The 130,317-nt window shown below is 34.1% G+C and overlaps 6 protein-coding genes, 2 long non-coding RNA genes, 2 other non-coding genes and 6 pseudogenes across 11 annotated transcripts; 4 read left to right on the top strand and 12 right to left on the bottom strand.

Annotated features, from left to right (window-relative positions):
• Window positions 1-4,275: 4,275 nt before the first annotated feature.
• On the bottom strand, window positions 4,276-6,300 carry LOC146923873 (putative transcription factor bHLH086). Its single transcript, XM_085710913.1, has 5 exons — window positions 5,583-6,300; window positions 5,183-5,290; window positions 5,024-5,089; window positions 4,795-4,860; window positions 4,276-4,665 (listed from the first exon to the last, which is right to left on the bottom strand). The coding sequence occupies exons 1-5, from the start codon at window positions 6,180-6,182 to the stop codon at window positions 4,564-4,566; spliced, it is 942 nt and encodes a 313-aa protein (XP_085567039.1). The 5' UTR covers window positions 6,183-6,300; the 3' UTR covers window positions 4,276-4,563.
• A 4,597-nt stretch (window positions 6,301-10,897) lies between these two features.
• Window positions 10,898-11,853, top strand: LOC146923872 (uncharacterized). The gene is made up of 2 exons (XR_015009917.1): window positions 10,898-11,143; window positions 11,526-11,853. It is a non-coding gene; the product is annotated as an uncharacterized LOC146923872 (long non-coding RNA).
• A 132-nt stretch (window positions 11,854-11,985) lies between these two features.
• Window positions 11,986-16,069, bottom strand: LOC146923871 (uncharacterized). Its single transcript, XM_085708962.1, has 5 exons — window positions 15,880-16,069; window positions 15,001-15,248; window positions 13,860-14,070; window positions 12,815-13,763; window positions 11,986-12,282 (listed from the first exon to the last, which is right to left on the bottom strand). Exons 1-5 carry the CDS (start codon window positions 15,953-15,955, stop codon window positions 12,243-12,245), a joined length of 1,524 nt encoding a protein of 507 aa, XP_085565088.1. The 5' UTR covers window positions 15,956-16,069; the 3' UTR covers window positions 11,986-12,242.
• Window positions 16,070-19,177: 3,108 nt separating this feature from the next.
• LOC146923870 (uncharacterized) lies at window positions 19,178-20,760 on the bottom strand. Its single transcript, XR_015009918.1, has 3 exons — window positions 20,420-20,760; window positions 19,958-20,136; window positions 19,178-19,732 (listed from the first exon to the last, which is right to left on the bottom strand). It is a non-coding gene; the product is annotated as an uncharacterized LOC146923870 (long non-coding RNA).
• A 5,787-nt stretch (window positions 20,761-26,547) lies between these two features.
• On the top strand, window positions 26,548-26,621 carry TRNAN-GUU (transfer RNA asparagine (anticodon GUU)). The gene has a single exon. It is a non-coding gene; the product is annotated as a tRNA-Asn (tRNA).
• A 74-nt stretch (window positions 26,622-26,695) lies between these two features.
• On the bottom strand, window positions 26,696-26,777 carry TRNAS-AGA (transfer RNA serine (anticodon AGA)). The gene has a single exon. It is a non-coding gene; the product is annotated as a tRNA-Ser (tRNA).
• Window positions 26,778-28,958: 2,181 nt separating this feature from the next.
• On the bottom strand, window positions 28,959-29,434 carry LOC146923867 (polcalcin Nic t 1). The gene has a single exon (XM_085708959.1). The coding sequence runs from the start codon at window positions 29,335-29,337 to the stop codon at window positions 29,083-29,085; it is 255 nt and encodes an 84-aa protein (XP_085565085.1). The 5' UTR covers window positions 29,338-29,434; the 3' UTR covers window positions 28,959-29,082.
• Window positions 29,435-31,201: 1,767 nt separating this feature from the next.
• Window positions 31,202-38,031, bottom strand: LOC146923866 (putative fructokinase-6, chloroplastic). The gene is made up of 7 exons (XM_085708961.1): window positions 37,715-38,031; window positions 35,556-35,770; window positions 33,556-33,768; window positions 33,239-33,436; window positions 32,952-33,089; window positions 32,392-32,508; window positions 31,202-31,559 (listed from the first exon to the last, which is right to left on the bottom strand). Exons 1-7 carry the CDS (start codon window positions 37,854-37,856, stop codon window positions 31,425-31,427), a joined length of 1,158 nt encoding a protein of 385 aa, XP_085565087.1. The 5' UTR covers window positions 37,857-38,031; the 3' UTR covers window positions 31,202-31,424.
• Window positions 38,032-40,894: 2,863 nt separating this feature from the next.
• Window positions 40,895-45,899, bottom strand: LOC146923865 (uncharacterized). The gene is made up of 6 exons (XM_085711792.1): window positions 45,779-45,899; window positions 45,573-45,662; window positions 45,057-45,495; window positions 44,025-44,950; window positions 42,661-43,881; window positions 40,895-42,564 (listed from the first exon to the last, which is right to left on the bottom strand). Exons 1-6 carry the CDS (start codon window positions 45,897-45,899, stop codon window positions 40,895-40,897), a joined length of 4,467 nt encoding a protein of 1,488 aa, XP_085567918.1.
• A 567-nt stretch (window positions 45,900-46,466) lies between these two features.
• LOC146923864 (glutamyl-tRNA(Gln) amidotransferase subunit C, chloroplastic/mitochondrial pseudogene) lies at window positions 46,467-46,798 on the bottom strand (annotated as a pseudogene).
• A 2,138-nt stretch (window positions 46,799-48,936) lies between these two features.
• On the bottom strand, window positions 48,937-52,274 carry LOC146923863 (replication protein A 70 kDa DNA-binding subunit B-like; annotated as a pseudogene).
• A 3,707-nt stretch (window positions 52,275-55,981) lies between these two features.
• LOC146923862 (ubiquitin-ribosomal protein eL40 fusion protein pseudogene) lies at window positions 55,982-56,338 on the bottom strand (annotated as a pseudogene).
• A 2,787-nt stretch (window positions 56,339-59,125) lies between these two features.
• On the top strand, window positions 59,126-60,268 carry LOC146923861 (putative calcium-binding protein CML26 pseudogene; annotated as a pseudogene). The gene has a single exon (XR_015009916.1). The product of XR_015009916.1 is annotated as a putative calcium-binding protein CML26 pseudogene (transcript).
• A 9,833-nt stretch (window positions 60,269-70,101) lies between these two features.
• LOC146923860 (subtilisin-like protease SBT3.9) lies at window positions 70,102-72,136 on the top strand (annotated as a pseudogene).
• A 5,403-nt stretch (window positions 72,137-77,539) lies between these two features.
• Window positions 77,540-79,730, bottom strand: LOC146923859 (uncharacterized). Its single transcript, XM_085710912.1, has 2 exons — window positions 78,931-79,730; window positions 77,540-78,846 (listed from the first exon to the last, which is right to left on the bottom strand). The coding sequence occupies exons 1-2, from the start codon at window positions 79,728-79,730 to the stop codon at window positions 78,738-78,740; spliced, it is 909 nt and encodes a 302-aa protein (XP_085567038.1). The 3' UTR covers window positions 77,540-78,737.
• An 8,981-nt stretch (window positions 79,731-88,711) lies between these two features.
• On the bottom strand, window positions 88,712-111,039 carry LOC146923858 (uncharacterized; annotated as a pseudogene).
• Between the last annotated feature and the right edge of the window lie 19,278 nt (window positions 111,040-130,317).

Here is a 130,317-nt window from a genome sequence, read left to right as displayed (position 1 = left end):
GTGGAAGTACCTTTACCTACACCAATACGAGTGGGATGTGGAAACTATTACGTATTGGGGGGCTAATAGTGACTGGTGGGTCGACTTTGTTGTATTTGACCTAGGTGGTGGCCAAGGTGTGTGTGTTCCCTCGTGTGCTGGCTGAGTTCAATGCTTCTAATTGGTTTTGGATTGGCTCCATTAAAAAAAAATCGCCATACAATGTGTTTATTGATACATGAATGATTTGGAAGACAAATACTTCAACAAACTTTGATGTAAATACATTACTTTAAAATTACTTTCACGTTGAATCAATTGATCAAAAAACAGTACTACTTGAATCAATTGATCACATTGTAAATTAACTAATTTTTAAATCTCTTATTCCATTTTCCTTACTTACAGAAACAGACAATTTTTTTTTTTCGAGTTTACTTACTATACGTTGATAGCATAAAGTTAATTTACACTTCATTGGATGTATGTGTAAAATAATTAAATTCTGAAACTTAAGTAAAATTTGTTTGATTATGACATTTTTTTTGTCAAATAACGTAGTGACTAAAAATTCACCATTTAAGATGAGTAAGTGAGAACTCACATTCAAACAGGTTGTTGTATATCGCAAAGTCTATACCAACTGAGTTAAGTTTAATTATGATATTTAACGTGCTGAATTAAGTATTCATTGGGAATGCATGCTGTTGTCGCCGAATTTTATGGGCTTGGGCATGTGATTACCTTCTGCCATGTGAGCCTTATTAAAAGTCACACGTGCTTAATGGACCCCCTCTTCATTCCGATGCAAATTAAAAAATCTTAATTATTGAAAAGAAATTACTTACATTGATCGTATAAGATAATAAATTATGAGAAGATATCTATAACTATAAGATGTGAATCTTCCAATTATTTGATTGTCATAGCAAAGAACAAACCAACTGTACGGATATAAACATGTGCATGCATAAATTGGATTAAGTCAAAAGGCTTGAAGATGTAATTAGTTATATCATCATTGAATCAAACGGGTTAAGTAAGAGGCTATAACGCATGCATCATGCATGTAAACAAGGTAATGCATCCGAATAGGGTTAAATGAATATTTATATGCATTATTGACAAAAAGAATATTTATCTGCATTGTTTGAATATTCAAATTCATGAAGATCTGGGTGAATACATTCACTTCAGCTAATATAGAAAGCAACGACTATGTACCAAAAAACAAATGACTGTGGGAAGATATATTAACTCCGATTTTAGGATTATGTAGTTGCTATTAATTATATGCTTTAATGATGGAGATAATGCATGTTAACAAAAATAAGAAGGCTATTCTTTGTTGTTGATGCTAAACTAGTTTTTTGTGATTATCAAGGGGCAAATCCCAAGTCAGCTAAAAGAGCAAGAGAAATAATAAAAAAAATTCAAAGATAACATCAAATTAAACACCTTAAAGATACTATTGGGACATAGGGCAATTGGTGTGTAATGTCACATTCGCAGTTCGGTTTGGATCGGTTTTGAGGTAAAATGTCATATAATCTAAAATAATATTCCCTCCGTCTCTAAATTATATTCGTTTAAGGTTTATGCACGATTATTAAGGAAATGATTAATTGTATTGATTTCAATGGTAAAATTAATATCATTTACTAAAATACCCTTATTAATTGTAGTCAGTGGAGTAGTTAAGTTGGATGAAATTAAATAAATAAGGGTATAATAATGGAAAAAGATAATAAATGTTGCATTGGTATTCTAAAGTGACAATTATTTTGAGAAAAATAAAAAAAACTAAACAAACAATTATTCTGAGATGGAGGGAGTAAATCACATGCGATTCAGTTCGGTTTGGATAACTATCCTAAAAAAATTTGAACCGGTCTGATCCAACTATATACGATTTAATTTGGATGTCCAAAATACAAAATATGTATTTTTTTAAGAATGTAATTTTTTTAGAGAATTATATATATATATATATATATATATATATATATCAAGAATTACTTACACGGTAAAATAATAGGTTTGATGCAACATACATTAAAAAATTAAAATTACACTATGTAAATTATCTATTATTTTTTAAACATATGTAGTAATAATATAGATTAAATTAGTGCAATATATAAGATTAAAAACCACAAGCAACATAGTAATTCAATATATAATACTAATAAAAAATAAATAAGTATTAATATTTAGTTTTGCAGTTTGGTTCGGTTTTGAAAAAATGATCCGAAATCCGATCCTATTCTAGCGGTTTTTACAAAACTACATCCAAACGCATCCAAAAATATTCATTTTTTTGCGGTTTTCGATGTTTTTAGACCGCTTTTTGGTTTTATTTTCAGTTTTTTTGGATCACTTTGCGGTTTTTTGTGTGTGGGTATTGTAAATTCTAAGTTTGATTCCTACTATAAAAACAAGAAACACCCTATAAGTGGTGAGACCAAATGGTAAATAAAACCACATAAGTAACCATGATATCCATCCTAGTGACTCAGTTGGTATGAACAATGCATAATATAATACATGCAAGGTTCATGGTTCAAACCCCGGCCAACAAAAAAAAACCATGATATCCATCATACCACTCATTCATGCTAAAAATTATCTCGAATAAAAAATTAGTTGCTAATTATAAGACTAAGGTAGAGAAATGTGAGTGAAGATCTGGAAAATTTGAGAAATAAAAAAAAATGTTTTTGGAAAATTGTTGGCTTAGGAGTATTTAAAAAAATGTCTAAAAGATAAACATTTCAAATGGAACGTTTGAGATTTTTTTTGAAGTATTCTACAATCTAGATGTTAGGTTCATTCTTCGGTTGGAATGTTTGTTTACCATTCAATAACTTTAACAATATAAATATAATACCGTAGCAACTTGTTACTTCTTAATGAATTTGAGTTGTGAACAAGGTAGAATGTTTTCCGGTAGAAAAGTGCTCTAATTGATGGACATTGACTTCACTACCATGCATACATAGCATCACTATATTTCATTGTCTAAATAAACCAGAGTTACTTCAAACAAAATTTTCAATTGTAGAAAAATAAAAGTTAAAAGAATGATTGATTATACATGGGAGACACATCCTCAAGATCAAAGAGAAGAACAAACTTCAAACATGATTTGCAGTGAAAGAAGGATGTCACCACGGTTACGAGTGAAAGGTCCAACCAAATGTGTTGATTATGTTGAAAAATAATAATTTCTTTTATTTATATCTTCAAAAAAATCTTTGTAAAAACTAAGAAACTTTCTATCAAAACAGGATCCTAATTATAAAGACTTATCTTAATTGAAAATTTTAACCAATTAATCGTTCAAATTGGGCTATTTTTCTTGACCAAACTATATGAATTTCTACCAACATATAAAGAGGATATTAAGTTTTGAAAATAGCTTTCCATTTTTCTTTTAATTTTACTCTTTCGTTAAACTACTTTATATACAATTTTATCTTTTTTGTTTGTTTGTTTTGGTGATGACAATTTTATCCATCTGCTCAATCAAATAACTAATTATATTTTTTTTTGTGGTGTTACAAAGTAACCAAGCAAAAAGAAACAAAAAAGGAAAAACTAAACACTACATAGCTAGTTTGTCTCTTAGAAGGAGAGACTCTAATCCATCTGGATGACGATCCCAATGAGCTGAAGAAGCGGAATGGGCATCATTCTTAGCCATAAAATCAGCACATATATTCTGCTCCCTTGGAATGTGAACTAAATTGATAGTCCCATGGTGCAAGACGTTTGAGATTTCTAGTTACAGAGGCATACACATGCAAACTTACATTTGTCACATTGAGAATAAGGTCTATCGCTTCCGATCAATCACTCTCGCAAATGAAGTGTGTATAAAATAACTAATTATATTTAATCACAAGCATTAATTATATTAAACTTCACAACTTCCATTATTTTTTATCCAAAAAAACAGACAATGCTAGTCTGCATGCACACTGTATTGTTAATAATAAAAATGCTAAATAAAGTTCATCCTTAGAGCATCTTCAAGTTGCTCTTACTAATATATATATTCATTTATATAGGATTAATTGATGCTATCTTATTTAAGTTATAGGAACCATGTTAAGAAGTACCCTATATATCTATCATGATTCATGGCTACTTCATTAGACAGATCACTCTGTCTGATATTCTATACAGAAGAAAGTCAAGGAACAATATAGTTTAATTATTACAGCTTAATTGTTAGACCTTTATGTTAATAATAATAAATTCAACATAATCTCATATAGTATCTTAATATCATTGTTTAAGGAGTAGTCAGATATTTATCATAAACATTTCCAACACCACTTACTACAAAGAGAAGTACAAATAGATACTTGAATGGTACACATACACTACTAAAACAAAAGATGTTCAATTTTGTTTTCTGTTACATATTAATTTAGAAGTTAACAAATTAGAAAAGGTTATGTATTCTGAATTTCTAAAAATTCCCTTGTCAATTCCTTGAGAGAAATGCTTGTTTTGTTTGCCAAGTAGTTCTTGAATTATGATGACATTTATTTTCTTGGATCCAAAATCTTCAATTCATCTTTGAGATGAAAGAATTGCATCAATTGCTTGTTTTACTTGACCAATGTCAGGAGCTTTTCCACCATTGACTGGCCAAAATTCATCAGCCGCCAACACCTACACCATGAACAAATATAGAACAAAAATGTCACAAATCAAAATTATAATTACTAGTCCCGAAAATATTAATAATTTATCAAATTAGTCCTTGAAGGTTCCAATTGAGTATTTGTGCTAAAGTCTCACCTTCACTTGCAACTGAAGAAACTTCACATAACTAATTGCTTTCTCCAACATGGTAACCAAATCAACCTGCAAAATTCATCATCAGAATTAAATATAATTCTATTTAGTAAAAATTTTCAAAGACTTTAACTTGGATAAAGAAATTCAAGTCTGCATAATATGATCATTTTTACAGTCAAAGAAGTGCAAAGAAAGCAAAATAACTTTTAGGACTAATTTGAAAATCTACCTTGGAACCGTTTGGCACAAGTTCTTGTAGGATCTTGAGCCTCTCACTTATTCTCTCTCTTCTATTCTGTGATACAAACAAACATTCTATCAACACTAAATATTTTAAGTTTGCTTGAATTTCAATCAAAACATGATATAACTTGGGTTTGAAGCAAACCTTGGCAGCAACACTTTGAGGATCTTTGGATGGATTTGACTTATGTTTTTCTTTCTTACTTGCAGCTGTGCATGGCTTCTTTGCATTGGCAGGTTGCATGTTTCCCCCCTATAAACACAAACAAACCTTATCTCAATTTTCCATTCTATTTCATTAAGTACTCAAAAAACTTGTCCTAAATATGTTCTAATAATTTGAAAAAAATTAATAATATTAACGGTCTGCAACCGCGATCAGGACAGAAACATCAAGATTCTTGATGTCTCCGTGACCCATTTGACTGCAGTTATGTGCAATATATCGAGGATTGCGACACAAGTACTTCAAGCTGATATAAAACAATGACTCTAAACATCCTAAATGGTAAAAGATTTTGCTTTAACTACTAAAGATGCAATACCATAGAAGATCGCTTCTTCAAGACGGATTCATGTGCTTCCGCCTCTTTTATTAAGCTATCATCATCGTCGTCGTCATCACAAGGGACATTTGGTTCAGAGTATAGCCATCCACATGAACTTTCACCATTTTGCTTCTCTTTTGCATTATTGAATATGGATCCATAGCTACCACTTGAAGTTTCAAAGCTATTGAAACCTTGCACCATGCACAAGTTTGTGTTACTTTTAGGACTAGCATGATTCCATTGCTGCAAATTATTCTCATTGGAAACCATCCAGCTCTGCTGAAAGCTAAGCAATGATTCACTACCTTGCATGAGATTGTTGTAATACTCATCATTGCCTTTGAAATTAATCAAAGACTCTTCTTCAAGTTCATAACTTGTATTGTTGTTATAAACATGACCTTTTCTGCATAGAGTAGGAGAATTTGTAATGGCAGAAGCTGAAGCTGAAGCTGAATCATTGCTTAATCCATTAGTGCTTTGTGAACCATCTTCTTCTTCAATCATAGATTTTTTATGAGACATTACAGAGTTAATCTCCATAGTAGTCTCGTCAAAAATACAATGTAGAATGTTGTTGTTGGCTAGTGCCATTAAAGAGGGTGAGGAAACAAATGCACAAAAAAACAAACAATTAAGGTTTGTTTGGGAAGGGTCGACAATGAACACGACAACAAGTGAAGGAGGTCTCTTTATAGATGTCTAAATTTTCAAACCAACTACTCATTTTTTATCGGAGATTGGTGTAATATACTAGTTATATTTAATAATTGAACTGAAATCATAACTATGGGGGAACAATAAATCAAAATTTAATATTAAAATATGTTTATGTGGTCCATAAGATTTTTATATGTTTAATAATTGTTGTTACAAAATCGGTTTATAAGATGAGATATGTCACTAGTTATAAAAAACTTTCATAGATAATTTGATGAGTGATTCTAATAGACAGACGTTGATGCCGTATTGAAATTTTTATGGTGGATTTAACTTATCCTTATAAAATCGACTTGTAAGGTGAACAATGTTACTCTTAAATGCAGGTTTTGGTTTTTTCTCCAATTATTAGTATATAATCAGAAGTTCGACCCAATACCTCTTGGTGTATTTGAAAAATCACTTATTTGCAAGATCAATTACTTAAATAAATTTATGCATCTTAAAAGCTCAAGTAAGATGGTTAATACGAGTTTCACTTAAAGTACGAAATTCGAAGTGCGCAAGGTTGAATCCTTATTAGAATAATCTTGAACCAAAGTTTACTTACTTTTCAGCCGAACTTCAAGTTATCAAACCTTTTTCTATAAGAATCGAATCTTTAAAACAAGAAGAAAAAAATTGTTCATTACTTTTGGCTGAAAGATATCTAGACAATAAAAAATACTCGATAATGTTTTAGTTTGATTCATCTTCATATCTTTGTGTACGAGTTTTGTTTATATTTTAGTTTTCTTAAAATTTGCACTTCGACCTAACATAATTCTATAAAATCAAGTTGTATGGCGAATATTGCTCCACTTATAAACATGTTATGAGGTCGTATCTCATGCAATGTGAGACTCTTTAACAACTCCTCTCACACCTTGGATTGAACATCTGAAGCATGATCTGAGAGGCACGCTGGATAAGGGTTGTGGGGTCCATAGCCAATAGATTTCAACTGATCATGGATATGCTCTAATATCATCTTAGAATTTATGCCTGCAATTAACACAACATACAAAACCAACTTGTAAGATGAGACTCTCATCACTTATACACACATTATTGGACCATATCTCATCAAATGTGAGACTTTTAGCAAGTTTAATTCATCATCATATTGGGATTATTCTAGCTGGCAAAGGAGAATGGATTGGAACATATAAAAAACACAGCAAAAATTAGCGTAAGGAACGCCGGATCCTTAGCCAAACCCATGTCTCACTCTGACTCTGATTCCCATTTGGGTTAGCCTCACTCATTTTGATGAGTCTATTTATGGACTATGGTAGCTTCTCACATGCTTCCTAAGTATTACTTAAGCACGTGGACTCAAATTCTGTTATCATATACTATATGTGTATTGACATTCTGTGCAGCTGTCGCTTGTCTGGATTACTTATTCAACTGTCTATGATTAAAATACTAATTTGCATCAAGAGTTTTGACTATAGTTTCATTTATTTATTATCTTGGTTTCATTTAGTATGTAAGATTAATGTCCCATAAGCAGGGAAAGTAACGTGGGAAAATATAAACCGTATCATAGGGATTAGGGATAAGTATTGAAATGGCCAATTAAGCATGTCTTAAGGTGTATTTGGTTTGCTCAACACAAAAGGTATATCTGGTTAGAGGGGAATGGAGAAGGGAAAAGAGAAGGAGAAACATTATTTTAAATTTAAGTTGGCTAGAACAGGATGCTCTAACAAATTTGGGTTGTTCGATATCAAATCGGCGGTTGGAGATCATTTTACTTAATAAAACTGAGTTTAAAATTTGAATTGTATGATCTCAAATTAATGGTTAAAATCTTCTATAACGTGAAGTTCCTACATCATGGAATCTTAGACCAAACAATCCTATCAAAAGATAATTTAACTCCACTCTAAAATGGGGAAATTTGGAGAGGAGAGAATATTTTTCCTCATTTGAACTGAAATGACATTTTTTATTCCATATCATCTTAAATTCTACTATTGGGAAAATATACAATTTCTCTCCATAAAACTTGAGATATGTTTTTGGGCCACTAGTATTGTCCAACCACTAGGTCTAATAGATTTAAACATAAAAGGTGTATCGGAGAAAAACTCAAGCAACTCTTCATCATAAACTCTCGAAATCCAAAAATTTTACTTCTCCATCTTGTGCCTTCTCCTTTCACAAACTCTCTAAATTCTAAGTTTGTCCCTCACATTTGTTAGGAGAGGTCAACCTCTTAAATGAATCTCAAGTATCGTGAAATGATATTAGTCTTTCCAGATGCGTGCGAAAGATACATTTGATTTAAAAAAAAAACAATTTAATTCAATTGTGCGCAATCATATATGGCTAAACAAATTGAATTTGAAAGAGATGGTCCAAGATTGAAAAAGTGTTTTCACATAGATAGGTAACAAAGGAAAATAATACAAGAGGAGAGGAAAATAAATAAAATTAGGATCATCTTTTTAAGGTGGATGTCATGACTTTGATACCATCTTGGGAGCATGGTGCAACCCAACAAAAAAAAAAATAGAAAAATGAGGTACCACACATTGAAAATCTCTCTAACACGTAAAATCCATGCGGTACCACACATTGAAAATTAATCTCAGATAAAGTGGATGATGAGACCCACATGTTTTACTCAATAGGAGAATGAGTGTTAAAGAGAGTCTAAAAAGATAATGTTCCAAACATTTCTCATAGAATGATTGATCATAGGGAGGACACTAGTTCAATTTTTGAATAATACACTCTTAGATAGGGGCAAAGGGGTCTTACTTTAGAGGCACTCGATCAACTACACATGTGATTTGAAAACTATATTTGAAGTTTTTAAGTGTTTTTTAACTCAAAATTTTTAAGTGTTGGATACATGAATACTTTCACTTACATGTTTTTTTTCTCGAGGGAAAAAAAATACTTAAGCACAATTTTTTTAGCATGTATATAATAGAGCAATGTTGATGAAAATCAGATGAATATTACGAAACCAACATTACTTTTAAACATAGTTTTATGATAATATTAAATCTAGTCGCTTGCTAAGGTTGTATCTAACGGCAGGACCTAGACTTGTACAATGTGGCGAACCAAGGTTCGAATACTGACAAAGAGATCTACCCATATTTAATGTCTAACCCACCTTGAATATGATTTACCTTCAGTTAAGACAATCTATTAGAAACCGGAAAAGAAAAATCTCGTCTCTCAAACCATGGCTCCAATTATGATTAAAAAAGTGCAACTACTAAAAATAAAGAAAAATAATAATGACATTAATAGGTTTTGTATGGTATGAGCTAATAGTGAAACAAAGAAAACAATCTAAATCTAATAAGTAATAAATGTTAGTAACAGTTGTGACTTGTGACTATACCAGTTGCATCTAGTTACAAGTTACAACAACATACCGCAAATTGTGACATGAATGAAGTAATAATATACACATAAACTATATATTAGTATTAACTAGTTAAAGAAGAGTTACATGATGTGAGAACTCTTCAATGTATAGTCTATAGTAACTGAACCAATAATATGGTTCTTGTAAGTTTAAATAATTAAGTCACCAATCACCATTAACTGATGACAAAGCCATAAAAAAGTCAACATTCTCTTTAACAGATTCCATCATATATAATTAATTTTTTTAAACCAAATGAATTCCTGTAATCTACTCACATTTTTCCTATCCTAGATCAGTTGTTCTTTTTTAAGGATTATCTTTCTTTTTTTATACAGAACAAATTCTGGTTGCTCATGAAAGACAGTTAAGTGTATCTTTTTCAGACACAAAGAAGATATCAACATGATTAGTTTATAGCAAATTTGATGAAAATTATGAGGGAAAAAAATTAAACCAGATCTGACATTAAGAGCAAGATTGCAGAATTTGCCTTATATTCCAAATTCTATCAAAACATTATGTGGACATCTTCAAAAATTGACAGCTGGTTCTTTAAGTAGTTTAATATTAGACTTTATATTAATAATAAGATTATACTATATATAAATAATGAATTGTTTCTAGCATATATCTCACACACATATATACATGTAGCTTCAATGTTAGAAATGCATATATGGAAATGGATATTCTCTTGTGAGATGCTTTAGAGGAGATATTAAAGAAAGAAAGAAATTCCTCTCTACCCATAAGCATTTATGAAAATTTTATAGAATATCATTTTTTTGTCTTAGATCCTCGACTTTTAGGAGTTACATTGAAATCCTACTGAGTGGAGTCAGGTCCAGCCCAAGGCCTAAACACCGAATAGACACCTTAATTTTACTCTTAATCGGGTTGTAACTTCCGATCGATTGTATTTTGCGTAAAATCTGATCAAGTCGTAACTCCTAACCGACTATTTTCACTCAAGTGAACAATTTTGACGTGTCTATCAAGCAATCATCTTTAATTGGTAGTATAACTTCGTACCAAAAAATGCACCATAAAACAAGTGTCAACTGTTTCTCTATTTTAGTAACCAAAACTGAAGAATAAAGTTTTAATTGCTTGATAGAACAGTTTAGGCATCTCATTTGTAAATGCACTATAAAATTAAAAATGCACTATAAAATTAACTATAGGACAGTTTACTAAAGTATTTTCTTCACTTGCTTTATCTCAAAAGTTATGTTATCATATTTATTTATTCTAATGAGAACCATTTTGGTTTTACATAATGCCAGAACTTAACATGACATTCATCATGGACCATGGTGCTTTCTTTAGGGAGAAAGACGTGAATAAGTCTAGGCATCTCATTTGTCATGTGGTTAGTTACAATCTTTGGCTCATGCAAAACAACAATTATTTTTCATGCACTTTTGATATGTTTGTTGTGTTCCAATGTCAGGTAAGATTGTGTACTCGACTCTGTTATTTCTTCATTGGTTTTTGGATGCAGCAGTTACTGTAGGGGTGGTTGGTTTTGATTTTAATAAGAATAAGAATTGGTTTCTTGTGTTAGTTTGTTTGGATTTGACGAGTTTGACAAAATTACGGTGGATCATCTAATTTTACAAAAACAACATTCAAAATTTCACCAAAACTAAATTGTCATCGTGATTTGCAAACAAAATTTTAGTTGTTACTTTGATTTTTTTTTTCATTTTTGCTACAGATTTTGCTTAAATGTTAAATCTTAAATAAAAAGCTAGAGAAAATGCTTTTTATGAGACTGGTTTGAATGACACTAGCCACACACTAATACGGAATTGGATTTTCCGAACTTACAGCAGGACACCGTAGCTGATTTAGGCCCTCCAATCTCAAATCGGTGGCTAAGATATTTTATCATGTGAAGTTGTGTTTGAAATCTTAATCATCCGATCACGAATCTATGGTTGAGATCCGTTATGACATGTAGCCGTAACTGTGTAGACTCTCGGCAGCACGGAATTTGGATCCCACTAATACTGCAGCTTTCATACTATATTTCATAGCAACCGTCTCTATTTATTCATCTATCTATATCAAAACATAGATTTAGCACTCTAAATACAAGCATACAATGATAGATTCATGCTATATATACAACAGTTCAAGTTGTGATGGTTTTGTTAAGTCACTTAAAATTTATTTTCTTTACAGAATCAGTTGGCTATATTGTTTAGAAAACAATATATGGTAAAGATGAAAAACAGCTTATCATACTTAAATTAGTATTGGCCATATATGTATGAGTTTGCTCAACTCTTCTCACAATATTAAACTTTTCAGCTGCACTTTAACAACAATAAGCAGGAACACAAACATCAATTCACCACAACTAGGAAAAACTTGAAAATAAACTTGTTACAACATAGCCTAAGATCCAACATTCAAACTGTTACACATTGAAACACCAAACACATACTAAGTTTTTTCGGTCACTGAACAAGAAATTTAACACTACATTTTTAACAACATATAAGAACTATCATTCAAAGCTTTCCACCACACTTCGCACGTTGTTACTGTGCCACACATGAACTATCATTCAAAGCTTTTAACCTGCAAATTTTCACAACCGAACATCAATTAATCATAAGGCACGCATCCACGGGCAAAAAAACCAAGATTAACATCGACACAAACAAACATAGCAGCTATCTTAAGTCACTCAGAACCCATTATACAACCACTAAAATATGTGTTGGACATTGCCCTTCAATACATAATATTAACACAAACTTTGTTTTACTGGTTTATCCAGACACAAGCTTCTGTGCGCCAATACTCAAGTTACTCTAATGAAGCATGCATGGATAATCCCAAACAGATTAATAGATGATTAACTTTTCTACGAAAGAAGTATACAGACTAATACTTGGTACTTATTAAGTCAGCAGAAATTGAACAAAGACAAAGCAATAAGATTCATATGGACAATGTGAACTTCAAGCATTATGGACAGACATGGGAAATATGCACGCAAAAAGCAAAATAGTTTTGTTCTGTTTGCAGGAAAGTTACAAAATCACAGAGGAAGCAAAAGAAACACCGGATAATATGACAAGATGAAATATAGGAAATAGATACTTACTCAGCTTCCATCCGTGCCTTCTTATTAGCCTTGTATTTTAGCCTTCGACGCCTTTTTACACTCACACCAGTATCCATAGGAAGTGCAGCACTTGGTTGCTCAGGCTCATTTGAAGACTTTGCAGCTTCAGGTGTTGATTCATGTGTTTGCATCTCAGGCTGTTGAGATGTGGAAATAATTGGGCCAGACTCAGGACATGCCATTTGAATCTCATTAATATTATCATTACCCATAGGATCAGTAACCACCTTGTCTTTAGCACCCAATAGCTGAAGATCCCCACCGGAATGTGCAGAATTTTTCATGGGTGAGACAATTACACTATCACGAGTAGGTTGCAAAGTATTATCATTACCCACAGGATCAGCAACACCCTTGTCCTTGTCTTTATCACCCAGTAGCTGAAGATGCCCACCAGAATGTGCAGAATTTCCCATGGGTGAGACCATTACACTATCCCGAGTAGGTTGCAAGGTATTATCATTACCCACAGGATCAGCAACGTCCTTGTTTTTCTCTTTATCATCCAGTAGCTGAAGATGCCCACCAGAATGTGCAGAATTTCCCATGGGTGAGACAATTACACTATCCCGAGTAGGTTGCAAGGTATTATCATTACCCACAGGATCAGCAACATCTGTTTCCTTGTCTTTATCATCGAGTAGCTGAATTTGCCCACCAGAATGTGAAGAATTTCCTATGGGTGAGACAATTACACTATCCCTGGTAGGTTGCAAGGTATTATCATTACCGACAGGATCAGCAACATCCTTGTCCTTGTCTTTAGCTCCAAATAGCTGAAGAAGCAAAGAGGAACGTTCAGAAGATTCCTCGGGTAAGACAAGTACACTATCGCATGTAGGTTGCAAGGCCTTTGGTTTGGTGGAATCAAAGAGTTTAGCTTTTGTCTTGATTATCTGAGCAAGCAGAACCCCTGAGTTAGAGTTACCTGCATTTGATATTTGATTAGTAAAAAAACTGCAATACCTACCTTTAAATCTAATAATAGTATTATAATTTTGCAGTAAAGGAGTCGAAAGGATACCGAGGATTGAAAGAATAGCGGCACGAGCTGCTAATTCCACTGCATCTTTTTTTCTTCTAGCTGCATGTCCAGTGTATCTTGTACCATTCAAATCTAAAGTACATACAAAATATGGAATCGCCTCTTTGTACTCCACAGAATTATATGTAGGTAGTTGTATATTCAGCTTTGAAGCATACTCATTCAACACGGTCTTGCAAAATGTAACTGCCTGAAATATAAAGCATACAAGAAGTCTCATAAGATTCTTAAAAAAAAATAAAAATAGTATTGAATGATAATACAAGACCATGCCAAATTGAAACAGACAATAAATTTAACTTAAACCATCACTCAGAAGTGTTATTTCACCAGCAGCCATCACTTATTTACGAAAGCATAAGATATTGATAACAGTAATGGAAACTCTGGTACCATGGGCAACAAAATATAATGCTTATAAACATACTTCTTTTCAGCAAAACTATAAATTTTTGCATCAAAACATTTTATATTATCTGTTATTCCTTCATTCCAGTAAATTAAAGACTCATCAAAAGGATGTAATTTAATGTTGTCACAAGAGCGAGGCATATATCCAACAAAAACATAACAGGCAAAAAAAAAAAAAAAATCTTGCATATAATCCATTAAAACAGAAGGTCCGTCCTGGCAAACAATAACTACGGCTAACATATTAGTAAAAACATGTCAGCTCTTCCAACAATGTTTTTTTCTTGATATATTGAGAAATTTCATTATAAAGAATGAAGAAAACCTGCATCTAAAGAGGGATAAAAGACATGCGCAAAAAAATGAAAACAAATTCTTCTAATTACACAACGACACAAGTTAGTTTGTACTTTGTCAACCACATGTAAACTTTGAAAAGTCATCACAGAACAACAAACATAACAATCATACAGTGCTGTCAAATGGCGCTTATAGCGGCACTATAGCATAGGGGAATTTAAACAAACCACTATTGTTCTGTGATACGCTGTTCAGTAAAAAGTTTTGTCAAATAGCAGCTATATGGCACTATAGCATAGTGGTATTCGAAAAAACCAATATTTATCGCAATCTGCTATCGATAACATTGCAATCATAATAGAATATTCACCTACTGAAATTGATAATTAACGACATTGTCGTAACAAACCTCGCTCATAATAGAGTATGCCTGGTCTTTAACCTTCTTGGTAAGGTACTCCAGCGCAAATCGAGCAACTTCTTGGTCAGCAGCTTTTCGATGGAAGAAAGTAAGTTGCGAAGTGAAAACCAACCCATCCACCATCACACTTGATCTATACGCAGGTGCCTGGATTGATCCCTCGTTGCGCGAAAAAAACTCAGGATGTTTCATGTTTGACTTCAAAGCAAATTGTATCAAATTATTTTTAAACATTGCTGCAAAAAAAAAAAAAAAAAACATATCACAACCATTTCCATTAGACCATTACATTAGATACCACTTTAACAACAAAAATATTCAGATTGATCATAACACCTCTACAACAGCAAAGACATTCATAATTTGAACATTTATCATTATAACAACAAAATTTTCCATAAAACCCTATAACTAAACCATTTTACCATACTAATACCACTATAACAACAAAAATAATCATAGCTTGAAAAAACCACTATAGCAACAAAATTATTCACTGCTTGAAAATTTATCATGATAACAACAAAAATATTCATAGTTAGAAAAAAACACTATAACAGCGAAATATTCCTAGCCTGATCATTTATCATTAAATCAACAAAATTTCCATTAAAACCTATAACAAAACCACTTCATCAAACTAATACCATTATAACTACAAAAACATTCAAAGAATCATAGCTAAAACTAAAAAACAGAAAAACAATTTTTTTGTCAATTTCATTTTATTCATAAAAACAATACAAGAAGGTTATCTTGAATTTAACTTAAAAAACCAAAAACTGTAACAGACCCAATTTCATATCAAACAGAAAATGAACAAAAAATCAAATTTTGAGACAAACCCAGAAAACATTGATGACTTACGAGCAGGGGGGAGCTGTGGAGGAAGTTCAGGTGAAACTGAAGCTCGATTCAGCGAAGCAGAAGATGAAGAAGTCATTGATGAGAAAGAAAATGAAGTAATCTTTGGATTTTAGGGTTTTTTGTGAATCACAATGCCGTTTCAGTTGTACAAGCAAAAGTACAAGCACAAACAAGCATTTCAGTTTGCGTTAATATGATTTTCTGGGAATGGAATATAAAGAGTCTTTTTTACCTTTCCCAATGCCCATTTTTTTCATACATTTCTTATGAGTACATATCCATATTTACCCCTTCATAAGAATTACATGGACAAATTTAGACATCATGTCAAGTTTATGTTTGATTTTAAGAATTTTAGGGCATGTTTGATGGTCCAGATAAAGATATTATATTTTTGTTAAATCTTTTGTTTGATACTTTAAAAAGATTTGATGAATTAAATTATGTATTAATCCTATCATGACTGATCTTTGTAATTTCTATCTTAAAGTTAGATCAGTTAGAAGCTAATAAGGATTTAAAATGTATTTCTTCTTTTTCCATGATTAATGTCTTTTGCGACCGTATATACTTCAATGTCTCTTCCATCACAACAACTCCAAGCCCTACATCTTTAAGTTTGTCATTTTTAGGATAATTTTAAAGATATTTTAATTTTAATAAAAGATTAATTTGATCCACATTGAAAATTTTATGAGGGTCAAATAATCTTTTCTTGTTCTCCAAGGACTTGGATTGATTTATATGATTGAATATGTATTTCTCATTTTTCAAGGATCATTAATATGGTAGAACAATTGGTATGGACAATAAATAAAATATGCAAGGTCCGGGGTTCAAACCCCGGCCACCACCAAAAAAAAAAATTAATATGGTAGAACATACATATGATAAAGATAGTCTTGGTTATACTTATCACAGATACATCTTATTGATATCTAGAAATAAAAACAATTTTGGGAATAAATACATACTAATTCAAATCACTATAAGTCATGTTATCAATCGTGTGAACAACTTAAGAACCACCAAGAACTGGGATGATCAGAGCCTAGAAACACAACGCATGAACAAGAATAGGGGAACGATCAACAACATAAATCATGTCAAATTGAGTCCTCCTTCTCTAACAAATTTGAAAGTCGGTAATGATTTTAACACATCTTTTGAACGGTTTTGGGGTTTACATACAATAATTTGCAATGAATAATGATATTTAATGACAATTATCATGAAAATCATATGGATAGTGTGAAATTAAAAGAATTTTGAGAATAAAGACATACCAATTTAAATCTCCTTCAATAATGTTATCAATTGTGTGAAAAACTTGAAAGTCGCCAAAACCTAGGATGTCATAGCCTAGAAACACAAAGCAGTGAGAATAACAAGGGAGCGATCAACAATAGAAATCATATCAAATCGAACCTTCCTCCTTGTCCGACCAAACTGAAAGTCGATAATGACGTTAACCTATCTTTTGAACGATTTTAGGGTTTGGTTACAATAATTCGCAATGAAGGACAAGCTTTTTGCGACTTGGAAGGAAAAAGGATGAACGGAAGCAACATTGATCGAAGCAAAAACCTTTGTTAACTCTGTGGATCTGGCTCCTCAATGTTGTTTCAAAAACATCGTCTTTGAAACTAATTGTGAGTTAATAAACAAATCTATTAGATAAAATAGCTTCCTATGAACTAGGGCCAACAAAATAGGTCTGGATAAAATAGCTTCCTCGTGAAATCTATAGATTTGGCTCCTCACTGTTGTTTCAGAGACATCGTCTTTGAAATTGGTTGTGAGTTAATTGACAAATCTATTAGATAAAATAGCTTCATAGGAACTTGGGCTGATAAAATGGGTCTGACTCACCAAGTCGGTCCATTCGACCTGTATTTTAGCTTGGGTTGGTTTGCAAAAAAAATGAAACGATGTAAATCTACATTCTTGGCATAAACCATTAGCCTATTATTTTAGTGGGTTGGGCAAACCAATCGGGCTTCAGGCTAGCCCATTAAAAATAATATGAAAAATAGAAAGTAGTTTTGGTTGACTTTGCTAAAAAAAGGCATACAGTGAATTAACCTTACATGTTATTTGCACACAAAAATCCAGACAGATATACGATACAACTGTATATTTAAACGAGATATTTTCTATTCCTCTCCTCGGATCTTCTATGCAACTCTCTCTCTATGTCACTCATTGTTGTGTCATTCTCTATACCTTCTGACCGTCGTGAAGGTCGACAAGAATGGTGGCAAGGATGATGAAATTGTTGTGGCTGGTGAATAGTGGACAAACCACGGGGACAATGGTGGTGGTCAGGACGACGATGGGGGGAGGGGGTAGGATAGAAAGAGAAAAGCCAGATTAGAGTGTGACTGGTGACAAATATGGGTTTGGCTGTGACTAGTGATGACGGAGAGAGAGATCATAAGAGAAATAGTGATCGTCACTGAACTAATGGCGGTTTTGGTGAGATGAAAGAGAGTAATAGTGAAGATGAACGGAGAGAGAGAACAAGAGTGTGAGAAGAGGATGGTGGGGTGGGAAGACGGATAGTGGAGGGTGGAGGCCAGAGGGGTGGTATTGGGGATGAAGATTTAAGGGAGGGGGGGAGGGGGGGGGGGGGGAGAGAGAGAGAGAGAGCTAGGTTAAGGTTAAAATAAATGTTAATTGATACAATAACATTAAGTTTCAATAGAGGTTTATGATTTTAAATCTAACACTATGTCTAGCAACTTAGCATCTACAAATGAAATTATTCCCTGTCCCTTAAGTAACGACATTGTCGTAACAAACTTCGCTCATAATAGAGTATGTCTCGTCTTTAACCTTCTTGGTAAGGAACTCCAGCGCAATTCGAGCAAATTCTTGGTAAGCTACTTTTCGATGGAAGAAAGTAAGTTGCGAAGTGAAAATCAACCCATCCACCATCACACTTGATCTATACGTTGGTGCCTGGATTGATCCCAAGTTACGAGAAAGAAACTCATGATGTTTCATGTTTGCCTTCAGAGCAAATTGTATCAAATTATTTTTAAACATTGCTGCAAAAAAACAACATAACACAACCATCTATATTAGACCATTACATTAGATACCACTCTAACAACAAAAATATTCAAAATGATAAAACCTCTATAACAACAAAGACATTCATAACTTGAACATTTAATGTTCAAGTTATGAATGTATTTGTTGTTACAGATGTTTTATCAATTTGAATATTTTTGTTGTTAGAGTGGTATCTAATGTAATGGTCTAATGGAAATGGTTGTGTTATGTTGTTTTTTTGCAATGATGTTTAAAAATAATTTGATACAATTTACTCTGAAGTCAAACATGAAACATCCTGAGTTTCTTTCTCGCAACTTGGGATCAATCCATGTACCTGCATATAGATCAGGTGTGATTGATGATGAGTTGATTTTCACTTCGCAACTTACTTTCTTCCATTGGAAAGCAGTTAACCAAGAAGTTGCTCGAATTGCGTTGGAGTACCTTACCAAGAAGGTTAAAGACAAGGCATACTCTATTATGAGCTAGGTTTGTTACGACAATGTCGTTAATTACCAACAACATGAATCATGTCAAATTAAGTCTTCCTTATCTAACAAATTTGAAAGTTAGTAATGATTTTAACATGTCTTTTGAACGCTTTTGGGGTTTGGGTGCAATAATTTGCAATGAATAATGAGATTTAATGACAATTATCACGAAAATCATATGGATAATGAGAAATTAAAAGAATTTTGAGAATAAAGACATACCAATTTAAATCTCCATCAATAATGTTATCAATCATGTGAACAACTTCAAAGTCGCCAAAAATTAGGATGATCATAGCCTAGAAACAAAAAGCAGGGAGAATAATAAGGGAACGATCAACAATAGAAATCGTATCAAATCAAACCTTCCTCCTTGTCCGACTAAGCTGAAAGTCGATAATTACGTTAACCTATCTTTTGAACGATTTTGGGGTTTGGTTACAATGATTTGCAATGAAGACCGAGCTTTTTGCGACTTGGAAGGAAAAAGGATTAAAGGAAGCAACATTATTTAAAGCAAAAACCTTCGTGAACTCTATAGATCTGGCTCATCACTGTTGTTTCAGAAACATCGTCTTTGAAACTAATTGTGAGTTAATAGACAAATCTATTAGATAAAATAGCCTCCTATGTGTTAGGGCTGACAAAATGGGTATGATTCACGGAGTTGGTCCATCAGACCTGTATTTTAGCTTGGATTGGTCTGCAAAAAAAATGAAAAGATGTAAATCTACCTTCTTGGCATAAACCATCGAGGAACACAAAGCATGTTAAAGAATCGAGGAACGATCAACAACATAAATCATGTCAAATAGGGTCTTCCTTCTCTAACAAATTTGAAAGTCAATAATTATTTCAACATACCTTTTGAACTATTTTGGGGTTTAGGTACAATAATTTGCAATGAATAATGAGATTTAATGGAATTATCACGAAAATCATATGGATAGTGAGAAATTAAAAGAATTTCGAGAATATAGACATACCAATTTAAATCTCCATCAATAATGTTATCAATTGTGTGATCAACTTCGAGTCGCCAAAAATTGGGATGATCATAACCTAGAAACACAAAGCAGAAAGAAGAACAAGGGAGCGATCAAGAATGGAAATCATATCAAATCGAATCTTCCTCCTTGTCCGACCAAGCTGAAAGTCGATAGTGATGTAAACCTATCTTTTGAATGATTCAGGGGTTCTGGATACAATAATTCATGAAGAAGGAGCCTTAATAGCGATTGTGACTTGGAAGGAAAAAGGATGAAAGGAAGCAACTTTGGTCAAAGAAAAAGCCCTCGTGAACTTTGTAGATCTGGCTCCCCATTGTTGTTTCAGAAACATCATATGTGAAACTGATTGTGAGTTAATAGACAAATCTATTAGATAAAATAGTTGCCTAAGAATTAGGGCTGACAAATGGGTCAAACTCACAGAGTCGGTCCCTCGGACATGTATTTTAGCTTGGGTTGGTTTGCAAAAAAATTGAAAAGATGTAAATCTACCTTCTTGTCATAGCCCATCAGCCTACTATTTTTATGGGTTGGGCAAACCAATCGGGCTTCAGGCTAGCCCATTAAAAATACAAAGAAAAATAGAAAGTACTTTTGGTTGATTTTGCTAAAAACATTGTTGGGTTGATTTTTTTTTTTTTAAAAAAAGTCATATAGTGAATTAGCCTTACATATATGTTACTTGCACACAAAAATCCAGATAAATATACGACACAGTTGTATATTTAAACGATATTCTTTTTTTTTCTCTCTCTCTCTCCCCCGATCTTCTATGCATTTCTATATGTGTGTCACTCATTGTTAAGTCCCTCTCTATAACTTAGAACTGTCACGAAGGTCGACAAGAATAGTGGGAAGGATGACGAGATGGTTGTGGCTGGTGATAATGGATGAACCATGGGGACAATTGTGGTGGTCAGGATGACGATGGGGGTAATGAGGTAGGATAGAAAGAGAAATGGCAGAGTAGAGTGTGGTTGGTGACATATATGGGTTTTAGTAGTGACTGGTGATGATGGAGAGAAACAAGATATATATATATATATATATATATATATATATAGAGTGAGAGAGAGAGAGAGAGATGTCCTAAGAGAAACAGTGGTCTTCGATGAACTAGTGGAGATTTTGGTGAGAAGAGAGAGAGATAGTGAAGATGGAAGAAGAGAGTGAGGACGACATAAGAGAGAGAGAGAGAGAGAGAGAGAGAGAGAGAGAGAGAGAGAGAGTGTGTGAGACGAGGATGGAGGGGTGGGAAGACAAATAGTCTAGGCTGGTGGGGGAAGAAAAGGGCGGAGGCTGGAGGGATGGGATTGGGGATGGTGATTTGAGGGAGAGACGGAGAGTGAGATGATAAAATAAGAGATATGATAGAGGTATTTACACTTTTACCCTTATTATATAGTGAAATGACAAAACTACCCTTATGTCGAGTATTTGTCCCAAATTATGTGTTAAAAAACATTTATGTTAACCTTAACCTCCCTCTCTCTCTTTTTCTCCCTCTCTCTCTCTCTCTCATTCAACACAAAAAAAATCCACCTTTAACACACAATTGCATTGTGACTTCAAAAGACGAAAGATTATAGGGTTGCATTGCCATTGTGAGAGATAGAATAGAGGGTTGCCATTGTGAGTTTAGACTCTTTTATCTTCTTTGAATATTACTTTATTGATCTCGCTGAATGCTTTTGGTGAGTTGTGATCGTAAAGTGTTGTCTACAAATTTGTGTTCATGGGATTCATTTATAACATTGTAGATTTTTGCTTATAGGATTCATTTGCTTAGGTTAAAGATAAAAAAATTGTTATATCCGTAAAAAAGAAATTGGATTCATTTTTTTCTGATAAGTTATCTTAATTTTGAATATTTTAGGTCTAAGTACATGAATTATATAATTGTAGTTTAATAATTAAGATTTTTATATGTAAGAACTAGAAAAATAGTAGAAAAAATTCATTTTCATACGAAGATGTGTGTTTAATTGATGGGAAAAAAATCATTACATTAAGTGGTTTAATCTTGTATTGCATCACTCTTTCAAATTAAAAATAGTATTGAAATATGGGTCGGGCTCGCTTATTTGGCCACCTAGCCCATTCCTGTTTGTAATGATCTCAATTCTTTAATCCATTAATCAAGTGACACAATCCACTCTAACCCATTTACATGGACTAGCTCATCATACCAAACTAGATGGAAAATTGTTGTTGACGCATCATATAAGTTTGAAAAACACCACAAAAAGAACCAAATACCCCCGCGACAGCTACGTACCGATGCAAAAAATCGGCGGTAGTTAACTGTCGTGGCATCCATCGGCAGTTAACTACCGATGCGATCCCGATACAAATTCAGGCAGAACCAGCATTGCTCTCTCATCCATTATTACTCTCAAAATCTCATCCAAATTCATTCAACAAAATCAGAAGTAAGTAATCATAGTGCTATTAACACACATTTTAGTTGTTATAATTGTTATTTTTTATTTTTTTTATAATTTTAGTTTTAGGTTGATTTAAATTTTGTTGTTTTTATTTTTTTTATAGTTTTAGTTTTTGAGTAGCTTTACATATTATGATTCATTTTTAGAGTAGATGTAAGTTGGTTAATTTTGTTAAAATGTTTGCATGTTTATGTTATAATTATGAGATTTGGGTTAATTTAAATTTTTGTGTTTTTCTATTTTTATAATTTTAGTTTTTTTTAGTAGATTTACATATTCTGCTTCATTTTTATAGATTTAAGTTGATTAATTTTGTTAAAATGTTTGCATGTTTATGTTATAATTATGAGTTTTAGGGTTTATGTATAATTTTCACTCTAAGTGTTTGATGAAATGTTTGAAAGGGTTTTTCATTGACTGTTTAATTTCTTATGGTGTAGATCTGAGACAATGGACCATCATTTATTTAAAGCTCAAGTATGTTCCAATGGTGGAAACCGTCATTTGTTCAAGGTCCAAGTCGATATCATGTTAAAGGATCAGAAAGATCAACTGAACAAAATCAATCAAAGACTCAACCCCGGAGACACAAGGAGTGTGGAGTACCTTCAGTATGTACCTTTGCGCCTCTAAAAGGAAGGGAAAGAGATCGGAAAGCACGCAATAAGAGGTTTCCTTGAGCTTGACCATGCTCCTCTGTCAATTGAAACTTTTCAGTTGGCAGGGCAGCAAGATTAAGTTCAAAGCAACCTCTTAGAATGCATTCCTTTGTGTGGTTACTCATCTTATATGAGGGAATTCGATGTGAGAATTTATATAGTTGATTTGATAGAATGCATGTGTTGTGTTCTCTTCATTCTTTTGACTTTTCAAAGAAGGTTGAAAATCTCTACCTGAAGTATACGACACTTCAATGCCAACATTTTTGACAAACTTTCAAGAATTAAATTTAAATCCAACATCATGTTAATACCATTTATATTTAGGGAGAATGTAATGCAATGTAGATGAAATTAAAACTAAATAAAATTGTGTATTTTTTTTTAATTGATTTTGTGCATTTGTGCAACTTTATTTGAAGTTTTTCAATACGGGAAATTATTCAATACACAACTTTATTCAAAGTATCAAAATGTAAACCAAAATGTACGAAAATACACAACATATAAAAAAACATCCAAAACAATTACACATCACAATCCATTACATTTAATCATCTTCCTCATCACATAAATCAATTGGGTTGTCCTTGACAGTCCCTGGGGTATCTGCTTTCGGTTGAGGACCAAAGTAACAAGTCCTTCCGCTCTTCCTCAGTTGGAATGATTGTGCACCGGCACCTTCGAATTGCTTTTTTAACTGAACCATCACATTCGATTCCATGCCATGTCACAGTCTCTGGGGTACCTGCTTTCGGTTGAGGACCAAAGTAACAAGTCCTTCCGCTCCTCCTCAGCCGGAATGATTGTGCACCGGCACCTTCGAATTGTTTTTTTAACTGAACCATCACATTCGATTCCATGTCATGTCACAGTCGATTTTGCTTTCTTCTTCTCACCCTTTTTTTTTAATTGAGCAGCATCGCCCTGTTTCTGAGACATACCTACATAATGCAAACATCAAATCAAAACTTATTCTAATCCTACAAATTCTACCACAAATTCCTAACAATTTTTACAATTTCTAACAATTCCTAACGATTTTTAACAATACCTAACAATTTCTAACAATTCCTAACATTTCCTAACAAAATTCAATCAATTCTACTCTAATCAACATATAATAAATCAATCAAATCATAAACATCTAACTATCATAAAATAAAAAATCAACATAACTTAATTATGTGACAATTTATCCAAAAATAAATTCATCACTATAATGAATTGAAGATTGTACATAATTATCTAGATCAGTAGTTTATTATACCAAATACATAGCTAACTAACATACAAAGGAAATTAGCTACACATAGTCATTATAGCATACACAAAGAGATGAGATGAAATTACATCAAAGAATTAAGGATCCAATCTCTAATGCTTCCACCTTTTTGTTCCTGCCTTGCTATCTGTTGGAACAATAGTCAAAATTAGTTAAAAATATTTTTGTCACCGAAATGACTACTAGGTTGAGTCGCAGACTAAGTCGCCTCTTTAAGACGTTTCGTGACACAGCTCAAAATTGTGCAAGCAGACTATCAACCACGACTCCCCAAGTTAAAACAGCCCAACTACAATTGTATCAGAGTCTTATTGCACTATAGGATATGTTTTAGAAATACACCTTCAAATATGGTGTTAAGACCACTCCAATATAGTATAGATACCACTCTATTATGGTATTAAGACCACTCTTATTTGATAATAGGATCACTCTGATATGGTGTTTCCACCACTCTAACCTTTAACATCTCCAAGGGCATAAAACATAAAAAAAAAAAGAATTATATTCTTAAGATCATTCTTATTTTCTGAAGGGACACTTTATCTCGAAAGAAACTGTGATCTTAAGAATACTCTTATTTCTGAAGGGATGAATTTTACCGAAGGGACTATGTTCTTAAGACCATTCTCAATTCTGAAGGGACATTTTAAACCGAATGGACTATGGCCTTAAGAACACTCTTTAAATCTGAAGGGACATAAAAAGAGGAAGAAGAAAAGAATAGCTCGTCAACACAAGTTAAACGCGGGAGAAGAGAGAAAATTTCTTTAACAACTCACGAGAACTTTTGGATATAAGTGAGGAGTGAGAACTTTATTTATAGGCGAGGAGGCAAAGATAAGTTACAAATCCAATAGCTAGGATTAGTTGACTGCCACAGAATCAATGGCAAGATCTCACCTCATAAATGAACACTCAATGGAATAGTTGACTTGAGAATTTTCATTAATTCACATATTAACACTCATAGTGTTCCAACACTATCTCCCTACATTTCGTTGCCTTGAAATATGATAGATTGCTGCAAATTGGTTTTTTAGTTTCTATTTATACAAGTGCTTGCTTAGAAAATTGAGGTTTCTTCATCGTGACTTAATTGTCAGCTTATCTAACAAGTCACTAATGCCACCTTAATTTACTAATTTGGTATAATTATGTATTTTTGCAAATCGTGTGTAATAGAAAAAAATAAAATAAAGGTAAACATATATATTGTTTTTTTATGAAAAAATGTTTAAATGAGTAAGTCCTAAAGGCTCACCAAGGTTAAGAAAGATCTCAAAACTCACATAACACAATAGATATAACACAATAGATATGTGAGTTTGAATCCATTGTATTATGTGGTCCTAACACAAGTAGGATAACTTAAATCCACATCTTTGTTAAAAATGAATCAACTCCTTAACAATTGGATTAACCTACGTCGACATAAACATATTTATTTTGTTAGTGTACATTAATATTTAAATAATCAATACAATGGATATGATTTGTTTTATTTTATTCTATTTATTTACATCAATAGCGTTAACATTTTTTTTACATATACATCTAATCAAATCACACAATATTATCACTTTTGACGGATTTGTTCATAAAATATATTTACAAATATTTATTTGGCGTGTGAAATGCTTAGATGCATTGTAAATAAAAAACGTACCAGTTTAATATATAAATATCGTTGTGAATATCAGTTGTTAACTAGCTGGAATAGCTCAGTTGGTTAGAGCGTGTGGCTGTTAACCACAAGGTCGGAGGTTCAACCCCTCCTTCTAGCGTTTTTGCTAATTTTTTTCTATTTTTTCATATTCCATTTTTTAAAAGTAATAATAATAAAAATAAAGAAAAAAAACGTGGACGGCAGGATTCGAACCTGCGCGGGCAAAGCCCACATGATTTCTAGTCATGCCCGATAACCACTCCGGCACGTCCACATTGATGTTAATAGAGTATAATTAATGCTAATTATATGCATTATCTAAGTAGTACTTTTATTATTCATTTTTTTGAATAAACTTTTATTATTCATTAATTATGTTTTAATGACCATTGAACTGACCAATAAGATAATCATTGTCCTCAAGAGATCATCATCGCATTGCCCAAGCCAAAGAACTACCTATGTTGAAGAATTACTCAAGTATAGTTTGAGATACTAAATACAAAATACCAAATGGATTGAATGGTTAAAGCAACAACTACCTATGTTGTTAGATGTTACAAATGGAGAATCCAGGACTACGGATACAAATGAAATTCTTGTGATATTTAAAGGTGAAAAAGAGCATGTTTTTTCTAGAAGAATGAAGTTTGTTTATCATGCAATGCGAATGCATCATATACGTGATATTGGTTGTTAGCCTCGGTTACAACAACATGTGATGAGATTAAAAGTTCTTTGGCTTTGGCAATGCAAAGATCGATCTCTTGAGGACAATGATAAGCTTATAGTTATTGGTCAATGGTCATATTAAAACATATTTTTGTCATGTTTCTCACTATGGTCCTAGGTATTACATGAGAACATTTTGATGTTTAGTAATAGGATCCTAGAGGAAGGTTGCTTATAGTTGTACATTCACTTTCATTTACATTCTCTTATTTTCAAAGGGGGTGGAATTTTATAATTTTTTCAACTTAAATAAAGTTTTAGTCCCCTTATTTAGTCGAACTGTAATTTTGGTTCTCCATTTCCTATTGTGCAATTGTTGTGTCTTATTTTAAAAAATAAAAGGCTTTTATTTGACGAACCCATAATTTTAACTATCAAAATGAAGATAAAGGGCATAATAGTTGAGATTCTTAAAAAATGGGGTGTTCAATTGAGTTGTGACCGATCATATAGATTTAGAAGAAGATCAATTGAAATGATAAAAGAGGTAGAGAGTGAACCATTTATTGTCACATCATCAAATTAGATCGTTAAAATTATGGGTTGATCAATTTTTTTTAAATGGGACCAAAACTATGCAATTAAAAATAGAAGGCCAAAATTAGGTTTTGGTTAAAATCGAAGAACAAAACAATTTATAATATCTTGATGGAAAACTCCATATTTTCTGTTTATCCTTGTGAGCTCTTAGCTTTTGTTTGCTATAGTACTTTTTTAGCTTTATTTATAGATTTAGATTTTCTTTAAGTTAACAAAAATCTCACAATTAATGAATTGGAACCACATTTATTTTGTATGATATGACTTGATTTACTCAAAACATTAAAAATGAAGCTCTCCATTTCTGTTGAGAAATAGATAGGATCTATACCGAAAGAAAAAGAGTTTAGATCATCTCTATTACTATTTTTTTTAAATGTTTTGGGGTGTATAAAAAAGATTTAGATTCATTTAATGTCACACATTTGTGTTTATATCTCCAAAAGGATAGTAATGGAGCAAATGGAGATAACGGAAAACGGAAAATGGAGATAACGAACTACATGACCAACAACACAACATGTATTCCGTCAAATATGAGGATTAACACTCACAGGCTTGAGGAACATGATTCAATTTTTATTTTTTATAGTTGTAGTCATGCTAAATAGCATAGCCTCTACCCAAATTAGATAATATTCATGATTTAATTTTGAGTCTAATTTTTTTTAATGACAAATTTTAGTAGTTAATAGTTTATATTAATATATGCTCTTTTGTTAGGATTTGAATCCATGACTTTCAACTCTTTAATCATTATCTCAAACCGATTGACCTACTCAATCCTTTATCGAGTTATAATATGATATCGAGAAATTGAAACATGAATCGTTCAATCAAGATATTTACAACCCGGCCGATGAAAAGAATGGATGAATATATATTAGATGAAGATGAATATATAAAAAAAATGTGTTGGCTTGCACTATTCATCTAAAGATATAGTAGAGTGTATAGATATACAAAACTACTAGCTTTGTGCTTTAAAGCATGTTCCCTTTAAGATTAGATCATCACTTGTAATCGTTGCTTACCTATCTTTGCGTCTATATCAAGAGCCTTGTTTTAATGACGTACATTGATCAATGCTAAAACCAAATTGACATGTAAAAACGAAAGCAATCATAATAGAAAATCATACATCCATTAAAATGGTTCTAAAAATCCAAAACAGTAGTATAACTTCATGAAATTAATGAACCTTTCATTGTCATAATGTAATATAGAAATCATGCACACATATAATATATTTTTGAAAACTCTAATGAAATCAACCAACAAAGGTAGGTTAAAGGTGCGAAAAACACTTAAAAAATCTTGGCGACATCTTTGACTAGACCACGGTTGGCTTTTGCGAATTCTGTGAACTCCTCATACGAAATGAATCCGTCGCCATCAGTATCAATCTCCTCCATCATTCTTGTCACTTCATCTCCGGTGACTGATCCAAGTGTTTTTAATGCTTCTCCAAGCTCAGCGGAGGAGATTTTGCCATCGCCGTTGGCATCAAAGCGCTTGAAAATACGCTCGCGGTCAGCAACATCTTGTGGATCTTCAGCCATTGTAATAAACTATGCTTTGTGTATGACAAATTGACAACCGGTTCCTTTTGGTTTTTGGAGAATTACTGAAATTGGAGATTGGTCAAAGCTAAGGCTACTGACTTGGTTTTTAAAGAGCTTAGAGGCTGGCTTCAATGTAAGGTCATCCTTAAGCATAGGGAATTATCTTATTTGGCAACCATAAGACTCATCAAAATAGCATATTTCACATCTGATTTACTATACTTATTTATGGTTGAAAATTTTTAAATGTGTTTGTTTTGAAAATGGAAGGTACTCAATCTTTTAATGGTTGAAAATGTTTAGATCCCATTGGCTCAATTTGGAATATGAGAATGTGAAAATATCCCTATGTCTACGTGGTTTCTCTTAGAGGATTCGTTCTTTATAAATTATATGCCAAATGAGATTTTACTAAAAAAAGGAGAAGCTAATTTGAGCACAAGGTGTGTGCCTAATTTGAGCACAAGGTGTGTGCCCATGGATGACAAAAATAGATTGGTACAAGTAAAAATATAACAACTTTATGTGAAACTTTTAACATGAGATGATTTATTCCGTTTTGACTATTATATATAGTATCATAATAACCAACAAAATGCAACTCAAGTAAAAAATCTTAATCAACAAAATGAAGATGTTTGATAAAACGGACAAGGGGGAAGAAAGATATATTATACCAATTAAGATAAGGACTAATTTAAAGTTAATGGAAGAAAGATATATTATACCAATTAAGATAAGGACTAATTTAAAGTTAATAATAGAAGTTATATGACTTGGAGCTTTTCAATTTTTACAATAATTTGAATAACTTATTTGATACGTGAATAGTTTGATTTAAATTGCCCATGCAGACATTATGTGAAAACTTTAATTATAGATTAGAACCTAAAAATCACTTTTTTTTAGGAGAACTGACTACTCCCAAAGAAATATAAAAGAAAAGTATAAAGAAAATAAAAGTTGTCTGGATGAGAAGTACTAATGTTGTTTCCTCAACAAAAAAAGAACTAATGTTGGGTATGGCAATTATTCTATGATAGATGATTTATGATTTTACGGTTGAGGTGCTAGTTCACCGGTAAAAACTTAGCCTTGTAACCTCAAGGTGCGGAATTCTAATCCTCTCGAGGATAGTTTGTAAAATGGTTATTAGTGCAACTTGAATCAATTACTCCATGATATATGGGTTTAACTGAGGGGTAATCTTGGCGCAACTGGTAAAGTTGTTGCCTTGTGACTGGAAGGTTACGAGTTCAAGTCCTGGAAACAGCCTCTTGTGTAAAAAACAGGGTAAGACTGCGTACAATACACCAAATGGTGGGATCCCTTTCCGGACCCTGCGCTGCGTATGCGGGAGTTTTAGTGCACCGGGTTGCCCTTGCCCTTTTAGATGGGTTTAACTCTTGCATAATGAGTAAAGGGTGAAATAAGACATTTTAACTATTGCTGAAGAAATTGATAGGTTAATATTTTAACACGCCTATGATTTGTTGGAGAAAAATGACATACACTATCAATGTAAATTAATTTACACTTGCATCTAATGAAAATTTAGTATTTGACAGTTATTTTCAAAATGTGGTTACATAGTTGCCTAATGTGGCAATACAATGAGTTCTCAGATCTAATTAAATGTCAATGTAACAATATTTATACCGACAATGCATCCCCATTAAATTCAATTTTTTATACTTATACATTAAGCCAAACAAAATGGTTTGTTATATGAGTCACTCTTCTATGGATACAAACCCAAATGAAAAATATTTGGGCACTTATTTTACATATAATATCAATTGTTAAATTTTTCATGATTAGTTGGAATTACTTATTTTACCCTATAAAATTAATTGCTCACTTTAGAGAAGCTATATCGCAATTGATTGCTAGAAGAGATGTTGATTGGTTTGTCAAAGTTCCATATGCAACCACATGAACTGAAAATTATATATTATCCAAACATATATAACCTGATGTTGGATAAAGAATGACTCTCCATTATTAGAACACTTGGTTCTTATTTACTGCATTAGCTCAATAAGTTCCTAAACTTCGCCAAAAATTAATACTCGAATATGAAATTATGATACAGGTTTAAGCAGGGCATTCAGAACAGTTTCCTTTGTGGGCAATGCTGGTATTGCACCTCTCTCAGTCACAGTCAATGCACCACAAGCATTGGCAAACTTGAGAGATTCTCTCAATTGTTCCTCTTTCTGCAAGTTTAAACCGCGTAGCGTTTAGAAAAACATGTACAAGAAAGAAAAAACTAATGTATATTGATTGAATAAAAATAAACCAGAAAGATATCACAGAGTTGGTAAACTAAAATTTTAACATAAACTAAAATGCAATGGGAACTTTTAAAACTGAAAACTTGTTCGAGAGAGAGAAGCAAACGAAAACATTAGCACATTAATGTAATGTTTTGGCAAGTTATTCATAAAATTGAGCATTATAACATTTTAGAGTTTTCACTACATTATAGGTATATCCTAAATTTAAGGGTCCGTTTCGATGAGTAACTAACAATGTGTTTATTCAGTAACCACTTATCATATAAATGCTTATGTATCAGCTGCTTCTACAATTGAAGAGAGAATGAGAGAAAATTCTGCATAAACTCCACGTAAGATATTTCTTTAAGCTACTATAGGGTGCTCACGAAAATAAGTTGAAAATAGCTTATGAAGATATGATCAGTTCTTTCAAATACTAATCAAGACATAAGACAAGTTTAAATAAGTTCCTCCAAATGAGCCCTTTGTGCAAGTACAGAACAGAAGCGGAAGAAAAACCGCAAGTTGTTTTCTTAAACCAGCAATAACAAGTTTAATTTCTTAACTCATTTGCATTGGGTGGCAGGCTTTAAATTGCAGTAGTAAGGTGCAAGAAATTGACAAAAATTTATATATTAACTCAAACAATAATTGATCTCACCACAAAAAAAAAAAAAAAAATTGATCTACACACGAGTTTTATGGTTGTTTGGTTAAAATATTTGGGATAGTTGATATAAAAAATAACAAAAAAAAAAAAAATGATCACCTGAAGTAATGAAAGATCTGTAGCTAATTGTGATAGTATTCCAGCCACAAAAGCGTCACCAGCACCAGTGGTGTCAACTGCATCCACCTTCATTCCCGCCACTCTACCGCTGAATTCCTGCAAAGAATAAAATAAAGCTACATGTTTTGCCTTTCAAAAAATAAAATAAAGAAATCATGGATTCTATAACAACAACAACCAAGCCTTATCCCACTAAGTGGGGTCGGCTACATGGATCAAATTAAGCCATAATGTTTTATCATAAAATTTGGATCGAACTCATTAACATCTAAATCTTTCCAGATAGCTTCTCTTATAGTTTTTTCTAGGTCTTCATCTACCTATTTTGATCTCTCTCCTACCTCTGATCTACTCTTCGTACGACAGCATCTACACGACAGCATCTACAGGTCTCTCTGCCAAAACCACCTAAGCCTATTTTCTACCAACATGGATTCTATAACAATGATTTGAAATGACGTTAGTTGCTTTTCCTAATCTATGTGTAATTAGATACTTATAGTTGAGTCCAGATGGAGTTGTAATTTTGGAAGGCATACCTTGGTATAATACCTGCAGCCTTCTGCACCTTCGGTAACAAGGAGTAGTTTGAGGTTGGGATGGAAAAGTTTTCGAACAACAGCATCATTGTATGGGTCTTCACCATTTGTAAGAAAAGAAATCTCTTCTTCACTAATCTGAAAAAATAATCATCGATTGATTCTGTTAGTGATGACATTTTCATTCTATTTTACATCTCCTGTAATTCTTATTCTAGAAAAACGAAACATAACACACTATTGGAATCTAAAGAATATGTATTTATCCCTATTGATGAGAGAAGAACCTTGATGATATCTGCAGTCTCCCATATACTCAGAATTCCTTCTCTAGCACTATCTGCAGAAGGCCATAAAGGAAGCCTCAGGTTAGGGTCATAAGACAGAAATACACCAGCTTCTTTTGCAGCCTTTGCTGCAGCTACGTGTGCCGATTTGCATGGTTCTGTTATAAGACTTATCGAACCATAATGAAAGATCTTGGCCTGTAAGAAATAAATAACAGAACAATATTACGACAATAATATAAGCATTAGGTATGAAGTTACAGTGGAAAACGTTGAAAGAATATAGACTCACAAAGTTTTGAAGTTTCGATTTTTACCTTTGTGATTAAGTCCAAGTCTAGTTCATCTTCTTGGAGAAGCATATCAGCACTGGGGTTACGATAAAACATGAACTCTCGTTCTCCATCACTCCTTAGGGTAACAAATGCTAAGGCGGTACGTGCACCAGGGTCAAAACGCATCCCTTGGCTGTTTACATTATTTTCCTTGAGTATATCTGCAAGCATATATCCGAATTCATCCTCACCAACCTGTACATGTTGCAATAATCGTTAAAATCTTGTTGAAATTGAGTTTGGAAGAGAACTTTAAGTATGACTTCTAGTTCATGAAAAATACAACACAGTAATGCCAAGCAGCAGAAATTACATAGTTAGGGGCATAATTGAAGATTAGTTGTAACCACATAATTATAGACATACTTATGATTATATAACTTAAAATATTAGGTAATTCTTGTAAAATGGAGCTACTCATCAAACCGGCAAGGAACCGTGTATTATTATTTATAATAATTTAAGATACATTTTTTGGAGCCTTAAATGAGCCAAAAGAAAGGGGTGAGTTGTTAAATGCAGTCAAACATTTATAAAGTTGATAAATGTAGATGGTAAAAAATGTTCATGATAAGGGATCTCTGAAGGGTTAATAGGTCTTTACCCCCCTGTAATATAGGTCATTTCCGGTTTTCCCCACTGTAAATTTTTTTTTTTTGATTTACACCCCTGTAAAATTTTTTGTTTTGATTTACCCCCCGAGTAGGCCAAACAAAAAACCAATTTTATTTTTTTTTTCAAGAAATTTTCGTTTTTGTTTGGCCTATTAGGGGGTAAATCAAAACAAATTATTTTTACAGGGGGGTAAATCAAAAAAAAAACTTTACAGGGGGAAAACCGGAAATGACCTATATTACAGAGGGTAAAGACCTATTAACCCATCTCTGAATGCCATACGACTATTGAAGAAATTGTATATTTATATTACACACAAGAAAATTTATGCTTTGCAAACAAACATGTTTCTTTTATACCTTGTTCGCCTCTAGAACAAATTTCGTGCCTTCAGGTTCAGTCCTGGTGATCTAAGGAGATATTTTTCTAGGTTCACAATTAATTACATGCATATTCAAATATTACTTGTAATGAGGGTGTCTTTTCTGAGTAAGTATTCAACATTCCGTTAAACTGTAGAGCAGGGCACTCCAATTTATAAGGTGATACACACCTTTGGGTTAATTTTGAGGTTTCTACGAAACTTTTTAATCTTGTTTGATATTGAGTACATTTTGATGGAATGTTTCTGTAAATATAAGCAAGAGGTGTCGAACAGCATACATTTATGTGCGTTCTACTACTTTATTTGTGATATATTTCTGTGTCATCATCTTTAATGGTTGGCATGTGCAATTTTTCCCAATAAGATTCACAAGTCAATGAATTGTCCCCTTAAAAATTTGTGCTGTTAGATTATTCATTTCACTATCACGGTCACCAAGTGACTGCTTAGGTGGTGGTGCCATGCAGATGCTTGGCTGGTGTTGATAGTCTCACGTAAAATGTGATATGGCCCAAAAAGTGATTATAAATAGGAGGTCGCCCTCACCTTATATGCTGATTTTGTAGGGTTGAATTAGACTCATACCCGAATTCTAAGAGGTGGTTAATTGACTTAACGGGTCATGTTGGAATCCATCAGTTATGTCTATTTCTAACAGAGGCTGGCATGGTGACATATTTCGTCATTGAGGGACTATAATGATAAGTAGATGGCATATCTAACATCCTATATATATTTCATGGAACAAAACAGGGTTAACTCTTGATAATTGATAAATACTAATTTTGAAATCAAATATAATGGGATTAACCAAGCAATACCCTTCCTTTGGGAAATGTGTTACTCGAGTATGAGATGTAGGGACAACTTCATGTCAAGCAAAGTCAATATTGGTTGTATGCCTAAGTTGCACAATAAAGTACAATGTTTCCTTCGCCTGTAAAGTGTATAGAACGAACATTAAAAAGTATATATACAATACCTTTCCAATAAAAGCCGATGAACCTCCTAATCGGGATATGCCTACAGCAACATTAGCAGGAGCACCACCTGGAGCCTTTTTAAATGCCGGTGCATCAGCCAAAGAAAGGCCACTAACAGTTGGGACAAAATCAATGAGCATTTCTCCGAAACAAACCACCAGAGGCGATTCCTTTGTTTCAGGGCTCCCATTTTCAGGTATTGCCTTTGTCTTTCCTATAACAAAGAAATGTTGAGAAGTAAAAAAAAAGTTCACAACTTGATATCTCCAGAAGTGAAACTAAAGAAGCAAGCAATAGAATCATTTAAATCTAAACCTCAATTACACACATCTCTAAAAAAAAAATATTGAATCAGCAAAATTTATTAGCTACAACCCACCACTAGTAGTGAAATGGCGAGCAAAGAAGGGAACAAATAGAAAAAACAGCATATGCCAAAGCGACCCACACGCTGCCACCAAAAAACAAAACACCCTGATCTACAAAATAATCCCAGGCCAAAACAGTTGTCACACATAAGAAAAACACACACAAACTGTGCACAAAACTCAGGCAAATCAAAACACAAACAGCACAAACCAAGGGACACCAAAACCAAACCCCTGAACAAGACCTGCACCTCTCCCGACAGCAAAACATAAACACCTTCCGTGCCCCATTACATTTGAATGCAATATCCCGGGTCCCAACACCACTCATAGAATAAGCAAGGGGAACACTTTAGTCGAGTCAAACTCCACCTCCAAGACAATACCTTGATATCCTCGGCCATAACATCACTCTCCTCCACAACATTGATAAACATCCTTTCATTCCTACTACACCATATCAGCCAAATTATCGCATGCCAAATAAGCATAAGACCATGCCTCAACCTTTTATTATTAGCCTCTCCTCTCCAACATTCCAACTGCCCAAGTAAATTAAATGGACTAATAAAATTAATTCCAATCGAAAATCACCCTCCACACCTTTGGTATGACTCGGCAATGTAAGAATAAATGAGACAATGTTTCCACAAATTCGTCACAAAAAACACAATCTTGGGAACTTTGTGGATCAATAGCTTTTCGAAGCATAAGGTTTCGTCTAGTTGGAATACGATCCCTTGATAATTACCAAGAAAATGCTACCACCTTAGATGGAGCCGGACTCTTCCATAAATACCCGAATACCTTTTCCTCCAAAGGACTAACTTCCCCTTTAAGCACCATCCCAAATTGATGATAAAACTGCATCCTCCACTTAGTTGCAACAAATGCATCTCAAAATAATAAAGCAAAAGTTGCAAACAAAAATAGTAAAAGCAGTAGCTCGACTTTTGTTAGGAGTCCTACATTGGGAAGTCTTACCTAAAAAGTGGTTCTTATAATTCAAGGGGTTCTCTCATCTAAGAGGCCAGACTTTGACGATGGAGGTTTCTGACCAGATAAAGCTGCTTAAAGTATCACCCAATGAAGTATTGTGGAATGGACGTGAGGTCGTCAACTCTCAAACAGTGGTGTATTGTTAGGAGTCTCACATTGGAGATAGCTTACCAAAATAGCGAGGCTTAAAATTCAAGGGGTTCTCTAACTTAGAGCCTATTTGAATTGACTTATTTGAGCTTATCTACAGACATAACACTAATGAGACTGTTCATGAAAACTTATGGAAACAACTTATGACATCCATAAGTTGTTTTCGGCCCAATTCCATAAGCTCTCCAGCTAGCTTACGAAAACAACTTAAAGCTCATATCGACACAATTTGACTACATTTTATCTTTTGTTATAAAAGTACCTTATACATAAACACTTATATGATAAGCGCTTATACTATAAGCACTTAATTAAGTCGTTTCTCCAAACAAATAGGAAAATCTTGTGAGTTTGACTCTCTCTTAAGGCTTATACTCCTAACATCTTTGCACCTCTTTTATTGTGCCAAATCACCAACATTCTTGAGCATTAGATTTCAAAATTCCAAAATTCCAATTTCACTCATTCAATTGCCTACAGTTTCATGAAATGATAAACATGCAAGTGATGCATGCAACAACTACAAGCTCATTTCTTCAAAAAATTTAGCTCATTTCAGGAAATACCAATCTTCAATGCATCAGCATCAAAATACAGAATCAAAACTGAAAATTAACGAAAACCCAGAACTGATTTACCTTTAAAATTCAACCGAACATTAGGAGGAGAATGAGATGAAGGAAAAACCGAAGCTTTAACAATGGGTTGGCTGAATTTAACTGAACCAGGAGGGTTAGAAACCACACTTGTGAAGCAGAAAGAACCACATTGAAGAGCCATAGAACAAGGAAAATCACTTCACACAGTAAAAAGATTCAGAATCAGAACAGTGTTGAATGTTAATGGATTAAGATGTGAGATTTGAATTGAGTTATGATTTGTTGGATTACTGTTTCGGAGGAAGCAAATGTAAAAGAATGTGTTTCTTAAAATGATGTTTTTCGTGTTGTCTTTTGATTGTGTCTTTCTCTGCTATCAAACAAATAAGCAAAGGACAGCGCTTACTATAAGGGTTATAACAGCTAAACTAAAACGGGAATTAGTTAAAACTGTTTTTCCTAGGTGTAGTTAAACTGAAATATAGTAAGCTAGATAAATACCAGCAATGAAATGATATAACGATGATTAAAAAGTACTCCCTCCAGTCTCAAATGTAAAAAACTTTTCACTTTCTTGGTTCATTCAATAAATGATGTATGTGGTCTTTATTATAGACCACATACATCATTTATTGAATGAACCAAAAAAGTGAAAAGTTTCTTACATTTGAGACCAGAGGGAGTAATAGTACTTACAATTTATTGGTAAAAAAAAATAGTACTTAACTTATAGTGCATTTATGTTTTTATACTTTTTTTTAAGATTTTAAATTTGTTTAAATTTTTGGGTTGAGACCTCGGACCTTTTTGAGCTAAGAGTTAAAGAATATTATATGATAAGCAATGAGAGTTTAAGTTCGGACTTAAAAATAATAAAAAAAAAAATTGGATGGTTTTAAGAGGAAAACAATAATATTCGTGGATCTGAATTTTGATTTTTCGCTCATCTGAATTTATGTTCGAATGCTGATATAAGTTAGACAACTTTGGTAAGTTTTTTAGCGCATTTGGATTTAGATTCAATTTCATTGTTGACGTGAAAATTTTATTTATGAGTAATATATAAGTGCTCTCAGTTTTTTTTTTTTTGAGGGATCAGTTTAATTTTATTGATGAGTAATAAAGAAGTACTTTCAGTTTAATTTGATTCAACTCAAAATTAACCTAAATATCATTTTTGACCGATGCTAAGTATGAAAGAGAAGTTGGGAAAAAAAAAGTAAGAGAGTTTGGGAAGAGAGAAGAAGATGAAAAATAGAGTTGATTTGATATATTGTTTGGTATAAGAGAAAGAAGAAAAAATAATAGAGAAAGAGAGATTAATTATTTTTTAAATGGTTAATTAAGTAAATGGTCCCTGTAAATATTTAGAATTTTGTTTTTAGTCCCTATAACATAAAATCACACTTTTTAGTTGCTACTCCATCAGTTTTTTTAGTCCCTATAAAATTTTTCCATCAGCATTTTTAGTCCATGTCAAAATTTTCCATCAACATTTTTGGTCCCTAAAATGTTTAAGGAAAATGTCACAGGGACTAAAAAGTGTGATTTTATTTTGTAGGGACTAAAAACAAAATTGTGAATATTTATAGGGACTAAAAACTTAATTAACCTTTTTTAAATATATAAAAATATCCTTGAGTTTAAGACAACATATAATTTATGATTAATTAAAAACTCAATGGTTTTTTTTGATCTTCTTCCATCTTTCTTCTCACTTTAGAAAAGAGAAAACGTCCCAGTGAGCATAGCTTAGTTGACAGGAACATGCATTATTATATGCAGGGTTCGAACCCTGGACACCCCACTTATTCACTTTGAAATGAATTCTAGCCACTAAATTACTTGATAAAAAAAAAATACGTGACCCACCACTTATTCTTTTCTCTTCTCGATTTCTTTTCTTACCAAACAAGAGAAGTCTCCAACTTCTTGTCTCTATCTCTATCTTTCAAACCAAACATGCTTGCTCTCATCTCCAATATAAGGAAAAAAAATTAGTTTGTATTGTTTGAGAAAATTCATTAATAATATATCATTGATGTAATTTAAAAAAAAATTGCATTGTTAAATTTTTTTTTTGAGGAATGCATTGTTAAAACTTAAAACTACCTTCCGTATGAATTTTTTTTTTAAGAATAAAAGGTAGTTCAAATTTTGAGTTCTAAATTATTTCAAGCGTATTATAGGAATAATATTATTACAGAATTATAAATTATTTTTTTTACCTTTTGGACAGCAAAAATTGGAAATTTTGAATGCTAGGCTCTTCATAGTTTCATTATCTCACTTTCTAAAATATGGCATTCATATGGTTTTGGTTTTTTCTTTTGTAGGTCTTTTCCATTCTCATCGTATGAGTACACCCTCTTTTGTAGGAGTCATTACCTCATCATTTTTTGTTTTTATCCTTCTTTTTTTTTCTTTCTTCAAAAACCACATTTTTCCTCATCAATTTTAAAAAATCCACAGAAGCGTGATAGACTTTACCATAATATTCTTTCTTTCAGACTCCAAGTATATGCATATGAAGAACTTTGAGCTTCTTATATGCTACTAGTATTTAGACCCGTGCGATGCACGGGAAGTTAGATATGACATTGATTAATAAATAAGATAATCGTAAATGAAACAATAATAGTTGTAAGTGAGCATGAATTAACGTGTCCAAAATAAAACCAATAAAAACTTGAAGTAATTTAGAATTCTCGTTATCACATCGGATAGACAAATAAAAATAACCAAATGCAACTACTAATATAAGTTTGTCTTGAGTAATAATATACAAATTTGTGGATAATAAAGTCGTATCAATTCTCAACAATTGAATCGGTAAAACTCAGTTTAGTGTCCATGACTTTTGCTGATTCCAAATCAAAAATTCATCATAAAGATGATGATCAACCTGGCATGAAATAAAATAAATTTGTATGATTATACACGATTATTTTAAATGGCATAAGGTATAAAGAGAAATACAAATTATATAACCATATAAAAAAAGTATAAGAAAAATGCATAACATATTGTTAATTTGTGAAACAAATTTAGTTGATAAGTTTTGACTTTTTTGTCAACAACAAATATATATATATATATATATATATAATTCGAAAGAAATGCATTATTTTAAATAAAAGTGCTTTGAAAAACATAGCTAGATGCACGCAACAATAAACAAATAGAAATAATATACGAATATGTATATGTGTAAATTACCTATCTTAAATTTTGAAAGACTTCTTTGTAGACAACATTATTAGTTTTGTTGGAGACACGTCCTTCGTCATCACAAATCAGCATCTTCAGCCCAACACGTGAAGTAACGCGTGAAAGAGCAACATATAACTGTCCGTGTGAAAATATGGGTTTTGGAAGATATATTCCAACATTTTTAAGAGATTGTCCTTGACTCTTATTGATAGTCATTGCAAATGAGACCATAATAGGAAATTGTTTACGTTGAAACGTGAAAGGAAGTTTTGTATCAGATGGAGATGGAGACAAAGTCAATCTTGGGATATATACCTTTTGTCCAATACTGTTTCCTGATATTATCTTTGCCTCAAGTACGAAATTCCCCATTTGCGTAATTATAAGGCGTGTACCATTGCATAATCCTAACGGTTGATCAATATTTCTCAATAACATAATTGGAACTCCAACCTTGAGATTTAACTCATGGTTTGGCAAACCTGCGGATTTGACGGTGTTCAAAAATTCTGGAGTGAGAATCTGATCAGGACCATTAATATTTTCATCCTGTGCAGACGGACTATCAGCACTTAAGTATGTTTTTTTCTCACCAGGAATCATCGATAAAATGTAATTGTTCAGTGAATCAACAATATCATTGGTAGGTGCTAAAATTGCCCTATCTTGAAAAAATGAAATATCACTCATATTCTCCAAAAGTGATGGATATGTGCTATTAACAATTGAAGAAATTGGGTCACCTGAGTTCTTGATCAACATGTCATCTGGTATTTCAATTTCAGTTTCCCCATCATTGTTGTCTCCAATATTTCCATCTCCAACATTTAAAATCCAGTCAGAGAACTCTTTGAGTTCATTGACATCAGAACATGAAGATCCAGTTTGAAGCCTCATGTTTTTGGTCAATTTTAGGACTCGACAATGTTTCCAAAGGCGCGATGAATTAATGCTAGCATCAACAACATCATGTCTTGGTGCTCTTGGAATGACCGGAAGAATTTGCCTGAAATCACCACCCAAGACGACCACTTTTCCTCCAAAAGGAATATCCTCACTTCCAGGATTAGAGACACGAAGTATATCCCTAAAAGTCTTATCAACTGCTTCAAAGCAATGCCTATGAAGCATCGGAGCTTCATCCCAAATAATTAGTTTTGACTCAACGATTAGTTGCGCTAAAGGATCCCCTGGCTTGATAGGGCAAGTCGAATTCTCGAATATTTGCATGGGTATGCCAAATCTAGAATGTGCTGTCCTGCCACCTGGAATAAGTAATGCTGCTATCCCACTTGATGCTATCGTCAAAACAATTTCTCCTCTGGATCTAATTGCTGCAGATATCGCTCTCCAAATGAAGGTTTTACCGGTTCCTCCATACCCATCAATGAAGAAAAAACCACCGTTGTTCGCATCCACTGAACTCATGATTGTGTCGTATATGCTCCTTTGTTCTTCGGTCATTGTGGAAGTTAATTTTTTGTGCTCCAGAATTAGATCACGATGATTATAGTTAAGCTCGTCAGAAATAAGTTGATTGTAAGATTCAGGATTCAAAGGCATGTTTACTTGAGGCATGGTTTCAAATTTTTTTAGACTTTTGTTCCTTCTCCGCAACAATTTTTCTATCTCCACCAAAGTTAAATTTTTCAATTCATCTTCAGTCAAAACCAAATCTGTTATATAGAGTGAAAACATAAGTTAAATATGATAATAGTAAAATTCAATATTATAAACAATGAAGCAAAAGAAATAATGAGAATTGAATATACCTGGAATTTTCAGGTGTCTTCGTTGCCTATATAAAATGTCATCACTTAAATACTTCCAGGTATTTATCCAAACATAATCTGGACTTGGAATTTCATTTGACAGCAATAAAGTTGTAAATAAAATCCTTAGAAAACTACTTGTGCCCCACTGAGCTGCTTCTTTAATTACATCAACATGCTCTTTGTCATCATTTATAAGCCCCCTTGCATAGCAAGCATCCTTAAATGTCTTCAGGACAACATTGTTAACGGTCTTTATATCTTCAAAAGAAGTAGGACCTTTACAATAATTCAACAAAGTCCTCAAGTAATATAACTGACCACTACCAGGATGAACAAAATATATTCTTCCTATTTTAAATCCTCTTTTTCTTGGGTTCCAATGTTTTTTCTTTTCATTCCATACAAATTTGGAAGGAAATTCATTATATGTAAGTTCTCTTGCCATAGGATATTTTTTATTGGCATCCATCCATGCCAAAAATTTGGAATTTTTTGAGTTTTCTTTATCTAGAACATTATCAATTCTCTCATGATCATGAAAGGTAACATAATGTTCATTTTCCAAATGGAAAGACAATCTTTCAACTGATGGTTCTCTGTAACTAATGTGAAAAGCAAATAATCTCCATGATGCCTCACACGATGACAAATATCTGCAATCATAATATAACTTGATTTCGTCAACCAACCCATTATGTTCTTGATCAGGAGATCCTTTATAAAATGAAGCTGTTATACGGTCATGTCCTTTGTTGATATACTTGAACAGGTATTTTATGGAACGGGATTGGTTACACCACTCAACATTTATGTGAGCATTGTATTTCATCAAAAGATGTTTGTTATATGGGACAACGAATCCATTATGAACGAAAGCATTACCTTTTTTAATAACCCTGCCATCATCCCTCCTTCTATACACAGGATATCCATCTGCATCGACTGTGGTGTTATCGCAAAATTTTTTTGGAAAAAATTTCGTGCACTTCCCATTAACATCAATACATGGAGAATTCTTGTTTTGTATTCCGCAAGGACCATGGATCATAAAACTGGAAACAATTTTAAATAGCTCAGGTTCAACCTGTTCATCAGGTAGTTCAGCAGATATTATCTTGTCAATGCCATCAGGATTTGGATGTTTAAATTGAGGATGTAGGAAAATTAAGATGTGTGCATGAGGCAATCCACGTTTCTGAAACTCAATTGTGTATATCACTGTAAAATCGAAATAGAACACATCAATAATGGTTTCCATTCAATAATTTAAAAAGAGAAACATGTGCTAAAAAAATAAGAGAACGGAAAATGGACTGCAAGGTATAAAGAATACAATAGTTAACTTATATATATATTCATACCTGCCTTAACCTTTCCAAACAAATTTCCTTTCTTTATATCCTTTATCATATGATCAAGTTTAATCTTAAAAACTCGACAGACTAAATCTGGCCTATCCTCAGATTTGAGTCCCATACCAGTTACAACTCTTTGCAACTCGGGCCATTTTTGATTGCAAGTAAATGTGATGAACAAATCTGGATATCCAGCCCACCTACAAATTGCCATAGCATCTTGATAGTTTTGAAGCATATAACGTGCTCCACCAGTAAAAGTTGACGGTAATATAATCCTCCTTCCTGCTGTTGAAGGATTTGTTTCTCCTCTGAGTACTGCATCAGCAAGACAGTTGTACATATCTGCTCTTAACTCTTTCTGATGTGTCTTGGCATATCGCAACCGCGAAGACTCTATCATACTAAATGCGTCGACTGAAAATTGCTGAAGCAACCTTTTAGAGTACAGTAAAGTTGATCTCTCAACTTCTCTTTGTTGAATTCTGAAAGAAAAGAATTCTCTAATCGACACTTCTTTTCTTTTGTTTGACGGTTTGTTGTATCTTTCTTTCAAAGACACGTCATCTCGATATCCATCTTCTCCTCTTGGAAACAGTAATGGGTATTGCAGTGGAAGATAAGCAGTATTTAGAACTGAAACACGTTTAAAGATACCCGTTTTCTGCTCGACAATTATGTCCCTTTCATAATCTGCAGCATCATAATCACCAACTATAAGAGCAGCAACTTCGGATGCTGTAGGAACATTGTACCTCCTTCCGTCACGTCCCCGCTTGCCTAAAATTCTCAATTTCAAATTAGGCATGTCGTTCGTGCTAAGCTTGTCGCGAACCATCCTATAAGCTTGTGCATATGGATTACATGAGTCAAGAGTTTGTTTTATGTCTTCGACGATGGATGAGTTCAAAGACGAAACATCTTTATCCATGCTATACAAAACGTTGAAAAAAAAAATTAGAGATATCATAATATATTTATATAAATATCCTAATGATTGCTAATTAGGCATAACAAAAAAAGGATTAACGATTGTACCCGACCACCGACATCCTATTTGCAACTTCATTGTTGGTGTCATATATATATAACTGAGCAAACTTTGGTTGAGAACCATCTTGTGGCAGCAAACTACCCATTTGATGATAATTCTCTCCATTCATGATAAACATTGGTGGGGCATTGCCATCGTTCATAGAAGTGTTGATCTTTCCGCCCAAAGACGTAAATGAGAACATCATGTTAAAAGATCTAATATGATCCAAAAAGTATTTGCTTCTTTTATCTTTCTTATGAAACAAATCCATTAAAAGATCGGGCGGACGCTTTAACTGAGGAAGTTCAACTTTGCCATCCATGCAACATAAAGAAAACCTTGGTTTTTTGGGATTGTAGTGTTTTTGAATTCGCTCATCATACCACATCATTGCTCCACATTGCTCACATTTTGAGGCAAGATCGCCAATGTCCCAATAGTCTAATGCAATGAATAACAACCACAAAAAAATATTTAGCTTGATTAAACATCAAGTTAATTTAAAAAAAACAGTATACCTTGCATTGGATCAGCAACTGAACCCAAGTTTTCTGGTATAAATTCACCTTCGTGCATGTCATCATGAACATCATCTTCAGATTCATTTGCTGGAATTTAATGGAAAACAAATACAACACGGCATTAAAAAGTATAACATATACGATAGAGAAATATGAAAATCTTTGATTTGATATGAATGAATATAAATAAAATTATTAAGTACCGTCATCATTCATGTCTGTGTCATTATTCACATAGTCAGGACCATCTGGATTTAACGGTTGATATTCAAAAATTGGTTCATTAAGATCTACACAATATAAATAAGCAAAATCAATGTACATAGACATAGAAAGAAGGTCTAAAGAAGTTCAGCCAAACATAAATAGAAAGAAGCTCTAAAGAATCAAGCACTTTTTTTTTTGTTTGTAATGAAGGAAAACAATGCACCAAGAAGATCGAGAAAAGGTAATAATTTTCAACTTTTGAAGTCAAGCGACTATTTTTTTATTTTTTTTTGGTATTCCCTTCGAAACCAAGCACCAACAATTCTATAGTAATATTTTTTTTTTTTAAGAATTCTATAGTATTATTATATATTTTGCATATTGGAAATGATATTTATTTAAAATATAACAACGATATACTAAAGTATACTCATATAATAATAATAGAATATAATATAAAATATATTACAAAATCATGTGTTTAATTTCTTCAACAAAAAAAAAATGTTTGAAAAAATTATCTACGAAATGTATTTCAAAATTTGTTTTAGTAGAGTCCATGAACTAATATATCCATAATGAAAATACAGAATAAGCGCTAGCACATATAAAGAAGAAAGTAAATGTGATGAACAATAGTCTGCTATGAGTTACTTTTTATTAAAATAATTCATTTAAGCAACTTTAGTCCACATTTAGGACCTTTGAAACTTAAATGTAAGGCTCTTCATAGCTTGGAAGGGAAGTGTTGACGGCATCCCTTTGGTCAAATGTTTCAGGAGTATTTTCAAGCAAATTGTTTTCAGTATCTGCTCTTATGGAGGGCAAAATTCTTAAACCTCAGTTGGGGTAAGAGAGATATGAGCTGTTTTTGCCAAATGAGACACATTCGGAGGTTCAAGAGAGGAATAGTTTGTTTTTGAAGACAACCTACGAAACTGTAACAACTTATGTAGGAGTTTCGACAATGATAACCATAATGGTGTTCCTCTGAGTAACAACACTTTGCTACTCATCTTCCTTAAATTCTACAAAATCCTTATCCCTCTCGATCTTAATACATTCAGTTCTTATCTTAGAAATGATCAGATTTAAACTTTAGCTCATGATTATATTATATTTAAACTTTGGCAAACCTGTTAACTCATGATTTATTTCATATCAAAATCACCAAACGACTTTAGATTTATTTTTTTAAGTTCTTATTTTTAATATTAAGTGAAAAGTAGCTTTTATAAACTAAAAAAGCTAGGCCATACGCACCCTTAAAATTAATGCGAAGCAGACATACACATGGTCAACATTAACGTTAAAATAGTAACAATAGATATATAGATAAAAAAACCTGGTAATATTGAAGAAGTTGCTGCAACTTCAGATTGCACGGTAGTGTTCTCGACTGTTTGTTTGCTAATTTCATAGTGTGTTACTCTGCCACCATTCAGAATAAACCTCCCAGATCCCAATTTCTTAATTTTGCCATCACCCGTACGATAAATATTAGAAGAATCAACATTAGGCAATTTCGCTGTAGTTTTTGATGTAGCAAGTTCCGACATACCTTAATGGGCAAGTCAGATGGATTATTATAGAGGAAAAAAGAGGAAGTAGTACGACTTGACAATTGCAAGTTATTTAGAAAGCTTTCCAAGTAGTAGAAACAATAGTGAGTAAATAGTATAGGAAATATATGAAGAACGGTAAAAGTAGGAGATTTTATAAGTATATATATTTGACCTTACTTATATAGAGAGAGGCAGTGGATTAGTTTGGCATAAAGTGCCACATATCTAGAAAAAGTTAGTTAACAAAAACAAACAATAGATTAGGGTAGGTCAACAAAATAGGAAAATCAGTGGAAAACAAACTAAGATTATTATGAAGAGAAAAAAAAAAGGTTTAGATTCTATTTTTATGAGTCTATTTGTTATAGGCTTTTTAAGAAATCAAATTTATGAGTCTATTTGTTATAGGCTTTTTAAGAAATCAAAAAAATCACATTTAAGAGTGTGCATCTAATTGTTACAATTTGTGACAAAAAATAGAATCTAAAAAATTTCCCAAAATAAGAATCAAAATATTAAAGCAATTTTAAATAAGATAATTCATTTTATATAGTTGTATCCAAACAATTAATGGAAAACAAACTAAGATTATTATGAAGAGAAAAAATAAGGAAAAAAAAAAAGTTACCTAGTAGTTTATGAGTCTATTTGTTATAGTCTTTTTAGAGCCCGTTTGTTATAGCTTTTTTTAGGAAAAAATCACTTTTTTAAGAAAATAATCACTTTTAAAAATATTGCATCTGTTTGTTACAGATTTTTAAAAAAAATTAGAAACTAAAAAAAATCTAAAAACAACTTCAAATGAGAAGTTGTTGAGAGCAGCTTCTCAAAAAATAGGTTTTTGTTTTTTTAGAAGAGAGAAAAAATATGGATCTAAAGATTGAACTAATTTTGTAACAAAAAAATCGCTTTTATATAGCTGTATATCCAAACAAACTAAATTATTTTTTTAAAAAAGTGATTTTTATAAGGGTAAGCAAACGCAAGATAGATTCTGATTTTTCATAAAATCTCTAAAAAATAATCTCTAAATTATTTTATGTCAAAATACCTTTTATTTTAATCCGTAACAAACAGACCCTTAAGAAGTAAAAAAAATCACTTTTCAAGTTAAAAAAGAAGAACTCTTGCTAGTAGTGTGATTATTCAAACGCCTACTTGGTTGAATTAACATTTTTCTAAAGTTGGTTTTTCACATAAAATTTATTTGTGCTTATAGCAAAATATGAGTTATCATTTAAGAATAGACATGCATATAGTTTTTGCCACAGATATTGATAATGCTACGAAACACAATAAAAAAAAGTAAGGTGATTTATTTTGGTCACCAACGCAAGTGATTTTTGGTTACCACCACATCATTCGATAGAGATAGTTTTTTTTTATATAGATAGAGTGATAATGACGTGGACAAAAAAGAACGTAAACATGTTATTTTTGGATGTATGACATAAGCACCAAAGTACCAAATGTTATAACAACTAAATTAGCAAATGTCAAGCAGATAAATTCCAAAACAATTAACAATTAAGAAGGTACTTATTGAGTAAAAAAGAAAAACGAAACAAAATAAATCTAAGTAGTATAGACTAAGAAGAGCTAAAATATCAATCTTGAGGTTCTTGCTTAATTTTGACAACTTTCTGCAATTTAGTGGTGGACGACCGAGTTTGACAATCAACGTCATTATATGTTGCATCTGAGTCGGCGTTTCTCTTTCTCAAAGACTTGGATGGATGAGTATCTTTAGGAATAGAATTAGCTTCATCACCAAGAAGCTACATGAATAATAAACATTCATAGGAATAGTTAATTTAATAGGTTTTATGAATACCTTTAAAGTAGATATAAAGAATATTTAACTACCTTAATGTTATCATCAGTTTGGGGAGTAATAGGACCTATGATATGAACATCATCATCTTCCTCACCATTCGGAGGAGCAGCATGACAATCAATATCATACTTTTTCTTAAACTCATCAATGATTTCATTGTCATCAGACATCTTTTTGACTGCATAGGTATAAAACCTCTGTTCAACATTTTTTTGATTGATCTCTAGTTTGAAAAGCATTTCCTTATCACGTAAGGTGTCAAACTCGGTTGGATAATCATTTGTGGTCTTTACCTATTTTTGATTTGGATTAGTAAACAATTAAAACCAATGTTTATTGTTTTAATAATATAACATAAAAAATACAAAAAACAATATACTTAAGTTCATTATCGATACCATTTGTTCTTTTGCAGTCTTTCCAAAGTGCTGTGAAATAACTCCATCAAACAACACAAAGGTAGTTGACCCACTATCATCCATAACATGAATGTGCACCATAAACCTAAAATGAAAAGTGAATATACATGAAAGATTCAATAACCTTAAAAGGAATCACCAACCAAAAAAAATCAGTGACCAAAAGAATAAAAGTGGTGATGATGCAACTTGTCGTTTATATAATCATGTACATAGTAAGTTATTAGAAAGAAAAAATTAGATTTACTAATTATATAAGTAACCGAATAGAAAGAATAATTGAGTTTAGCTTAAAAAACATGAGTGAAACATAAGAAAAATTAATATGGAAAACGTTACCTTTTTGTAGCATCGACTAATGTTTCACATTTTTCACAAAAGTATTTTGTACAAACAGGTTCAACCTTCTTGAAACACTTATCGCATGAAACGTAGCACCACTTCTTATTGGTGTCTATGTCAATAATTTTAGCCAACACAACACATGCACCCACCTGCATAGTTATTAAATTTATTTAAAGAATCATAATTAGAAAATTAAAACACAAAGATATGGATTAAGAATTATTTAACAACATAGTATAATAGTATAAGTCAAAGCAAATCAGCATAAAGTTGTTAACCTGTTTAGCTTGTGTAATATCTGAAATTGTCATGTTTTTTGTTTGGAGTAGATCATTAGACAAAGAAAGTGAAGATTGTGCTGTCATCTGGGTGACCCCTTGGGTCAAAGATGCATTGCCAGTTTCCATTCTATCGTAAAATATAAGAAAATCATACTTAACAAAAACAAAACAAAACAAAAAACTTCCAATAATTATCAATATATAATATATGGGTAATAACGATAGGTTAGTGCATACTCTTTCTTGTAGGTGCAACATTCTTCAATGTTGGGATTTATAAGCAACTTGGTTTCATTGAATGCATTGGCAATCCCATACATACCTATTAAAACGATACACCAAAAGGTATTAAGTGATATATATCATTAACAATACAAAGAAATTAAAAATAGTTACATTTAAAAAGATAATCTAATTACCACCAAAAACTTTAAGTCGACATAGATGCATAACAACTACAATAGGAAAAGTATTTCCATTTGTGCTCATATAGCTATTCATTTGTTCAGCAAAATGACCCCATAAAGTACAAATGATTGTATTGCTCCTGAAATTTACAAAATAATTTATATTAGACTAAGAATAATAATTAAAAAACATCTATATATATAGTTAAAACAAAGATAAAAAAAAAAAAAAAAAAACTCCACTAACTCAAGGTCTTCAAGAGTCAAGTCCATGATTTTAGTCATTTTTCCTTTTACTTGAACATCCTTAATGTCAGTCGTTCCAACCACATGGCCAATGACATCTACAAATAAACATGGTTGTAGAATCATAAAAAATAAATCATAAAAATCTAAAAATAAGTTAATATTTAATATTTAATTCGTAAGTTTAGTATAAAGTACTAACCCATTAAAACACCGTTATCAGTACCACCAATAATGTCCTGAAATTTTGTGAAGTTAAACAAATTTGCAGGAATTTTATCATAAGATGTTTTGGTTATAATAGTGCTTCCTATCAAAGTTAGCTTGTATTTGTGATTTGTTGGCTTAAAATTTCCTTTATTAAATTGGACCAAGAACTTTTCTATAGTATATGAAGCACCCTCTTCAATAGAATCTCCAAGTTGTTTGAAATCCTTGCTTTTAATAGAAGCTTGTATCTTTGACAACTGAAATAAATAAAACATGTGAATTTATATGAATAAAAAGATAATGTGAAATATAAACATAAAAAAAAAAACAATGATCAGATAATATATTTTTAACAACACGTTCATAGTACAGTTTTTATTATTAATTTATTGTAGTTTAGTTGTTTTTCGGGTCTGTTTTGGGCATGCAGCTGGCTGAGGTCTGTTACCCTCTCCTATGCCGTGTCCTGCTGTTTTCTCTTGAGCAGTTTTGCTGCTCCTGTTAGCTGCGGCTGTGCAGTTTGTTTTATGGAGTTTTATTTATGTTTTTTCTCCCTGTGATGTACCGGATCAGAGCCATATATGGCTGTTTAATTTTCTTTCTTTTGAACGGCATATTATATTAAAACAGAGGCAACACAGAGAAAGTTTAGTGAACTCAAAATAACAAAGAAAGGAACATGCACCCAAAAACTGCACAGCACCAACTAAAACAAATAAATCGCCACCTCTAAATTTAATAGGCCAAGTGTTTAATTTAATAGATAATAGGCTAATTGTTTAACTAACACGTTCATATATGATTCTTTTAATTTAATAGGCTAATTTAACTGTGATGAAAAACAGAAGATACACTTGTGAAATACATTAATAAATCAAAGATCTTTAATAACAAATAGATAGATATAATAGAAACATATAAAAATAATATAGAGGCATGTCGTTTCATCACACATAACATAAACATAGTATAAATCCGAGATATTTAACAACAAAATTTATAGGTACAATAGAACCATATACATGACCATACCTTTTCATCTAGCAAAAGTAATTCAATACTGGATGCCTCTTTTGGTTTGTTGAAATCAGGAATTTTCCAAAGATTAACTATACGAACGCGTATCTTCCAATCGATTTTTCCAGCAACAATGTCATCAATATGAGTAGTATGAGAAGCCATTATTCAACCTACATAGAATTGAAGAAATAAATCATACAAAGGTAGACAAAGTTAAAAATAGTAATAGTGAGATAATTTAATCGCTGATATAAAAAAGAAGTTAGAAGTAAAAAAAGAGATTCAAAGCCAAAAACAAAATATGACGTACAATTACTTTGAAGCAAGATGACTTAATGGAATGAAGGATGACAAATAAGTGCTATTTATGTTACTTATATAGGTAGTGAGAGATAATTAGTTTAGCATAAAGTGGCATAGATGTAGAGAGAGTTAGTTACCAAAAACAAAAATAGGAAAAAAGATTATGCTGAAAATATAAAACGTATCCATACTGGCACAAATATAATAACTAAACAACAAAATAGGAAAAATATAAAACAAACCAAAGATTATTTTTTGAAGGAACAAACCAAAGATTATGCTGAAAATATAAAACGTATCCATACTTTGGTGGCAAAAATATAGCAAATTTTTGTTCAATTATAGTGGCAATAGGATTTAATAATTTTTTTAGTTAACAGGATTCGATAGGATTCAATAATTAACAACAAAATAGGAAAAATAGAAAATACTACCAAAAAAAATAGAGAAAATAGAAAACAAACTATGATGTCCATCAAACAAAAAACAAAATAAGATTATGAAAAGAAAAAAAAACAAACTAAGATTATGGAAAAAAAAAACAAAAAAAAACAAACTAAGATTATGGAAGAAAAAAAAACGTATTTAGTAGTTTATGGCACAAATTTAGTTAAAGTTTGTTCAATTGCTTAAATATATATTAAATAATAATAATAATAATAATAATGAGATGTCAATATTAAATTTAGCATGAGAATTTTTTTTTTAGCAAAAGTTTGTTTAGAAAAACATAGTTAACAAAAAAACAAAAAAACACATGGGGATCGGTGTTTATATTGTCAAATAAATAGAGAAAATAGCACTACCAAAAAAATAGAGAAAATAGAAAACAAACTATGATGTCCATCAAACAAAAAACAAAATAAGATTATGAAAGAAAAAAAAAACAAACTAAGATTACAAAAAAACACATGGGGATCGGTGTTTATATTGTCAAATAAATAGAGAAAATAGCACTACCAAAAAAATAGAGAAAATAGAAAACAAACTATGATGTCCATCAAACAAAAAACAAAATAAGATTATGAAAGAAAAAAAAAAACAAACTAAAATTATGGAAGAAAAAAAACGTATTTAGTAGTTTTTGGCACAAATTTAACAAAAGTTTGTTCAATTGCTTAAATATAAATTATTAAATAATAATGTGAAAGAAAAACAAATTAAAATTATGAAAGAAAAAAAACGAAAAAAAAAACTAAGATTATGGAAGAAAAAAAAACGTATTTAGTAGTTTATGGCACAAATTTAGCAAAAGTTTGTTCAATTGCTTAAATATATATTAAATAATAATAATAATAATAATAATGAGGTGTCAATATTAAAATGACAAAATTAACCTCAAATTTTGGCTCCAAAAAGCTGTTTAAGACAACTTAAGACCTTTTATAAATAAGATTCGTAGGGATATTTAACTCGGCCTAACCATGATCTCTAAAATAAATTTAAAATATGACATAGTAGCACAAAAATATTAAAGATAACCGAGCTGCTTAATAAAATAAAAAATAAAAATAGATAACCAAGTTTTTTTATAATAAAAAGATAACCAATTTTTTTAGTAATATAAAGAGATAGATAACCAAGTTGACAATGCGACTTGTACTTCATTTTATGACTTTATAGACGCCCACATTTATGACTGTTTTGACCTCAAGTGTGTTCCTCCACCGTTTTTCTAAGCAATTGCCTTCTTTGGGTCTTGTATAAACCCTCACGATTTTGTCCTTAGTTAAAAAGAAAAAAACTTAATAGTTACCGAAATATAAATGTATTAATTATCATTAATCACAATTCTCAAGCAATGTGGAATAGTTTGGCGTACTAGACCTGTATAGCCAACCTTGGAATTGGCAACTAAATAGGAATGTCGAAGATACGTTACTCAAGCACTTTGTCGCTTTAGACCTCATGTTTGGAGCGATGTGTACCGATATGAGAATTATGCTATCTAAGGAACCACATGGCTTCCTTAACTCGAGTAGTGGATACCTCATGATCGACACTAACTTACCCACTACTCTCCGCCAACTCCCCACTCATTCACCCACTACCTCTCATGACCAACTCTATAAATAAGAGGTCTTATGATTTTCCCTAAAAAAAAAAGCGGTCTTAAGATTTATGTCCCTAATTTTTGTATTTCTTTGTTTTTATTAATATACTTTTTATTTTGCTTAAAAAATTGAAATGTCGTATTTTAAACTATTTATTTATTGAAACATTGATTTAATCAACTGTCTTTTGTACTTCATCAATTTTTTTTAAAGAACTTAATCAATTTTTATTAAAAGTTGTCAATCACATCAATAATATAAAATCAAAATAATATGTTAAAGAAAAAAGAACAAATAAAAAAAAAACACAGGAGAGCGCGAAATAAAATAATCGACGGTATAGTCAAAGGCTCAAAGCCAATGATAAACAATTGCGGATAAAAAAATGATTAAAATGTGAAAATGGAAATGTGTACTTGAAGCCTTTACATGAGAAGCAAATAAATTGAAGAGAAAAGAAAAAAAGTACAAGTAATTTAGTAGAAACATGTGTCAAAGTGAGGGTCATTTTGTCCTTTTGAAATACTCCCCCGGTCCTATTTACAAGAGAAAATTGATTTTTTAGATATATTGAATAATGTATGTATCTAGTCAAGAATCTAAATCTAATACATAAATTATTTAATGCATCTAAAAAATAAATTGTCTCTTGTAAATAGGACAAGAGGGTATAAGAAATTCATTCTTCACTTTCTTTCCAATCTTGGAGGAAGGGGTGAAGTTAGCAATAACAATAGAGTAGTTTTGGTTACCCAAAAGATATTTTATTTTATTTGAATAAGTATATGTTTTTTATACCAAAGGTGTCTTTAAAGGTTTCCATTTTTGCTTGGAGGTTACTTCGAGACAGATTACCAACTAAATCAAATCTGGTGAATCGAGGCATAATCTCTACGGAGGCAAGTTTCAGCACGGCAGGTTGTGGTCATGTGGAGAATGCGCAACATTTATTTCTTTTATGCGGTACTTTCGGCTACTTATGGCATAGGTTCGTTCGTGGATTGGCATTCCAGGAGTGGATCCTCAAGTTCTCCCGATCATTTCATTCAGTTATCTATGCTTCAGGTGGTTTGAAAGTGCGACACTCGTTTCTTCAGATAGATTGGCTCTTGTGTGCGTGGTTGGTATGGAATGAACATAATAATAGATTATTCAAAAATATAGAATCCTCCATACCCCAGTTACTGAATAAGTTAAGTATTATTCTTTATGGTGGTCGAAAGCTAAGAACACCAATTTTGTCTTTGGCTTTCAGGGGTGGTGGTCGAAACCGTTCATATGTTTGGGTATCGGCTAACCATTTTTTTATAAATTCTTTTATTGATAGACTGTAATCATTATATTCTTTAGTGGTTTTCTTGGTACATCTTGTGCCAAGGAGGCTAATATATTCCATTTTTTTATTGTTAAAAAAAAGTTCCAACTAAATTCAACATCAATTAAAACAAGTAATATGTAGTAAGAAAAAAAAAACAACCAAAACCATAAGAAAGAAAGAATATCAACCGGAGCCTACTTGTTTTTCTTGTTTGGCCTCAATTGATTGTTGTTGTGTCCACATTTCTTTTTGCGGTAGTTTACAGCCATAGGATGAAGACATGCGTAGCACTTGTAGCAAATGGTTATGTCTTGGTTGAATTTCCAAGCCAAAGCCATCAAAGAAGGTTCGACAATGCCACCACAAAGCCTAAGAACAAGATGAAGAGTGGATTCCTTCTGAATGTTATAATCAGCTGAGGTCCATCCATATTCAAGTTGCTTACAGTCAAAAATTAATTGATGCTTCTGATCCAAAGGAATACCTTTTTCCTCGTCTCGAATCTTTGCCTTGACATGGTTAGGGTTTTCATTAAAGAATAAATATTGCATTTTGTGGCTTCTTCAATTCCCTCATTAATAAGTAAGTGTGTTTTACGTTTAACTACTCCAATAAAATATATTTAGCCTCCAAATAAATTTATTTGCCAAAAAATAGTAGAAAATAGAAAAATCAAAAGAGATTGATCATTATTTTCAAAGATTTATTGTCTTATTTTGACTCTTGATAAAGTAACAACTACAAAGAGAATTTTGTTAGCAATAAAAATTGTCAAACAAGATCCAAAAACAAAATGGACATTGAATTTCTTACAATTTACTTTTTTTTCTTTTAAGGATTCTTACAATTTACTTAGTTGTTTGCATTGAAAAAGAAATCTCTTGAACAATATCCTTAAAAAAAATTCTATTGAACAATATTTTTCTATACTATATATCAACTATAAGAAAGCGATATTTTTCTACTAAAACAACATAATTTAATTTTATAGTGTTTTCAGATAAGATAAAATTTCAAGCTATAAGACTACCTGACAAAAATATTTTAAGAGGAATATTATTTTAATTTATTTACTGAAACTACTTGAGTGTGCTATAGTTAAATATATATATATATATATATAACCAAACATGAAACATAATAGAAAAAAAGACTGGAGTTAAATGCAATTACTTTGGTAAGCCACCTTTGAATCTGAATGCCTTCATGCTTTACATGGTAATATTATCTCCTCACCCTAAATTTTTATATACAAAAAAAGGACAGAACGTGGCATGATTTTTTTTTTTTATAGTTGTGAATTAATATTTTAAGTGTCATTCGTATGGATAAGTATATTTCGAATGTAAATTCTTCACTTCTCTATATTTAAAGTTTATAAATCCATTTAATATAATATTTAGTTAAACAATTGAGTTCGAGTAATCAATGAATTCCACGAAACGACGAGTTATTTAGAAGAGCCTGAATTTTATTTTTTTTATGGAACAACTCTTGTCAAATTTTAGTTATTTATGAACTACGAATTATTAAGGTTTGTTTTTCTGAAAAAACTAGATGATTAACGTAAAAAAAATTAGCACTATATAATTTGACACAAAATAAAGATTAAGAATCGGTCAAGGTCAATGCATGAATGCAACAATTAAATTGCCCAATTGGACTTCAATCCAGTTCATATAAAAACTGATAACAAACTTCTGGTACACTTCATCACCGTACCTTGCCCTACTAATACTAGTACACTCAACCCCACAGCACATTGAAGTAACCAACATATCACATGCTAAGCAACGTTAAGTTGAAGCACTTGCTGAGAATTCAACTCAGATTTTATAATGATTTGAATAAAATTCCATTATTGATGTGATGATATTTTGGTGGATACTACTCTCAATTCAACCTGATTCAACCAAACTACATTAATCTTGGGATCAAATCAGCTGATAAGCTCGTCGAGTCTATGTTCAATTAAACTGATCTATTTTCTCCGTTTTTAAAATCACACGCAAACAAACGTCATATACGTATATAGGTCCATTGGATAACTAAATTAACCTAAAACGTAAGATGCTAAAAGATCATACTTGCTCTCATCTCTTCTCTAATATAAGGGACAAAATTCATTCGCATCATTTTTTAAGAAAGTTAGTTAATATTTATATCATTGATGTAATTAAAAAAGACAAAATTACTTAAGATGTTTTTTTTTAAAGCGGATATCCCACGAGTTTTGTGAGACCCAAGTGGATGACAAATCCTAGGAGTTTTAACGCTACTACAACATTAGAAGAGACATGTGTCATCTTATATAACTACTCTTGGGTTATTAAAGATGTCATTTATCTTATTTAATTGTAACAGATTCATCCTTTAGTTTTTTTTTTCTTTCACATAGGTCATTTATCTTTAAAGATGTATACAAGTTAATCCTTTTTACTCCTTCAAAAAAAAAAAAGTAAATCCTTTTTACATTATTTAATAAAATAACCGATAAGGTGGCAAAAAGTACATATGATTATATATATTATGTAATAAAATAGTTGATGAGTTAGCAAAATTATAAGTTTATACAACAGAAGGTACATAAACTCATGAACAATTTCCAAACGCAGAGGATAAAATAAAATCGAAGAAAAATCACGAGAATTCGTATAATCATCTTTGAATAAGTAGTACTTCACTTACCAAATAGAGTATGAACAAAAGACCATGTAATTCAATATTTAATCTTTTATTGAGATTGTTCATACATTTGTGGATGTTTATGATAGAGGAGGTGAAGATTTTGAGTAAGAGATGAAAAAGATGGAGTTCACAAAACAAACTCAATCTATGTAGCTCAAGTGATGTGAAATCATTTTACATACAATAAGGTAAACTCAGTTTACATACTCTTCACAAACTCAATTTACGTATATCATTGTAAAATTAATTTACATAAATATTAATGAAAAAAAGTTGTTCAATTTTGACATTTTCAATAAATTTTAATGAAGTTTGAGTGTAACCAAATTATTTTGGGGTGTAAGTAGAAAAAAAAAACTCGACCCAAAATTATGTAGGGTTTGTAGTTTTCACTTAAATTGAACGATTCTGATTCAAGGCCGGTTCGATCTGGTTAAATTTTTTTTTTCTTTTTTAATTTTTATTCTATAGACAAAGCGGTAAACATCACTAAAATTCACACAATTTTTAGATGGTGAAGACGTCCCATCTAACCATTTAAGAGCATGGCTTTACGTACACTTTATCACATGCAGTTGTGCTGGTTAGGTTCAATAATCCTGTATTAACAAACTTTTGACACACTTCATCATATGCAGTTGCGATTAAGACACGAGTCCTAGTTCCTAATTTATTCATTCATAGTATTCAAACCGAAACGTCACATCACCACACCTTACCTTACCGTACACTCAACTACACTTAATCAAACCCCACCCTATTCTTTATAGCTCCAACTTCCAAATCCTAACAAAACGCGTTTCCACCAGAAAACGCGTAGAAACTTAAACGGCGCTATATAAATCCCTTTCCACTCTTCCAGGAGAAAAAAAATTCTCAAAAATCCAAACCCTAACTCTCTCTCTCTCTCTCTCTCTCTCTCTCCGCCATGGATGATGAAGTGCGCAAGATCTTCAGCAAGTTCGACAAAAACGGTGATGGAAAAATCTCACGCTCAGAACTCAAAGAAATGCTCTTAACACTCGGATCAGAAACTACATCAGAAGAAGTGAAACGCATGATGGAAGAACTCGATCAAAACGGTGACGGTTTCATTGATCTGAAAGAATTCACCGATTTTCACTGCACCGAACCTGGAAAAGAGGATTCTACCGAGCTTCGTGATGCTTTTGATCTCTACGATCTTGATAAGAACGGTTTGATCTCTGCTAATGAATTGCACGCTGTTTTGAAGAAACTCGGTGAAAAATGCTCGTTGAATGATTGTAAGAAGATGATTAGTAATGTTGACGTTGACGGTGATGGAAATGTTAACTTCGAAGAGTTCAAGAAGATGATGGCTCGCTGAACGCTGTATCATCAAATCGAATCAACATTTCGTTATAAACAGTACGTTTTCGTTTTTTTCGAATTGTTAGGGTTTAGCGAAGAAGATGATTTCGCTAGGTAAGAAACTGCGAATTTCATGCTAAGTAGTTAATATTTTCTGTACATTCTCTGATCTTTTCTACGCTATGTTTAATTTTAGGTTAGTAACTGAATCAGTAGTAGAAGTTGATGATTAGTTTTCTGATTGTTCATAGTTCTAAATTGCAGTTCAATTTTTAATTGATTCTGCAACGAAATTGCAACTATAACATTGATTGCATTCGTTGCAAATTAATTTGCAGTTTAATCGTGATCATAACTACAATTTAGAACTATATTAGTTTAGTAGTTAAGTTTTTAGGTCAATGAAGTTTCGTGAACAATGCATTTTCTGAATATTAATATGATTTGGTACTTTGTTTTAATTTAATTTCTGCATATTATGCAATCGTATTAATTCTGGAAATATAAGATAATTTATAATATATGATTCGATAAAGTATCAAAGAGGAATAACCGTAAATAGCGTAAGCTTGTATGATATTCAATTGAAGGAAGGAATAACGCGTTTTGGACTTTTGTGGAAGTATTCGATTAAATTAATTTTCCTAGTTTGTAGTATTATAATGAATGATTGGTGTTTTATTCGTGTTCACGTTAAAAGTGGAAGGTGGATTCTTCATTTCTTTGAGCTGATGCAACGGAAAACGCGTGAGCGGTTATTGATTGGTCATCATCACGTTGTGATGTGAAGGGAGTTGAGGCAATGTAATGCTGAGCTCAACGCGGAGTTTTGAATTAAATTGTCTATGATATGGAGACTATAGAGATTCAATCAAAATATTCAAACGTAATTAATGCTTATTTAATATACTTTCTCTTTTCCGGCGGGTAACAAGGAAATGAGTTTAGGATGAATTGTATTTAAATACTCTCTTTAGGATAAACAAAACACTATCAGAAACAAAATATTATACCCAAACTAAGATGCTTATTAAGCTACGATCAGAAACAAAACACTTCGGCACCTATTTAAATCGGTTTATTTTTTAGATTATGCAAAATAATTTATGCAAATAAAAAACTTGTAATTTTTTTATGCAAATATATTATAAACTAAAAAATAAATCAAACCAAACGAACTCTTAATCTTTAAATATTATTTTTTTCTTCTTTCTATGTGAATTTGTAACTAAGGGACGACTAAAGAGATCTTTTTTTAAAGGAAGACCTAATGTGTTTAAAATTTGTAATTTGAGGGTCGAGTATGGAAGAATCCTTATTTTCTAACGTTACTGCAAAAGAACTAGAACCACCATTTTAACGAACCAATGTCTTACCCGATGGGATATACGAAATGCCCAAATGAGAGCAAAATGTTATTCAAGACTACATATTTTTAGACTCTTAAATTGAACATCACGGAGTTCTACATTGTGTTACAAATAAGTTGTAGATCATGTCCTACGCAAGAGGTTTTATATTTTTTTTGACAGATCAATCAATATCAAAACGAAATACAAAAAACTAAAACAAACCGCAAGAACCAATATCTCACAACACCACATAAAAAATCAGGGTGAGACACTTTTTATGGCAAAAGCCAATTCCAAAAGACATAAAAATCGAAAACATATTCAGATAGTAATAAACTCGCTATTTATAGACAAACGGGACCCTTTCTACTAAGAGTTGAAACAAAAATACAAGTATTCCCCGCTTCATTGTGAATAACCCTCAGACGGGGAAGGTTTATTCGAGTAGGTGCCCATCTAAAAGAAGTTGCCACATAAAATAAATACCCTTTGAAGATCTCGGACTCATCCACACTTTCACTGGAATTTGGAGTTCTTCTTCTCATAACCTAACGATCTTAGGGGAGCTAACCACCCGTGAATCGTTCGAAAATTAACATTACATTGACCATTGTGTAAGAAGTTCGCGCAGACATTTGATGTGTTATGTAATTAACGACGTGCAATACCATGATCATTACTACCGTCATTATGTATATCCACTCATAAACACCATCATATTCAAGTCCATATTATCCTAGAGTTTTTGCTTTGAATATTTTTGTGATCCTAAAGTTACTGAGTTATTCGTTGATTGGGATGTAACATCACACAATAAATTAAGTATAATATAAAATAAGTTAAGTGACTCCTTTAAATTTGAGGTTTATAACATATTGATCATTTAAGTTATTTTGGTTACACATAATTCCTTTAAGTTTGAAGTTTGTAACATATTGTTCATATAAGTTATTTTGGTCACACTTGTAAACGTTTTCAATTTAATCCTTCTGTTAACCAAACATTACAAAAACGATGATGTGACAGAAGAACTAAATCGAAAATATTTGCAAACTTAAAGGATTTATGCGTGACTAAAATAACTTAAAAGACCAATTTATTACAAACTTAACTTAAAGAACCCGTAATGTAATTTAACCTATAAAATAAAGATCACGAGACTCATCTTTATCCTGGTGATTGCGCATGGTGCCCCTCACAAGAAGAGATCCCGAAACAAAAGAAATTAAACTTTATGCCTAAATAAAATGGTCAGGATTTTAGGATAAAATATCGTGAAAAATGTGGAAGATGATATGTGCATGAGAATAATATGGAAGGAAACTTCCTTTAAAAAAATATGGAAGTAAAATTTTAAAGAACTCAATCAAAACGTGTGTAATAGAGGTTGTCGTTATCACATTGGGCCTTGAGCAAGTGTAACAATTTTTTTTTTTTTGAGAGAAAGTGTAACAAATTGATCTCCAGGATATTTTCACAACTCGGAGTACTTATGTATGGATTGAATAGCAGCTTCCAAGTACTCGTGAGTTTAACTCAGTTGGTATGAACAATGCATAATATATATAAGGTCCGGGGTTTAAATCTCAATCACCAAAGAAAAAAAAAAAAGAATAGCAGCTTCCATAAGAACTATTTTTTTAAACTCCTTGAGTATTTATATTTAAGATCATCTAGCTCATTCCAAATTAATTTGAGTGCAATGAGATGTTTTCCCAGTTCCTACCGCACATTACCATGGTGTTTTATGTACACGAGACTCGTTAAGATTTTTTTTAAATTTTTTTCTTATTTAAAAAAAAGAATAGCAGCTTCCATAAGAACTATTTTTTTAAACTCCTTGAGTATTTATATTTAAGATCATCTAGCTCATTCCAAATTAATTTGAGTGCAATGAGATGTTTTCCCAGTTCCTACCGCACATTACCATGGTGTTTTATGTACACGAGACTCGTTAAGATTTTTTTTAAATTTTTTTCTTATTTTTATTTTATGATATGTGCAAATTGGTGGAATGGGATTAGATGAGAGGGAATAATAAATGTTAAAAGACTCCTTCAAAATAAAAAATATTAAAATACGTAATATTGTTTAAAAAAGAATAATTTTTTTCCTTGTTCCCTTTGATTATAAGGTAGATTCAAATTTGAAAAATAATTGAATTGTAAAGAGTAATTTTGTCGAGAAAAAAATCTTACCAAAATATAGTTACTTTTGTGGTTAACTTTAAAGTTGTCTCTTCCAATAGAGATAAAGGTGAAATAAATTATACCGAGTTAGACTTTGTAAGAACTAAGTCTGACACAATCAAAAGTTTCAATACTCAATTATGAATTTTTATCTCTTATATAACTTTTTTTAGATCAAATGTGACCTTTTTGAAAGTGTGTTCGGACCTATAAGTTTATTTAAAAGCTTATTTCTTATTAACGTTTCAAATAAGTAATATAACACATATTGGCAAACTGGCATGGACAATGCATAATATGTGTAAGTTCCGGGGGGTTCGAACCCTGACTACCACAAAAAAAACTAATAAATCAATAAGATTAAATTAAAATTTTAAATTTAACATGATATTTAAAGATCACGACTATATATGACAAGTTATTTTAATTATATTATACAATAATATATCTAAATATGTAAAAAATTAATGTAAATAATAAATTTAAATCGAACCCTGACTACCACAAAAAAAAAATAATAAATCAATAAGATTAAATTAAAATTTTGAATTTAACATGATATTTAAAGATCACGACTATATTTGACAAGTTATTTTAATTATATTATACAATAATATATCTAAATATGTAAAAAATTAATGTAAATAATAAATTTAAATTAATGAAAATAGTTTCCATAAAAACTTTTTAAAAACCTTACTCTTGCAAAAAAATATATATATCAGGCCTGCATCGACATAAGCTCGAACAAAAGTCTTTGTAAGTCGGTCTAACCTAATTCTAATGTAGTTTGTAAAAACAACCATTTCGTTTAATACAAGTGTCAAGGATGGAGCTAGAGGGGGGGACATCAGAGGTCACAATCCTTTTTATTTTTTATTTTTTTTATACTAGTGTGTATTATATTTTTTTGTCTCTATATTTATTTTATGTGAACTTTATAAAATGTTTTTTTTAGGGAAACTTTATATAATGTTATACAATGAGTTTTTTCTTCAAATAAATATATTGGGCTTTAAACACTTAAATTTCTAGATTTTATTGTAATAATTCTTAACTCGAATTCTTAAAAGCGAAAAAGAATTTAAGATTTTGTGTAGCCGCAATCCTAGATAAGAATCTCGATTTAGAATTTCTCATTGGAATTTTGCTTATAAATTTTGACTCTTTGTCCGTCATTTTGTTTGTGCATTTTCATTCACCACCAACAGTTCACTATTCACGATTTCACATGAAATTCATCCTCCTAAGTTTGAATTTTATTTATTTCATATTTTCTTTCCATTCTATTCAAAAATTATTTTAGTCTATTCATTCTCTAGCAAGCTTCACTACCAGAAAACCGGTGATTAGCCACGATCAAAAGCGTGGCTAAACTATCGTATAACCGAGACTAATGGAGTACCCTTTTTTTATTTTTTTGACAAAACTAATGGAATATACTTGTAATTAGGATATCATTGAAATACTTATAATTTTGATCTTTTCAAAAAAAAAAAAACTTATAATTTTGAGTATACTTTTACTTTTAATATATCTCATAATTTCTAATTAAATTGCTTGTATATGTTGTTTTATCTTGGTTTTCGGGTGTCAAACATTGATTACGTTTGAACCTTTTCAACCAGTGATATCTTATTTTTTCTTGGGAAGGGAAAAAGTAAGCAAAACCCTTGAGAATCGAGGTCCGGGAGTTGTTTTCGCTACGGGAAGGTGTTAGGCACCCATAACGACTATAGTATCCTATAGGAACCGTCTTTATTTTCTACGCGCGCGCTTTGTTTTTAAATGCTATTTTGAAAGTGTTTATTTAAACCTAAGAGTTTTCTAAGTCAAGAATTGGAGGGAGAAGAAAGTGTTTGAATTTTTATTTTATTTGAATTGAAGGAATATTGGTTCCTTGCCTACGTACCCGATTAAGGGATCAAATCCACCGTAGTTCTCTTCCAAAAATGTTTTTGTTTTTGTTGGTTGATTTTAAGTTTGAAAACGGGATTTTGAAGAATAAGAGAGAGAGGCCTCAAGGGCATAAGATTGTGAAATTGTGAGGTTGAATTAGTTATTTTGCAAAAGAAAGTCAAAGTATGATTAAAATTCATTAAAATTTTGTTTAAGAAAATAAAAGGAAAATCAATGGGATTTTGGTCCCAAAGTTTATTTAGAAAATGATTTGAGTGATATTGTTCATATTTTTTTGGAAAAAATGATTTTTGCTAAGTTTCAAATCCTAAACATACATCTAAAGCATTCAAACCCTAAACATACATCTAAGGCATGCATATCCTAAACATACATCTAAAAATATTTATGTGATGTGTGTGCATGTGTCTGTGCTTGTGTCGGTGTACATCATTAGAGTCCATTGTCCTTTACATCATTGGCCTAGATACATTCTATGGTCTTGCAAGAATTTAAAGACATGAAAATAAAAAAGAATTACAAAGCCCTAACTTTACATTCTATTTTCTTGCAAGTGAAATATAGAAAGAAAAAAAGAGAAATATGCAAAGTGAATATGCAAGATGCTATGGGATATGAGACATGAAACAAAAGGAGTTAGTAGCACAAATGAAATAGAAGCAACACACTAAAGGCATAGTAAAGTAAATGTAACTTGAAAATGAAGTAACAAGCAAAATTAGCTAAAAGTGATAAAAGAGACTTGACATTTTAATACCATTCTAAGGTAAGGTTAAAGGCCTAAATCCTCATGATACTAGAGAATTTTTGAGTGACTTAGTTCAAGAAAAAAAACATGAGAATTAAGGTCATTAACCATACCAAGGATCATAAAGGTCGCAAGTTCTTTATACACCTTATTTCACAAGATAACTTCACATTATTTACTAACATAAAATTCACAAAAAAAACTATACCAAGACAGCAAGCACACATCACATTTAATAGGTAAACTTACTCAAAAGATTCATGGTCAAAGCCACATTTGTGCACCAAAATTCAAGAATAAAATCACATCACAACTTTCACAAGAAACATAACAAAAAGTACACAAATTAACAAAACACGAACACGTATATTTTGAAGCAATCTTCAACATGTAAAACAAACATTCAATGCCAATAATTGATCACAACAACTCCACACAAAAGCTTTGGAAATTTTATCAAGATTTGAACATGAATTGACGCAAAGCATTAATCAAGAATTAAAATATTCTTTACATGTTGTGATCAATATTTGGCATGTAAGATACATCAAAAAAAAATATCAAAAAGCATAAAAAACTACTAGAATTTTTGTGGAATTTTTAAAGAGTTTTTTTGAGTGAACATGGGCGTAAAAAGCATTAGGCGGTGTGGAAATAGCACAAAATTCACTTAAAACGAAAATTGCAGATAGTCAAGCCCCAAGCCCAATCCAAGATGGAAAAACGGGTCATCAGGTGGCACAGAGATCGTCGGATCAACCCAACTGGATCAGATCCAAGATCCAACGGCCACAACACGCGAAGGTACACATGATCATGGTAAGGCTGCACACACGGAATCAGGAAAGGAACAAGAATTCTTTAACACACTCAGAAACGTGAAACTACACAGAATTTCCCTTCCTCCTCTCTCTCTCTCTCTCGGTCCACTCCCCTTTCATCTCTATCTAAGCATCACCGGCGCCGGTTGTCTTCTTCGGCGAGACAAGGGATTTCCGGCGCCGGAATCTTGCAAACAAACTCAATTCTTGACACAAACACACCGCTACCTTCAGACTCTTCTCCCTTCTTCAGATTCGAAACTAATTTTCACGGATTCAAACTCGAAACACACAAACACATAGATATTGACAGAGAAAGGAATTCGAAGGATCTTCTTACCTTTCTAGTTGCAATTTGCTCCAGATTTTGCTCGCGATTCCAATTCCTTGTTCCGAGTTTCGTCGGAATTCGCGTATCTGCAAGAGTTTGCGATTCCTCTTCCTTCTTTCTTCCTTCAGATTCGTCCTATTGAGAGTTGTTGTTGTGAGTCTGAGTTCGGATTTGCGTGTTGTAAGCTCAGAGTTGAAGCTCCGGTGTGGAGGGCGCTTGTGTTGTTACAAGGCTGAGTTTGAATCCTTCTATTCTTGAAGGAAGGGACCCGAAAATTGTTATGCTGAGATGGAGTTACGTTGTTGTTGTGTGGTTGTTAATCAATGGTGAATTTTGGTGGTGGATATTATGGATGATGATGGTGGAGGAAGAAGATAGTTAGGGTGGTTATGGAGGTGGTGGAAAGAGTTTGTTAGGGTGGTTATGGAGGTTTGTGGTGGTGGAAAGTGGTGGTTACGGTTTAGAGAAGAAAGGGGAAAAAAGAAATTGATTTTTTTTTGTGATTTTGTGTATTTTTTGTGAAAATGATTGAAAATAATTGGTGAAAAAAAGATTAGTTTTTTGACCCTTGACCATGACTCATCTATTTATAGGTGATGAATGGGATTGATGGACCAATGAAACAATGCCACGTGTACTTGAATTTAACAAACCTTGACTTTGACTCTAACAAACTTGAAAAAGGATTAAAATGCAAATAACAAAAGTACAAGGACCAAAATGAAAATTAAAACTAAAATTGAATTGAAAAAGTAAATTGAAAATTAACGTAAAGCAAGACGATTAAAAGCAACAAAGCAGATTAAAATGAATCAGAAATTTTATGTGAAATGACCAAAACGCCCCCTAGGGACTAAAACGACTCAAAATGACTTCGATGCGATTTTAAAATGGTTTTTTGACAGGGAATTAAAGCAAGGATTTATACAAGCAATTTAAAAGACTCAGATACAAATTTTAGAGACTAAACAGAGTTTTAACACTGGAAATGACGAAAATGCCCCTAGGGGCTAAACTGACTCAAAACGACTCAGATGCAATATTTTGAAATGGATTTTGACATAACATTAAACAAAAACTCATTCAAACCGATTGAAATGACCCATGGACAATTTCTCAAGGATTGAAAGAAATTTTAACATGGGAAATGACTAAAATGCCCCTAGGGGCTAAATTGACTCAAAATGACTTTAAATGCGATTTTTGCAATGGATTTTAACATAGAATTGAAATGAGGACTTATACAAACCAATTGAAAAGACTCAAACAAATTTCAAGGATTAAAATGAGTTGAATGCAAGAAATGACTAAAATACCCTTTTTTCATGAATTTTGTAAATAATATTGAAATAAAATGCAAAGAAACATGCAATCGATCAGAGACCAATTCAAATGACTTGAAATGCAAGAAAGATGTTTTGGATGACTTGAAATGCAAGAAAACATGGACAAATATACAGTTGAAAAGATTTCAGACATAGACAGTAGAAATATGCAAATACAGCAGCGTAAAATATCAGAGTAAACAGTAACAAATAGGCAATCTTTCAAAGGTCCAAAGACACATATCAGAGATAGAAAACATCTTGAGAAAATATTTTTAGGTCCAAAATTAGGGTATAACATATGCATTTGAATTTTTTTTTTTTTGTTAATAGATTATACTTTTAACATGGTCCATTGGTCCCCCTAATTAAGTGTAATTTCTAGCTCCGAGTGGGTATAAGACGATTGAAAAATGCTAGAAATAGAAATCATAGAAACGGGAATTTAGCTATGCAATGCAATGTTGTATTGATAGAAGACCTTATGCATCAATCTTTAATTGTTTATCAAAATTGGTCACTTGCAATGGATGTTTGTGAGAGGTGAAAAGTTAGAGAAAGAGATGAAAAATTACTTTTGAATTTATTTTTATGAATTAAGATTTTCTCGGTATTATGATTTAATTTTAATAGATTTTGGGTGTAAGCAGATTTTTTTTTTTTTGGAGCAAAATTGACATCTTTATCGAAAACAAACCGGAACAGGTCCCTGAAGCACATTATGTCTCAGAGTAACATTCTTCAACCTGGACATATTCACCCAGAGACTCAGTAACAACACCGGTTAACTGACTATCCCTAAGTTGCAGATCGTATATATTATTGCATTGTGATAAATCTAGAATTGGACCACAGAACTTGTGCATATATATGACGGCATCGCCTGATATTGCCAATTTGACTGGTTTGAAAAATTTGTATCAAAATGGAAATAATTTGAGTCGTTCTATACCTGCGATATTGACTACATTGTCTCAGTTTGAGACTCTTGATGTCTCTAACAATAACCTATCACGTGAAGTTTTTAATTGATTGTTCTATACCTGAAGATCATATATATTAATGCATGTTCCTAGGTGCATATTGTATATATACATGGGAGATAAGATATATCATAATCCAAAAACTGCTAAAAAGTCTCACCACAAAATGTTATCTTCACTCTTAGGAAGATGATGGCTTGTAATACTTCCCATTGTTTTCCTAATAACTATCATTACATTAAGAGCTAAGAAAATAATAATAATAATTGTAAGTGCCTTTTAATTTTTGTTCTGCAGCAAAGAAGAGGCAAATAATTCACTTCTTTATAGCTCTAAGCATGGATTTTCAGGGTTTGCGGCTAGAGTGACAAGGTCTCAAGCAGAAGATATAACAAGTATGAACATGATTCTTACCATGATTAAGATTAGTTTTTTTAAATATTTTTAAATGCGATTTACCGAGGTTAAAATATGAGTTGTCTGATGAAAATTGGATAGTGAAGATCTGCTAATTGTGTGACTGTAGGGGATTCCTGACTACGCGAAGTCCCTAAAAAATGGCATTGTAATAATGTAACTAATGATAAACATGATTTCTTGAAGGCATTTGGCCAGAGTCAACAAAGCAATGGGAAAAATTCTATCAAAGTGGAAAGGAGTTTTGTCAAGTTGGAGAAAACTTCAACTCCACAAACCGCAACAAGAAGATAATTCTTGCTAGGTGGTTCCTAAAAGGAATGACTGATCACAACAAGAACCTCATCCTTAGCAAGAGGAGGCACAGCCTTAGCTCATTTGGCTATCTACAAAGATTGCTCGGACGTTCCTGTTGGACGATGCTGATATCCTCAACATTTGACATGGCTATACATGATGGTGTAGATATCGTAACTGTTTCTCTTGGCATTAGCATTCCTTTGTTTTCTTATGTTGATCAGCGCGACACGATAGCAATTGGTTCTTTCCATGCAACTTCCAAAGATATCACAGTTGTTAGTTCAGTTGGAAATTCTGGTCCTATTTCTCAAACCATTTCAAATACAGCATCATGGCTCATAACAGTTGCAGCCACTACAATAGATAGGACTTATCCAACAACCATTACACTTGGAAATAACCTCACTTTGTGGGTATGCTACAACTAATTCTGTATCAAGTTGGTGAAATGTGCTATCAGCTAACACTTGATTGACATAATGTAGGGACAGTCCATTGACAATGGAAAACATACTCTTGGACTTGTCGGGATCACATGCTCCGAGCGCATTGCTCGTGATCCATCAGATGATTTAGCGTGAGACCTTTCTTTCTTCTTCATTATACATAAACATGGGTGCGAATCTGCTTCGTCTAGCAATAACTCTTTTCATTATTTCCTAGTTACCCTATTTGATTTTTTTTCTTGAATAGATTAAATCTAAAAAACATCATAAAATTTAAAAATTATTTGATACTTCATCAAATGATGCATGAAAATTGACATAATAATATTACAATATTCAACGGTGGTGTTGATGAAATTCAATATTTATACAGAACTATGACAAGTGTTACTCTTGGAATAAGTTGGTTCGTACCAAAATATATATAAAATCTCATTTGCGTATATTTCGTATGAACTGTATATGTCTTGCTTTCAAGCAAGGATTGTCAGTCTGGAAGTCTGAATGAAACAATGGCAGCAGGAAAGATTGTTCTATGCTCAATACATGCACAGCGTCATGAAGATGGACTCAATGAATGTGGTATACTTCCATGCATTAAGGTAGATTATGAAGCAGAGACACAACTATTAACCTATACGAGAAGAGCAAGGTGAGGAAATAATGCATTGATTGACAAAATTAGCTTCTGAAACATTCAAGCTAAAATTAATATTATTAAGCTCATGTGGAAGGTTTCCAACTGCAAGGCCGAGTTTTCCAAAGACTGTTATTGGAAAATGGATATCTCCAAGAGTTGCATCTTTCTCATCTAGAGGACATGGTCTCCAACTGTGCTAAAGGTATAGCACAGCCTTAAAATTCTTACTTGCATGTATGATGTATGATATATTTTTATTCAACCAGACCGAGTTTCTGAAATTTTGAGACAAAATGTAAATAGAAATTGCTGGCTAGGAAAATTCTTTAAAAAGAAAAAGCACAATCGACCGGTCATTAGTTTAAACAATTGTCTGTAACAAATAATAAATTTAGTTACCTTCAACCAGACATAACAAAAAGATCTTAGAATTCGGATTCAGTCTAACTCAGGAAATTCAAGAGTTTTCGCTATATCTGTAGTATTGTAGGATGCCAACAAAACTAAATAAAAAACTAAATATATCTCGAACTAAAATTTAAAATATATGATATCAATATGTTTTCAAGGCACATGCAAGCAGAGAAGCAATATATATGTAACGAGAAATTCAATATGAGCGAAGGCAGAGAACTAAAGATACGTCTATTTGGTGTGCTATCTTTTAAATTGTGGTAAGCAAAACTTACCATAAAACAAAAAATCTAATGTTCTTACTTGGTTTTGAATTTATGATGTCATCAAAACCTTTACTCATCTGAGGATGATTCATGGAGAGATAGCCTAACATAGCAGCACCTGGTGTGGACATTTTGGCTACATTTCCACCCAAGGAAACTAAAAAGAGCAGTGGCTAAAATAGCTGTTAGGACCATACAATTTGAATATTAGCATACACTGCCATAAATTTTAACCTTGCTTTTCTTGGCTTGTAGGCTTAAATTTTAATTTCAAGAAAATAATGAATGTAATACGGTATCATCAAAATAATAACAATGTCCATGTACAAGGGTAGTAAATGTATTATGCAACAATTCTTTTACATGCTTTAACAAAGAATAATCATCCCTCATAAAAAAAAAAAAAAAACAAAGAATAATCTGTCTTGAGTCACTTCCCCAGCATTGTCAGCATCTTCTTGTTTCTTTGCAAACTCCGGGTCAAATTTTGGTAAACGCCTGAATGAAATCATCAAAACATTCATGTCAATCAATTGGTCAGGCATTAACTCTAATACTAGTAAGATCTCAGAAGAAGTTTATGAGTTTGGTATTGCTAATTGAATTTATTATCTTCATGGAAGATTGGGTTTATCTCGTGGTAGTAAGCCATTAACCTCTAAAGACTTGTGTGAAAAACTTGTGTTTATTGAACCGATTAATGGATGGAAGATAGTTCCCTTGGGACACATATTTTTTGAAGGAAAATGTTAACTTGTGCCCTTAAGGCACAAGTTAAAAAGCTAAAGATAGAATTATTTTATTGGAACTTATGCATTTAATGTTGTAAAAGTTTAATAATTTAAATTTTCAATGCAAGATTTATTTCTTATTTCCTTTTATAGTTCTTTAACTTGTGCCCTTAGGGCACAAGTTAACATGACCCTTTTTTGAATTATGCTTCTCCTCTTTTGATTATCTCAAAAGTGTTTGGTCGAGCGGGGCTTGGAACTTGAGTTTGGTGTTGTTGTGTTTATCTTGATGGTCACAAAATTTAATCCTCTTAGTCAGACACAAACTCACATTCAAGTATGTGTTTGTTTTCATTGCATCCCTCTAGAGTATTGGCAACCTAGAATCTTATTTGAGATTGCAACGACTATTGGAACTCCCGTAACAATTGATGAGAACACTTGAAATCATACATTTGGTCATTATCCACGTATATTAGTGGATATAAATATTTATGAACTCTTCACAACTCTTGATTAAGAGAGAAAACTTTGCTTTTAACATTGATCTTGATTAAGGCTAAGAATCAATGAAAGGTGATTTGTACAAAACACATCGATTTGCAATACTAATTGGATTAATTTTTTGGCAGACTATGTCTTGTGATACTCTTCCTAAGTCTAATTCATACCATCATCCTATAATGTTGAACTTGTCAATTGAGGTGAGTTTTTTTTCCTAGGAGGTTGTTGGTTATCCTATGCATATTATTAAAAAAAAAATGGAAACTTTTGAACCTATTTTGAAAATCTGGAATAAGGAAGATTTTGGGAATGTGTAGCAGCATGTTGACAAGGCCTTATCAACTGTTGATGAAATTTAGAGCAGTATAAATGACAATGGTTACTCAGATGATTATGCAGCTGTTTTTTGGAATTATAAAGCCCTAGACATTGCTCTCAACTACTCCCTCCGTCTCACAATAATTGTCTCTTTATCATTTTTTCTTTTTCTCAAAATAATTGTCACTTTAGAATACCAATGCAAAATTTATTATTTTTTTCCATTATTATACCCACAATTAATCATTTCCTTAATACCCGTGTATAAACCTTAAACGACTATTATTTAAAGACGGAGAGAGTACTAAAGTTATCTCTGATCACCATAGACGCTTTATTAGGGATAGACATACATCAGATTGAATCTACATTACTAATGTTATCGGGTTTAATAGCATTTATATTTATTGTTGCTTAATTAATAAAATTTTGTTTGATGTAAAAAAAAATGGATACATTAAATCCCAGCAAAAAAAAAAAAAGGACGAATGCATCAAATGGCTTGGTTTGACATTTTTCTTTTCTACTCCCGCCGGTCACATTTATAAACAAAAAACAACTTTTTAGATACATTGAATACTTAATGTATCTGACCTATAAATGTGACCGGATACATTAGTCATTCAATGTATCTAAAAAGTTGTTTTTTGCTTATAAATGTGATCGGAGTGAGTACTTTTTTTCACTTTTTTTTTTTGGGGTCCAATTGTAATCATAACGATAGAGTTCATCTTTGCTCTATTTACCCCAGTCTACTTCATTGATGTGTGACATGTGGAAAAAATAAAATCAATAGCCGAGATTAAAAAGGTTTGAAAAAAGCAATTCTTCAATGAAAAAAGAAACCTACGCGTTTTCATTCTTCTTCCTCTCACCTTCGTCACTGCACTGTTTCTCCCTCTCCTTATCACCGGCGCTGCCACCACTGACCACCGTATCCCTCCATCCACTGGAGACGCCTTCCCCTTCTGCTCATCTCGCCAACTCACCCTCAATCTCACAGGTCACGATCTTCACCACCATCGCCGTAACTTCAAACACTTAAATTGCTATTGTTAATATTTGTGTGAATCAATCAATTAACTCAATTGCTGTTGTTAACTCACCACTTGGTAATGTTTGTGTGAAATTCAACTGTGAAGCACCATTGTTTTACAATTCAGTTATAAAAAAGCTATTTTAGCTCAAAATCATAAACATGGTTACTATCATAAACATTTTTTTTTTAAAAAAACAGAACCTCGTCGTAAACAACAAAACCTCAACTTTAAAAAAATGTTTTTTAATTTTAATCCATTCAAATTTTGAAACAACCATTTCAGCTCCTTGCTAAATGAGTGTCAGATGAATATAATTTATTCGAAATTAGTGGATATTACATGAACAAGCCAAAAACAGTTAAGGTTTCAGAGATATAAAATCACCATTTTTTACAACCACTTAACAATGGGCGTTTGAAGCGGCGACAGCGGTGAAGAGAAAAGTTTGACTGAGGATGATTAATGTTGAGCAGAAGAGGAAGAGTGTGCCGGTGGATGGAAGGAGAAGTGTGGCGGCGGCAGCGCCTGTGGGAGGGAGAGGCAGCTGTGAGATTATGAGAGAAGGAAGGAGAGTGAGTATATTGTATCAGAGAGAAGCGCGTAGGTTTTTTTTTTTCCATTAAAGAATTAGTTTTTACAAACCTTTTAATCTCAATTTTTCCACATGTCACAATTCCAAGAAGTGGACTGAGGTAAATGGAGGCTTTGTAAATGGAGCAAAGATGAACTCATAACGTTGGGCCAATTTCCCACGTACCCGTGTACGTCAAATAAAAATCTAAGGGACACTAGACTGGTATGAGGTAGGGGTGTTCGCGGTACGGTTTTGTTCGGTTTTGAGGCTAAAAGTCATTCGAACTGTAAGATAAATAAGTGTGCGGTTTAGCTGACTTTTAAAATAAAATCCGAACCAAATCAAACCAAACCAATGCGGTTTGGACTGGATCGGTTGGTGCGATTTTTTTAGACGATAATTTTTTTTTGTTTCCAATATTAAAATCAAATTGAAAAGCTAAAACATAACATATTTTCAGCAATGTTTTAAATTTCATCCACCATTACAATTTTATTTTCATCCAACAATGTTTCCAACTACGTAGATCAAATTTAAACGCGGACAAAAAGTAATCATATTTTGTAAGAAATACAAAAGGCTAATTTTTTTATCATTCTCTAAGAGTTCAAGTAGTACATAAATACATTTTTGAAAGAAAAAGAAAAGAAGAAATTTAACAAAAGAAAAAATATGTCATTTTATTAAAGTTTCCATTGAGTTTCTATGAGTATTGGTCCAAGTGATATATATTTAATTAGTGTTTTTCTTATATTGCGGTTTGGTTTGTTTTGGTTCGATTGGTAAAATCAAAACCACAAAACGAACCAAACCATGTGGTTGAGTAAAAAATTGATCCGAATACTTCCGAACCAAATGCGATTTTTTGCGGTTTCGATTTGAATTGGTTCGGTTTGTGGTTTTTCTATTGGATTGGTTCGGTTTTGAATATCTATGCTTTCCGGCGGAAACAGTTGCACACAAACATCACATAAACAAACAAAGGACTTTTATAGTTGCGAAAATGATTGATATTGTCCCCTAACAATAAGTATTGCCTAGCATCGTTGTCTACGAATATAAATCTTGTTGTAAAATTGAATTGTTCTTAACCATAAATTGCTATCCATTAAAAAAATTGGATCCAATAAAGATTGTATCCGGAGAATTTTTAATGAGCGGACGTAAAAAATAATTCTCTTTATATGACCATTATATTTGCTTGAATCCTAGCAACTTTGATTCTTCTACTACTTTATTTGATTTGATATATATATTTTTTTATAAGCAAAATGTACTAATGAGGGCACTATGGGAAGTCTAGCGAGGGAAGTACCAAGAGCAAAAACATGCTAATGATCTACAATCATAAAGATATTGATAGATCACATCTTCTTCCAAAATCTTACAATCTATTTCAACCAATGCGAAAATTGTCGTTGAAGCGTTCCACGACTTAAGTCTTTGCAACAAGAGCCTCGGTTCATTTTGGTTAGGGAGGGAGAGTTTGGATCAGGTGTTTAAGTGAACTAATAATAATACACTGATTTAAGTGTGTTGACCGAGAGTCAAATCTAAGTTGCACCGTTAAGCATGTTGTTTGTTATATACCATCTCATTTAAAAGTTAATTTCAGACCTATAAATTTGTTGGATACACCTATCTACACATTTCAGTCACTTTTATAAATATAAATCTTTTTTTAGATTTATTAAATAATTAACGTATCTGATGTATATTATTGACTAAATATATCAGTTATCAAATAAATCCACAATGTATCATAAATCATACTCCATCCGTTTCAAAATAAGTGTCGCTTTAGCCAATTGCACACAGATTAAGGAATGTAAGGAAATAATTATTAGACATAACACTTTTACTAAACTGCCCTTGTTTTATATGAAAAAGACAAACTTAAAGTTGCATTGAAAATTGTGTGAGAAAAAAGTTGGAATATTTATTGAGGGTAAAATTGGAAGAAAAAAATTAAAGTTGTATTGGAAATGTAAAATGACATTCATTTTGAAACAATTTTTTTTGCCTAAAGCGATACTTACTTTGAAACGAATGGAGTAATAGTCTGCAGAGAGGATGTACTCTATGTTTTTTAAAAAAGTGAAAAGATATAGCAAAATGTAAAAGGTAAAATGACCTACATACATACTCTCCTTTTATTTTATGGTTTAGGAATTTAAATAAAATTTCTGTATCAAATTTACTTTTATTGGTTTTATCTCAAAAGCTATTGGATTGCCAAGATGTACCATTCCCATAAGTTATACGTGAGTGACATTGGTCCCCATGTGTCCAAATGCTTTTAAAGCATTAAGCATGTTATGAGTGATAATTGCACCTCCATTCGCCCATCTAGTGACAATGATATAAAGGAAAAGAATGTAAGCCTAACACATATAGGCAGGCTGGACTTAAATTTAAGGGGACTGCTATGGTGCAGTTGTTTTTATGACTTTTCTGGAAAAGTCGCTTATGTGGCTTAATAGGAGAGTGCCACGTGGATGTCTTTTTAAATCGGTTATTCGGAAAAACGATTTTAAAAAGCTTTTGTTTTATATAAAAAATATTTTTTAATTTCTTTTTTATTTTTATTTTCATGTTTTTCCCTTAGGATTGTGTTTCCTGCTCTGATACCAGGTTTGGAGTGGGGTTTTCAGCGGAATTTTTTCGAACTTCGTTTATCATTTGTTCGATTTTAGTTAATCCTTGAAAAGGTTTTAAAAGTGTTTTAGCTCTCTGTTTTTGTATCTGAGTAAGATTTTCTAAATCTTCTGTATCTCTTAATAGATCTTCAATATATTCTATATGATGTATAACAAATTCTCTAGAATTGTAAAGAGTTTGTTTAAAAACAATTCTTTCATAATATAATTCTATTTCAAAGACTATGTCTTCTAGCCTTTTCTTGAAGAGTCTTAATTCTGTTATAAGATCTAGTCCAGGCATATCTTAATTGTTGATTCTCCAGCGGAGGTTTTCTTGTTCTAGCATTTGATCAGTTTTTATTTGTTTTAACATTTTTTCGATTTTTTCTAAACCTTGAAAGGGTTCTAAAAGTCTTTTTGCTTTTTCTTGCTGAATACTTGTAAGAGTATTCGAATCTTCTATTTCTTCTAATAAATTAGAAATATAACCTACATGGTAGATTATTAAATCTTGTGAAGCAAAAAGAATTTGTTTTAATATAATTCTTGTATTTTGATAATTTATTTCAGAAATTATTTCTTCTAGTCTTTGCTTATAGAGTTGTAACTCTGTTTTTAGATTTAATCCAGGCATTATAGATTTTCAGCAGAATTACCAGCGGGATTTTCTCGAGCTTTATCTTTTTCTCGAGCTTCGTTTATAAGGTGTTCAATTCCTTCTAAGCCCCAAAAAGGTTCTAAAAGAATTTTTGCTCTTTTCATTTGAATCTCTGTGAGATTTTCTTGCATTTCTTCTACCAGATCTTCAATTAAATCTATATGAGATCTCATTAAAGTTTGTGCTTTATATATTATTTGTTTGTATGATATTAGATCATAATACCATTCTATATCACTTACTAGATGTTGTAACCTAGTTTTAAAAAGTATTAATTCTGATTTAAGAGTTAGACCAGGCATTTTGACTTTTTATAGTCTTTGATTAATCTTATTAACCTGTATCGATAGAGTTTTTATAGAATCATGCAGATCCTTAAGCTCTTTTTCTCTGCTTATTTCGAAATCCTTTCTAGGTGGTTCGAATGAGGATGAAGTATCATCTTCAAATATGGTTTGAGAACTTAATGATTTACTAAAATCTTTTTGATCTTTGTTTGGTGATGTTATTCGAAGACTTTGGCTTCTAAACAACGGTTTTTCTGTTTCTTCAAACATATTCTTTTCTGCTTCTATCAGAGAAAAACTATTTCTCGTGATATCTTTAAATATTGGTGTTTCCAAAGTAATTAATGGTGTAAATAACTCATCAATATGAATTGTTTCTTTTCCTATGAATTCTATGCTATGATGTGAATTACTCAAAGCATAATTAATTCTGTAGTAAATTGTAAAAGGATGATTACCTTCTTTCATAAATGTTGAATCTTTTAGCTTATAATGAAAAACTATAGATTTATTCAAATCTATATCTTTTAGGGATAATCCCATCTGTAAATTTATATCAAATTTTATCTTTCCATATTTTAGATTACAATTTCCTTTTGCAATTACTGCTTGTTTTTTATTTCTAATTCTAGAATCTTCTAGAGCTATTTCTAGAGGTGAATCAATACCTTTCATGAAGGTACTTTTGATTAGAATTTGAATGGTTGATATATGAATATAACCAATCTTTTTTCTCTCGTTTTCAGAAAATTTTCCAAGTCTTTTATCGATTTGTTGTTTATCTATAGTTGATATAACTATTTTTCCATTAGTTGTTTCAATTGGAATTGCTTCCTCTCCTACCATTATTCCGAATTTTAGAATATTTTTTCTTGACAGAAATTCCTTAAGTTTACTAAACTTTCTTTTAAAATTTTCTTCAGCAGTTAAAGACAAATCTGCTTCTTCAATTTTATTATCTATTATGCTATCAGCATGATAACTAGATGTTCCTTCAAAATATGAAACTTCAGACATATTTTATAATAATTTTGATAAATTCATACCTGATTTTTCTTCAGAAATATGGGTTGTTTTGCTTCAGCAATCTGATCTTCAGCAGTTTTTTCTGCTTGTATTGAGTTTATCCCAACTCAGGGCGAATTTCTCCAGAGTATTACCTCAAGAATTCTCAACTATAGTGTTTTACCACTATAGGACCACTAGTTCTTAAAACTAAGAGGCAAGCTCATATCAAACGATATAACTTATATTGCTTCAAAACATGGTGAATACAAATGAGCTTCAAGGCTCTTATTTATAGGCATAGAGACTTACAGATAGGTACTACGTCTCCATCCTTACAGCTGGCTACAGCTTACTATATGACAAAGAAAATACAGAAAAGTAGATTACATAATTGCCTTAGAGATAAGGCTTATCTCTAAATGGGTCCCATGCCCACTAACTTTCTACATTTTCTTCGTTATTTGGTGATATGTCACTATCATACAACGATTCTTTGTCGGCCACGTTTTTTATGTCCTTTGCGCACCACTTGCATTGGTGTCCTTTGTATTTTTGAAAGTGTCGGCAGCACTCCTGTTGGATTGGGTCGGGTAGATGGCCCAAGTCTGCTTCAAGCCCACTAAAGTTTTCTTCAAACTTTAGGATTTGCTGAAGATGCTCTTCTTTTGCTTGTTTCCTTGAATCACTATAGACTAGAAAACTTTCTTTTGCAGTAATTACCCTGAAGTTTGGTAATTTTACTCCAAATCTGATGAGAGTATCATAGAATTTTTCCATTTGATGCAGAAAACATTCTGGTCTTGGATCTACATTTCTTCCATCATTTGTTGGATATGAATGATTTGAAATGCCAATCTTGATTAAGTGTCTGGCTTTAATAACTTCATCGTCTTCAAACCATGGATAAGTTGAAGTAAAAGATAAAAAGAACTCTTTACCTTTTGCAAAGCTATTGTTGAACTTATAAGCGATTTCGCCTATATCTTTTGGAAGAAGTTCTAGTTCATGAATTTTTCTTCCTGCATCTTCTTGAAGATACATTGTTTTAATCATTCCACAATCATAGAATGATCTGACTAATTCTTTTCCTATGCCTGGGACTGTTACAGCTTTTACTTCTATCCCGTTATTGCTAGGATAAAAACATTCTGTTTTTAACTCTTCTGAGTAGTTGGTTAACCATCTCCAGTTTTTGTAGTAGTCTCCAATGGTGACTTCTTTAACAAATTTACTTTCTCCATAGATAATTCTATCTACAGATATTTTCTTCTTAGTCTCCATTTTTGATGGCTGGACTATATTGTTTGCTGTTGCAACTTCCTTGTAAACAGCGTTGTAGGCTGTTTTTGCTTCTTCAAGGGTCTCATACCCTTTGTATCTGACATTTTTGCCGTTTGTATGTAACTTTGTGGTTTCCCAGTTCTGGTAGATACCTTTCATAGGTCCATCAAAAATTACATAAGCTTTCTTTTTGCCTCCAAGTTGACTGTCAATCTTTTGACTTGTTTGTTGATCAATGGGTTCTTTTTCTTTTCCATTTTTTCTTTCATCTTCTTCGACTTTATCAGCCCAAGATGTTTTTGGTAAATCTGCAAGGACAGTTGTTGGGGATTTCCATCCTTTTGGTTCTATTGACTCAATTGGGATGTTTGACTCTTTTGGAGCTGAGTATTTTACATAGTAGTTGAACTTTCCAGAATCTTGACCAAGCAGATCCCAGTTTTCACTATTTTTAGATTCTGAAACTGTTGATGTTTCTTTTTTACACAGTTTTTCAAGGTTTTGAATTGTTAATATCATCTCCCCCTCTTCAGAAAGAAGAGTTTCTAGACGATTTTTTGCAGAGGCAATTTGCTCCTGTTTTTGTCTGAGAGAATTCTGTAGCGTCTTTATAGCTGCTTCCATTCTCTTGTCAGTGCATCTGCGAAGCAATTCTTTTCAGATTTTATATATTCAATATATGGGTGAAACGGTTGAAGTTTCATCTGCCATCTTACAAGTCTTCCATATTTATAATTGACACGAAGGTCATATTTCCAAAATCCAGTTACATATTTGGAATCTGTTCTTAATAAAAATCTGGTTGGAATTAATTCCATTTGCCATTTTGTTAAAACTTTAACACAACTCAATGTTTCTAATTCATGGATTGGATATCTTGTTTCGGTATCTGTAAATGATCCTGAAACATATTTACAAAGTAAAAGATCTTCATCTTTTATCTTATTTTTAATATTTTCATAAGAATAATCAATCTTAGTATCTTTTGATACTAATTTTTCTGATGAATCAGAGAGTTTGTCTAATTTCTCTTTCGAGCTACTAGACTTAGCGTACTGGGTTGCTCCAGTATCTTTCATTCCTTGTTGATGGGTTACATCATCAACATAGTTTCCCGAATCATCAAGATTCAGTATCGCTTTACCATTAGGTAGAGCTCTCATACAACCTGCCCAGGTTGTTTTATCAGCATCAATCTCAACAATTAAAAAATCATTTTCTGTCGGATTGTATAAGCTGGGTAAAACTTTAATTTTCCTCTTAATAGTTTTTACAGTTAGAGTATCTTGTTCAGTCCATGACCATGGAACTTTCTCAGATATCTTTTTCTGTAAAATCTTTCTTTCAGTTGCCAAATTTTTGAAAAATCCTTCATTGGCAATATAATTCAAACATCCTAAAAATCTTTGAATTTGTTTTCGATCTTTCAATTCATCAGGGAAAGCTTGAATTTTTTCCTGAACATGTGGAGATAAATCGAGGGTGCCATTTTCTTTAAAAATAAGGCCCAAATACTCGATTTCTTTTTTGGCTAATTGTGATTTCTTTTTTGAAATAACAATTCCCTTTTCTGAAATTCTATTTAAAACAATTTCTACATCTTTAAGATGTTGTTCTTTAGTTCCTTTTGTAAAAACTAAAATATCATCAATATATGCCAAACATATATGTTCTAATCCTCTAAGAGCATTATCCATAAATCTTTGGTATATAGATGGTGCTTGTTTTAGTCCAAATGGAAGAACATTCCATTGGTAGTGTCCTTGTGGACATGAAAAAGCTGTTAAAGGCTTAGTTCCTTCTGAAAGTCTGATTTGATAGTATCCTGATTTTGCATCAAAAGATGAAAACCAATCACATCCTTTTATTTTTTGCAAAATATAATCCTTTCGTGGTAATTTATAAGAATCTCCGATTGTAGCATCATTGAGTTTCTTATAATTTATCACCATTCTAGCTTTTCCTCTTTTTATTTCATTGTGATTTGTCACATAAAAAGCGGGTGCTGAATGTGGACTTGCAGATGGAGTAATTAACTTCTTTTCTTGAAGTTCTTTTATATCCTTTTGGAATTCTAATTTATCTTGTACTGAATAAGGCATTTTATATTTTACATTAATCTCCTTATTAGGATCTCGTAATTTGATGGTAACAAATTCATGATTTGTATTTTTCAGATTATCCAAAGGATCTTCTGAACATACAGCATCAAGTTTTTGTTCTATTTCTTCAAGATTTAAAAATAATTTACCTTCTTCCCAAATACTCTTTAGGTTTATAAGATTTTCAGAAATTAATTGAATAATCTCATTTCTAGTTATAATTTTTGTTGTTATAACTTTTGTCTTTTCTTTGGGGTTTGCTAAATTTTTCCAAAGTAAAGAAATAGTTTTAACATTTTGCACAAACGGTGCATATAACTTTAAAAAGTTATTTCCAATGATTAAATCTAATCCTGAATCATGGAGATAAATTGTTGGTATGAAGAATTCATAACCTTCTATAGTAATTGAGATATTTTTCAAAACAAACCATATTTGATGTTTTGACTTATCTGCAACAATTATTTCTTTGGGTTTTCCTAATCTTTCCCAATTTCTTGATATGTTTCGTTTTCCAAAACATAATGTCGCGCCTGTATCTAAATAGGCTAAAATTTCCTTCTTACGAAGTTTTATTCTAATAAAGGTAGCACTAGGGTTTCCTTTACTCAAAATCTTGGTTTTGCTCATCTTCGGAATCTGTACAAAGTTCATAGAAACTTTGTTGCTCCCAATCAGAATCTGAGTCTGATTCTACTGGTTCATAACCTATTCTATAGATCATGTTTAAAACTTGTTTCTTTTCTTTAGAAACTTTCTTTGGACATTCATTAGCGTAATGCCCTGTTTCATGGCATAGCCAACATGTGCATGATTTTTTACCTTTAGGACAGGTTTTATTTTTTCTAGGGTACTCCCTTTTTCTTCTATAGAATCTTTTCTTCCTATGTTTCTTTTTATCATAGGAAAATCTTTTAAATTTCTTTCTTCTAGGATATTTTCTTCTTTTCCTAGTTTTTTCACAACCATATGCTCCAATTTTCCCTTGGATTCTATCGCAGCACAAACCTATTCGTGCGTCTCGTTTTGATTGTTTCTTTAAGCATTGTTCTTGCATCCAATTTCTAAGGATAGAAATTCTAGCTCCTAAAGTATCTTTAACCGTTCCTGAGGATACTGCACTGTTAAATTCATTTTGAATTATTTGGGACATAGACATAGGTAATTTTTGGTAAAATAATTCGACAACCTTCTGGTTTTCTCTAGTGTCTTTATTTAAATCATAATATAATTGTGAAAATTCACAAATATAATTTTCTATGTAACAAGGATTACATATGGATAAATTCATTATTCTCCATAATTTTTCAGTGTTAAAGGCGGTATTTGAATCTACCGTATCTTGCCATCCTTTGAATTCATTTAAAAGCCATTCAAAGATTTTATTAATCATTCCCATACTGTTTTCTGCAGTTTGTTCTTCTTCAGGTTTTTCGGCCAGAAATTTATATGCATTACCTTCTGTTCTACACAAAAGATAATTAAAAATTTGTTTTGGGCTTAGACCTTTTAAGTCACTATCTAACTGTATCTGGATAGTATTTTTATTATACCAACTTCTTATGGCTTGGACAAGATTGTCAACACAATCAATATTTAAAATTCCACTTCCATCGTTTACACTATGTTTGGGAATATAACTCATAGGAATTTTTTGATATTTAGCTTGGGAAAATTCCCTATGGAATTCTGCATTCCAATTATAAGAGGGTCCTCTTTTTGTTCCTGAGCTTTCGCCCATTTCTAATTGTTCTATTTTAACGAAATTTCCGTCGTCTTTTGAATCATCATCGGAACTAAAGTCGTAGATAATATCTTCTAGATCTTTAGGTTCAGGTTCTTCCTTAATGGAATCTTTTTCACTTATGTCTAAAGTAGCCATAAGTTGATCTAATTTTTCGAGTTGATACTCTATATTTTCTTCTATACTCATTTCTTATAGTTAGAAAATAGAGTTTTTTCAATTTCTTCAATTTTTTCTTTATTCTCCCCCCCTTTTTGAAGAGAAAGATGTTGTTTACAACAGTTTTTTATCAGATAATTAATCATATCAGTGATATTATTTAACTGAGGATTAAAAGAATGATATATATGAGGATATTTATTATTCTCATTTTTATTGTAACACGGAAAATCTTTTTCCATATTTTCCCAAGTTTCATGGGGTCTTTCTAATCCTTGCTCATAATCTTTTGTAAACAAATTATTTTGTTTATAGATTTGAGGTAAGGTTTCAAGAAAAGAAATCTGTCTTTCAAATCTCTCATTTAACTTCTTGGTTTCGTCAAGCAAAGCTTTGACTCTGGTTGTGAGCGTATTATTTTCTTCACTCATCTAGCTATTTCTTTAAGTTTATTCCTTAAATCTTGAGCTATTCCTTTATATTCATTATATAAAAAATGATATATATTTTCATGGGTTTCATATAAATATTTGTCTAAAAAATATTCAGCCGTTGTATCACACCATCTAATTTGTGCTTTAACTAGTGTAATATCTTGATAATTTGGACATAATATAAAGGGTTGTAAAATACATTTCCCTGTTGGTCCTTTAATAAATTCCATTTTTATTTAGACTTTTAAAGCCGGTTTTCCACAAACTGATTTAAAATGTTTGACTTTATTGGAAAAGTCATTTGGGTGACTGTACCGTAGAATTCTCCTAAATTTAATCATATATTTATGATTTTTTAGTTTGTATAACTATAACCTAAACTCCTCTAAAAAAAACTAAGTAGTCTACTTTTTAGCTTGGTCTTTTGATCCAACCACACTTGTATTGTATCTTTTTTATTTTGCATATGCAACACGCATAATGATTTTTATTTTTTAAAAGAGGACAAAGTCTAAAAAAAAACAAACCTATAATGTTAATCGGACATTTCTAAACATTCAAGCCTCATATATATTATCAAAAAAGAGTTTTTAAACCTCATTAGGAGGAGACCAACACCAACAAATTCAAGTGATATATAATAATGTTTAAGTTAGCGAATTAATTAACACTTCTATTTCCTTCACGTCAAATATGGTTCAGTTGAACATTAGTATTATGTTTGGTTCAGTTGGACATTATTCTCTTTTGCTTATTATTGTAGTAAACTAAACAGTGTCCATGTATGGTTCAATTGAACATTATTCTCTTTTGCTTATTTAAATGTTATTGTAGTTTTTAGAGCCGACCACTCTTTCGCTTAACAGTACAGTTTTCTTCTAAATTTAATTTAGCTTATAATACAACACAAATACTGAAACTGATATTTGGATAAATTAGATGATATTATGTAGCTGAAACAAACTAAGTTAGCAAACATATTATGCTATAAAACATCATATATACAAAAACAGTGTAACCATGTTCGTCTTTTTACTTTCTATAAAAATGTTCGTCTTTTTACTAGTTCATATACTATTATTATTTTTCTACTATTATGTTTTGATTTTAAAAAGTAATAAATACTTTCTACTTTTTTTTATTACATATGAATAATCCTATAAATGTATAAATTCCTTAGCAAAAAAATTATTTTTAATTTATATTTGTAAAACCTAATTTCTATGTTACCTTTTTTTACATAAAAAATATCGTTTTAACGTTCCTTTTATGCCCACAATATGTTGGACCAGCCTAAGATTAGATATCTCATGCTCTCTAATTCAGTTTGTTTATTAAAATAACGTCGTACATAAAAACCTTCTTTATTATCAAGTAAATGAATGAGTGATTCAATTACTCCATATACTTTACGGCCCCTCTTTATGAAATTCTTCTTACCAAAAGGTAATAAAAATAGGTACAAACATAAGATTTTGTGGATAAAGACAAGCAATTTAATTAGCAACCTCAGAACATAATTTGATCTACGTGTTTTCATTTTCCCTTGAACACTCAATTTAACCGAGAAAAGAAGCATTAACGCTTACGGCACGTACACGGTACATTCAATTTCATTTGTGTGTCACTCCTTCGTTCCGTTGTCATTATATAGTTCTCACATTGATTATTGCCTCTTATAGTAGTTGTTAATTGGTTTGCAGTGCTAGTGTTTAGTGCCCGAACCTACCTCAAACAGAACCGAATTTTGAATCCTAACATGAAGATGTATCATGTATCCACATTTAGGTTTTGTGTTGGATGAAAAATACTAACAGATAAGCTAGTTCATAACAAAAAAATTAGTTGATAATTATATTAGTCGATAAACTAGTTAATTAAATTTAAAGTGTTTGATAAAATTAAGGCTAAATTAATCCAATGGTCCCTTAACTAATTCTCAGTTTTCATTTTGGTCCTATAACTCCTAAAATCATCAAATTGGTATATTAACTCCATTAACTTGTGTCAAAAACGTCTTACCGTGAAAACACTAACTGTGCCGTTAGTTAGAGCCTACGTGGTGAATCCAGATTGGCATCCAACGTGGCACGTATAAAAGGGACTAAAGAACTTCAGAAACCCAAAATTAGGGTTCCTTAGATCTGGTATTTCTCCTCCTCTCCTTCCATCTATTCGAACTCATCTTCTTCCTCAGATCTTCTCTTCGAAATTAGGGTTGTTGAATACCGTTTCGAATCTTTCCAAAGCCTTCGCCATCGCCGTTGTCCTTTTCATTTGAATCTGGAAAATGTCGAAGCAAATGAGTCATTCTTCTTCTGGTTCAGTCGGTTCGAATTTGAGAAAGAGAGTGATTTTTGAATGCAGGTGTGGTGAAGATATTGTTGTTCGAACTGTTACTGATAGTTAGAATCCAAATTGTGGAAAAAAAGTTATGGGGTTGTAGAAACTACAAAAATCAATACGACAGAGGCTGTAGTTTTTTCAAGTTAGTTGATGAAGAGTTCATTGATGAAAGGGATGTGAAGATTGCGAAATTAGAGAAAAAAAATACGAAGTTGAAGACTGTGCTTGGCAGAACAAGGTTTTGGTTGAAAATTTCTCTGATTTTTGGATTCTCCTGTTTTGGTGTTTGCCTAGTGTTAGGAACAATTCTAAGCTGCAATGTTAGTAGCCGTTGGAATAATGTTTACTTGAAATAGGTTGATTGTTAGATTGTAGTATTCTGGCTTTCAAAGTCTTACTCCATCAATGTAATATGTCTCTGTATTGTTGACTATGAATGAATGAATCAAGGCTGAATCAATTATGAATGAAATGAATGTCTCTGTATTTTCAATCAATTTTGAATTATGCCTAGTCTTGAATGAATGTCTCTGTATTTTGAAATGGTATGGTTCTTAAATGAGAAAAGTAGATAATGATTCAAGTATGCCTGTAATTAATCCACCCATAAAAATATGATCATAGATAATTTCATAAAGTAATGATTCATTCCATCATTGTCATTACATCAAAATAAGCTTAATGACAAAGTACTTGGTCATTAGAACCAAAACATAGTTAAGAACCTAAATTGTCACTGGCCATAATGATAAAGTACTCGGTCATTAGCATCAAAATGTAGTTAAGAACCTAAATTGTCACTGACAGTACTTGGTCATTACCATACAACTAAACTTAAGCACCTAAAATGTCACATAGCATTACATCAAAAGATATGCACATAGGCATTACAACAAAATATATGCTCATAGGCATTACATCAAAATAGGGGCACTTAGGCATAGCTGCAAAACACCTTGGCCCTAGCAGAAGCTTATGAACTTCTAATGTTGACTTGAAGATGAACCCTTGGCCCTAACACTAGAAGACACTTTCTTCTTCTTGAGGTTTGCTCCTGGTTGTGTTGATGAAACCTTCTCCTTGCCCTTCCTTTTGCTGGTTTTGGTCTGCTGGTTTGAGGTCCTTGCAGATGCTGCACCAGTTGGGTTCTGTTGCTGGGAGGAACCTCTAGGAGGTGGTGGGGGCTGCACTGTCCTGCCTTGCCTTCTTGCTGTTATAATTGTTGCTAGTGGAGGTTGATTTTGAAGTGGTGGTGGAGTTGGATTTTGACCTGATGTGCCTACAACAGAAGTTGGATTTTGGCTTGATGAGGGTTGGCTTGGAGGTGGTGGTGGAAGCTTGCAGGTGGACTTGTTATGTCCACTCTGATTGCAGCTACTGCATCTTATTCCCCATCTTGCCCTCTTCATCTGACTGTTGTCCAAAAATTCATTGGAATCCTTATTTCTCTTTTTTGGTCTACCAGGTTGCTTTTTGATGGGTGGTGGCTGAAGATCAGTATACTCAGTCCTTTGCCATAAACTTTGACCATTAGCTGGATAAATTGAACTACTGTAATATGCTGCATATTTTCCTTCATGAATATATCTGGAACAAAGTCAAATATGTTCATGTCGAACTTCTTCATACATGAAATAGCATGACAGCAGGGCAATCCTGTCAGTAGCCATTTCCTACAGTCACAAGACCATCTTTGCAGATTGACATGAAACTTGTCATCGGTTAAAGAAACATGCCTAACCTCATAATCAAGCTCAGTTGCACGCCTACAAATATAAGCATTCATAATCTTAGTAACACACATAAGCATCAACTCAGTTACCAGAACTACTACTAAAATATAAGCTTCTAATGAACTTAGCATTCATAAATATAAGCATTCATACCTGACCAACCAATTGTTGGTGAATGAAGACTCACTGTCTAACTTTTTCTTAATGTTGGGTAACACACCATCCTCCAACCTCGCAGCTTTCTGCCTGTTTGCTTCCCATCTCTCCATCAGGTACACTCTTATGTCCTCACGCATAGTCACCACTGGTTTTCCTCTTGCTATGATAATTGTGGAGTTAAATGTCTCTGACATGTTATTTACCAGAGTGTCACATTTTGGATCACCACTAAATTTATGCTTGCTCCAATGCTTGGCAGGAATGTTTTTGAGATACTCATATGCTCCTTCACTTATATCCTAGTGTTATACCCTAATTTTGGACCTAAAAATACTAACTCAATTCCTTTTTTCTTGCATTATAAGTCATTTGAACTATCTCTGATCAATTGTGTCTTTCTCTGCATTTTGTTTCAATGTTATTTGCAAAAGTTACATGCAAGGGTATTTTAGTCATTTCCTATGTCAAATTTCTCTCAGTCTTTCAAAACTTTGTTTGAGTCCTTTCAAGTAGGTTGAATAAGTCTTTGTTTCATTCTATGTTAAAATCCATTCCAAAATTTGCATTTGAGGTCATTTTGAGTCAGTTTTGCCCCTAGGGGCATTTTGGTCATTTCAAGTGTCAAGTCACTGTTTAAATCCTAAAAATTGTCCCTGAGTCTTTTTAATTTTGCCTGTGTGAGTCTTTGATTCAATTTCTGTCAAAAATCCATTTTTTAATTGCATCTGAGTCGTTTTTAGTCGTTTTCAGCCCCAGGGGCATTTTAGTCATTTCACACGAAATTTCGGCAGAGAGGTACTTTAAAGTACCTCATTTAGGCCATTGGTTCGTTTTAGTCCGTTTTGTCAATTTTAGATGTTTCACTTTACGTTATTTTCCAATTACCAATTTTAGTTGATTTTATTTTTTTTTTTTTTTTTTTTTTTAGTCCTAAAGTTTCTAATATTTGCATTAGAGCATCCACAATGGTAGTTCCCTAATAAGGACTCTTTAAATGGACCCCACGTGACACATCACTTATTTATAATTTTTAAATAAAAGTACCTATTAAGGACTCAATGACTCCAATGGTAATACACTAATAAGGACTCCAATGAAAAGTACTTAAATATGTCTCACTATCTTTATATCATTAAACAAAAATAATTTATCTATTACTCCTTTTTACAAGTGGGACCAAGTAGTACACATTTTATTACTCCTTTATGCAAGTGGGACCAAGTAGTACACATTTTATTACTTTTTTAAACGTGGGACCCGTTAGTTACCCAGGAGAGAGAGGGTCCTTATATAGTTGCCCGTTCCTTAACGGAGACTCATTTTTTCTTCCTCCAATGGAGGGTCCTTAACGGGGAGTGGTCTTTGTTAAGTAAGGACCCCCCATTGGAGATGCTCTTATAGTCCATTTTTTGTCCAAGTCATCAGGTCTGTACATGTGTCAGTTTCTTATTGGTCCATTTGTCCAAGAGTTTGTTACAAGGTCCAGTGCCACGTGGCAGTATTCTATTGGTCCAGAAGCTACACTTGGCAGCCTATAAAAAGGCTCCAATCATTGCAGTGCCATTCAGATGCTAACAACTCGGCAAAAAAATCAGAAACAGAATTTGCATTCTCTCTCCACCACCAAAACAGATCCAAACGCAAAAAAAATCAGAAAAGCTCAAGAACATGATGAACAATTTCATCATGTTCAAACCCTAATTCATCACCAAATTCATCAATTCTCGCATCACAGAGTCCACAACACCAAGATTCCTTTCAATTCCACAAAAAATCAACGTGAATCATCAAGAACGAAGCAAATCATACCAATTCGCTAGTCTTTTCCACAAATTCGGTTGAATTTGTAGAAGTCTCAGTGATTTTCTCTGCAAATCATCATCATCGACTCACGTTCGTCTCTCTCTTCGCAATTCAAGCCCAAGGCGATCACGAAGAGAGAAAGAAAGAAAACTGGGAGAAAGAAGAAGGTGAATCGAAGCTTGGAACGAACCAGAGAAGAAGAAAGATCGTATTCAAACTCAGTTGCAACACCGAATCCAACAAAGTCTCAGAATCGCAGAATCAACACGAAGGATCGCAAGTTCAACAAACTCGCAACCTAACAAGAACAACACGCATCAGAAAAGCTCAGAAGTTCAAAGATCCAAACAAATCCATAGGTAACTACTCATCTCAATTCCGTACATGTTTGTTTAGATCTAGGCAAATACATAGTTGATTTCAAAGATCCGAGTGCAGAACTGAAAAGAGGAGGAGAAGAGAAGCAGATTCCACAAAAAATTTTAAGAAAAAGAACAAGTTAAGTCTTCCGACGCGGTGGCGCCGCCGCCGGAAACCGGCCGGCCGCCGCGTCGGAATTTCTGCCTTCTTCTTCTCCGTCCAAGCATTTCTAGAGAGAAGGGAGAGTAATTTTGTTTAGAGAGAGAAAGGAAACTCTCAAATGAGGGTTTGGGAAGAGATTTCCCTTATATACTCCTTGTTTGTTCACACGCGCGCGCGTGCGCTGTACTCCCCTACTCCCTCGCCTTCATAATCGTTGATCTTGCTGCATGATCACGTGTACGGTCCAGATCTGTGCCTGTTTAAGCCTATCATGTGTTGTGTGATTAATCACCGTTGGATCTAGGGTTTGTGAGGGACTGGATTAATCTGACGGCTGTAAAGCAGTTGGATAGTCCAGATCCAACTCAGCCTTTGGACTTGGGCCTTTTCTCTGCAGATCCTGTGGTTTTCCTTTTTTTTTTTTTTTTTTTTTTGCTATTTTTACACGCTGTTTTGCTTTTTACACCTCTGTTCATGATCAAAATTACTTGGAAAAATTCTACAAATTTTGTACATGTTCTTGTTAATTTTTGTGATGTTTTTATGCATTTTGTTTACTGAAAATCTTGATGAAAAATACTATTGCATTTTCTTGCTTTATTTCTTTGTTTTTTTTGAAATTCATGAAAATTTTGTCTAATTCTATTCCAAGCTCTTGATAATTGTTTGTGATACATGTTAGATGATTTTGTGGATTTATTGCCACTGTTTGTGTTTGATTTTACTGCATGTGTGTGAATTTTGGTAGGTTACTTAGCTTACAAGTCATTAAGTAGTTAAATAATGTAAATATGCTTCAAATTTGTTTTAAAATGTCAAGTAAATCATGTAGCCTTAATTCCCATTCCAAAACTTGTTTCTAAACCTTTAAAATGCAATTGGAATGGGAGAATTATAGGTCACTTGGTTCTTGCATTTTATGAACAAATTTTAGACATATTTGCAGACATTTTGCCTTTATTTTCTATCCTTTATATTCTAGTACTTCTCTTACTTCACTTCTTTGATATTGTCATGTCCTACTAACTCCTTTCACTTCATGTTTCATCATTTCATAAGCATCTCCATTTCATCCCATATTCATCTCTATTTCCTTCTTGCAATATAATTTGTACCAAAGTTAGAATGTAAACACTTAGGAAATTTTGTAATATTTTTCCTTTATGCACTTTTAATTTTCTTGGCAAAGAGGCCATAGAATGTATCTAGGGTATGATGTAAGGGACAATGGACTCTAATAATGTACACCGACACAAGCACCGACACATGCACACACTTCACTTTAGATAAATAGCTAGAATATGCATGTTTAGATGTATGTTTAGGATTGTATGTTTAGATGTATGCCTAGGACTCATACTTAGAAAAATCAATTTTCCAAAAAATATGAACAAGCTTCACTCAAACCTTTTCCAAATAAACCTTGGGATCCAACATCCCATTGTATTTTCTTTTCCATTTTCTTAATCAAATTTCAATGAAAATAATCAAACTTTGACTTCTTTTGCGATTCACTAATCCGACCTCACTATTTCCTAATCTCATGCCCTTGAGGCCTCTTTCTATTCTTTCAAAATCCATTTTCAAACTTAAAATCAACCAACAAAAACAAAAACATTTTTGAGAGAGAACTACGGTGGATTTGATCCCTTAAGCGGGTACGTAGGCAAGGAACAAAATTCCTTCAATTCAACTAAAATAAAAATTCAAACACATTCTTCTCGCTCCAATTCTTCATTTAGCAAATTTTAGGTGTAAATAACATTTTCAAATAGCATTTAAAAATAAAGCGCGCGCGTAGAAATTAAAGACGGTTCCTATAGGTTACTATAGTCGTTATGGGTGCCTAACACCTTCCCGTAGCGAAAACAACTCCCGGACCTCGATTCTCAAGGGTTTTGCTTACTTTTTCCCTTCCCAAGAAAAAATAAGATATCACCGGTTAGAAAGGTTCAAACGTAATCAATGTTTGACACCCGAAAACCAAGATAAAACAGATGGCGACTCCACTGGGGAGATTCGAGAGTTACGCCTAGTTTTTATTTCCACGTTTGCGCTTGTATTTTTACTTGCTTCTTTTACTTGCTTCCTTATGTGAATAAATGTTTAATTTCTTGCAAACGTGTGGGGTGAGAATATCAAAAGTCCTGCACCCGGGCTGAGTGAACTTAGGATTTAGGGGGGATATAATCGACAATTCATTCCGGGGGTTGCCTCGTGTTTTGGATTATGCGATCAATCCCACATAGCTGAGGCATTTTGGGGGTGATGTTGTCTGCGCGAGTTGTCGCGTTTAGGCACTTTGCTTCTAATTGTTCTATGACGCTATGAACCGTAGATAACCAAACCCATCCATGGCCATTTTCTAGGATGTAGTGCGGAGGCTAAACCGGGTGTTGTCTCGAGTTTTAGTCGTCACGCGATACTACACTCAAGTTAGACCTTCCACGTATAATCATGGAGCGAGGGTTGTCTCGTGACACCATGAGATACGTCGGAGAGGTTGCAACTTGGGAACCTTTTTAGAACCCGGTTACTATTATCCTAAAACCCTAGTTTCATCGGACACCGTGTCCGCCCATGACTCCTCGCCTTTGAACTTCAAACCCACCATGTTTTCTCCGAACTTGAACATAATCATGCATTCATGCATACATGCATACATGCATAAACTTTTTCCATGCATTGTTATCGAAGGGCTTAGACAAGTTGAAATTGTAAACATTGTAGGGATGAAGATGACTAAATCCTACAAGTTCAAGGAAGTGGATTTGGCTAGTTTGAGAGATTTGGCACTCAAGGTTGAGGATCCGACTGGTTTCCGACGTCGTTACGGGGCCTTACTTCCTATTCTCCATACTAATATGGATGAGAAGCTTGTGCACACTCTAGTGCAATTCTATGATCCGGGGTATCGGTGCTTCACTTTTCCGGACTTTCAGTTGGTGCCTACTCTAGAGGCTTATTCTTTCTTGACGGGTTTATCTATTGCTAAGGGGATACCTTTCTCAGGACCTGAAAATCCTCCTCCTCCATTGGTTATTGCTAAAGATCTCTATCTCAAGACCACCGATGTCTCCAAGAATCTTGTCACTAAGGCACATATTCGAGGGTTCACTTCAGAGTATCTTCTTGGGAAAGCCAACCTCAATACCACTTGTCAGGACACTCTTGAGGCTATTCTTGCACTTCTCATCTATGGGCTTATTCTCTTTCCGAATCTTGATGGCTTCGTGGACATGAATGCTATTATGATCTTCCACTCCAAGAATCCGGTTCCTACTTTGCTAGCTGACACATACCATGCTATTCACGATCGTTCCAGCAAAGGTCGTGGATACATTCTTTGTTGTGTGCCTCTCCTCTATAGGTGGTTTATTTCGCACCTTCCGCAGTCTTTCCACGACAATCCGAGGAATTGGTCTATTTCACAGAGGATTATGGCTCTCACTCCTAATGAAGTGGTTTGGCTCACTCCCGCTTCTAGGGTCAAGGAAATCATCTTTGGTGGTGGAAAGTTTCTTAATGTACCTCTTCTCGGTACCCGGGGTGGAATCAACTATAACCCGGAGCTTGCTTTGCGACAATTCGGTTTCCCGATGAAGGATAAACCCATCAATCTTGCTACAGCTCCTTACTTCTTTCACTACTCCAATGCTCCCACCGGAATTAGAGAAGATTTCATGCAAGCTTGGACCAAGCTTCGGAAGAAAGAGGTAAAGCATATGGGTGTAAGGTCCGGTATCGCTCATGAGGCCTATACACAGTGGGTGATAAGCCGAGCTGAGGAGGCTGGTACGCCTTACCCCTCTATGAGATATGTGTCTGCATCTGTCCCTACCATGCCTTTGCCTCTACTCCCACCTACCCAGGAGATGTATCAGGAGCACCTAGCTATGGAGAGTCGGGAGAAGCATCAGTGGAGAGCTAGATACTATGAGGCTGAGAACTTGATCATGACTTTGGATGGAAAGGGTGAGCAGCAGACTCATGAGGTCTTGACACTGAAGAAAGAGTTAGCTAAGGCTAGGAGAGAGATTGAAGAGAAAGATAGGCTGCTTATGAGGGACTCCAAGAGAGCTAGGGGTGCCCGTGACTTCTACGCACGATACTGCAACTATGAGTCCGACTCTGAGGACGATGCTTCCACTTCCTATGCTTGAGGATTTCCATTTCCTGTTGTTATTTCCATTTGTTCATGTTGGATTTGTCTTGTAAAACTATATGTTAGTTGTTTGATTCCCGATTATGTTAATTGTTGTTTAGTAATGTTTACAAGTTTATAATTTGTCTAAAACCCTTCGATAACACATAAAATGAGTCTTTTTGCATATGCATTTACACACTTCATGCATCATATGCATTCATTGGTCACAAAAAACTTCTCTCGTGCTCATTGCCTCCTGGTTTTGTCCGCCGCAGTCTGAAAAGTGGCTCGTGTTTGCAAAGTCTACCAACCAGATAGAATTCATCAAACAAGATTTCACAAGAGAAGGATAATGGCTAACTTTGAAGAAGAAAATGCTCAGCTCCGTGCCGAATTGGCTGCTATAAAAGAAGACTTGGCTAAGGCTCATGACGCTATGTCCGCTATGATGGCTTCACAAGAACAACCAGCCACTTCTGTTCCAGTCACTACTGAGGTGGTTCCCTCCATCCCACTATCTACTGTGGCTACTGATGCTCGTTTTGTTATGCCCAACGGCCGTCCTTATGGCCTCTCAGCTTACTACTCTCCTAATACTGCTGCTGGTGTCTCTGGTTTTGCTGGTCAAGGACAGATTCCTGTGTCTACTGCTATGCCTCAAGTAACTACTGTTGTTACCGACCCTATTGTACACACTGTGCAACAGGTGATTGATGTTGACACTCTGCGTGGACAAGATCCCGCAATGGAAGCTATGAAGAGACAGTTAAGGGAGTTGGCTGGAGAACTCCGTGAGGTCAAGGCTAGCCGGGGAAACAATGGTGCTCCTGCTAAAGCTCGTGATCTATGCTTGACAATGGGACTTCTTGCCCACATAACCATGTTATCCGGTATGTCAGAAAGATGGCTAACTATGCCGACAATGACGCACTGATGATCCACTGCTTTCAGAGTAGCTTGACAGATGATGCAGCAGATTGGTACACTAGTCTGAGCAAAGATAACATTCATACCTTTGAGGAACTCGCTGCTGCTTTTGAAGGTCAATATGAGTTCAACACCCGTCTGAGGCCAAACAGGGACTCTCTCAAAGCCCTATCTCAGAAATCAGATGAAACATTCCGTGAATATGCTCAAAGGTGGAGAGGGGCAGCTGCCCGTGTTTCTCCTCGACTTGATGAAGAAGAGTTGACACAGACATTCCTAAAGACTCTGAAGAAGGAATATAAGGAGAGAATGATAGTCTCTGCTCCGAACAACTTCTCTGATATGGTTACAATGGGAACCCGTCTAGAAGAGGCTGTCCGAGATGGTATTATTGTCCTCGAGAAAGGTGAATCTTCAAACAGCGCACCAAAGAAGTATGGTAATGGTCACCACAAGAGGAAAGAATCTGACGTAGGGATGGTGTCTGGTAACCCGTCTGCAGCAGCCACACAATTACCCCTGCCTTATCACTACATGCAATACTCTCAGCATCCTTTTTTCCCACCATTCTACCAGCAATATCCTCTGCCACCGGGTCAACCACCAATGCCCGTCAATGCTATCCCCCAGCAAGCACAACAACAGCCTCCCGCTCAACAGCAACGGCAGCAACAACAGGGTCCCCGACCCAACCCTTCCTTTCCAACAATACCAATGCGGTATGGTGAGCTGCTCCCAACTCTATTGGCTAAGGGACACTGTGTCACTAGACCAGGCAAGCCTCCGCCTAATCCGTTGCCTCCCAGGTTCCGTCAGGACCTAACATGTGAATTCCATCAGGGTGCTCAAGGCCATGATGTTGAAGGTTGTTTTGCTCTGAAATATATTGTGAAGGATCTGATAGAAAAGGGACGGTTGACTTTTGAGAACAGTGTTCCTCATGTCCTTGATAATCCGCTTCCGAACCATGCTGCTGTTAATATGATTGAGGCCTTTGAAAGGGCTCCCGTTCCTCAAGAGGATCCCATGTTGGATGTCCGCAATGTCGTTACTCCCTTGGTGCCATTACATGTCAAGCTTTGCCAGGCTTCTCTGTTCAAACATGACCATGATTCTTGTTCAGAATGTCTGCAGAATCCTATGGGCTGTTGTGTTGTGCAAAATGATATCCAGAGCCTGATGGATGACAAGTACTTGATTGCCAGTGATGTATGTGTGATTGTGCCAGTGTTTCATGACTCTCCTGTTGAAAGTGCAAAGAATGTCGAGCCTTTGGTGATCAGGTTACCTGGTCCGGTATCTTATACCTCTACCAAAGCAATTCCCTACAAGTACAATGCAACCATGATTGAGAATGGAGTAGAGGTGCCTCTCGTATCCCCAGCTACAGTTGATAATGTTGCTAGTGAAGTTACAACTCTGAGAAGTGGAAAAGTCCGTCCACCGTTGTTTCAAAAGAAGGTAGTGACACCCATTGCTACGGTAACTCCACCAGTTGTCCCTCCTGTTGACAAGAACACCGGCCCAGCAGGCCAATCTATTGAAGAGTCCAATCTGGACGAAATCCTGAGACTTATCAAGAAAAGTGACTATAAGATTGTTGACCAGCTGCTACAGACTCCTTCAAAGATATCCATCCTGTCTCTGCTCATGAGCTCTGAGGCTCATAGGAAAGTGTTAATGAAGATACTCGAGCAAGCTTATGTTGACCACGAGGTCTCTGTGGATCAGTTTGATGGGATAGTGAGTAATATTACTGCCTGCAACAACTTGGGGTTCGGTGACGATGAGCTCCCCGAAGCAGGGAAACGCCACAACTTGGCTCTACATATTTCAGTACATTGTGGATCTGACCTGATATCCAACGTATTGGTAGACACTGGATCGTCTCTGAATGTAATGCCCGAATCCACGCTAAGGCAATTGAGCCATCATGGAATTTCTCTGAGGGGTAGCAGTTATCTGGTTAAAGCTTTTGATGGATCCCGCAAGGATGTTCTCGGGGAAGTGGACTTGCCAATTACTGTTGGACCCGAGACATTCCAAATAACCTTCCAAGTCATGGATATCAATGCCTCTTACAGCTGTCTCCTCGGAAGACCATGGATCCACGACGCTGGAGCGGTCACATCCACTTTGCATCAGAAGCTCAAGTTCATGAGAAACGGTAAGGTTGTCACCGTATATGGTGAGGAGGCATTTCTGGTTAGCCAAATATCATCGTTCTCTTGTGTTGAAGCAGGGTCCGCAGAAGGGACGTCATTCCAAGGCTTGACTGTTGAGGGTGCAGAGCCCCGGAGGGCTGGTGCTAGCATGGCTTCACTGAAAGATGCCCAGAAGGCTGTTCAAGCAGGGCAAGCTGCTGGCTGGGGCAAGGTGATTCAGATCTTGGAAAACAAGCGTAAAGAGGGCCTTGGATTCTCCCCGACATCTGCTGTTTCAAAGGGAACCTTTTACAGTGCTGGGTTCATCAATGCTATTACTGAAGATGCTGCTGAAGGTGGTTATGTGCCTGCCTTTGTTATACCAGGAGGCACTGTGAGGAATTGGGAAGCCATTGATGTTCCTTTAGTCATGCATGCTTCCATGTAATGTGTTTTGTTGCTCGTGTCTTTTGTTTTCAAAATAACAATCCTTTCGCTCTGCCCAAGGCGAAAGTGATATCTTTGTAAGGGCATGTTTGTTTCGGCATTGCCGTTAATCAATAAAAAGTTGTCGTCTTTCCCACGACTCTTTGTTTTTTACTTTTTAGTGCCTTTTTTTGGAAATAATGGTAATGCCAGAAAAAACCAAAACATCTGTATTTTCTTATTAATTTCAAAAATCTGCATAGAAAAACTTTTTTCTAAAATCATCCCAATCATACTATGTAGATTGAACCATAATGAACCCGTTGAACACAGTGACCCTATGGTTCCTCCAAATTTTGAATTCCCTGTATATGAAGCTGAAGATGAGGATGATGATTATGAAGAGATACCGTATGAGATCACTCGACTGCTTGAGCAAGAAAGAAGAGCCATTCAGCCTCACCAGGAAGAGATTGAGCTTATCAACCTGGGTACTGAAGAGAACAAGCGAGAGATCAAGATTGGTGCTGCACTTGAGCCAGAAGTGAAAAAGAAGATCACTCAGCTTCTCCACGACTATCCAGATGTCTTTGCATGGTCTTATGAAGATATGCCGGGTCTAGATCCCAAGATTGTGGAACATCGGATACCGACAAGACCTGAATGTCCTCCTGTCAAACAGAAATTGAGAAGGTCTCGTCCAGACATGGCTCTTAAGATCAAGGCTGAAGTACAAAAGCAAATTGATGCAGGTTTCCTCATGACAGCTGAATACCCTGAGTGGATTGCCAACATCGTACCAGTACCAAAGAAAGATGGGAAAGTTCGAATGTGTGTTGATTACATAGATCTGAATAAAGCCAGTCCAAAGGATAACTTCCCATTGCCTCATATTGACGTGCTTGTTGACAGTACTGCTCAATCCAAAGTATTCTCCTTCATGGATGGTTTCTCTGGTTATAATCAGATACGAATGTCTCCTGAAGATAGAGAAAAGACGTCCTTCATCACTCCGTGGGGAACGTTCTGTTATAAAGTGATGCCGTTCGGCTTGATAAATGCTGGTGCTACCTATCAAAGGGGTATGACCACTCTGTTTCATGATATGATTCACAAAGAAATTGAAGTATATGTTGATGATATGATTGTGAAATCAAGTGATGAAGAGCAGCATGTTGTGTATTTGAAAAAGATGTTTGAAAGACTGAGAAAGTACAAGTTGCGGTTGAATCCTAACAAGTGCACATTTGGTGTAAGATCTGGGAAGCTGCTTGGCTTCATTGTCAGTCAAAGAGGCATTGAAGTTGATCCTGACAAAGTCCGAGCCATCAGAGAGATGCCGGCCCCTCAAACTGAAAAGCAAGTCAGAGGTTTCCTCGGACGCTTGAACTATATTTCAAGATTTATATCTCACATGACTACTACCTGTGGACCAATTTTCAAACTGCTCAGAAAGAATCAGCCTGTTGTATGGAATGATGAATGTCAGGAAGCTTTTGATAGCATTAAAGAATACCTGTTGGAACCACCTATCCTTGTCCCGCCAGTGGAAGGGAGGCCTTTGATTATGTATCTGTCAGTGTTAGACGATTCAGTGGGCTGTGTTCTCGGTCAACAAGATGAGACTAGTAAGAAAGAGCATGTTATCTACTATCTAAGCAAGAAGTTCACCGACTGCGAGACTCGGTATACGATGCTTGAAAAGACTTGTTGTGCTTTAGCCTGGGCTGCCAAACGCCTGCGTCATTATATGGTGAATCATACAACTTGGTTGATATCCCGAATGGATCCAATCAAGTACATCTTTGAAAAGCCTGCTGTTACTGGAAAGATCGCACGTTGGCAGATGTTGTTGTCTGAATATGACATTGTATACAAAGCTCAGAAAGCAATCAAAGGAAGTGTCCTTGCTGAGCATCTTGCTTGCCAACCTCTTGATGTTTACCAGCCAATTAAGTTTGATTTCCCTGATGAAGAGATTATGTATCTGAAAGCAAAAGACTGTGAAGAGCCACTGATCAATGAAGGGCCGGATCCCAATAGCAAATGGGGATTGGTGTTTGATGGTGCTGTTAATGCTTACGGTAAAGGAATTGGAGCCATCATTGTGACTCCGCAGGGGCACCACATTCCTTTCACTGCTCGAATAACTTTTGAATGCACGAACAACATAGCTGAATATGAAGCATGCATCTTGGGCATTGAAGAAGCCCTTGATCTGAGAATTAAGCACCTTGACATCTATGGAGATTCTGCACTTGTTATTAATCAGATAAAGGGTGAATGGGAGACTCATCATGAGAAGCTGATCCCATACCGTGACTATGCGAGACGGCTGTTGACGTATTTTACCAAGGTTGAACTGCACCACATCCCTCGGGATGAAAACCAGATGGCTGATGCTCTTGCTACTCTGTCTTCCATGTTTCGTGTCAATCACTGGAATGATGTGCCCGTAATCAAAGTGCAGCGTCTTGATAGACCCGCTCATGTGTTTACCATTGAAAATATGCCAGATCAAGCTAATAAAGATGTGAATGACAAAAAGCCTTGGTATTACAACATCAAACAATTCTTGCAGAATCGTGAATATCCACCTGGTGCTTCCAACAGGGATAAAAAGACTTTGAGACGATGGGCTAGCAGATTCCTTCTGGACGGAGAAGTCCTATACAAGAGGAACTATGATATGGTCTTGTTGAGATGTGTTGATAAACAAGAAGCTGAGAAGTTGATGCATGATGTACATGACGGTACCTTTGGGACCCACGCTTCGGGTCACACCATGTCAAGAAAGCTGTTAAGAGCCGGCTATTACTGGATCACTATGGAGCGTGACTGCAACAGACATGCCAAAAGATGCCACAAATGTCAAGTTTATGCTGACAAGATTCATGTGCCTCCACATGCTCTCAATGTTATCTCTTCCCCATGGCCTTTCTCTATGTGGGGTATTGACATGATCGGAAGGATTGAACCGAAGGCTTCCAATGGACATCGTTTCATTCTAGTGGCAATTGATTACTTCACCAAGTGGGTTGAAGCTGCTTCCTACGCAAATGTGACCAAGCAAGTGGTTGTCAAGTTTATCAAGAATAACATCATCTGTCGATATGGTGTCCCCAACAAAATTATCACTGACAATGGTTCCAATCTGAACAATAGCATGATGCAGGCTTTATGTGAAGAATTCAAAATTGAACATCACAACTCTTCTCCTTATAGACCTCAGATGAATGGTGCAGTTGAGGCCGCTAACAAGAACATCAAGAAGATTGTTCAGAAGATGGTCACTACTTACAAAGACTGGCATGAAATGCTACCTTTTGCCCTGCATGGTTACCGTACTACAGTGCGCAGTTCAACCGGGGCCACTCCTTTCTCTCTTGTATATGGTATGGAAGCAGTTCTCCCTCTGGAAGTGGAGATTCCATCTCTTCGAGTAATCATGGAAGCAAAGTTAACTGAGGCTGAATGGTGTCAAAGTCGGTATGATCAATTGAATCTGATTGAAGAGAAACGTATGGATGCCATGACTCATGGACAGTTGTATCAAGTGCGAATGAAGAATGCTTTTGACAAGAAAGTCCGACCTCGAGAATTCAAGGAAGGCGAACTTGTATTGAAAAGAAGGATAAGTCAGCAACCCGACCCAAGGGGCAAGTGGACACCTAACTATGAAGGTCCATATGTTGTCAAGAAGGCTTTCTCTGGTGGTGCTTTGATTCTCACACACATGGATGATGTTGAGCTTCCAAATCCTATTAATGCCGATATAGTCAAGAAATACTTTGTCTAGAAAGAAAAGAACAGCGTGGTAGGTCGAAAACCCGAAAGGGCGGCCTAGGCAAAAATGCGCTTCCCGGTGGATCGAAAACCCGAAAGGGCGATCCAGGCAAAAGTTAGGGACAAAAAAATGAATATGAAAGAGCTCGCTGAGATTGTACGCAACTCAGGCAAGAATGAGCGCCTCGATGAGCCGAAAACCCGAAAGGGCGGTTCATGCAAAAATGAGGTTGACAATAAAAGACAAGTAACTATATCTGGCAAATCACCATCACCCCTTGGGGCATCTGCAACTGTCAATGATTTTCTTCATCAGAAGCTTCTGTACTTGTGAATTCAAAATTTCTATGAAATGTAGCGGTCATCGTGTTCAATGTATCACCAACCAATAAAATTACCATTTTTCAAGCTTTGTAAATCCGTGGAGTCATGCCTTTGGCTGACTTTCACTCTTCTACATCAATTTGAGCCTTTCTGTTGTTTGAAACTCTATTTTTCTTTCTACCTTCAATGCTATATACAAAACATTTTCTTTCTATTTGATAACGTTAATGTCTGAAACAAACATCTGTGAAAATTGGAAAATCCTTTTTCTGTCTATTTTGAAAGCAAACCTGAGCAACAGGGTACATTTCAATGAAACATGCATGAATGAATGAATATCAATGTCTATTTCAATACATGTTACAAGCAGGTTACTCCCCAGGATGATCTGTGGTCAATGGCAAGAATGAAAAAACAGAATGAAAGTGAAAAAAAATGAAAAATGAAAATAAAGAGCTCGCTAAGTTGAAAACCCGAAAGGGCGGCTTAGACAAAATGAGCACCCCGCTGATTGACAACCTATGAAGGCAATTCAGGCAAAAATGGGGCAATGAAAAGAATCTTTACTCCCCGGTGAATCGAAAACCCGAAAGGGCGGTTCAGGCAAAAGTGGGGTTTGAAAATGAAAAATGAAAGAATAAAATATTGAAAAAGCATTGACCACAGATGCGAACATCCAATATTTACCCAGCACTGACACGCATAGCAACGGCGACCTGTATCCAAGGACTTTCCAAGGGCCCCTCCTTTACAAGTTTTATTGCCCTCAGCCATGGTTTCGATACGTCTCCCAACGACGGTCTCTCCAAAAGAGGTTTTTCCCCTGTGAATATGTTGCAGCACGAGCCACTACGTGCCCAATCTTCCAATGTTTCGTCTGCCTTTGTGGAACTTCTCTGTCAAACTGCCAATCAATCATGCATTTCAAGCATTCATACATGCATAATCATGCATTTTATGTGCTCATACATCCAATAATCTTGCTATACCATACATACATGTTGCATATCCAACTTTCAACTGCCAAATTCAATGCAATTTTCCACTCTCCAACTTCAATTCCAATCATGTCGACTATCAAATTCGAAGCAATTTCCAATCTCCAATGTCAATCCTAACCTCAATTTCAATGTCAAACTGTCAAATTCAACTCAATGTCAATTGTCAAATTCGATGCAATCTCAACCTTCCAATCTCAATTTCAAACCATGTCAAATGTCAAATTCGAAGCAATCTCAACTCCAATAACAATGTCAATGTTGACATCCAATGACAATGTCAATGTCAATCTCCAATTCCAATGTTGACATCCAGTGACAATGTCAATGTCAATCTCCAATTCCAATTCCAATGCTAATCTCTAATTCCAATTCCAATGCCAATTTCCAATTCCAATGTCAATTTCAATGTCAATTTCCAATTTCAATCCAATCCCAATGTCAAAATTCCAATTTCAATCCAATTCCAATGTCAATTTCCAATTCCAAATCCAATGTCAATGTCAACGTCAATATCCAATGTCAATGTCAATTTTCAATCCAATTTCAATCCAATTTCAATGTCAATTGCAATTCTCCAATCCAATGTCAATGTCTATGTCTCAATCCAATTCCAATTTCCAATCTCAACTTTCAATCTCAACTTTCGATGTCAATTTTCAACTCAAATCAATGTCAATTTACTCTCAATTTACTCTTGGGCCAACAAAAATGGTCATGTCTATTTCCAAATCAAGTCAATGACAATTTACCCTCAATTGGTATCTTGTTAAACCAGACTCTCAATTTGTATCTTGTTACTGATCAAGCGCCAGGTTCGATCCAAAAAAGAACCACTTGTACTTGCTTATATACCTATGCTTCCGGACAAACGGCGAGTTCGATTTGAAGAACAGTTTGTACCCAGCTTATGCTTTGTTATCAGTCAGACAGCAAGTTCAATCTGAAGAACAGTTTGTACCCAGCTTATGCTTTGTTATCGGTCAAACGACAAGTTCGTTCTAAGAGAACAGTCTGCACTCTCCCACATGATGTGGTGATAATCCAACAAGCAAGTTCGATCCAAAGAAACAGCTTGTATCAACCCTTTTGTCTATGTCTCCAGCCAAACAGCCAGTTCAATCCAAAAGAACAGTTTGTGTCTGCCTATCTGTTTGTACCTTCAACCAAGTGTCAAGTTCGATCCAAAAGAACCGCTTGTATCTGCCTATATGTCTATGTTTCCGGTCAAGTGCCAAGTTCAGTCCCAAGAACAGCTTGCACCTATCTCTTGTTTTGTATTTCTTGGTCAAGTGACTAGTTCGACCCAAAGAACAACTTGCACCTTATTATTCTACTCCCTGGTTTGTCTACCCTGTCAATGTCCACCTGAATCCCCAGTGACATCACAGGTTCCATAGACTCCAGTTGTCTGTCTTGCATTCATAATCTAAGTATTGCATAGCATTCATGTTTTTGAAAATCTGAAAGCGTATTTTTACGTCCAAAAGCAGTGCAAATGTTAATATTTAAGTATCTTCGTCCCGTCAACTCTGAGACTTCGTCTCTTGACTCTCCGGACAAAGAAACTTAAATAGGGGCAGCTGTTATACCCTAATTTTGGACCTAAAAATACTAACTCAATTCCTTTTTTCTTGCATTATAAGTCATTTGAACTATCTCTGATCAATTGTGTCTTTCTCTGTATTTTGTTTCAATGTTATTTGCAAAAGTTACATGCAAGGGTATTTTAGTCATTTCCTATGTCAAATTTCTCTCAGTCTTTCAAAACTTTGTTTGAGTCCTTTCAAGTAGGTTGAATAAGTCTTTGTTTCATTCTATGTTAAAATCCATTCCAAAATTTGCATTTGAGGTCATTTTGAGTCAGTTTTGCCCCTAGGGGCATTTTGGTCATTTCAAGTGTCAAGTCACTGTTTAAATCCTAAAAATTGTCCCTGAGTCTTTTTAATTTTGCCTGTGTGAGTCTTTGATTCAATTTCTGTCAAAAATCCATTTTTTAATTGCATCTGAGTCGTTTTTAGTCGTTTTCAGCCCCAGGGGCATTTTAGTCATTTCACACGAAATTTCGGCAGAGAGGTACTTTAAAGTACCTCATTTAGGCCATTGGTTCGTTTTAGTCCGTTTTGTCAATTTTAGATGTTTCACTTTACGTTATTTTCCAATTACCAATTTTAGTTGATTTTATTTTATTTATTTATTTTTTTTTAGTCCTAAAGTTTCTAATATTTGCATTATAGTCCATTTTTTGTCCAAGTCATCAGGTCTGTACATGTGTCAGTTTCTTATTGGTCCATTTGTCCAAGAGTTTGTTACAAGGTCCAGTGCCACGTGGCAGTATTCTATTGGTCCAGAAGCTACACTTGGCAGCCTATAAAAAGGCTCCAATCATTGCAGTGCCATTCAGATGCTAACAACTCAGCAAAAAAATCAGAAACAGAATTTGCATTCTCTCTCCACCACCAAAACAGATCCAAACGCAAAAAAAATCAGAAAAGCTCAAGAACATGATGAACAATTTCATCATGTTCAAACCCTAATTCATCACCAAATTCATCAATTCTCGCATCACAGAGTCCACAACACCAAGATTCCTTTCAATTCCACAAAAAATCAACGTGAATCATCAAGAACGAAGCAAATCATACCAATTCGCTAGCCTTTTCCACAAATTCGGTTGAATTTGTAGAAGTCTCAGTGATTTTCTCTGCAAATCATCATCATCGACTCACGTTCGTCTCTCTCTTCGCAATTCAAGCCCAAGGCGATCACGAAGAGAGAAAGAAAGAAAACTGGGAGAAAGAAGAAGGTGAATCGAAGCTTGGAACGAACCAGAGAAGAAGAAAGATCGTATTCAAACTCAGTTGCAACACCGAATCCAACAAAGTCTCAGAATCGCAGAATCAACACGAAGGATCGCAAGTTCAACAAACTCGCAACCTAACAAGAACAACACGCATCAGAAAAGCTCAGAAGTTCAAAGATCCAAACAAATCCAGAGGTAACTACTCATCTCAATTCCGTACATGTTTGTTTAGATCTAGGCAAATACATAGTTGATTTCAAAGATCCGAGTGCAGAACTGAAAAGAGGAGGAGAAGAGAAGCAGATTCCACAAAAAATTTTAAGAAAAAGAACAAGTTAAGTCTTCCGACGCGGTGGCGCCGCCGCCGGAAACCGGCCGGCCGCCGCGTCGGAATTTCTGCCTTCTTCTTCTCCGTCCAAGCATTTCTAGAGAGAAGGGAGAGTAATTTTGTTTAGAGAGAGAAAGGAAACTCTCAAATGAGGGTTTGGGAAGAGATTTCCCTTATATACTCCTTGTTTGTTCACACGCGCGCGCGTGCGCTGTACTCCCCTACTCCCTCGCCTTCATAATCGTTGATCTTGCTGCATGATCACGTGTACGGTCCAGATCTGTGCCTGTTTAAGCCTATCATGTGTTGTGTGATTAATCACCGTTGGATCTAGGGTTTGTGAGGGACTGGATTAATCTGACGGCTGTAAAGCAGTTGGATAGTCCAGATCCAACTCAGCCTTTGGACTTGGGCCTTTTCTCTGCAGATCCTGTGGTTTTCCTTTTTTTTTTTTTTTTTTTTTTTGCTATTTTTACACGCTGTTTTGCTTTTTACACCTCTGTTCATGATCAAAATTACTTGGAAAAATTCTACAAATTTTGTACATGTTCTTGTTAATTTTTGTGATGTTTTTATGCATTTTGTTTACTGAAAATCTTGATGAAAAATACTATTGCATTTTCTTGCTTTATTTCTTTGTTTTTTTTGAAATTCATGAAAATTTTGTCTAATTCTATTCCAAGCTCTTGATAATTGTTTGTGATACATGTTAGATGATTTTGTGGATTTATTGCCACTGTTTGTGTTTGATTTTACTGCATGTGTGTGAATTTTGGTAGGTTACTTAGCTTACAAGTCATTAAGTAGTTAAATAATGTAAATATGCTTCAAATTTGTTTTAAAATGTCAAGTAAATCATGTAGCCTTAATTCCCATTCCAAAACTTGTTTCTAAACCTTTAAAATGCAATTGGAATGGGAGAATTATAGGTCACTTGGTTCTTGCATTTTATGAACAAATTTTAGACATATTTGCACACATTTTGCCTTTATTTTCTATCCTTTATATTCTAGTACTTCTCTTACTTCACTTCTTTGATATTGTCATGTCCTACTAACTCCTTTCACTTCATGTTTCATCATTTCATAAGCATCTCCATTTCATCCCATATTCATCTCTATTTCCTTCTTGCAATATAATTTGTACCAAAGTTAGAATGTAAACACTTAGGAAATTTTGTAATATTTTTCCTTTATGCACTTTTAATTTTCTTGGCAAAGAGGCCATAGAATGTATCTAGGGTATGATGTAAGGGACAATGGACTCTAATAATGTACACCGACACAAGCACCGACACATGCACACACTTCACTTTAGATAAATAGCTAGAATATGCATGTTTAGATGTATGTTTAGGATTGTATGTTTAGATGTATGCCTAGGACTCATACTTAGAAAAATCAATTTTCCAAAAAATATGAACAAGCTTCACTCAAACCTTTTCCAAATAAACCTTGGGATCCAACATCCCATTGTATTTTCTTTTCCATTTTCTTAATCAAATTTCAATGAAAATAATCAAACTTTGACTTCTTTTGCAATTCACTAATCCGACCTCACTATTTCCTAATCTCATGCCCTTGAGGCCTCTTTCTATTCTTTCAAAATCCATTTTCAAACTTAAAATCAACCAACAAAAACAAAAACATTTTTGAGAGAGAACTACGGTGGATTTGATCCCTTAAGCGAGTACGTAGGCAAGGAACAAAATTCCTTCAATTCAACTAAAATAAAAATTCAAACACATTCTTCTCCCTCCAATTCTTCATTTAGCAAATTTTAGGTGTAAATAACATTTTCAAATAGCATTTAAAAATAAAGCGCGCGCGTAGAAATTAAAGACGGTTCCTATAGCTTACTATAGTCGTTATGGGTGCCTAACACCTTCCCGTAGCGAAAACAACTCCCGGACCTCGATTCTCAAGGGTTTTGCTTACTTTTTCCCTTCCCAAGAAAAAATAAGATATCACCGGTTAGAAAGGTTCAAACGTAATCAATGTTTGACACCCGAAAACCAAGATAAAACACCTAGATCTCTTTCATGGCATCATTGAATGCATTTTCATAGGTTGCTTTTGCTGCCATCCACATCAACTCCTTTAACTTTTTCCCATGATGCTTTTTCCTAAAGTTATTGTACAGATGTCTGACACAAAACCTTTGATCAACATAAGGGAGCAACTCATCCATAGCTAGAAAAAGACCCTGAATGTAATTGTGAATGTTAAATACACAAAAAAAAAAGTTTAACTTGGTAAAAGACAATAATGAAGTAAAACTACCTTTTGTTGGTCACTAATAAAAGTGTAAGTGTTACACAGCCTTGTTCCACCTAAATCAGCAATAAGAAGCTCCAAGAACCACTTCCAAGATTTCTTTGTCTCTCCTTCCACCACAACATAAGCTATTGGAAGCATCTGATTATTAGGATCCCTTCCAATAGCAGCCAGCAACATCCCACCATAGTAACCCTTCAGGAAACAACCATCAAGACCAATAACACTCCTATAATTAAAAAAATTGTCCTTGAAGTCTTTCAAACAAATATACAATCTTTCAAAATGTGGACATAAAACTGCTCTAGGTGCCTCTAGGTCTCCTTCATTGCCTTGGAATGGTTTAGTGGTAACACAAAAAGTTGACTCTTTATTTGATCTCAACAACTCATGAGCATAATCATATATTCTGGTGTACTGCTCCCTAAAGGATCCATCCACCAAATCAATAGCCTTAGCTCTAGCTCTGTAAGCCTTACTCCAGCAAACCCCCAAGTTCCATTTTTCACGAGCTCTATTCATGATAGTCTTTAACTTCAAGCTTGGATTCTCTTTCACCCTTGAATGCAGCTTATCACCTAACCAATCTGAGTTCATTATCCTTAGCTTATATTCCCTACTGCAAGTGTGTTTACCCTTAATCCTCCTCAATTGCAATGTTTCCTCACCTGGCATTTTTGTACAGTGCAACTCACTCTCACATGAGCCCTGCTTCCCACGACATATTACCTTCACCCTCCTTTTATCATTTTTATCAAACTTCAAATCTCTGCCAGAATGTACATCAAATGTTCTTACAACATCTTGAAATTCCTTCTTTGACACAAAATAAGTCCTTACCTCCCACTCATAATCACGCATGTTTTCAGGTTTCTTAAATGTTGAAAACTTAAGCTTACTCCCACCATTTTCCTCCTCATCTTCACTGTCAGGTCCACTCTCTAACACATCACTATTATACTCCTCTTCCTCTTCCCTGACTATGCTAGCTTCACCAACATTTTGGTTTGTGTTAATTTGCTCAGCCACTACCTCATCTTCAAACACAGGTTCAATCACAGCAGATTGTACTCTTTTTCCTCTTGGTCTTCCCCTCTTTCTATTTGGCTTACTACCACTTGCCTCTGCAGTCACAATAGGTTCTGCCTGAGTCCCCTGAGATGGAGCTTCCTAATTTGCTTCCTGAGTCACATTCTGATCTACTTCACCATCTTCCTGTATTGCTTCTTCATTAAAACCATTCCCAACTCCTTCACCTTCAAAAATGTCACCAGCTACCTCTGCTTCCTCACCTCCTACCACACCATCCTAGTCTTCAGCCCCTAACTCTTCCTCTGGATCACTAAAGTTAACTTCCAAAGCACTGTCTTCATCTTTATCTTCTCCTCCTTCCTCACATACCCAGTATGCACCACTAAAATCTTCTAAGTTAATGTCATGTTCACCCCTAACCAAATCCTCTACAACAGTTTGTGCCCCCATCAGTTTGTGTTCCCTCCCCACTTGGTCCAAAATCATTTACAACCACAGATTCCCCATCTACATTTAATTGATTATTTAACACTCCATCCAACACAGTGGGCCCCTCATCATTTGTTTCATTCAATTCAGTGGGCCCCTTACCCATTACAATATTCTCTTCATTAACCACACCACTGTCCCCACCATCCAACTCACCTCCCACATCACCATGATTCTCCACATCAACATTATTCTCCACAACATAAGCATTTCCCTCATTTTCAAACATTGCATCATCATTTCCCTCATTTTGGTTTGCCTCTCCCATGCCAACAACATTTCCTATTGGGTACTCAAGCATGGGAAGGTTCATCACTGCCCCACTCACATTTCCTCCATCCTCTACTATTTCCTCAATCACAACTCCAGGATTTGGTATAGGGAAGGCATTGGTTTCATCTAAAGGGTCCAGATTAGCAAAGGGTTCATCTACAAACTGTATCATATACAGATGAACCCTATCATTCTCACCTGCTATGTGTTGCATCCTTCTACAACCTCTATCATCTCTCAACCTAACTAATTCATCCAGTAGACTAGGGTCATAGTACCAAAGGCTAGAAATCATGGGGCACCCTAGTCTCTTAATAGTTGCTAATAGAGAAAAATAACTCCAGTAATCAGGGTCACATTCTAACACAGTGTGTGTGCCATCATATGCATTGTGGTTCCATTCAACAAAATCCCCCCCATGGTGAAGTACAAGCAGAAAAGTACCCTCCGTCTGTTAAAAAAAGACAATAATCAACTTAAACTCAGAAAATATACACTTAGACCCATTTAAACCGTAAATCTATTAACAATTTGTTTACAAATTTGTTTTTTTACCAAAACCCTAACCCTAAACCAACTCGAATACCAGAAACCACCAAAACGAAAACCAGAAACCACCATAACGAAAACCAGAAACCACTTACAAAACCCAGAAAAAAACTCTAAACCTTAAAAGAGAGAGAAACATGTACCTGGTGCATCACATCTTCACCTTCATCGTCAGATGAATCCATGGTGATGATGATGAGTCGTTCCTTGCGAAATCGGGACTGAACTTCTTTTTCTGCTTCACCTTCCCCTTCTTGTTGATGATGATTCGTCTTCCTGCTTTCTCTCTCTCTTTATGTCTTCGTTTCTAAAACCAGATGAGTTACTTCTCTCTCTAAAAGCAAAGACAACCACCTTATATACGTGCCATGTTGTATGCCAATCTGGATTCTCCACGTAAGCACTTACTAACGGCACAGTTAATGTTTTCACGGTAAGATGTTTTTGACACAAGTTAATGGAGTTAATATACCAATTTGATGATTTTAGGAGTTATGGAACCAAAATGAAAACTAAGAATTAGTTAAGGGACCATTGGATTAATTTGTTGGAACAAAATGTGTTTAACAATAAACCTTAAAGAGTTTTGATGATAACAAGGTATTAAAAATTGTAAATTGGATTAGCTAATATTTGTTCAAGTGTACAGGACCATAATTATAAAGTTACATCATCATTGGTTCTGAATGAGCAAATAAAGAGCTATGGAAACAACAAAAATTTGAAGCTTGGACGCTCCTGAAGGCAACTTGCTCCTGAAGAAAAAGCGCTCCTGAAGCCAAGCTGCTCCTGAAGAAATAACGCTCCTGAAGAAATAGCGCTCCTGAAGAATAGTGCTCCTGAAGACAAGAGGTCCAGAAGTCACATCATCAGAAGCTGCATCATCAGAAGCTGCAGAAGTCATCTCATCAGAAGCTGCATCATCAGAAGCTGCATCATCAGAAGCTGCCTCATCAGAAGCCATTTCACCAGAAGCTGAATATCAACTGGATTTGCAAAGAATCAAGAATTGAAGAATTATCAATGCAAAAGCTGTCTATTGGATTCGAAAACACAAACAAAGGATTAGTGGAGTTTGCAACGGTCATTTCAAAGGTGTTTGAAGGCATGTGTTTGCAATTTGGACGAAAGCGTTGACATTGTACTTTGTACGAATTGTACAACCACGTTCTCCACTACTCTGTTTTGTGTCTGCACTTCAAGACAAGAAAACAGCTCCAGAATACGGTCTCGCCTGCATAAATGTTCCTTTGGATAAGGAATGGATTTCAAATTTGTTCTTCATAGGACAACAACCAAATCAGGCAAAAGATCATTGGTGAAAGATCAAGCTTCAACAACGACTCTTTGGTGTGCTGGCAATTTCACAACGTCTCTTTCACACCTCTATATAAAGGAGTGAAGACCTAGAGAATTGGTAATGCAAGAACGCTGAACGAAAGACTCACAAGATTTTCACAAGTACCAAACCTCTGCTGAAATTGTTCTGCATTCACTTAGAATTTCTGTGTCTCAAAGTCATATCTTAGAAATTCTTAAGTCCATTGAGTCTGTATCTGATTTGTATTGTGAGCACCTCTGATTGTATATCAAGTGTTCAACCTTAAACAATTTTCTGTGTAATTTTGTTTAGTTAGGAAGTCTCTTGCAGTTGTGCTTGAGCAGGAAGTCTCTTGATTGTGTTCTTGAGCAAAGGAAGTCTCTTGCTTGTGTGCTTGAGCATTGGAAGTCTCTTGCTTGTGTGCTTGAGCATTTGTAATCAGATATTACTCATAGTGAAATCTCCTTGGAAGTGCAAGGGGGACTGGACTACTTCCGGATTGTGGAAGGAACCAGTATAATTGCTTTGTGTCGTTCTTCTTCTCTCTCTGTTTTATTCCGCTGCATTTAGATTCTGATCATCACTTCAGAAGCTGTCTCACTTAGCTTCTGATCAGTGTATTCAGTTATTAAGAGAAACGAAGAATTTTTCAAAACACAATTCAACCCCCCTTCTTGTGTTTTTCTCACCTTCAATTGGTATCTAGAGCCTTGGTCTGTTGTGTATCACTTAACCGTGCAACAGTCAAAGATCTGAGAAAAACATGACTACTCCTCCTCCTGATGGTGATACTAGCTATAAAAATGTCTCACATGATTATAGTGATAGTAAGAAAACCAGTGTTGGAAAAGTTCCAAAGTTCAATGGAGATGCTGAAGAGTTCTCTTGGTGGAAGACCAATTTTTACAGTTACATCATGAGCCTAGATGAAGAATTGTGGGATATTCTGGAAGACGGCGTTGGTGGTTTAGTCCTTGATGAAGAAGGAGCTGCTGTGGATAGAAAGAAACATACTCCAGAACTGAGGAAACTTTACAAGAAGCATCATATTATCAGAGGAGCTCTTGTCACTGCCATACCCAAAGCAGAATACATGAAGATGAGTGACAAATCCACTGCTAAAGCTATGTTTGCTTCTCTCTGTTCAAATTATGAAGGGAGCAAGAAGGTCAAAGAAGCAAAGGCTCTCCTGCTTGTACATCAGTATGAGTTATTCAAAATGAAGGATGATGAAACTATTGAGGAGATGTACTCAAGGTTTCAAACCTTAGTTTCTGGTCTACAGATTCTAAAGAAGAGCTATGTTGCTTCTGATCATGTAAGCAAGATACTCAGAAGCTTACCTGCCAGATGGAGACCGAAGGTGACTGCCATTGAGGAAGCTAAAGATTTAAACACTTTAAGTGTCGAAGATCTTGTTAGTTCTCTCAAAGTTCATGAGTTAAGTCTTAATGAACATGAGTCTACTAAGAAGAGTAAATCAATAGCTCTTCCATCCAAAGGCAAGTCATCAAAAGCTCTCAAAGTGGTTGAATCTGAAGAGGAAGAACAGTCAAGTTCAGATTCTGAACCAGATGCTGCAGAAATGGCCATGCTCTCAAACAGACTTCAATATCTGGCCAAGAAGAACAGAAAGTTTCTCTCCAGAAGGGGTAACTCCAGAAGCTCAAGGAAAGAAGATCAGAAGGGATGCTTCAACTGTAAGAAGCCAGGTCACTTCATTGCTGAATGCCCTGATCTTCAAAGAGAAAAGTCAAAGGACAAGTCAAAGAGGTCTACATTCAAACCAAGCAAATTCAAGAAGCAGATTAAGCAGAGTTTAATGGCAACCTGGGATGATTTGGGTAGTGAATCTGGATCTGATAAAGAGGAAGCTGATGAAGATGCAAAGGTAGCTGTTGGGTTGGTAGCAACAGCAACTTCAGAAGCTGGATCAGATTCAGACTCAGAAGATGAAAATGAGGTATATTCCAAAATTCCCAGAGATGAACTTGTTGAGTCACTTAAAGAACTTCTTACACATTTTGAAGTAAGAACCAATGAGTTGAAGGATTTAAAAGAAAAATATGCTGATTTGGTACAACAGCAAAAATCAACTTTATTGGATCTGAAAGCTTCTGAACAAGGACTTAGGGGCTTTGACTTCATGTGTAAAACATATGAAGATCAGCTCAGGTTCTTATGTCAGAAGCTACAAGAAAAGTGTAATGAAAAACCTTTAAGTAACCATGAAATTGCTCTTGAAGATTTTATTATATCTGGCATTGACAGAAGCAGAGTGGCTTCTATGATTTATAGCATTTACAAGAACAATGGCAGAGGAATTGGCTTTCCAGAAGTGAAACTGGAGAAAACCAATCTAAAGTCTTGTTGTGAATGCATCAAGGAAGGTCTGAAAACATTCTTTGTACCAGAAGGGGCTGAGTTGGAAACTGTTGTTCAATCAGAACCTGAAGCTTCTAGTTCTAAGGCTAAGATTACTTCAAAGCCAAAGAACTCTAAGTCAAAGGCTATGATCAAATCTGATTCCAAAACTTCAAAGGTTAGGATCCTGAAAAGATCAGAACCTATTCCTCAGAGTCTGGTGAAACCAAAATCTGGGGTTCTGAAGTCTAAGTTTCAGAAGAAGACAGTTACTGCTTCTGAAGTACCAAAACCTAAGGTGATGGTTAATCAGAAGCAACCCAACTCACAGCACAAGGTACAAGAAGTGAAGAGTAAAGCCTTAAGTACTAACCTTCCAGGACCCATAGAACAATGGGTACCTAAATCTAAAAATGTCAATGATGCAGGTATGTCTAAGAGCAGTGCCAAAGCAAAGATCATGGTACCTAGACAGTGGTTGCTCAAGACACATGACAGGAGACAAGTCCATGTTCCTCAGCCTAACAATGAAAGAGGGAGGAAATGTGAAATTTGGAGGCAACCAGTCAGGCAGGATCATAGGTACAGGAACTATTGGTAATTCCTCTACCTCAATTAATAATGTATGGTTGGTAGATGGTCTTGAACATAACCTTTTGAGCATAAGTCAATTTTGTGATAATGGTTATGATGTGCTTTTTGAAAAACCCAACTGTACAGTAATCAACAAGAAAGACAAATCCATTGTGTTCAAGGGAAAGAGAGTTGACAATGTCTATAAAATCAATTTTTCTGAACTGGCTGATCAGAAGGTGATTTGCCTACTATCAGTGAATGATAAGAAATGGATGTGGCACAGAAGGTTGGGACATGCTAACTGGAGGTTAATCTCTAAGCTTAGTAAGTTACAACTTGTGAAAGGGCTACCAGACATTGACTATCATTCAGATGCACTTTGTGGTGCATGTCAGAGAGGGAAAATTGTGAAATCATCTTTTAAAACCAAAGACATTGTCTCAACCTCAAGACCTTTAGAATTACTCCATATTGATTTATTTGGACCAGTGAGTACTGCATCCTTATATGGAAGTAGATATGGATTAGTCATTGTTGATGATTACAGCAGATGGACTTGGGTGAAATTCATAAAGAGTAAAGATGTTGCGTGTGATGTATTCAGTAGCTTCTGCACTCAAATTCAATCTGAAAAAGAATCAAAAATTTTGAAAGTCAGAAGTGATCATGGTGGAGAATTTGAAAATGAGCCATTTGAAGCTTTTTGTGAAAAACATGGAATTTTCCATGAATTCTCTTCTCCTAGAACACCACAACAAAATGGAGTTGTAGAGAGAAAGAATAGAACTTTACAAGAAATGGCCAGAACCATGATTCATGAAAACAATTTACCAAAACATTTTTGGGCAGAAGCAGTGAATACAGCATGCTATGTTCAAAACAGGATCTATATTAGACCTATTTTGGAGAAAACAGCATATGAACTCTTTAAAGGAAGAAAACCCAATATCTCTTACTTTCATCAATTTGGATGTACTTGTTACATTCTGAACAACAAGCTCTACCTAAAGAAATTTGATGCCAAGGCCCAAAGAGGAATCTTTTTAGGTTACTCTGAAAGGTCAAAGGCATACAGAGTGTATAATTCAGAAACACTCTGTGTTGAAGAATCTATGCACGTTAAATTTGATGACAAGGAGCTTGAAGATAAAACTTCAAAGCAGGGTGAAAGTTTTGCAGAGATACAGGTTCCTGAAGCTACTCCAGAACCTGATCAGATAGCTGAGTCTGAAGATAGTCCAGAAGCTGAACCCACATCAGAAGCGCAAGATGAAACTGCTTCTGATGAAGCACAAGATGGCTCACATCAAGAAGATCCTCCCAGAAACACATTCAAACACAAGTCTTCACATCCTGAGGAGCTAATCATTGGAAACAAAGATAGTCCAAGAAGAACAAGATCACATTTCAGACAAGAAGAGTCAATGATTGGACTAATCTCAATGATTGAACCTACAACAGTTGATGAAGCACTTTCAGATGATGGATGGATCCTAGCTATGCAAGAAGAGTTGAATCAATTTCAAAGAAATGATGTGTGGGATCTGGTACCCAAACCTCAGCACAAGAACATTATTGGAACAAAATGGGTATTCAGAAACAAGCTGAATGAGCAAGGTGAAGTAACAAGAAACAAAGCCAGACTTGTTGCACAAGGGTATAGTCAACAAGAAGGCATTGATTACACTGAAACGTTTGCTCCAGTTGCAAGATTGGAAGCAATCAGGTTACTTCTTTCCTATGCAGTTAATCATGGCATAATATTATATCAGATGGATGTCAAGAGTGCATTTCTCAATGGTGTCATAGAAGAAGAAGTGTATGTTAAGCAACCTCCTGGATTTGAGGATATTAAATATCCTGACCATGTTTTTAAACTGAAGAAATCACTATATGGCTTGAAACAAGCTCCCAGAGCTTGGTATGATAGACTAAGTAATTTCTTAATCAAAAATGATTTTAAGAGAGGACAGGTTGACACTACACTCTTCAGAAGGACCCTTGGGAAAGATATTCTTGTTGTGCAAATATATGTTGATGATATAATATTTGGTTCTACTAATGCATCTCTTTGCAAGGAATTTTCTGAGTTAATGCAGGATGAATTTGAAATGAGCATGATGGGAGAGCTGAAGTTCTTCCTTGGCATTCAAATCAATCAATGCAAAGATGGAGTCTATGTTCATCAATCAAAGTACACAAAGGAGCTTCTGAAGAAGTTCAAACTTGAAGATTGTAAAGTGATGAACACTCCAATGCATCCTACGTGCAACCTGAGCAAAGAAGATGAAGGAGCTAAAGTAGATCAGAAGCTGTATAGAGGTATGATTGGTTCTTTGTTATACCTCACTGCATCTAGGCCAGATATTTTATTCAGTGTATGCTTGTGTGCAAGATTCCAATCAGATCCTAGAGAATCTCATATGACTGTTGTCAAGAGAATCTTCAGGTATTTGAAGGGAACAACTAATCTTGGACTCCTTTATAGGAAATCCTTAGATTATAAGCTAATTGGATTCTGTGATGCTGATTATGCTGGTGATAGGATTGAAAGAAAATCAACCAGTGGCAATTGTCAATTTCTGGGTGATAATCTTATATCCTGGGCTAGCAAAAGACAAACAACTATTGCTATGTCTACAGCAGAAGCAGAATACATTTCAGCTGCAAGTTGTTGTACACAACTACTTTGGATGAAACATCAGTTGGAAGATTATCAGATAACTGCTAACAGTATTCCCATTTATTGTGATAATACTGCTGCTATTTGTTTGTCTAAAAATCCAATTTTGCATTCAAGAGCTAAGCACATTGAAATCAAACACCATTTTATCAGAGATTATGTTCAAAAAGGAATTTTAGATATACAATTCATTGATACTGAAAATCAATGGGCTGATATATTTACTAAGCCTTTAACTGTTGAAAGATTTGATTTTATAAAGAAAAATTTGAACATGCACTTCGTGTCTGATTAAATGTTTGCTTGCTCCTGAATAGGATTTTAGGTTCTGAAGTTAGTTCAGAAGCAGTAGTCCATCAGAAGCTCTTCATTGAGGTTCTGAGGAAAACTCGCTTCTGATGATGACATCAGCATCTGAAGTCCAGAAGCTGGATTTGTTGCTTCTGAATAGTTGAATAAGTGGAAACGTTGGGAGTTACTTTTTAAAGTAACTTCTGGCCCACTAACTTGGTAGTTACTCTGTGAACTTCTTACGTGGCCTGTTTGTGTTGGTGTATAACTAAAAGGGCAATGATGATTTAAAAGCTTTGAAAGTACTTTTCACGCGCCCCCAATTTTGTCATTAATGTTATGTTTGTTTGTCTCTTTTGAATTGCAATCGTTTTACTTTTAACACTTTGTCAATTCACACACTACTCACTCACAACAAACACATTTGCTCTCAAACCGTTTGCGAAGTAAGCGCATTCTCTCAACCTTAGAACCCTAAAATCTTCATCTTCTTCAAATCTTCGTCAATCATCAAATGGCATCATCAAGCTCGCAACGAAAAGATTCAGTATCTACTTCAAGAATGGTCCCTGAATATGACTACAGAGGAAGAAGCATGAAATTGGAAGAATGGGATTTGCAAGTTCAGATAGAGAATCCAGTGGACTTTGATTCTCTGAATTTTCATGGGTGTTCTATCAGAAGCTACTATGAAGAGCAAGGACTCATGGATTATTTCAGAATGTTGAATGGACCAACATATGAAGCTCTGGTTAGACACTTCTGGGTAAGAGCAAAATTTTACAACAAAGCGGCATCCTTATCTGAGGAAAGTCAAATGGTGCTAATGTATCCTGAATTAGAAGGGAAAACAAGAGAAGAAATGGGTCTTGCGCCATTTGTTGAAGATGAAATCAGGTCGAGCATCTGTGGTATTCCAATAAGAATTGCACAATGGCACATAGAGTATGTTCTCAAGGCTGCAGCCTCTGGATACTACTCTGGAATTGATCTTTCAGATGCTGCTGAAAAACGCATTTGGAAAAAGCAAGCCAACTTGGTGATTTACAATTCTGAGAAGGAGAAGAAATATGCTGAATTGAGCATGGAAACCAAGATGCTTCTGAAGATTCAGAATGAGACCCTGTTTCCAAGTGGTGACTGTGTGAAGCCAAATCTAGCTCAGAAGGTCCTTCTCCAGCACTTCATCAAGAAGGAAAAGGTGAATGTGCCCAAATACATGTTCAAGTACTTGGTAGAGTGTTTGAAACAGAGTCAGCTACTGGATAAACCCTTGGTTCCTTATGGAAGACTCCTCTCAGAGATATTCTATCAAGGAGGTATCTTGGACAGTCTCAGTCAATCTCAAGGCTTCACAGATCAGCTACTTGACACAAAAACTGGAAAATTCATTAATGCTCATACTCTCTTGAATATGAAGCTAGTCAGTGAAGTCACCAAACTTCAAACTGATTTAAGTGAATCATTTGTTAAGTCTGATCTTATGAAGGACTTTCCACCTATCTGCAAGAAGGATCCCATTGAAGTGCAGATGTACTATATCAAGGAACATTTTGAGGCAACCAATGAGAGAATCAGATTGGAAGATATTCCAGAGGAAATGTATGGTGGTGCTCTGCCACGAGCCAGAGGCAGAAAGTCAAAAAGGAAGATGACTGCAGAGCAATATCTAGAGGTTGAACAACCTACTAAAAAAGTTGCTGCTGACAAGCTCAAAATTGGAAGTTCATCAGTACCTTCTATTGAAGAAGCCATTGAAGACATGGACTCCAGGATGATCATGGGTGTTGACATTTCTCTTGATCAACCTGCAATACCAAAGAGGAAGAGAAAGCCAGCCTTGAGGAGAACCAAGGATTTTCCTCATATCACCTTAAGAGCTCAAGCTGCTTCTGATTTGAAGTTAAAAGAGTTACAAGAGAAGAAAGCAGCCGCTGAAAAAGTTCTGGAAATTGCTGCTGAGCTACGAGAGTCTGTAGTTTCAGAAGCCAAGCAACTGTTGCAGGTGTCCAGTGAATCTGCTAAAGAGGATTCTGATCCTGAACCAGAAAAGGTAATTAATATATCTTCAGATTCCGCATCCGCATCATTATCAGATTCTGATGATTCTGATGATGATGTACCCTTAGCTCAACTTTTTCAAAAACCAGTAAAAAAGCCAATCAACATCAACCAAAACCAACGATAAGCCCTCTTCGTCAACTTCTTATGAACCAGTTGGCCACATAGTTAATGAGAAGTTAGCTGAACTGGCTGTGCAGAGAGAAAGAGTCATTGATTCTATCTTTCGCCTTAACCCTCAACCCCTTTGCATTCAACCTCTCAACATGATTCCTCCTGAAAATGTTGAGTCCACCTCAGAAAAAGCCTCTGAAACAACTCCAGAAGCAGCTGCTTCTGAAAACGTTGTTTCAGAAAACCCCCATCAACAAACACCTGAACCACAAAAACCCACAACACCCCCACAATCACCAATAGCCATCATTGACCCCCAACTCAACACTCAAACATCAACTTCACCACAACAACCACCATCTGAAACTGAATTTCAACCTTTACCTGAACACTCTCCTGAACCAACTCCCATGGATGTTGACATCTCTCTAGTCAATGTTCAAGCCTCAACCTCCACCACACACATTGATTCTGACCAGCCCTCATCTTCTAACACACAAACACACCTTACCATTCCAGTTCCTAACCCTATTCAAGACTTAGAAATCAGTGATTCTGATCTTGAAATCCTTGAACATCCACCCACAAACATCCTGGAATCTGGATATATCAATTCTGAGCTTCAGACAATCCTTAGTCAATTGCTTAATCTTGTGGATCAACGAAGGACAATTGATCTCACAAGTGCATATGAAGACTCCTGGGCATCACTTCAGAACCGGGCAACAGAGCTAATTGAAAGCTTAAGGGCTAAGTGCATCAGAAGCAAGGAAGCTTCTGTCAGAAGGGTAATGGAGCATGTGAATCAGAGTCTGAGAGTAAGAAGCTCTACACTGCTCCTGGCAAACCAGCCTTTCTTCTTTGAAACAGATTACTTGACCAGAGAAGCAAGGTTGTGTAAGCTTCTGAAGAAACAGATGGCACAACAGCAGCAAGAAGCTAAGGAAAGGGAACAGGCTCTTCTCCAGAGGCAACAACAGCTTGAAGAACTGTTGCAGAAGAAGATTGAAGAAATGGAGGAGATGAAGAAACAACATCAAACCAACACTTAGTTGCACACCCTTGTGTTTTTCTTTTTGTTTGTTGTTTGTTTTGAATTCCTAGTCCTTGCTTCTGAAACCATTCTGTTTTAATTCTCTTTGGTTCTAAATGCTTACTGATTCTGACTGTTTAGCTGCTTCTGACAATTGAATATACATGTTTTTTGCTCTGATTTATTTAGTTCATTGCTTAGTATACTCTCTCATGTTTGAGTTTTTCTCATATCTTTTTGTCTTTTGTGCTTAGATTTATTTTAATTTTTTTTTGATAATGACAAAAGGGGGAGTATATGTGACAAGTATTTAAAGGCTCTGAGCCCCATTAATGGCATTTGAAATTTTTGAAAAACTTCTATCTTTTTACCCTATTGGTATAAGCTTAATGAACGAAGGAGTATCAAAATTCAAGTAAAGTTAATTGAACCATTCTTCTTATCTATAAGTAAATTCTTTCTATGATTCAATTTTGCTTTTAAGCTCTGATAATAATTATTGCGCGCAAAATGAATTTAGTTAACCTGGATAGAACTTAGGGGGAGCTTACAAACCTCACCTTAAAGACTATCAGACTCAGGGGGAGTTTGAGCTTACAAACCTCAGATTCTGAGCTTACAAACCTCAGAACCCCAAAGTCAACTTGTTAATTAGATTAACAACAATTGATCAATTTTAAATACTTTTGTTTGTCATCATCAAAAAGGGGGAGATTGTTGGAACAAAATGTGTTTAACAATAAACCTTAAAGAGTTTTGATGATAACAAGGTATTAAAAATTGTAAATTGGATTAGCTAATATTTGTTCAAGTGTACAGGACCATAATTATAAAGTTACATCATCATTGGTTCTGAATGAGCAAATAAAGAGCTATGGAAACAACAAAAATTTGAAGCTTGGACGCTCCTGAAGGCAACTTGCTCCTGAAGAAAAAGCGCTCCTGAAGCCAAGCTGCTCCTGAAGAAATAACGCTCCTGAAGAAATAGCGCTCCTGAAGAATAGTGCTCCTGAAGACAAGAGGTCCAGAAGTCACATCATCAGAAGCTGCATCATCAGAAGCTGCAGAAGTCATCTCATCAGAAGCTGCATCATCAGAAGCTGCATCATCAGAAGCTGCCTCATCAGAAGCCATTTCACCAGAAGCTGAATATCAACTGGATTTGCAAAGAATCAAGAATTGAAGAATTATCAATGCAAAAGCTGTCTATTGGATTCGAAAACACAAACAAAGGATTAGTGGAGTTTGCAACGGTCATTTCAAAGGTGTTTGAAGGCATGTGTTTGCAATTTGGACGAAAGCGTTGACATTGTACTTTGTACGAATTGTACAACCACGTTCTCCACTACTCTGTTTTGTGTCTGCACTTCAAGACAAGAAAACAGCTCCAGAATACGGTCTCGCCTGCATAAATGTTCCTTTGGATAAGGAATGGATTTCAAATTTGTTCTTCATAGGACAACGACTCTTTGGTGTGCTGGCAATTTCACAACGTCTCTTTCACACCTCTATATAAAGGAGTGAAGACCTAGAGAATTGGTAATGCAAGAACGCTGAACGAAAGACTCACAAGATTTTCACAAGTACCAAACCTCTGCTGAAATTGTTCTGCATTCACTTAGAATTTCTGTGTCTCAAAGTCATATCTTAGAAATTCTTAAGTCCATTGAGTCTGTATCTGATTTGTATTGTGAGCACCTCTGATTGTATATCAAGTGTTCAACCTTAAACAATTTTCTGTGTAATTTTGTTTAGTTAGGAAGTCTCTTGCAGTTGTGCTTGAGCAGGAAGTCTCTTGATTGTGTTCTTGAGCAAAGGAAGTCTCTTGCTTGTGTGCTTGAGCATTGGAAGTCTCTTGCTTGTGTGCTTGAGCATTTGTAATCAGATATTACTCATAGTGAAATCTCCTTGGAAGTGCAAGGGGGACTGGACTACTTCCGGATTGTGGAAGGAACCAGTATAATTGCTTTGTGTCGTTCTTCTTCTCTCTCTCTGTTTTATTCCGCTGCATTTAGATTCTGATCATCACTTCAGAAGCTGTCTCACTTAGCTTCTGATCAGTGTATTCAGTTATTAAGAGAAACGAAGAATTTTTCAAAACACAATTCAACCCCCCTTCTTGTGTTTTTCTCACCTTCATAATTTAGCCTAAAATTAATATTGAACTAACTAATCTCTCTCTAAAAGCAAAGACAACCACCTTATATACGTGCCACGTTGTATGCCAATCTGGATTCTCCACGTAAGCACTTACTAACGGCACAGTTAGTGTTTTCACGGTAAGATGTTTTTGACACAAGTTAATGGAGTTAATATACCAATTTGATGATTTTAGGAGTTATGGTACCAAAATGAAAACTGAGAATTAGTTAAGGGACCATTGGATTAATTTAGCCTAAAATTAAATATTGAACTAACTAATATATATATATATATATATATATATATATATATATATATATATATATATATATATATATATATATATATATATATATATATATAGACGAGATAAAGATTCTTTTTTTTTTGATCGAGTGGAGAGGATCGGGATTCGTAAACCCTAATTGCAATTGCAACTAAATAATGCAAAAGTCAGTATCAAATGCGTCTATGCACAAAAGAGTTCCTTAGTAATAGTCAAACAAAAATCATACGTGTTCAGTTTGACTCAAAATTTTAATGTTTGTGTTTGGCAAAAAATCATGCCACGATTTGGAGAAATCAGGGCACAATTTTGGCTCAGATTTTGGACTTTGGATTCGACAAAAATCATGCCACGATTTTGGATAATGTTCATTTGTACTGTGTATGAACTGGAAAATCAGGGCACGATTTTGACAGGATCTGAAACACTATTTAAGCACTCCTTAACCCATTTGTTGAGCAAGCTTGGTGAATCTCATGGAAACAAAAGGATGGAACTTTTAGGGTATTTAGATACTAAAGGTTGAGGGTCTTTAGGTGAGGTTCAAAGCTTCAAAATGTGAATCTTGGAGAACCAAAAATGGGGACTCTTGGGAGAGGGTCGATGCCTCTTGGGGAGAGATTCATGGGGCTGGGAAACACATCAAAGGAGAGTCTTTGTGAGTAAATTGGGTGAGTCTTGGGAAACCAAAAGAGAAGATCCTTAGGAAATCAAAGGCTAAGGATTGGTTCTCTTTTGGGGGGGGGGGGGGGGGGGGTTAGATTCTAGAGTTGGGAAACAATTGGGAAACACCTTGGGAGAATGAAAATCATTGAGTGTCTTGTTCATGGGAAGAAATTGGAAAATGCGTTGAAATTAGGTTTGTGCTTGGAGAGCTTGTCAAAACTAATTTCTTGTAACCTTTTTATATCTCTTTTTAAAGATCTCATTGATAATAGATTGGACAGATCAATCTCTTCCTAGAGTAGGTCAATGTTGGACCAAACTAGGTAAACAATTCTTTTGTGTTGTTCTTTTTTTATATTCTTTTTATCTTGTTTATTCATTGGTTCGGATGTGGTTTTGCTTTACACTTTGTTGCTAGATTAGATCTAGGTCTGTTGTTGTTGCTTGTGGTTATTTTGGTTATTGGTTTTCATTGATACTTGTCCCATGAATCTAAATTTCATTGGTGTGAGATTTAAAGTTGTCGAATTCACAAGAGTACGCATTAATTACACTACTTACTTTCTTAATATATTTCCTCAATTTTTTCTTTATGTATGTATGTATGTAAAAAATTCCAAAGAATCTTATAAACAGAGACATATGGAGTATTGTATTCTTCAAGTGTATCATTCCCTTTGTCTTTTTAAGCACCATGTTTTTCAGACATAGCTCTTCAGTTGGCTTCTCTTAAGTTATGGAATCTGAAAATCTGACTACGAAGTTACTCCAAGTTTCCAAAACAATATAGCCAGCAACCTAATCTCTCTTTTTAACACTTGATATAAAAATGCAAGATAAAATGGTTGTTGTATCTGTTAAAAATAATATAAGTGAAATTAACAAAATTAACCTTTAATTAATACTTATTTAAAATAGTGGATGAATAATTTTTTTTCAAAAGCAAGTGGTAGTAGATTTACTAACTTACTCATTTATTTTTTTAGATGAGAATGTTAGGAACCATTGTACATATACACGCTCAAATCAGATAAATACATACATACATAATAATTTTCTTCTATGTAATTTTATGTTCAAGTTTAAAATCCAATATTTACACATATTTGAGTCTTCTATGTTTACCTATATATAGTCTAATTTTCGAAACATTAATTTTCTCTTAGCGATCAATATGACATTTGGTAACGTGGGGATCTCGAATATTTTTTTACATGCTGAGATTCAAGCGTCGTTGATCGGTGTAAAGTTAAGTTGGGAGGAAGGTTATAAAAAGCTTATGTGTTTCTCCGACTCTCTTCATATGGTACAGTTGGTGATGAAGGACATCTCGAAGTTTCATCATTATGCAAATCTTTTGGAACTCATCCAGAATTATCTTGCTAATTTATTTCTATTCAACATATCCTTTGAGAAGGAAACTCTTGCGCTGATATCCTTGCTAAGTTGGGAGCTAAAAGTTCAGACCATCTTGTTACATTTGATGAGTCTCTTCCGTGTTTATCACATGCTTTACTAGGCAATGCTTTAGACGTGTCCTTTTCAAGGACTTAGTTTTCTTCTTTTTTTCCTTTCTTTTTTCTTTTTCTCATGTAACCAAAAAAAAAAATTTGACATTTGCAATCTCTCTCTCTCTCTCTCTCTCTCTCTATATATATATATATATATATATATATATATATATATATATAGACACACACACACACACACATACATTCATTTGCAATCTCTAAATCAATCAATAAATTCACATCAGATGTTGTTGACCGTCTACATAAAGTTCAAAGGTTCATGTATAACAATATTGTGTCTCTAGATCCATGAATATTATGTTTACGATGATTAGTTTTGCCATCCAAAAAGATAATTTAATGGCGCAATTTGTTGTTTGCTTGTCTTCGCTCATGTGTATATATAAATAAATGTTGATGATTTTTTAATAAAAAAAGAAAATCAATAAATTGTTATATTAAAACATTAAAATCATTGAATTGTTTGTCTTAAATATTAAAAAGTTAACAATAATAGTACATAAAAAAAAAATGACCAAAAGTAATGTATACCGTTTGAATTAGAATTTAGACCAGGAAAGATCAATGCATTTTTTGACAAACACATTCATAACCATATTGACGTACGGTTCTATCTATTTGATGGACCGGAGCATGCCAACCATACCAGGGACACTTTCTACATAACAGTGAGCATAAAACAAAATATTTTCATCAGAAAATATTTTGAAAATTAAACATATATGGATAGATAGGTCATAGGTCCATCCCTATAATGAGTGACATTTGTCCTTTCGTTTGTCCTTCAATCACTATGCATGTCATCCCAAGCTAGAACTGTAGAAAATGTATCCGATCGACAAGGACCCTCCCAAGCTAGTACTCATGTCTGTCCATGACTATAAGCAAAATTAGTCCCACATAGTATCACATTCACATCATATACACGCACAAACAAACAATCGACTTTATTGTTGCCAAAATGATTGATTCCATTATCATCCATCTATTATACTACCTCCGTCCCAATTTAATTGACACAATTTTATTTTTCACATATATTAAGAAAAATGTATAAATAAAAGGGAAAGTGGAATATATTGTATTGGGAATGATAAAAGTAGTATGGGAAATGTTAACTTGTGCCCTTAAGGCACAAGTTTAGAAGTCAAATGTAGAAACTTATTTTTGAAAATTGTGCATTCAATGTCTTGGAAAGTTAAAAACTTATTTTTTTAATATAACACACATGTTTTAATTCTTTTTTTAGATTCTTAACTTGTGCCCTTAGGGCACAAGTTAACATGACCCAAGTAGTATTATTTAGTGTTATATTGTATTGGGAATGATGAAAGTTGTATTGAAAATTGAAATGAGTCAGTTATTTTGGGACACTTTTTTTTAAAAAATGGGTCAGTTATTCCGGGACGGAGGGAGTATATTAGTCACTTTTCATGGGGATTTCTTTAACAATTTGTTTATATTACTACAACTAGAAGTCAAAGGAAACATGCATCTTCATGAATATGATTATGTGGATAATAGACATGCACGTTACGAAGCAATTTGATACGTGCTTCATGCTTCCTTGTTTATTTTTAGAGAAATATCTAGTTAGGTATAATCCCAAATTAAAAATTTGAACACATATATAAAAATATAATTTAAAAGAGAAAAAATTAAACCACGTCATTTAATATATTTTACTTTTAATTTTTTTCATCTATGTGTGTTTGTTCAAATAAATTTTATTTAGATTTGTGTCTGTGTAAGAGTTGCTTTTGTTGATTGAATAGTTTTATAAGGTAATCTTGGGTTAATTTTAACTCGGGACCAATTGGGTTTGGTATCTTGCATTTCCACATTACCTGCAATAAAAATAAAAAACTTGTTGAAATAAAAAAGAAATAAAGGAATAGCAAATAAACTAATAAAAAAGGACAACTCAATTGTGTGTGGATACCACACGTATCTGCATGATAACAACCTTCCAGTTGGTTTGTGTGATAAGAAGTTCAAAATAGAAGTTCATTAGAACTTGGGGCACTTGATAAGAAGTTTAAAAAAAAAAAAATTCTCTTGCAAATGGTGTATTTAACACCTTTAAACTTTAAAATTGACTTTTTCACCTTGAATTTATCATTTATTTCGATATTTAACTTTTTAACAAGTGCTCTTAGAACATTTGTTAACATAAACCTTTATTTATTTATATAGGAAAATGATAACTACTATCCCAAGGGCATTGGTTAAAAAAAATCAAATATAATAATATTTGTATTAGAAGTTGTACAGTCAATGCACTAAAAGTTAACAAAGTGTCTTTTTTAATTTAATTTTTTTTTTCTTTTGACTTCCTTAACAGATACCCGGGATCATTGATTAACATGATATATATATATATATATATATATATATATATATATATATATATATATATGGGGTTTGCTAAGATACACCCACTAGTTTTTATTAAGGTGTGTTTTAGCAAATATATAACTAAAAAGTTGTTAAATACAATGTTGCTAAAACACACCTTATAGAAAATAAGTGGGTGTATGTTAGCAACTCCTATAGGCATTTGCTAGGATACACCCACTTATTTTTTAGAAGGTGTGTTTTAGCAAGTTATAACTAAAATGTAGTTAAATACACCTTAAGGTGTAGCTTGCTAAAACACTCCCACATAAAAACTAGTGGGTGTGTTCTAGCAAACCCCTATATATATATATATATATATATATATATATATATATATATATA

The sequence above is a fragment of the Medicago sativa genome, chromosome 5 (genome assembly GCF_051527215.1).
Source record: "Medicago sativa cultivar Bolivia chromosome 5, Bolivia_mono, whole genome shotgun sequence".
NCBI lineage: Eukaryota > Viridiplantae > Streptophyta > Magnoliopsida > Fabales > Fabaceae > Medicago > Medicago sativa.
Note: the sequence above shows the minus strand (reverse complement) of the source record. Positions and strands in the feature narration are given on the sequence as shown.

Excerpts from the sequence above, each read along its gene's own strand:
- LOC146923859 (XM_085710912.1), bottom strand. The coding sequence starts at position 79,730 with ATGTCTGAAGTTTCATATTTTGAAGGAACATCTAGTTATCATGCTGAT. Across the intron at positions 78,847-78,930 it reads AGCCAAAGTCTTCGAATAAC|ACCACCTAGAAAGGATTTCG; the intron begins ATCACCAAACAA and ends ATCCTCATTCGA.
- LOC146923865 (XM_085711792.1), bottom strand. The coding sequence starts at position 45,899 with ATGTACATTGATTTTGCTTATTTATATTGTGTAGATCTTAATGAACCA. Across the intron at positions 43,882-44,024 it reads GTTTGGAAAGGTTAAGGCAG|TGATATACACAATTGAGTTT; the intron begins GTATGAATATAT and ends TCGATTTTACAG. Across the intron at positions 42,565-42,660 it reads AAGACACCTGAAAATTCCAG|ATTTGGTTTTGACTGAAGAT; the intron begins GTATATTCAATT and ends TCTATATAACAG.
- LOC146923871 (XM_085708962.1), bottom strand. The coding sequence starts at position 15,955 with ATGACTTCTTCATCTTCTGCTTCGCTGAATCGAGCTTCAGTTTCACCT. Across the intron at positions 14,071-15,000 it reads CATACTCTATTATGAGCGAG|GCAGTTACATTTTGCAAGAC; the intron begins GTTTGTTACGAC and ends TTTATATTTCAG. Across the intron at positions 12,283-12,814 it reads AAGGCACGGATGGAAGCTGA|GTTAAAAGCTTTGAATGATA; the intron begins GTAAGTATCTAT and ends GAAAATTTGCAG.
- LOC146923867 (XM_085708959.1), bottom strand. The coding sequence starts at position 29,337 with ATGGCTGAAGATCCACAAGATGTTGCTGACCGCGAGCGTATTTTCAAG.
- LOC146923873 (XM_085710913.1), bottom strand. The coding sequence starts at position 6,182 with ATGGCACTAGCCAACAACAACATTCTACATTGTATTTTTGACGAGACT. Across the intron at positions 4,861-5,023 it reads TTGTGCCAAACGGTTCCAAG|GTTGATTTGGTTACCATGTT; the intron begins GTAGATTTTCAA and ends TGAATTTTGCAG. Across the intron at positions 4,666-4,794 it reads TTCTTCAGTTGCAAGTGAAG|GTGTTGGCGGCTGATGAATT; the intron begins GTGAGACTTTAG and ends TTCATGGTGTAG.
- LOC146923866 (XM_085708961.1), bottom strand. The coding sequence starts at position 37,856 with ATGGCTCTTCAATGTGGTTCTTTCTGCTTCACAAGTGTGGTTTCTAAC. Across the intron at positions 33,437-33,555 it reads ACTTGGACTTAATCACAAAG|GCCAAGATCTTTCATTATGG; the intron begins GTAAAAATCGAA and ends TATTTCTTACAG. Across the intron at positions 31,560-32,391 it reads CAGATCTTTCATTACTTCAG|AAAGAGGAACAATTGAGAGA; the intron begins GTGATCATTTTT and ends TTAAACTTGCAG.